General features: G+C 35.4%; 11 protein-coding genes across 12 annotated transcripts; 5 read left to right on the top strand and 6 right to left on the bottom strand.

Annotated features, from left to right (window-relative positions):
- The first annotated feature begins 12,850 nt into the window (after positions 1-12,850).
- Positions 12,851-14,905, top strand: LOC129940461 (homeobox protein MSX-1). The gene is made up of 3 exons (XM_056048810.1): positions 12,851-13,085; positions 13,156-13,386; positions 14,832-14,905. The coding sequence occupies exons 1-3, from the start codon at positions 12,851-12,853 to the stop codon at positions 14,903-14,905; spliced, it is 540 nt and encodes a 179-aa protein (XP_055904785.1).
- An 18,456-nt stretch (positions 14,906-33,361) lies between these two features.
- On the bottom strand, positions 33,362-61,477 carry LOC129938442 (adenylosuccinate synthetase). The gene is made up of 7 exons (XM_056046002.1): positions 61,131-61,477; positions 48,979-49,081; positions 35,092-35,371; positions 34,951-35,025; positions 34,599-34,884; positions 34,355-34,539; positions 33,362-34,275 (listed from the first exon to the last, which is right to left on the bottom strand). The coding sequence occupies exons 1-7, from the start codon at positions 61,308-61,310 to the stop codon at positions 34,035-34,037; spliced, it is 1,350 nt and encodes a 449-aa protein (XP_055901977.1). The 5' UTR covers positions 61,311-61,477; the 3' UTR covers positions 33,362-34,034.
- Positions 61,478-66,345: 4,868 nt separating this feature from the next.
- Positions 66,346-67,629, bottom strand: LOC129939408 (zinc finger HIT domain-containing protein 2). Its single transcript, XM_056047406.1, has 3 exons — positions 67,512-67,629; positions 67,169-67,449; positions 66,346-67,112 (listed from the first exon to the last, which is right to left on the bottom strand). Exons 1-3 carry the CDS (start codon positions 67,535-67,537, stop codon positions 66,361-66,363), a joined length of 1,059 nt encoding a protein of 352 aa, XP_055903381.1. The 5' UTR covers positions 67,538-67,629; the 3' UTR covers positions 66,346-66,360.
- Positions 67,630-69,066: 1,437 nt separating this feature from the next.
- On the top strand, positions 69,067-70,245 carry LOC129939553 (40S ribosomal protein S20). Its single transcript, XM_056047595.1, has 4 exons — positions 69,067-69,224; positions 69,349-69,504; positions 69,762-69,851; positions 70,079-70,245. The coding sequence occupies exons 1-4, from the start codon at positions 69,222-69,224 to the stop codon at positions 70,190-70,192; spliced, it is 363 nt and encodes a 120-aa protein (XP_055903570.1). The 5' UTR covers positions 69,067-69,221; the 3' UTR covers positions 70,193-70,245.
- Positions 70,246-76,990: 6,745 nt separating this feature from the next.
- On the bottom strand, positions 76,991-78,466 carry LOC129940644 (26S proteasome regulatory subunit 7). The gene has a single exon (XM_056049035.1). The coding sequence runs from the start codon at positions 78,350-78,352 to the stop codon at positions 77,051-77,053; it is 1,302 nt and encodes a 433-aa protein (XP_055905010.1). The 5' UTR covers positions 78,353-78,466; the 3' UTR covers positions 76,991-77,050.
- Positions 78,467-79,407: 941 nt separating this feature from the next.
- Positions 79,408-94,016, top strand: LOC129953931 (eukaryotic translation initiation factor 4B). The gene is made up of 5 exons (XM_056067474.1): positions 79,408-79,488; positions 79,818-81,131; positions 81,190-81,256; positions 92,418-92,544; positions 92,619-94,016. Exons 1-5 carry the CDS (start codon positions 79,476-79,478, stop codon positions 92,673-92,675), a joined length of 1,578 nt encoding a protein of 525 aa, XP_055923449.1. The 5' UTR covers positions 79,408-79,475; the 3' UTR covers positions 92,676-94,016.
- A 4,928-nt stretch (positions 94,017-98,944) lies between these two features.
- LOC129941953 (uncharacterized) lies at positions 98,945-100,127 on the top strand. The gene is made up of 4 exons (XM_056050734.1): positions 98,945-99,058; positions 99,124-99,310; positions 99,373-99,565; positions 99,626-100,127. Coding segments are annotated over exons 1-4 (762 nt in total). The 5' UTR covers positions 98,945-99,056; the 3' UTR covers positions 100,006-100,127.
- An 87-nt stretch (positions 100,128-100,214) lies between these two features.
- On the bottom strand, positions 100,215-102,114 carry LOC129941302 (putative nuclease HARBI1). Of its 2 annotated transcripts, XM_056049901.1 has the most exons (6): positions 101,741-102,114; positions 101,361-101,677; positions 100,942-101,045; positions 100,741-100,885; positions 100,548-100,685; positions 100,215-100,490 (listed from the first exon to the last, which is right to left on the bottom strand). In XM_056049901.1, the coding sequence occupies exons 2-6, from the start codon at positions 101,638-101,640 to the stop codon at positions 100,246-100,248; spliced, it is 912 nt and encodes a 303-aa protein (XP_055905876.1). In that variant the 5' UTR covers positions 101,641-101,677; positions 101,741-102,114; the 3' UTR covers positions 100,215-100,245. The 2 variants fall into 2 exon arrangements, with proteins under 2 accessions (XP_055905876.1, XP_055905877.1); XM_056049902.1 differs by lacking the exon at positions 101,741-102,114 and having other exon boundaries at positions 101,361-101,718.
- Positions 102,115-107,005: 4,891 nt separating this feature from the next.
- Positions 107,006-109,201, bottom strand: LOC129941530 (testis-expressed protein 10). Its single transcript, XM_056050200.1, has 4 exons — positions 107,839-109,201; positions 107,536-107,779; positions 107,321-107,478; positions 107,006-107,255 (listed from the first exon to the last, which is right to left on the bottom strand). The coding sequence occupies exons 1-4, from the start codon at positions 109,184-109,186 to the stop codon at positions 107,068-107,070; spliced, it is 1,938 nt and encodes a 645-aa protein (XP_055906175.1). The 5' UTR covers positions 109,187-109,201; the 3' UTR covers positions 107,006-107,067.
- Positions 109,202-109,246: 45 nt separating this feature from the next.
- On the bottom strand, positions 109,247-109,885 carry LOC129941531 (protein PET100 homolog, mitochondrial). The gene is made up of 2 exons (XM_056050202.1): positions 109,803-109,885; positions 109,247-109,743 (listed from the first exon to the last, which is right to left on the bottom strand). Exon 2 carries the CDS (start codon positions 109,725-109,727, stop codon positions 109,479-109,481), a length of 249 nt encoding a protein of 82 aa, XP_055906177.1. The 5' UTR covers positions 109,728-109,743; positions 109,803-109,885; the 3' UTR covers positions 109,247-109,478.
- A 3,726-nt stretch (positions 109,886-113,611) lies between these two features.
- On the top strand, positions 113,612-115,017 carry LOC129938488 (spermidine synthase). The gene is made up of 2 exons (XM_056046094.1): positions 113,612-114,087; positions 114,147-115,017. The coding sequence occupies exons 1-2, from the start codon at positions 113,954-113,956 to the stop codon at positions 114,886-114,888; spliced, it is 876 nt and encodes a 291-aa protein (XP_055902069.1). The 5' UTR covers positions 113,612-113,953; the 3' UTR covers positions 114,889-115,017.
- Positions 115,018-131,663: the final 16,646 nt, after the last annotated feature.

The following is a 131,663-nucleotide window of genomic DNA, read 5'->3' as shown; positions in this document are numbered from 1 at the left end:
TCCTCTCTCGAGCATGTAAAATCACCATCTATAAGACACTCATCATCCCGGTTCTCATTTATGGCGCTGAGGCCTGGACGAGGTCAAAGAAAGATTAGAGCGTCTTAGGATGCTTCGAGAGAAAAATGTTTGGGGTGATTTTTGGTCACGTACGCATAGATGGAGAATGGAGGAGAAGATATAACGACGAACTGTACTGGCTTTACAGCGACACTGACCTAGTTAGCAGAATTAAGGTCCAACGGCTTAGATGGCTAGGTCTTGTAGGGCGGATGGACATCAACGCTCCAGCCCGGAAGGTCTTCGAATCCAATCCCGAGGGACGGCGCAGTAGAGGAAGACCGCGACTCAGGTGGCGCACGCAGGTGGGAGAGGACCTCAACCAACTTGGCGTGCGAAACTGGAGACAGCTAGCTAGGGACCGAGCTGGCTGGAGACGCTTGTTGGTTGAGGCCCAGGTCAGCCCCGGACTGTAGCGCCACCTTAAGTAAGTAAGTAAGGTATTATTTTCCAAAATTCCAAATAAAGGAAAAGATTAAATTTACGTTGTAAGTATTTATTGTTAACTCTTAATTATCTTGAATATTCTCGAACGAACAAAATGAATATGAGAAAGCAAAAAATGATCTTTTTTAATCAATCAAGGTTAATAATGAAGAATTTGACTTTTCTGTACTAAATTTATACTTGACATTAATGTCATATTGGGCTACAAATTACGTTAATTCACAATAGCAATTTATAATAGTATGTTTAGTATTTAATTTAAAAATAAAATATATACATTTATTTATAAATAAATGCTGTCATAAACAAAAGTAATAGTCAATAACGAAAGTTCTAACTTCAGCTATCATTTCGAAAAGCCGCGTCAGTGTTTTTCCGCGAAAAAGCTACCTTACTTATGCGTGAAAAAGTAAAGGCGTATGTATACTACCCATGTCATCACACAGTACTTTAAAAAGTCTTGTATTATTTTGCCGTGGTTTAATAAAGTTAATTATTTTCACGCTTTCGTTCAACACCTCTTTAAAGGAAACCAACATTTTTTTCATTGCAAGGGCATGTGGTGTAGAACGCAATGGCTATTAGTGCATCCTTTAACTATTTGCTTTATTCTTGCGTCGCGACGGCACCGGACGTTTTTTCATAAATCCACGCAGTTAACCCATGGTATGTCATTTACAATAAAAAATGTCAATCAAATTAAAAATTGGCAACGGCTTCCAGGAGAGCAGATCTTCTCGAAAGGATTGTTGATACTATTAAAATAGCCAACCCTGCAAAATCCATTGATTCATCCATTTGCAGCACAAATTTTGTGAATTTTATTCGTAAAAAAAAGTAGCTTCCATATTGTCCGCTAAGTCTTCGATTCGTCTTGATATTGTGTTATTTCACAAAGGAACGGTGTCAACTAATTTTTTGCCCTCTTCACCCTAACACTCAACAATGTTTTTAACACATGGCTTTATTAAATTTTCAGCAATGGTATGGGCTTCACCAATTTGCTCGATTCGGAAACTTACCAAGTAGGACACCATCAACGCATTTTCTTTCACTGTCTTTGAGTGATAAGTAATAATCGTTTGAAGTTTAGTAAGTTCAGCATAGTTTCTTTTGACGAAATCAGTCAGTTTGCTTTTGCAATCTGGAGGAATCCCTGCAAAGTGACGTTTCATTTTTGCTGGAAGCATTACACTGTTTGGCTACACTTTTCTGGAAAACGGAACGTGGAACTAGTATACTAGGGAAACTATATAACTCAAAACCTTCAGGACTTTGACCCCGCTGTCTCTATTGCGTAATTTTCCTTCGCACTTAAATAAGTAAATAAATGGAAAACCGAAATTGAAATAAAAATCATTGAAATCATTTTGTGTGGTGAAATGCAAAGCTGAATTTATTATCCGGGGATTACTATTTTGCGTTAATTATGATTTTGTTTGGGCATACCCGACAGTTGGTGATTCTTCGGCAGCTTTAGGTGCTTTTGCGGAGCATTCGCTTGCTTTTTTCAAAGACCCGGACTTAAGCCAGCAATCAAAAATCAAAAATTGTATGTATAAAAACAAAATAAAGTAAGGCTCACGTACTAAAGGCCCAACTATAATAGGCATAAGCAAACATAAGCTTATGTAAAAACCCAACGGAAATTCACATAAGTTTGTGAAATTACTGCTGCGGTTAGCCATAGTGAAATTTTGCTCACGTACCTACATGTCAGATTTTACTTAAGGCCCAACTATAATAGGCATAAGCTAGCATATGCGCCCATAAGTAAACGTACAAGGAATCTCAATACGAGTGAACATAATGGAGTCTAGCTCCGTTTCGTTCAATTTTTTCAGTTTCGTTAACTTAATCAAACTAAAGGCCCAACTATAATAGACTTAACCGAAAGTAAGCTAATGTCAAAACTGAACGAAAAGTTATCAGAAGTTATCGTCAAAACAAAAAGTAACCATAATGGATTCAAGGAACTTAAGCAACTTTGACACTTGCAAATTTGCATTTGCTTAAGCTCAAGCCATTTAAATGGCTCTTTCGTAATTGCGCGAAAGTTAGCGAAATTTAACGAAACTGAGCAGAACGTCTATTATGTTTAGTGACATATAAGGCTGCGTATTGGATCGGTCCCTTAAGCTGGCTTAAGCTCGGTTAAGTCTATTATAGTTGGGCCTTAAAGCAAGAGCGATCCCAGTCGCTCGCAGAGCAAAATTGCATTATGGCTATCCGCAGTAATTTCACAAACTTAAGTGAATTTTCGTTGGGTTTTTGACATAAGCTTATGTTTGCTTATGCCTATTATAGTTGGGCCTTAAAAGCAACTGCAAATTAACTTCCCCATACTACGTTTAAAAGTTTGCACGAATTTAACAAAAACTGTTTCTATTTCAGTCTTTACTCTCACTAGTCTTCGGGGTATTGTATGTAAATTTATAAAAGTAAGATGGAATAAAAAATAGAATTTGTATCCATGAATGGGTTTTTACCGTTTGAAGTGGATGCAAAAGTATTCCTTACAACTACAAAATTATTTGAAACTTGTTTGTAGTTACTTCGCTGATTTTTTTTAAATATAAATTTCAAATTCGACTGCTGTGATCAAAATTACAAGATCTGAAGCCCAAAATTAACTAGTAACTAGACCGTCTTGGAATTTTTATAGTTTTTTCAAATATTTCCACGGAGCTCCGCGCAACACACTTTGGGAAATCCGGGTCTAACGGTGTCAAATCTCACGACCGAGGCTGCCAAGTGACTGGACCAAACTTGGTTTAAAATAAATTGATTATGACATTCGCTGTGTGGCTTGTGACGTCGTCCTGTTGGAACCACATGTCGCCCAAGTCCATATCATCCAATTGAGGCCAAAAATATTCGGTTATCATTCAACGGGTGCGATCCCCATTGGCTACTACCAATGCTGGTTTTGCTTGACCTTACTGAAGAAACGTCAGATATTCCCTTGAATTCAAAACAAATTGTATTTCGTTAATTGATATGACTCCCTTATATTTTATACTAGCGGCCCTTCCCGGCTTCGCACGGGTAGACATAAATAGGTACAGATATTTAAGTATAAGCATGCTAATTAAAACGCCCACGAATCACTAAATTAGAAAAAAATTGCATGCTTATCTTAAAGCCTCCCTGTACACTACGTTGGCTGTGGTATTTGTAGGTGGCAACAAAACGTATTTATTTTCAGGACATCCTAAGGTGGGAAAAGCACTCTTTCCTTAAGTCGATACCAACTATGGAAAAAGTTTGTCCCTGGGATTTATTTATTGTTAGGGCAAAGGATATTTTTAAAGGGAACTGTAAGCTTTTAAAAGATATGGGCAAATCAGTTGGTATCATCGGGATCCGCGAAACGTGTGCGAGCTGACCTACCACGGGACCCGTAATTATAGTTGCTCGGTCCCTAGCTAGATGTCGCCAGTTTCGCGCTCCAAGTTGGGTGAGGCACCTTTCACTTGTGCGCGCCACCTGATCCGCGGTCTGCCTCTACTGAGCTGTCCTGTGGATTCGAAAACTTTCCAGGCTGGAGCATTGGTTTCCATGCGCTCTACGTGATCCAGCCATCTTAGTCGTTGGACTTTTACCCTTCTGGCTAAGTCTACATCGCTGTACAGCCCGCACAGCCCGTCGTTCCATCTTCTGCTCCACTCCCCTTCGATGCATACGGGACCGTAGATCACACGAAGAATTTTTCTCTCTAAGCGACCCAAGGTGCTTTCATCCGCTTTCGTCCATGCTTCTGCACCGTATAGCAGGACGGGGATATAGCAACACTTTGGTCCCTCCAGAGAGGACTTTACCACTCAATTGATTTCTTAGTCCAAAGAAACAGCGGTTATCAAAAATTTTTCTGCGTTTGATCTCAGCGCTGGTGTTGTTTTCTGCGTTTACAGCGGAGCCTAGGTAGACGAAGTCCTTGACTACCTCAAAGTTACGTCTGTCGATGGTGACGTTTTGACCAAGACGTCGATGTTGTATGTCCTTTCTTGACGACAGCATGTACTTTGTTTTGCCCTCATTAACCGTTAAACCCATTTTTGCCGCCTCTGCCTTAATACTCACAAAAGTCCCATTGACATCAAGCTGAGTTCTTCCGATTATGTCAATGTCATCAGCATATGCCAGTAATTGGACAGACGTTTGAAAGATAGTGCCTCTAGTGTTGACGTGTGAGCTCTGCACTATTCTTTCAAGCACGATGTTAAAAAAATCGCATGACAGAGCATCACCTTGTCTAAAACCTTTTTTTGATACGAAAGGTTCTGTTAAGTTATTTCCAAACTTTCTGGAGGAGCAGCGTGAATTCTCCATGGTCATCCTGCACAAACGGACGAGTTTGGCAGGGATGCCAAAACTAGACATGGCTATATACAGTTCCTCCCTGTAGATGCTGTCATTTGCGGCCTTTAAATCGATGAAAAGATGGTGGGTGTCGATTTGGTGTTCTTGGGTTTTTTCCAGGATCTGTAGTAATGTGAATATTTGATCGACTGTGGACTTTCCTGGTAAAAAAACCACACTGATAAGGACCTATCAAGTTGTTGACGATGGGCTTTAGACGTTCACATATTACGGCAGAGAAGATTTTATAGGCGATGTTAAGTAGACTGATTCCTCTATAGTTGGTGCAGTTTAGAGGTCTCCTTTCTTCAGGATCGGGCAAACAATACTGAGGTTCCATTCATCGGACATGCTTTCTTCCGACCATATCTTACAGATAAGTTGGTTCATGCTCCTAACCAACTTATCTCCAGCTACTTTAAAGAGCTCGGCATTCAAGCCATCCGCTCCAGCGGCTTTATTAGACTTCAGCTAAGATATGGCAATCTTTACTTCGTCTAAGTCGGGGCGACGGGATTGTTGGCTTTCGTCGTGTATGTTAAATGGATCACCCTGCCTGACAGCGGAATTCAGTTCGTCGTCGCAGTTATACGGTCTGCAGAAGTGGTCTTTTCATATCTTCAGCATTGACTGCGGTTCCACTATGATGATTCCACTTTCGTCTTGGCAGCCTTCAGTTCTAGGTTTTTGTACCTGTTAATTTCGTTTCACCTGTACATAAAACTTTCGAACTTCATTCCTGATTTTAAACCTCTCAACATCTTCGACTTCTTTTTCCTTCTGCGAAGTCGGCGTTCCTCTCTCCTCTTCTGCTCATAGAGCTCACGAGCAGCTCTCGTCCTTTTATGCAGCGCCGCTTTGCGTGCCTGTTGTTTGGCTGCATTTGCCTGCCGACATTCCTCATCAAACCAGGGGTTCCTTGTTGGTGGCTGTTTGAAACCCAGCACATCAGAGGCGGCTTCTCTGATTGCATCTTGGCAATGTTGCCACTGGTTTTCGATACATTGTGTTGGCGGCAGAGAACTTCGAGAGAGGTTACTTGTCACTCGGTCGGAGAAGGATTTGGCGATCTCTGGCGATTGTAGCCGTTCGACGTTGTATCTTCTCCCAGCACCTCCCTGTTTTGCCTTGGGTCTGGAAATCCTAAGTGCTACCCTGGCTACAACGAGGTAGTGGTCCGAGTCGATGTTAGCTCCTCGGAAAGTTCGTACATCCATAATGCTGGAAGCGTGTCTGGTGTCGATCGCAATATGGTCAATCTGGTTGACGGTAGATTGATCTGGAGAAGTCCAAGTTCCTTTGTGGATGTTGAGGTGTGGAAAACGCGTACTGGCTACCATGACGTTTCGCCCCGCAGCAAAATCTATGAGCCTGAATCCATTGTCGGAAGTGTTGTCGTGCAGGCTGTTTTTCCCGATTATTCCACCAAAGATGTCTTCCCTTCCTAGCTTGGCATTAAAATCGCCCAGGACTATTTTAATATCGTAGCTAGGGCACTGCTCATATGTTTTGTCTAAGAGCTCGAGAACATATCTTTGGTGTTGTCGTCTTTCTCTTCTGTGGGGGCGTGCGCGCATATCAGGCTAATGTTGCCGAATATAGTCTTGATGCGTATGGTCATGAGGCGCTCATTGATGCACCTATAGCTCAAGACTTCTTGCCTAAGTCTGGCTCCAATGACGAATCCGCATCCAAATAAGCGCTGTTGGTTTTCGTGGTAGCAGTCACCATAGTAGATATCGCAGTTTTTCATCCTCTTTTTGCCGGCCCATCCCATCGTATTTCCTGGATGGTGGTGATATCTGCTTATAGTGGTCTTCGGCCGCACGTGGTCTGTTAAGGGACCTAACATTCCACGTGCATATCCCAAATTTTTTGTCCTTTATTCGTTTGCGTTGGTTGTCAACAGTAAATCCGTCCGTATCCGAGGCTTGTTGGAGCTTCGCAACTATGAAAGCTTTTATGTGGCCATTAAGTCACCCCGACGGCGCAACCCCCAACCTGGAGGGCCAGATCCTAAGTATAACTCCAAGAATGGGGAGCCGGATAAAACCGCTCCTTACAGGCCTGGGCTCCGATAAGTCGAAGAATCCCTATAAGGTGTTCACTAAGTAGTTCAACCTTACTGGAACTGTAGACGCCACCGTTGATTCCATCTCGGGAATTCCTCCGCTGCCGTCTGGATAAGGAGAGACGTTAGTGGAAACACCTCTCCCCACCTCTCTCGTAGAGTAGGAGTTGATAGACAGAGGTTAGTTTTGAGAAAAACCTGTGGACGCTTGTGTCCTCTTAAATGCACATGTCTGCCATTTGAACACCAGAACTGTCAAATGCTTTTTATTATTAAAACAATTTTAAGTCTCTGACTTGTATTAAAAACAGTAGTGAACTTTTTTTAGCACTTTGCAATCGACTCTTCCGTTTTTTTTTTTGTTGTAAACTTTTATTGTTTAATATGTGTAGGTAACACCTGTACAATTAAATATGTAGTTTTTTTATTTAATAAATATTATGTAACTTTCATTAAAAAAAATTAAAAGTCTAAATCAGCACTAACGAATTAAAAAGGGGGAGAACTTGAATCACAAGCTAATACTAGCAACTTTTCTAAGAGATTTGATCGACCTGAACGATTTTAATATAACGGGTTAGCCATGTATAGGACTGGAATTCGGCATCTGTCAAACTAAGTTTGTTAAACCAATTTGTTTTTTCGGTTGAAAGTCTGACATTTACGAAAATGTATCCCTTAAATATCGCACAACTCATAAGTTAAAACTTACCACAAAAATGGTTATTCTGCCACAGCCACATACGAGTATCTACATAGCTTCAAGAGGAGATTATAGTTTACATAATCGTCCAACTACGCAAGCAATTGGTAAAATTGTGAAGAAATTTGAAGAGTTTAACTCATACCTCTTAGAATATTGCTGCTTTAAGTAAAAGTGTTGGCGAAGACCCGAATGTGTCGATTCCCCGTCTTGGTGTGATTTGCATTTGGATCTGAAGCCAGCTTACCATTCACAACGTCGTAGATACGTAAGATGGGTGCTTTAACTAGAGTCGGTGGACAAAATTTTATTCAGCGACGAAGCACATTTCTCTCTCTCTGGGTATGTTAATATACAAAATGTTCTTATTTGGGATTCTGAGAATCCTCAAATAATTGAAGAGAGGCCATTACATCCACAAAAGGTCACTGTTTGGTGCGGTCTTTGGTTCGGAGGTGTGATCGGACCTTACTTCTTCGAAAACGACTGTCACTGTCAATGCGAAGCGTTATGGGATATGATAACCGATTTTTTTGCCTGCTATTGAAGAATATGACTTAAAGAATATGTGGTTTCAACAAGATGGTTCCACATGCCACACAACTGGAGCGAATGTGGCTTTATTGCAAGAGACATTTACTGACCGCGTTATTTCTCGTCGTGGCGAAATCAACTGGCCACCAAGATCAAACGATTAGACAGCGCTGGGTTTTTTTTGTGAAGCTACGCAAAAGACCGTGTTTATGCAAATTGTATTTATTAACGTTTAATTTTAAAACCACAAAAAGAATAACCCCTTATGTTATAAATATTCATTATTAAATAATACTTTTTAATAAAATTGTATTTTTTGAACCATTGTATTGTAACTTTTGTATCTTTTGAACTATTACAATAAGTGAACAGAATTATTTAAGAAGTTGTTTGTGGAGAATTAATTTTGTTGCAATTTTAGGCACCTATAACCTATAGTAGTTTCTAGAAATTGTCATTAGTTATGAATCTGTTTTGGGCTCTATATAAGGTATTGACACGTCTTGAATTTAACTCTGGTTTTGAGAAAAAACGTTTTGGAGTAAGTAAATTTAACATTATTTTTATATTTTTGAAATATATTTAAAAAACGTGGTGTTTTAGCCTTGTTTAGAAGACAGTTTTGTTACAAAAACAAAAATTAAAATTATTTTATACAACTTTCATATTTATATATACACTGTACACATTACAAACAATGATGCAAATTGGGCAATAAGGTGTCCAGTCACCAACGGCGTCGATAATTGCCTGGCATCTCCGAGGCACACTTTGTACTAACTTGACGGCATATTCTAGTGGCAAGGATCTCCAGATCCGACGAATTTCGTAAGACAACTGCTTCAAAGTGTATGTGCGTATTCCACAAAGCTTCTGTTTTTATGCCCACATATTTTCGATAAGGTTTGCATCGGGCGACTGCGACGGCCAATCCAATGTAACGATGCCAGATTGAGTCTTCCACTGAGTACAGAGCTTGCTGCGGTGTTTAGGATCGTTGTGCTCCAGCAGAATCCAATCTTCATTTTTTGTGATGAACCATCGTTTGGTAGATGACAGTAAAGCCTTTTTGTAGATTTGTATCATTTTCTAGGCATTTAGGTTGTCAGTTAAGAGGAACAAAGTGCCGAATCCCTGCTATGAGAAGCAGCCTCAAAGATGCACCTTTTATTCCATGTTTTACGGTCCGCTGAACAATCCTACTTGCGGAAGTTGACCAGGTATGGGTGAGGACAGATCGCGCCCATATAGAACATTCATCAGTAAAAATGACATTTTCAAAATCTCTATCAATATTCTCATGCGCCCAAGCGAGTTGCTTTGTCATGTATTTTTCAGCCAACAGAGGCTTCCCCATTGTGTTGCGCCATTTCAGATCATGAGTATGAAGAAGGATTCTGATAGTTTCATAAACCTAAACCTTTTACCATTTATTTTGCTTATCCTTGCCGCAGTGTTAAAGCAGGATTCCTCTAAAACAGATTCACTAATCTGTTTTCATCTTTTTTGTTCACTCTTCCTAACGAACCACGTTCTGATAAATTATCGAATTAGCCACTTCTGTACAAATGCCTTCGACTTTCTCATATATGTATTTAGCAGCCGCTGATTGCGACATTTTAGGACCTTTCGAGTGGATGCAAAGGAACACAGCTTCGTAATGCGACTCGTGATTCTTATTCAAAAGCTTCCCTCTATCGGCTCGCGAACGAATTAGAACGCCATTTTTCATTAACTTTCGGTAAAGTCGATCACGCTCTTACTAGACAGATTGTTAACCATAAATAACATTTATAAGCTTGCCACATTGAATTTTTAGATAAAATTGTACTACATATTTGTTTAATAACTTCAAACTTACAAATTAAACTACAAATGATATTTTCATCATTCATTAATCACATTCAAGTTAAAAACAACCGACTTCCTCTTTTAAAAGTGGATTTGACCAAAATAAAATAAAAAGAAAGGAAATAATTACCTTCATTGAAAGTATTTTAACGCTAATTAATATTCTTCCGTTGGACTGATTCGCAATCAAAACATTATATATGTAGTTTTCTTTGAAAGTACATTAAATGTAGGATCGGCCGGCGATCTAGTAAGTGTCATTAATATTCTTAAACATACTTTTGGTGTTTTTCTCGTAGTAGAAGTTGAATTTAGGTTTTTTATTTGGTTATTTTATAAATTAGTATATTATTCCCTAAATATTTCATTAAAAAAAATGATGCAATCACTTAACTGCATTAAGATATACGATAAACAACCCAAAAGGGATACGTGTAAGCACTCCATTAATATTCGGTTTTCCCCGATTAACAGTTTGTCTTTTCAAGAGTACCGTGTGTTCACTTGACGTTTGCATACATTTTTAAAACAATTAAATGTAAGATCATTTGGTTTTATTTAAAAAGTTAATAATGAGACGCAAATGAAAAAATGCAAGCCTTGACAAAAGAAACCTTGTTATTTTGTCACCATAATAAAGGTGAAACATACAATAAAAATTGCTGATATTTTAGACATGTGGCCAAACAACACTGTCGATGATATTATTCGGAGGTATAAAAGAGAAGGAAGGATCGAACCAAAGAAGCAGATGAGTCAAACAACAAAGTTAACAACGAAAGGAGAACGGCTTATAGTAAGAAAAATTAAAGCAAATCCTCGTTTAAGTGCAAAAAAAATGCAAAAACAAAAAAAAATCAACATTAATGGTACGCCGAACCATAAAGACAAATGGCTTAAATGGTCGTCGTGTTGCCCGAAAAAAGCCATTTATAAGTATGCGCAACAGGCAAGTTCGGATCAAATTTGCGAGGAAACAGAAAAATTAGGATGCAACTTGGTGAAATGATGTAATGTTTGCTGTCGAGAGTAAGTACAACCTCTAAATCGGATGGAAGAGTTATGGTGTGGCTCAAACCAAATGAAGAGCTTAAAAGCAGGAACACAAAGCCAACAATGAAGCATGGAGGTGAGCACATCATGGTTTGGGCGTGTGAAATTTAGTATTCATCGACGGTATATTCTAAGGAAAATTTAAGGCAAAGCGCTGAGAAAATGGGCATTTTTATGGATTACACATTTTACCATGACAATGACCCAAAGCACAAGGCACATGTTATAAAAGAATGGCTTCTGTATAACTGTCCAAAAGTTATCCAAACACCTCCACAATCTTGGACCGTCGAGTTTTTGAAAACCCTGTCTTGTCATTAAGTGCACTCAAGCGAGTGCTTCAAGAAGAATGGAGTAAAATAGGCATTGAATACTGTTAGAGTCTGGTTGTTTTACAAAACATGCCCAAGCGAAGTAACGGAGTTTTAACCAATCAAGGGTATTCAACAAAATATTAAAATCAATGGTAGGAAATATCAATTAAGAAATTAACATAAGTATGTAAGCACTTTTTCTCCCATTCCTGACAACAAAACTGTAATTTCTTCAGATACTGTTCTTTCATAGTACTATTTTCAAAAGCAGATGTGGTTTTATATGGACAGTCATTCCCTTTAATTGACCATTAACTGATTGAGTTGTAATTCTATTAAAACGAGACAATTATTTGATTACATTTTTCAACATCAAGTATTCCTCTAATTGGGGCAACAAACCCTGCTGCAGAGTTATAAATCTAATTGTTATCCAAAAATTACACAATATCGGTTGACGGTCGCTCATATCTAAGACTGTAATCTGTTTTTTTAAAAAATTATCTATTTTGTCACTAAAACTTCCGACAGTAATCAAGTAATTTGTCGTGTTGAGCACACAGAAGCTATTGAAAAATCACAGTCACCAGGTACTTGAGGCTAACCAAAATAAAAATATCTAATGCACAAAACCAAAAAGATTGAATCCCAAAGGGATAAGCCTGATAATTATCATCATCCATATACTCGTAGGTAAAGAAAATACATTGTTTCTCAAGGATGTTGGCCTGAAAAGGATCCGGATTTCAGTTTGCCCGTCTTCATAACATTTTCAATTATTTCAGGAATTCATCAGGAAAAAACTAAATCAAATTGTAACAACAAATAAATTGCAACCATTTAACAATGAGATGATATGATATGTTAATAGCTGCGGTCTGCTTCAATCATTTTGAGATTCACAGATCGCCACTTTTGATAAGAAATTTGATACTTGAGATGTTTACGATTTAGGGGATGAGGGTTCTTCTTCTTTGAAAGTGATTCCCTGGCAAAAGGGGGTTGCTGTTCAATGTTTATAGTCAACAAATTATTTTCCAATTGAAATGGCGGAAGGCCAAGGACTAGGTTTTGTTTAAGTATAAACATTGTTGGAAAACAGGAGCAAGCAAAGCAATATAGGAGGATCAGAACAATGAGTGTTGCTTGTACAAGACCAGCCTACCTGTATCAACTTTTTCCATTCAACAAACATATGCGGTTTGCTCGAAACGCCCTAAAGTGCGCTTCAGTGAATTCGATTAGTTTGCGGCTTTAGATTTGCATTATCCCTGCCAAAAAGGACGAATGAGATTTCGTTTCTGGTTGGCTGTGGTAAAAATTCAAAGGGAGGACAATTTAGGAAACCATAGAGATCCTATAAATAGTGAGAGAATTTTAAGAATTAGGTCAGTTCTTAAGAGAACGTAAATGGATCAACATCATTCGCAAAAATAACTTCGTTTCGGAACAACCATGACGGATTTTACCATTGACTATATTTTAAATCGGGCCGGAGCAAAATACGTGGGAACCAATTTCTGCATGGGGCTTTCGGATAGGATTAAACTCAAAACTGAATCTCCAGAAAAATGCGATCATTTTCCAGCGGAAATGTTACAAAATCACCTTCACCAAGAGAGCCAACAGCAGCAACACCTGATGTTCGATTGGTTACAGTACACAAGATATCATCCTCCAAAGCTTCCAAGTAAGTCTGAAAAAAACCTCTCGAGAAAAGACTCTCTAACAAAAACTAACATTGTCTTTTCTTCTTTAAGGATCTTTTCGAAGTGGACCAGTGAAAAGAACTCCCGGAAGATTACCAAGGGTACCATTTACACCTGCTCAACTTCAAGCCTTAGAAAATGCATATAGCATTTCGACATATCTTAGTTCCGAGGATGCCAACACCTTGGCCGCGAAGCTGGATCTTACCAATACGAGAGTTAAGATTTGGTTTCAAAACCGTCGAGCTCGAGAGCGTCGAGAAAAACGAGAAAGGGATTTAAGTAGTGGAACAGAAGCAGGTTGTGATTCTACGATGTCGTCGACATCGTCAAGTCCTGAACCAGAAGTTAGTACTTACAATTTCGAAAGATAACTTTTGTTAAAATGTTATCACTAAAAAGTTTTATGGAATTCTTAAGTGTGTGTGTACAAAATAGTCATGTGAATAATTTGTTTAGTTTTAAATTAATATTAAGTCATATTTAAAATAAACAACTTACAAATTATTTAATATGTATCTTCTTATGAAAAAGTGATTCCCGAAGAAGCTTGGAGGTTTGTAAAGTTTAAAAATGAAATTAAAATTTGTTCGAGTATTTTTATGAGTTACTAGCTGGTTTACCCGACTTCACCCGGGAGGTATTCAACTATTTTTTATAAAAAAATTAGGATGAAAAACTACTATTTTCTTATATTGTACCTTTTTTATTGTTTTCCCTTGCAATTTTTGTGAAGGCTCCTTGTCCAACATGACCAAAACGCCTATGCCACAACTTGATTTCTTCTGTTTTGCATAGATTAGCTTAATGTCTGTTTTTCGAATTCGACTTCGTATGAATTTCCTTGCAAGTAAGCTTCTGCAATCACTAGTCCATTTTTAACCATTATAGCTTGTTTTTTGAATAATTGGACATCAACTCCAACACTAGTTAGTTTTCTTACAGAAAGTAAGTTGTCCCTCAGTTCTGGCAAGTATAACACGTCTGAAAATTTAACAAGCTTTTTTGTAAATTAGCTCTTACTTGAGCTGTTAAATAACTTTGCAAATTAAAAAGAATTTAAATCAAGCGAAAAAATGCGGATTAAAGAAAACGCGTGTTGAATGTGCGGAACTATCGTGTGGAATGGTTTTATTTCATTTTCTTTTCCTTTTTCTTCTTAATTTTAAATTTTAAATAAAATATGGCCGGATGGCGGGAAGTTTGAAATTTATACCAATAAAGTTTACAATTCATACAATTCAGTTCACAATAGTGCAATTTTTTTTAACTGGTATAAATGTATTTTAATTTTAAGTTAAATTCAATATTTAAGATTTAAAATTCATTTTATAAAGTTTCGTACTAACGAAACAACGTCTTTTATAATGGCATCTACATGCTTGTTTGTTTTTCCGTTTAAAGATCCTGATCTTTTTGCAACTAAAAATTGATCATTCTTGGCAACATTAATTTGTACAGCCTCGCTTGAATCGTTCTCTTCAGAAAAACACCAGTTTTCCTTTGACAGATGATCACTACCTCCAGAGTCTAATTTAAATTTGATTTTTGTACCAAGATCTTTCATTCCTCTTGATTGGTTACGATCTGACATCAAACAGATGCCAACACCTTGGCCGCGAAGCTGGATCTTACCAACACGAGAGTTAAGATTTGGTTTCAAAATCGTCGAGCTCGGGAGCGTCGAGAAAAACGCGAAAGAGATTTAAGTAGTGGAACAGAAGCAGGTTGTGATTCCACGATGTCGTCGACATCGTCAAGTCCTGAACCAGAAGTAAGTACTTACAATTTCGAAAGATAATTTTTTTTTAAATGTTATCACTAAAATGTTTTATGAAATTCTTGGGTGTGTGTGTACAAAATAGTCATGTAAATAATTTGTTTAGTTTTAAAATTATAATAAGTCATATTCAAAATAAAATAACTTACAATTTATTTAATATGTATCTTCGTATGAAAAAGTGATTCCCGAAGAAGCTTGGAGGTTTGTAAAGTTTAAAAATGAAATTAAAATTTGTTCGAGTATTTTTATAAGTTATTGAAAATAGTTTGAGTCTTTTACGAAAATTTCTTTTCGAAGTTGAAATCACTGTATATCTAAAATTCTTTACAGATGAGCTTAAACAAAATTCTAAAATAAATAAAAAGCAGTCCCAGGTTAAACTTTAGCGCAAAAATATTATACAAATTACGAATCAATGTTTTTATTTCAGTCTTGAATCAAACAAAAACAAATTAATTTCGTTAAAATAACAAATGAATACTTTTAAAATAAAACTTATTGGAAGTCCAGAAAAATAAGCTTCGCAAAATTCATACAAAGCTGAGTTTTAGTGAGAAACATCACTTAAAAGTTAACACTTTCTAAAAAGTTCTCTTTTATTGAAGAGAGTCAAGTAGGTTTTTTTTTGGAAATTATTTCAAGAAGTTTTCCCAGTTAAGGTGTGCCCTGCAGTCCTTTCTGAACAAGGGCCTCGACTAACAAACTTCTACATGTAGCTCGATTCATAGGTAGATGGATCCAGTTGCCCACTTCAAGTTGGGTGAGGTCTCTTTACACATGTGTGAACTACCTGATCCGCGGCTTTCCTCTAATACAATGTTCTGTGCGCGTGTGATCCAAGACTTTTCCAGACGGCGTTGGTTTTTACGCGCTCTACATGACCCGGCCATCTCAGCCGTTTTAATTTTGTCTAAGTCTACGTCACTGTACACCATAAATAGGGTTGCCAACTAACTTCTTTTTTTGTTGAAAATGCTACAAAAACATCGAGTGTAGCTTCGACTGGGTGACACGTAGCGCCGTCCTGTTGAAACCAATGTTGCCAATATCTTCCTCTTCAGTTTTTGTGCTTAAAAATTCGTTCAACATGTCCCGATAACGATCGCCGTTGACTGTAACGGCCACTCCTTGCTCGTCTTAGAAAAATGGCCCAATTATGCCTGTGGACAAAATCCGCACGAAACAATGACTCGTTTTAGGTGTATCGGCTTTTCAATGATGATTTTTCAAAAGATAATTTTTTTTTTAAACCGGCATCTTCTCTAAGCGTTGTTCCCAGTATTTGTCAAGTGCATACATAACCATATTCGTTCAGCGGTAGGCTAAAACTAATTATCTGTCAAACCAGACATGAGCTAAGTTTTACCAATCACTAAATAAGCACGAATAAGCAAGTTGAAAAAAAAAGTTAGGTGGCTTACCTTCCAAGCAAACGGGACCGTAGAAGTTTTCTTTCGAACGATCCAAGGTGCTTTCATCCATTTTTGTCATGACGGGGATGATAGGGGTATTATACTACACACTCAATTGCTTTTTTAGCTCAAAGAACCATCTGTTAGCAATAGTAATTCCCCGTTTGATATCAGTGAAAAAGTTCTTAAAAACCACAAAGTTTGAAAGGAGATGTGGGTGCACATTGCTTTTGAATTCCTCAACATTGCAATGACAAGGAAAAATAAAGTGTGGTGAGGCATTCCACATTCGCGTAGTACGGCTAAAGAACGAATCTCTTTTTATTTTTCTTGCATCTCCTAAGATTGTGATCGTTCCACAAGAGGTGGTTGGTGACACACATACCGAAAATATCGAGATGGTCAGTTTTCTCGATGCAAGTGCCATCCTTGAATAATGGCAAGGGGGGTATATTTCGCTTTAACGATACAAGACAGCATTGGGTTTTCGAAGCATTAAATTCCACGCGGTTTCTTAATCCCCATTGTACAATACTGTTTAAGTCGGAATTTAATGAGCTTATCATATTTTGTCGTTGCAGTTCTAAATCCGAAGAAGAGGGATTTGATTCTGAAAACGAATATGAAAAGCTAAGAGTACTATCGTCAGCGAAGCTATGTATTTGATTAGAAGTTGAAGACAGGAGATCATTAATAAAAATGAGAAAAAGTGTCCGAGACAAGACAGAGCCCTGGGCACACCAGAATTTATTTTGTGGTTTTCAGACTTGAACCCATCCAATACAACTTGTATTGAACGATTCGAAAGGTAATTACTAATCCAATGAAGCAGGGATTCATGAAAACCGAAAGCACGAATTTTCGATAAGAGAGCCTGATGCCAAACCCTATCAAATGCTTTTGAAATATCAAGTGCAATAATCTTACTTTCTCCAAAACTATATAAAGATTTGCTCCACTGTTCGGTGAGATGAACCATGAGATCACCAGTGGACCTATTGCTACAAAAGTCTTCGAGATATTTCTTGAGTTGATAATTAATCAGCGTTTCCATGACCTTGAAAAGAAGATCCGTATGATTCACCTTCTTTGAAAATGGTCTGGACATATGCAGTTTTCCATCCAATCCGAACGAGACCTGAGGAGTAGGACAGATGAAAAAGCTTACACAGTAGTTTTTGCCAGTGTTGAAGAACACCTCTTCGGAACAATAGCGAGGATAGAATCCAGACCAGTTAATTTATGAATTTTGAGACCTTTAAGAACTCTTGCCACAATACGAGTACGAGTGATTCTATGGGACCAAAGATTGGTCCCAGTATTTTTTTACAGCTCGCATCAAACCATGCGTTTTCCTTAGGTCTGATGCTTTTAACCCTGTTCGGAATAAAAGTTCTAATTTCCAGGAGACTTAAAATTGTGATCATATCAGTGCTGGCGTCAACGTCACTATTGAGGAAGCGTAGTGATCAGTTAAAGATCCTAAAATAATTATTGAGATCGTCCCAGTTGGCATTCTCGTACTTCTAAACAGCTTTCCTTTCTTTAACTTTACAGTTTTGACACGAGAAATTTGCTGTACTTATCAGGGTCAGAGGTAAGAAACATATTATGGTATTGTGCTGATAAGCAATATCATTCCTAATATATAAGGCGAGGTCATGGTGGGAAAAGAATAAATAGAATGGATCATATTGCTTGACAACGGTTCGTCGTCGCCGTTTTACGTCTGCAGAAAGTGTTCTTTCCATATCCTTAGCATTGACTGCTGTCCTAATATGATGTTTCCATTTTCTTCTTTGTGAGTATCGTTTTACTTGTACATCACAGACTTTTGAACTTCAGTTCTTTTCCAATACATTTCAACATCTTCGACCATAGGCTTTTCATACTCTTTATTTTTGCTTCTGAGAAGTGGGTGTTCCTCCCTTTTCTTCTGGTTATAGAGCTTCATTTGGCCGCCGACATTCCTCATCAAACCTGGGGTTTCTTGGTGGTAGCTGTTTGAAATCTAGCATGTCAGAGGCAGATTCTCTGATTGCATCTTGGCAATTTTGCCATTGGTTCTCTATACATAGTGTTGGTGGCAGATAACTTCGCGAGAGGTTAGTTGTAACTTGGTTAGAGAAGAATTTGACCTTCTTTCTCACAAGAGGCAGTACCCGTGAAAAAACTTTAGATGCAATAGGCAGAGATCGAAGCCAAGACCTTGTTGTGACTAGGTTAGTCATCATTTCCGCAAGGAAAATTCAAAAATATTAGGAAAAATTATAGAGAATACCTACAATGCTGACCAGGGACATAGACTGGGTAAGACCCATGTCGGTAGTTCTGGTCAGAATAGGCAGGAGGAATTACATACCTAGGGACTCTGGTTTGCATCCAGTCCAATTAATTATTTTATATTTAGTTTTGCGTTTTTGCTAGGACTTGTTTTTTATGTTTATTTTTTTCCGGCGCACTCAACTTCTATTTCCTAATTCTAATCACTAACAATCTGACATGACAATTAGGGACGAAATAGACATATGTCATGAAAAAGAGACAAAAGTAAAGAATAGGGATAAAGAAGATGGTATAAATGGAGGACGAAGAAATTGCAGAAGCGACGGATATATGTTTATAGGTATGAAAGGAACAACAATAACCACAATATTAAATATTTAATGAAAAGTTTATTCGAATTGGGAAAGGTGGGGAAAATAAGAAAGGATTAGATAGGAGTGAAATTGAGCTTTAAAGTAAGGGTCCAGACGATGCAGAAAGAGTAGTTTTGTGAACATTGCAAGAAATAATAAACTATGCGGTAATTGAAGATCGTAACCGCTAAAGGAACTTGACTAGAAGTCATTTGTAGTTCAGAGTGGGTAACGAAAGCATCTATTTAAATTTAAAAGTGGCACAAAACAAAAGAAGTGAAATTAAAAAAAAAACGTAAGAAAAAAAAAGGAAATAGGTTCGTTGTCCGTCTAACGCGTTAAGAATTTAAATTAAATTTTTCTTTCTTAAAGGTTTTTTTGTATAAGTTTTTTTAACGACTAATATATATTAAGTGAAGAAAGAAAGCAGATAAATCCATAAAGAGGAAAAGAGTTTAAAATAATAGCTGAGGGTGAGTTATACTTTTAGTTATAGTGTAATAGAAACAAATAAAAAAATCATAAATACGTATTATAGTGAGATTGAGTTTTGGCGGCCGGCGCGGTGGTTGGCGTAGGAGTGAGCGACAGTCCTAGAGAAAGAAAATTTCATTCCCAAGGTGATGTGGAGGTTGTGCTTAACATAGGATTGATCCGTCGATAGGCCCGGATCCCCAAGTAACTTTACTATCCAAAACCAATCTCACCCCTATATTTATATAAGTGTTATCTACATATACATATATATTATATATCTCTTTGTGCGTTCTCGTTAACATTTACGCCAATCCGGCGGGATAGGAGAAAAGGATTCGTTTCCTGGCGAATCGATTCTAGGATTCGCTTATATAAATATAGATATATACATATACATAGCTGTTCAACAAATAACAAAGAAAAATTTAGTAACGTGACATTGAAAAAACAAATATTAAAATTTATAACGACTTTATTTTGTAACTCCTTGTATCGGTATATGTGTCTAGAGTGCTTCGTTATTTTTGTTGGTGTCGAGTAAGCATTAACGGTAGAGTTCGTCGGGGCGGTGTAGGTTCCCCATACCCCTCCCTGTCAAAGTAGAGGCAACATTTTGCATCCTCTTAGCTACCTATAGAGAGCTCTTGGTAGGTAGGATAAAAGAGGAATTTATACAGCCGCTTCATAAAAGGAAGACGGCGTAGATTTTCGGGAGAACAAGGGAACTTAAGTCTCCTCCATACTGAGAGAGTCCCTGTTTTTTTTTGTTTTTGGATTAGGTGCACTAGGTACATATATACTTCTGAGGAGAAATTTTGTATTTTCATTTGATTTTTTTTATATTTAAGCTATTTCAAATTTTCAATTTTTTTTATTTACAATTTTTCAAATTTCGATACTATTCTCTATATTTTTTATTTTATATATTCAATTTTTTGTTTGTTATAAGTCTATTTAAATAAAATGTAAGTCACGTTACAGTGTTGTCAATTTGTTGCGTTTTTTTTTTCTTCTGATTTTATCAACTTTTGGTGTTCAGTACTTAAATATTATGGAGTGCTGATTACAATTTTCAGAGGAGGTGTGGTAGGGCTGGATAATGCTCTTCAGTGAACCGGGTTCTACAATGTAAACTTCAGCTTCAAAGACTAGTAAGGGGAGTTCGAAAGGAAAGGCAAGTCGAACTCCACTACTCCAGATTGGGTGGGTACGGGCATGCTGCAAGAACAGCCGCAGCGTTCCCGAGGTGTGTCAGGTCCGGCGTAAATGTCGTGTTATCCGGTGATGGTGTGTCAGGTCGAGCATGAATGTAGTGTTGTTTGGTGATGGTGTGTCTGGTGATGGTGTGTCTGGTGATGGTGTGTCGATAGTTCTGTGTCTGGTGGCGGTGGGTAGGTTGTCCTGTGTTTGGTGTTCTTTACGTGTAGTGCTAGTTTGAAGGCTGGTTTTGGTTGTAGTGTGCAAGTCTGTACAAATTTGTTTGTTCTTTTAGAGCTATGTGTTAATGTAATGTTTTTGGGATCGTTTAAGCTCTTTGTAATGGCATGAAATTTTAGTTTTTCCTTATTAATCTACCTATTGCCTCTCATTTCAAACTCTGGCATGACAGTCCATCGCATTAACCATCATGCCACTAGTACTATATCTTCTTTTATTAAAATCTCAAAATCCCGACCTGTTATGATCCTGCTGTGTAATATGAATATCCCATTAATTTTTTTATGAATATAATACTCATCTGAAAAGGATAGTTTTTTTTTAGCCATGTATCATCATAATAAACTATAAAAGATCAATTTAAAATATGAAACAATATTTAAGTTTTATTCTGATTTAAACTTGAACAGTAAAATTGTTTTTCCTTATTAAAATTAAAATATTTTATCTAACTAGAATAAAATAGTTTTCAAATGCAGCTAATGTTCTCGAAATGAAAAAAAGCAACTTACTCTGCATTACATGTCGCCTTTTTCAAATCCACTACTGTGTATTTTTACCTGTTTGAAAGTTTAGACGAAAGAATTGAAAACAATCTTGATTGATGATTATAAAGTAGTTGTAGTTTGAATAAGTTGCTGTAAACTGTATAATTCGCAAGCCTATTATTAACTGCAGAAGGTTATTTCTTACTTAAGTTTTCAAGGAACTTCTATAATAACCAATATTATTTAATTTTTTAACTTACTTATTGAATAAGGTAGTAACTCTATTGTAACAAGAAATTTGTAACCCTTGTTATATGTAATAATTGGGGTTATTAGAAATAATGCGTATGCTACTTTCTTTTGAAAATTAAATGCTTGCCTTAAATCTTTAATGCTTTCCCCGATATCAGGCATTAAACTTACAGATGAACTCAACTTAACTTCAACTAAACTTAAACATCTAGTGCACGTCCGATGCAATACGCCAAACCACTTATTTTGAACGAGTTTTTAGATGCACCTTTTTCAATTTCAGAAGTGAAACAAATAATAATGAACACAAAAGACAACAAGGCCCCTGGAGATGATCGTATGCCATCTGAGTTCTACAAGTATGCCACAAAAACGAGTTCATAATCTTACTTACAAATGATTTCAATCAAATCTTCGAAAGTTGTTTAGTTCCTAAAGCTTTTAAGAAATCAATTATTTTTCCAATACATAAAAAGGCACTTTTGAAGATTCGTCAAACTATAGAGCATTCTCATTTCTTAATACCTTCGCTAAATTCTCTGCAGGACTTATACACTCCAGGCTTTCTCAATGGGTAGCAATATTCTATCAGAATTTAGGCCGGCTTCAGGAAAAAATACTCAACCATCGACCAAATATTTGCCGATTATTTTAAAAAAAAGGGAAGAAATTATAGACTTCTTATCTGATACAGTTGATAAAATGCAGATTATGGTTAATAGACTTGAGCAATATTGCAAACGATCTAACCTGGTAATGAGTCTCGAAAAATATAAAATGATCGTGTTTAGAGGTGGGCGTGGCAGACATGCGCAGAACGAAAAGTGGGCACACAAATGTGAGGTTATTAAAATAGCACGGAAGTACAAATACCTAGGAGTTTTAATAACATCAAATCTAAGATGAACAAGCATCTAGAGAGTAAATTAAAACAGGCAAAAACAGCAATCCAGCACAGTGCAAAACAAAAGATATTCCGCTCTACAGCAATGTCAACTTTACTGTATGGATCTCAAGTCTGAGGATACTCCTCCTTCGAAGAAGTAGAAAAATTTCTTCGCTTTTTCATTAAAAGAATTTTCAGATTGCCACGAAAAATATCGAACTATATGCTGCATCTAGAAACAGAAACTCCTCCTCTGATAATGGATAGACTACGAATGCATTTTAACAACGTAGTCAAAGTAATGAATATGGCAGACAGCAGAATTCCAAAAATCATTCTTAAAACAGTTATCCAAGCAAAAGGATCTATGGTAGAAGAGTGGTAGAGACTTGCTTTAATATGCGGTATGGATCTTGAAATAGCAATGAATGTACAACCCGCCCTATTAGAGTCAAAATTTAACATGATTTTGGAAATATTTGATGTTCAAATGGTAGACATGTGTATTCAAGAGGACACAAGCGTCCACAGGTTTTTTCTCAAAATCCACCTTTGTCTATCAACTTCTACTCTCACCTACCCGCGGTGAACATCGGGTGCCTAGTACCTCAACTGGAGAATGGATTCCAACCCCAGTGGAAAGTTGTTGGGGGCAGCAAACGAGAGAGGTGGGGAGAGGTGTTTCCACTAAGGCACCTCTCCTTATCCAGACGGCAGCGGAGGAATTCCCGAGATGGAATCAACGGTGGCGTCTATAGTTCCAGTAAGGTCGAACTACTTAGTGAACACCTTATAGAGCTTTTTCGGCTTATTCGGAACCCAGACCTATAGGGTGCGGTTTTATCTGGCTCCCCATTCTTGGAGTTATACTTAGGTTTTGCCCTTCAAGGTTGGGGATTGTGCCGTCGGAATGACATCCTGGCCACGTGAAAGCCTCCTAGTTGCGAAGCACTAACAAGCCTCGGATACGGACGGATCTACTGTTGACAACCAACGCAAACGAATTAAGGACAACGAACTTCAGATATGCACGTGGAATGTTAGGTCCCTTAACAGACCACGTGCGGCCGAAGAATTAGCGGAGGCCCTAGACCGCTATAAAGCAGACATCACCGCCATCCGAAAAATACGATGGGATGGGCCGGGCAAAAAGAGGATGAAAAACTGCGATATCTACTATGGTGACTGCTACCACGAAAACCAACAGCGCTTATTTGGATGCGGATTTGTCATTGGAGCCAGACTTAGGGTTAAGTCTTGAGCTATAGGTGCATCAATGAGCGCCTCATGACCATACGCTTCAAGGCTAAATTCGGCAACATTAGCCTGATATGCGCGCACGCCCCCACAGAAGAGAAAGACGACAACACCAAAGATATGTTATTCGAGCTCTTAGACAAAACATATGAGCAGTGTCCCAGCTACGATATTAAAATAGTACTGGGCGATTTTAATGCTAAGCTAGGAAGGGAAGACATCTTTGGTGGAATAATCGGGAAGAACAGCCTGCACGACAACACTTCCGACAATGGATTCAGGCTCATAGATTTTGCTGCGGGGCAAAACGTCATGGTAGCCAGTACGCGTTTTCCACACCTCAACATCCACAAAGGAACTTGGACTTCTATAGATCAATCTACCGTCAACCAGATTGACCATATTGCGATCGACGCCAGACACGCTTCCAGCATTATGGATGTAGGAACTTTCCGAGGAGCTTACATCGACTCGGACCACTACCTCGTTGTAGCCAAGGTAGCACTTCGGATTTCCAGACCCAAGGCAAAACAGGGAGGTGCTGGGAGAAGATACAACGTCGAACGGCTACAATTGCCAGAGATCGCCAAATCCTTTTCGGACCGAGTTACAAGTAACCTCTCTCGAAGTTCTCTGCTGCCAACACAATGTATCGAAAACCAGTGGCAACATTGCCAAGATGCAATCAGAGAAGCCGCCTCTGATGTGCTGGGTTTCAAAAAGCCACCAACAAGGGAACCCCTGGTTTGATGAGGAATGTCGGCAGGCAAATACAGCCAAACAACAGGCTAACAAAGCGCCGCAGCATAAAAGGACGAGAGCTGCTCGTGAGCTCTATGAGCAGAAGAGGCGAGATGAACGCCGACTTCTCAGAAGGAAAGAAGGTCGAAGATGTTGAGAGGTATAAAAGCAGGAATGAGGTTCGAAAGTTTTATGAACAGGTGAAACGAAATTCACAGGTACATAAACCTAGAACCGAAGGCTGCAAAGACGAAAGTGGAAACATCATAGTGGAACCGCAGTCAATGCTGAGGATATGGAAGGACCAGTTCTGCAGACTGTATAAAGGCGACGACGAACCGAATTCCGCTGTCAGGCAGGATGAATCATTCAATATAGACGACGAAAGCCAACAATCCCGTCCCCCCGACTTAGACGAAGTAAAGATTGCCATATCTTAGCTGAAGTCTAATAAAGCCGCTGGAGCGGATGGATTGAATGCCGAGCTCTTTAAAGCAGCTGGAGATAAGTTGGTTAGGAGCATGCACCAACTTATCTGTAAGATATGGTCGGAAGAAAACATGCCCGATGAATGGAACCTCAGTATTGTTTGCCCGATCCTGAAAAAAGGAGACCCTCTAAACTGCACCAACTATAGAGGAATAAGTCTACTTAACATCGCCTATAAAATCTTCTCTGCCGTAATATGTGAACTTCTAAAGCCCATCGTCAACAACCTGATAGGTCCCTATCAGTGTGGTTTTAGACCAGGAAAGTCCACAGTTGACAAATATTCAGATTACGGCAGATCCTGGAAAAAACTCAAGAGCACCAAATCGACACCCACCATCTTGTCATCGATTTCAAGGCCGCATATGACAGCATCTACAGGGACGAGCTGTATAGAGCCATGTCTAGTTTTGGCATCCCTGCCAAACTCGTCCGTTTGTGCAGGATGACCATGGAGAATTCACGCTGCTCCATAAAGGTTGGAAACAACTTAACAGAACCTTTTGATGTCAAAAAAGGTTTTAGACAAGGTGATGCGCTGTCATGCGATTTTTTTAACATCGTGCTTGAAAGAATAGTGCAGAGCTCACACGTCAACACTAGAGGCACTATCTTTCAAAAGTCTGTCCAATTACTGGCATATGCTGATGACATTGACATAATCGGAAGAACTCAGCGTGATGTCAATGGGGCTTTTGTGAGTATTGAGGCAGAGGCGGCAAAAATGGGTTTAACGGTTAATGAGGGCAAAACAAAGTACATGCTGTCGTCTAGAAAGGACATACAACACCGATGTTTGGTCAAAACGTCACAATCGACAGACGTACCCTTGAGGTAGTCAAGGACTTCGTCTACCTAGGCTCCGCTATAAACGCAGAAATCAACACCAGCGCTGAGATCAAACGCAGAATAACTCTTGCTAACCGCTGTTTCTTTGGACTAAGAAAGCAATTGTAAAGTCCTCTCTCGAGGGACCAAAGTGTTGCTATATAAGACCCTTATAATCCCCGTCCTGCTATACGGTGCAGAAGCATGGACCATGACAAAAGCGGATGAAAGCACCTTGGGTCGCTTCGAGAGAAAAGTTCTTCGTGTGATCAACGGTCCCGTATGCATCGAAGGGGAGTGGAGGAGAAGATGGAACGACGAGCTGTACGGGCTGTACAGCGACGTAGACTTAGCAAGAAGAGTAAAAGTCCAACGACTAAGATGGCTGGGTCACGTAGAGCGCATGGAAACCAATGCTCCGGCCCGGAAAGTCTTCGAATCCGCACCCACAGGACAGAGCAGTAGAGGAAGACCGCGGATCAGGTGGTGCGCACAAGTGGAAGGTGACCTCACCCAACTTGGAGCGCGAAACTGGCGACAGCTAGCTAGGGACCGAGCTAGATGGAGAAGTTTGTTAGGTGAAGCCCTAGTTCACACAGGACTGTAGCGCCACCTTAAGTAAGTAAGTAAGTTTGGAAAAATTTGGAAGAGTACTGTATGAGTATAAAGATATGAGTCTGAACCTAGATCATCGATATTCAGGAACAACTAAAGTCGTTTAAATTTTAATTTGCAGAATAGATCGTATCGCATAAATAACAACACAATCGATAAAATTAGCATTATTCTTAAAGCAAGGGGTGAATAACTTAACCTTAATTATATGCCACATCGATCCGATCTGCCTATATTATGTAGCCTTTGTAATATGAAAGCACGGGAAGATACCTTTCACTTTAGCCTTGTTTAGATGACAGATTAGTTATAAAAAAAAACTGCTTTAAAACCGTTTAGTCATTTTCTTTAAAAACGCATTTTACCATTAATGGTTCATTATTTCTTTAAGATTTATATAAGTCAGGTTAAATCTAACAACTTATGAACTTTTTTTCACAAATGATAACGCCTAGTTTTCCTGCAAAACTAGGTTTAAAGTGATTTCGAGAGTTTTTAACAGCCACTACCTTAACCAAGCTCTAAGATCAATTTAAAGCTCGATCTAATAACGTTTGATTTGTCATTAAATCAGAACTCGAGATCCTTTTTAGGGAACTTAAACTGGGTTTGGAAAAAAACTATTTCTTGGCCGGTGATTTGAACGCAAAACATGATGATTGGGGAAATATCAATAGTAATCCCAGAGGTAATTTTAATTTGATGAATCTTTACAGCGTTGAATATGGCGTCGACCTGCTGGCTACCGAAAAGCCATCGTATCCAAGAAGCGGCTCCTTTCTGGATCTTTTGCTGTACGACACTAGACTGACAGTAACAGACAAAGTGGGTAATCATTATCGAAACTGCTTACAGACAGTCGAGTACGACAGTGATCACTGCGGACTGGCTGCTGTAATGCAGATTCCGAACGAACAAGTGGAGTTGGAGGAATACGTTGCAACGTATTCTTATAAAAACAGTAAGATGCGTTGGCCTCGTTTCACCAACGCCCTAGCGAGAGAACTTTGTTCTAGTGACATAGCCCCACCAAACAACAGAAACCTGACAAACTCCATTTCGTCAAATCTTCGGTCGATAAGTCTTCTTCTGAGCATCAGCAAAGTTCTCTTAAAGATCAATAATAGGGCTCTGGCTAATTGCGCTGCGGACAACAAAATAATTCTGGACAAACAGTTCGGGTTGAAGGCGGGTCATGACACAATTCATGTTGCGTCTAAACTCGTTTCTGATATCCAATGGAATAAATCAAAACAACAATGCCCAGAAGGTGCTGTTCCGGTTGATTTGGAAAATGTATTTGACACGGTATGGTTGCGGGGTCTTTACCTAAAACTGAGCAGGCTTGGTATAAGCAAGCCATTGCTGTATATACTTTATGATATGCTTAACGGTAGAAAGTTTGTTGTCAAAAGTGGCAATGTAACTTCTACCACTACATTCTTAATTAAAAATGGTCTTCAACTAGGAGCTGTGAATTCGCCGATTCTCATCAGCATTTACACCAGCGATGTGATAGGTAGTCTTACAAAGGCATGTGCGAAGCCGACAACCTAATTGCGTACAGAACCGCCTGAAAGGTTGAGGTTATTAGATTTTTCTTGAAGCGTGATTTCGACAAGATTCAGCGATATTGCCACGACTGGAAACTGAAAATAAATGTCCAAAAGTCGGAGACAATTCTGTACCGGACACAAGAATTGGCAAAAGTGGTCATCGGTGATCTTCACGGGCAACGATTAACGAGCAAAAGTGTAGTGAAGTACCTCGGTATCTGGCTAGATCACTATTTATATTTCGACAGCCAGAGGAGCCTTCTCTCTGACAAAACCGCTGTTTTACAGCAGTCGGCTTGACCCCAGAGTGAAGGTAAATGGCACTCATACGGCCAAGGATCGTTTATGGTTGTCCTGTGTGGTTCAACGTTGCCCCTTCCCAGATGGAGAAGTTTCGGTTGTTCGAGTGACAGTGTCTTCGACGCTGTACCGGCTTATATCGAAAAGCCGATTCTTCTTACGTGCATTACTATTCCAAGGAGGTCCCATACAACAGAGCTCAAATCAACAGAATTGACAATTACGTGATAAAACTCTTTCGAGGTCAAATTGCAAGAGCTATATGTCATCGGCCAACAATTTAATTGTCGGTGCGTTCTATCCGAACGTCGAGTTCTTTGAGAGTGCACGAAGCCAGAAGCATTCCCCTTCTTAGATAGATGAGGTCTGATACAGGATAGATTGGCAGTTCAGCTAATCTACCACGTCAGACGACGAACCGTGGATAGGCGACTCCTATACAATCGGAACGTCATCGTCATGGCAAAAGGCAGAGCTCCTTCGGTTCAGTAGGGCTGTGTCCGAACGGGACCGAACTGATGGGTGAGGCACGAGAACCAGTTTTGGTGGCCTCAATCGGCACTTGATAGTCGGGAGCCTTGGCCGGCTTACATACTATGGTTATAGTTTTAGGGAATAAGGAAAAAAAATTAGATAGTTAAATTTGTTGCTGTGGTTTTTCTAGTTTTAAGTAGTTTATAGGTAGAATAGGAAGTTTTAGTTAGCTTTAAGTTTTATATTAAGGAACTTATTTGAAATAGTTTTAAGTAAAAATAAAAAAGAATCTTGATATAAATTTTTTTTCAAATTTTCTAATAAATATAAAAATCAATAAAACGAATTACAGTAAAATAGATCTTAGGATCGAAAGGCATTAGTATTAAGTGTTATATTTTAAATTAGAGTATACGTATGGGAACAGTAAGTTAGTTGTAAGTTATGGTTAAGTAGGCTAGTTTTATGAATTTTTGTCTAGCTTTAAGATAGGTTCAAGATTGAATTAAAAACAAATTTTGTAATCCTTCTGACGGGCTTCTAAGATATGTTTTGAAAGCTGTTTGATAGCCATTTGCAAATAGTTTATTATGTCAGCACCGTGCAAGTCACCCTTAAAAGACCGGATTGGTATCTATAAATTAGAAAAAAAGATGGTCAGTGCATTGGACTGTCGTGCGAGAGGTCTTGGGTTCGATCCCTGCCTGTGCCACCTAAAGTTTTTTCACGGGTACCGCCTCTTGCGATTAATTGACAAATTCTCCAACAGCAATTCTTGTCATGAAAAGAGCTTTCTTAAATTTGCTGTTCGGATACGGCTTAAAACTGTAGGTCCCTTCCATCACTGACAAAAGTTCTCGCCCACTGGAATGGTTGAGAGTTGTCAGTCACTTAGCCCTAGTTCTCAAACGGACTTTTGCACCACCCAATTTTATTTATTTCTAGATTTGGAAATAATATTTGGAGACAGATTTAAATTAAGAGCATCAAAACCTATCAGAAACGTGCAATTTGATTGCCAGAAACAAAACCAATCGATATTTTCTATGAGGCTTACTTTCTAGTCTTATTCTCAAAATAGTTTTACCGTGAGGTTATTTTTGAAGTTAGTTATTTAGGAATTATTCGATTAATATCCCTACATATTATAACTGCACTAATAAAATATTGATTTTATCAAAATCCTCGCTTTCTATATAAATAACAGTATGACAAGAACAGTTAATATTAGCCCATTCCATGGAATTTCTTCATCTTCATTTGATTGCAATAACCGGAGTCATGATTCGAAACTCAAATATTTTAAGTAAATAGTACGAGTATTTGGGGCCGAGTACAGATCCCTATGGTACTCCGTTTTTTAAAAAACGAGCTTCACTTTGTGTACCGTTGATAATAACTTTTTGAGCTCTTCCCTTTAAATATGATTTTAACCACTGAAAAATTACTCCTCTAAATCCTGCATTATACAACTTACCTAAAAGTAAATCGTGGTCAACCATATCAAATGCTTTTGTCATATCAATGAAGAAAGCCATTGTTGATTTATTATTATTCAAACTGCCATAAAGCTGACTGCATAGCCTAAGAATTGCATCTTCGGTTGATTTTCCTAAACGAAAACCAAATTGAAATTTTTGAAAAAGTAGGAAGAATAGAAATAGGTCGGTAGTTAACCATATTTTTCTTATCTCGCTTTTCAAAGAAGGGAATAACCTCAGCGCATACATAAGTTAAATATGTAACTCAAAACATCTGAAACATAGAATGCAATTTTTTTAAGTACGTTACTAGATATTCCATTTGAAGTGCAAGAATTTTTATTTTTTAAAGTTAGAATTATTTTGTAGGTTTCAAAAGAGGTTATAGAATTAAACGCAAAGCTATTCGATTGTATGAATTCAGCATCTGGAAAATGTTGATTATAACAATCACAATCATGACCGGTATTACTAGACCGCTTCAATATTTCAGATATTTCAGTAAAATATTCATTAAATTTATTTGATATACAGTTAACATCAGTTAGAGGAACGTTATTAACTACAATAGTTTCTATTACGTTTGGCTTTTTTGTTTTACCTAAAATGCTGTCAACAGCCTTCCATTCATCTTTTACATTGCCTTTTGATTTTTCAAATAAGTTACAATAATACTTTTCGCGAGCCAATTCAACATTTGTACTAACAGCTTTACAAAGTGTGAGGTAATACTTTTTTAGCTTTACATTATTTGGATGTTTTTGTAGCTTAATACTAATTGTGGTCTTTTTTTTAATCTGCTTAAGAAGACTCTTATTCATCCAAGGCTTTAGAAATTTTTTGAATTAGAATTTTGTATCGACACAGAAGTAAAAAACTCTATATGTTTTTGCAAGATTGTGATAAAAATATCAAACGAAGTTGATTGGTCCGTTTCCAAATAAACCTGATCCCAAAATTCATGCTTCAAAATATTCTGCAATAATATGTAATCGGTGGTATAATGCTCTTTTCTTTGTGTTACTAAAATTGAATTCAGATTATTTAGTAACTCATTAAATAAAATGATCGACTTATGATCAGTAATATTTAGGTCAAGAACATTTCCAAAAAATTCCCTTTAAACCATTAGAAGCCATAAGAAGCAAATAATTATCACTGTCTTTGTCGGATACGTTTAAGATATCAATGTTAATATCCCCAATCAATATTAAATTACAAGTCCTATTTATACAAAGAATTTGACTGAGTTCCTCTATAAACAAACTTTTACTAAACGCGTGCAATCTGTAGAAACATAACATTGTATAGATTTCGTTTTGATAACGCGCTGCAAATGTCGATTTTTGAGAATTGGTGAACGAAATTTTCATCAATGTAAACTGCAACACCACCTGACGAATAAGATTCATTGCAACAACTAAAAATCGCATAACCCGATATATTATAAAGGCTCATTTCACTCTCATAAACCCAAATCTCTGTAAGAACTATTATAGCTGGCAAATATAGCTAGGAAATTAGAAATTTTTTTTCTCAGACTACGGATATTTTGTTGTATACAAAAGCAATCATCTATAAAACTACTAAAAACTGGCACTTCACAAATACTTTGAACTGAATAAGGAATAGGATTAACAATACTCATATTTTATCAAAATCAGAAATATAATTAATTCTTACAGAATTGTCACCCTCACTCCTCCTCATAAAAATATTTCCATTCCTAGTCCAAACGTATTTGACTCCTTTCGTCGTTTTTAGGGCTAGCGCAGTATTTAGAAGTTGACGCCTCTGATGAGTTAAGCAATCGTTTTTGTATACTTTCTCCGGTTTACCTTGTGCTCCAAATATTTTTGTTGTTAGTTGTTCTCTTTTCTCTCTTTTGGTTTTCATAATTTTCTCTTTCAAGTGATGAGAAACTAATTTGACATGCAGAACATTGATGCTCTTCATGTCGCCATTCGCATGAGAATTGCCTTTTTTAATTTTTTTGACAAAACATTGATCGATGTCAGTCTCATTTACGTTAATATTTAAAGCATAATGGTCATAAAAGAAAGCGGTTTTGGTTTTTTAGTATCTTAACAAAATTATTTCAAAATGTCCAATACAAATGTTTTATAGGACTTAGTTTAAATGTTGTGAATGGAACAAATTCATTCATTCATTCATTCCAATGAAGTATAAATGTTATATTTGAACTTATTAACCTTCCGACCACATCAGGGGTGCTTTAACACCCCAGGCATTTTTTTTAAATTGTAATTTTGATTTTGCTTCATTTTTTTTTCTACCGTTTTTCGTAAAAATATTTGTTTTTTTATGAATTAAGTTTTTATATGTTTTCAACAAAGTATATTAATTATATTGTTTGAATAAAAAATGTATGTTTTACTTTAAAGTATTTTGTTATATATATTTTCTTGGCTGGGGTGTTATGTCACCCCTGTTGTGGTGTATGTATATTTTAAAAGTGTTGTGGTCGGAAGGTTAATAACAAATCATTTTATTTTTTTTTTTTAATTTAATAATATTCAATTATTTTACCTTCAAATCTTGTTCTTACATTTTCCTGCAGAGCGGCAACAGAAATAAAATAACTGCAGGTTTGATCGCATTTCAGCTGTCAGACTTTTTTTTGAACAGAGTTACTGACTGCAGTAATGCATTGTATTTGCATTTATAAACGCAAACTTACCCAAAACCACTTTGGTACACTCGGGCGTATGTGCAAATTTGTTTTGAATTTTATTCCAAGCAATGCAGAGATTTGTCTTTTTGACCTATGGTTTTTTTTGTATGTTAAATATTCTTTTAATACACATTTTTCATTGCAAATTCTCAGTATGCAAATAATGAATAAAAACAAATTTTTCAATTTAACTGGCTTTGATTTTCGTTTTATTAGAAAATAAAAATACATTACACTTTTTAATGTTAACTAATGGTTGAATTCATTTTCTTGCAATAGAGTTCTTAAATATTGCTATCATAATTGATATTTTGAAATTTAAAAATAGAAATAAAAAAATATATTTGCATTTAAGTTCTTTTTGGTAAAAATAAAATCACAAAGAACAAGACTTGGACAAGAATTGAAAATTAATGCAACATAAACAATTAAATGAGTTTAGGAAAAAAAAACAATCTTTTTTCAACTGTAACTTTATTTAGAATGAATGCAAGCACAATGCAAGCTTATCTAGCTTTCAATTACCAATTAATTATTTAAGCGTTTTACAAATTAACGGGTGATTTTTGATTTAATTTTTCTTTGTGCGAACAAGCGAACCGCTACAATTGGAACAAAACGCAACTTTTTTCCTTGCTAACTTGTTTTTATTTTTATTTATGTTTTTTTTTTTATAATTAAGTACAATTTTGTTAAAATTTTAATTGTTAACATTTTTCAAACAGTTTTTAAAAATTATGTTTTCTGTGTATCGTCAGACAATAAGGCATCAAAAATTATATCATGTTTCTTTGAAATATTAAAAAAAAGCTTTTTCTTTGTATATTTGTCTATGTATACTGATAAATATATATTGTATGTTTTTTTTTGTGAAAAATAAAATAAACTGAAAAAGAAAATATTTTCTAAAATATGTGTACATTTATGTATGTGGGCTTCACTTCTCAATTTAATTTAATATTATGCATTGAGAATGAGAGGCTTAGAAAAAAATGTGTATCTTCCCCCAATTTTGCGAAGGGGTTTACCTGAAATTTACTTACATTACTATGGTTTAAGTTTGTTGATTAAAGGGACAAGGAAGTGGTAATATTAAGTAAAATACAATATTAATAAACTACTAATCAACATTGATAATCGATTCACGTCCTTTTCCAACACCAACCCATCGGACTGGAACATCCAGTTGGGCTTCAATGAATCGTACGTAATCTTGTGCATTCTTTGGTAGTTCTTTGAATTCGCGAATGTTCTCAGTGCAGGAATTCCAACCCGGAAGAGTTGTGTAAATTACTTCAGCTTTTTCTAGTTCAGAAATTGTACCCGGGAAATGATCAAGATCTTTTCCATCGATTTTGTAACTTTAAATATATAAAAATAAGTGTTTATTTTTAGGGGACTGCGATTGGTTAAAATGTTCGAATCGAAGAGATAACTTACCCAATGCCAACTTGAATGTCCTTAAATGTATCAAGAATATCCAATTTTGTTAAGCAAATGCATGTGTAGCCATTCACCAACGAGGTGTATTTTAACAAGCCAATATCCAACCAACCACAACGACGTTTCCTCTTTGTGGTTACACCAACTTCAAAGCCTCTAGTCTGGAGGAGGTCACCATACTCCTGTAAAGTTTTCAATTCCAGTTATTTAAATTTGTATTATAGCTTAACTCAAAACTTACATTCAATTGCTCTGTTGGGAATGGTCCATCCCCTACACGAGTTGTATAGGCCTTAACAACTCCAATAACATCTCCAATCGCTTGTGGTGGCAATCCCAAACCAGTTAGCACACCACCAATACTGCAATTACTGCTAGTTACATAGGGATATGTACCAAAATCAATGTCCAACATAGCTGCATTGGCGCCCTCAACCAAGATGGTCTTACCCTGGCGCAGGGCTGTGTGTAGGAAGCATACTGTGTCTTTAACATATGGCCGCACCATATCAGCGTATTCTCTATACCTAGAACACAAAACTCCTCTCTCAGGACCAACATCCTCTCGATGACTCAACCAAATTTCTATTTACCTTTTCAATTCGGCCTCGACATCAACGCATATTGTGGGGAACAGACGCACGTGTGTCGCCACAATTGAATTAAATCTATTGAATGGTAATTTGAATAAAAAGTTGTTAAAAATATAATATAATATATAATATAAAGCTTACTTCTCAGCGAATAAGTTAAAGTCACTTAACAAATCACCTACTCGGATGCCATTGCGTGTGGCTTTGCTAGAGTAGGCTGGACCAATACCCTTCTTGGTTGTTCCAAGGGATTTTCCGCCCTTTTCGGCTTCCTGCATACCATCGACATGTTGATGGAAGTCAAATACCAAATGTGCACGATCGGAAATGATCAAACGGTGTTGCAACTTATGCAAACCCTTTTCCTCGTTCTTACGAAGCTCCTCGAACAAGCTTGGCAAATGAATAACAACCCCATTACCTATAATAATAAAAAAAAGACAAAAAAAAACAAATTTAAATTCAAATTCATGTATTTACTAATTATGAGATGGTACAATGGGACACGAAACCTATTTAAAAAAAAAATATAGAAGTATTTTGTTCCTAAACACGAAGTAATAAGTCTAATTATAGTTTTTGCTTGTTGAGTGTAGCCTGCATGTCTCTTTTCACTTAACGACGGAACAAGTCACTGAGTAGAACCAATTTTATAGTTTTATAGTGGCACATGACAAGTGGGTACAGGGTAATGTAATCAAACTTATTTTGTTGATGTGTTCCGCTAATTAGCAAGTATAAACAGACAACAAACAAAATAAATCATTACGGCATAACGTAACCAACGAAATTAAATTAAATTTTCTCATCTATTATCGATTTAGACTTGAGACTTGAAGCACATTGGGGTGTGCTAGAGAATTACTTTTGTAGGTCAAAGTCAATGGATTTTCTGGCGCGCTTTCAATTTTTTAGAACAGATAAATGAAAGGACTTGCCTTTTAGCTTAACCTATTTTACTTTGAAATCGCAATTAGGTTTGCGGAATTGATACAAAGTATCACCTCGAAATTCTTGAAATCTTATGCCGGTCAAGGTCTTATTGTAGACATTTATTTGTGATTAGTATGTGTTAAATTGAAAATAGTGCTAATTATACTATGTAGTTATGTTTATATAGCTAAAATGTGTTATGAATCTTCCTCTTATATTCGCTTGCGTGGAATATTTTAAGTTACATGTTTGTATTTAACTTGTATTCGTCTATTTTAAGAAAACTTTGATTGATTCAAAAATCTATGCAAAAATGGAAAAAAGTTTCGATAATGAAACAAACAAAAATATGTGGTTGGTCCTATTTTTTACATTTTAGCTTTATAATATTTTTTAATATCTTACTAAATATTGTTCGAATAACCACGGTTATCAATTACACACTGCAATCTTCTGGGCATAGAGCTAACCAAATCTTCACCAACTTTTTTTGCAATCGATTTCTACACATCCTGAATTTCTTGGAATAAATTAGATGTTATATTTATAATTTATTATTGTTATACATAAATATTATATTGCCCTTCTGGCAACTCCTAAAATACTTAAGTATATAATATGTAATAATATAAATATGTACATATGTATGGTATATCATATTAAAAATGAATAAAAGAGAACATAACGAAATCTAACCTCGTCTTTGATCGACGTATAGAACATGGCGCAGTCGAAAGCAATTTAAAAGCGAAAAAAAAATAAAAATAAATTGTGATTTCGTTTAATTAATAAAAATTCTATAATTGTAAAAGAACTGGTACTGTATACTTAAAGCGTGGCACTGTGATAAACCGAAAAAAAAATGGATTTTAAAAAACCTAATCCATTAGTGTTAAGCGGCAATTTAAAAGAAAATTGGGCAAAGTTTAAACAGTTATATAAAATTTATACAGTGGCCAGCAAAACAGACAAAGAAATTGAGGAAGTCCAGGTGGCTAGATTCTTAAGCTGTGCGGGTGAGGAAGCGATCCAACTGTACACCACTTTTGCTTTATCAGAAAGTGACTCCAAGCTTATTAAAAATGTGATGGATGCTTTTGAAAGTTATTGCAATCCTCGTAGCAACGTGGTATATGAAAGATACGTTTTTTATACAAGGGGCCAACGAGAAGGTGAACCGTTTGACCATTTTATGGCTGACATATCTAAATTGGTGGAAAGTTGTGAGTTTGGTACACAAAAAGAGTCCATGCTTAGAGATCGAGTTGTTATTGGTATAGCTGATCAAAACGTACAGGCTCAGCTTCTAAAAATCGACAATTTAGATTTGGCAAAAGCAATAGAGTTTTGCCGGGTGGCTGAATTGACAGCACGTCAAGTGAAGACAATGCAGAGTCATAGTAGTATCGATGACATACGTAGAAGAAAATTTACCGGTGGTCGCAATGAACAGTTTTCGGGGTCCAGAGATGAGGGTGCAGGTCGGAGAAAAGAACAGTTTTCGAAATTCGGAGAAGAGGGTACTGGTGGTGCAAGAGGTGTAGATAGCAGTGTAAAGAAGAACAGTAATTTAAGTAAGAAATATAATGAAAATATGAAATGTAAAAAATGTAACAAAAAACATAGATATGGTTACTGTCCAGCGTACAACAAAAAATGTTTGGCTTGTAATAAACGCGGTCATTTTCATTCCGCTTGCAATAAAAATGCTTATGTGCGCGAAATAATTGAGCAAGACGAAAGTGATTACTCAGATTATTATACTGAACATATTGATACAGTTAGAGAGATCAATAGCACGGAATCGATTTGGGTGGAGACGTTGAAGGTTGGTAACAATTTCTTTAATTTTAAATTAGATAGCGGAGCAGATGTTAATGTGCTGCCATTGAGTTTATTTAAAAAATTAAATATTAAATTGAAGTCGTCTAAGATCAATCTGGAAGCATATGGTGGGTTCGCGCTCGAGACGGTAGGTGAAATTGTCATACCTACCACTTATAAGGAGAAATGTTTGAATACTAGATTTGTGGTTGCCAATGTAAATTCGAAACCCATTCTCGGTCTTAGGTCTTGTATTGAATTTAATTTGATAAATAGAGTAAATGCACTTGCAATGTCAGATAGTCAAAAAGATAATTTAATAAAGCGAAACGTAGATGTCTTCAGCGGGATAGGTCGGTTTCCTGATAAGTGTTCAATTGAGGTTAAGTCGGGTACCATTCCTTGCCATCGTCCTCCTAGACGTATTCCGATCAGCCTTAGAGATAGATTAAAAGAAACTTTAAAAGGTATGGAAAGAAAGAAAATTATCACGAAGATAGACTCTCCTACGGAATGGTGTCATAACCTGGTCGTTGTGGAGAAGCCTAATGGTACTCTACGAATATGCTTAGATCCTAAAGAATTGAATATAAATATAAAACATGAACATTTTCTCATTCCCAAAATTGAAGATTTTTGTTTTGTTATGAGAGACATGAAGCATTTTTCAGTCCTGGATTTAAAAGAAGGATTTTGGCAGCTAGAATTAGATGCAAAATCCAAAAATCTTACTGTTTTTAGCACTCCATTTGGTTGCTATCATTTTAATGTGTTGCCTTTCGGTGTAAATATAGCACCTGAAAAATTTCAAAAAATTAATGAAAAATATTTTGGATGTCTGCCAGGATGTTTTGTATATATCGACGATATTTTAGTAGGCGGTCGAACAGAAAAGGAACACGATGAAAATTTAGAAAGAGTTTTGCAGCGAGCTAGAGAAATAAATGTAAAATTTAACCCTCATAAGCTGCAGTATAAAGTAGAGCAGGTAAAGTATTTGGGACACGTTTACTCTAAGGATGGGTTATCACCTGACCCAGAAAGAATAAAAGCTATTCAAGGAATTAAAAATCCTGAGAATAAAAAGGATTTACAAAAAATTTTCGGAACTTTGAATTTTTTAAGATCCTTTGTGCCTAATTTTGCGGAAATAAATGCACCTTTAAGAGAATTGCTTCGCAAGAATGTAGAATTTGTTTGGACGGAAAAGAATTCTCAGATTCTTAATGAAATTAAAGATAAGCTAGCAAGGGCTACCTCCTTGCATAGTTTTTCTCCTAATGAACCTATAGTTCTTCAAACTGATGCATCTAAAAATGGTCTAGGGTGTTGCTTATTTCAAAATAGAAAGCCAATATGTTTTGCATCAAAGAGTTTAACAGCTACAGAAGTAAACTACGCACAGATAGAGAAAGAGTTTTTAGGCATAGTTTATGCGTGTGAAAAGTTTCACGCGTATATCTACGGAAGAAAAGTGACTGTACATACTGATCACAAGCCATTAGTGTCTATTATGACAAAAGAGCTGAGTCAAATTCATTCCACAAGGCTCCAGAAAATGAAAATTAAGCTCCTCAAATATGATTTAGATGTACAGTATGTACCGGGCAAGTTGCTTCACGTAGCAGACCTACTGTCGCGAAACTTTTTAGACGATAATTCTATAAATATGGATAGTTCATTTAGAGATTGTGTACACTCTGTTAACTTGAGCGAGTCTAGAAAAGAACAATTTAAAATAGCTATTCAAAATGACAACATTTCACAGTCTATTATACAACACTTTAAACATGGTTGGCCAAAATCAAAACATGCCTTATCACACGAATTACAATTTTATTGGAATATTAAAGACCACTTATATTTTGAAGATGGATTACTTTTCTATGATGATCGCATCTTTGTCCCACAAAGCTTAGTGCAAGAAATGCTTAGTATTTTGCATGAGTCACACATAGGTGTTAGCAAAACTAAAGCAAGGGCTAAACGAATTTTATATTGGCCTATGATGAATCGAGACATCGAAAATGTAGTTTTTAAATGTCGCACTTGTGAAAAGTTCAGAGCTAGCAATAGCCACCATAATTTAATTCCACATCCCATTCCCACTCATCCTTTTCAAAAAATTGGTTGTGATTTACTTGACTTTGGAGGTAGATCTTATTTGATATTAGTAGATTATTTGTCTAAATGGTTGGAAATTAAATCTATTCCAAACAAAACTGGAAGCAGTGTTATAATCGCACTTAAAAAGATTTTTAGTACCCATGGAATTCCGGAAGTGGTGGTTTCGGATAACCAACCGTTCAGTTCCTATGAATTAAAAAGTTTTGCTAAAAGTTGGAATTTTAATTTTAGTTTCTCAAGCCCTCGTTATCCACGATCAAATGGTTTAGCCGAAAAAGGAGTTCATATTGCAAAGCAGATACTTCGAAAAGCATGTGAACAGGGTACTGATATTCACACTGCTCTGTTAGAATATAGGGCAACTCCTCTTTCAACTTTAGGTTATTCACCCTCGGAAATTTTAATGAGCAGAAATTTAAGGACCAAACTTCCCATAAGTATTGAAGCGTTACAGCCTAAGATAATTTCAAATATCTACCAAAAATCTTATGAGCATCAAATGAAATACACTCAAGCTCATAATTTGGGAAGGAAAAGAAGTGAGGTAAACTTTAGTAAGGACGAAAATGTAGTCTTCAAAAATGGGAATTCTTGGGAACCAGCAAAAATAGTAGGCAAACATTTCTCACCGCGATCGTACATAATACAAAATGAAAACGGAAGGAAAATCCGGAGAAACACTGAACATATAAGAAGGTCCTTCCATCCTCCTTTAATTTATGATCGAACCTCTACTCCCATTGCTGCAGATCGATCAGATACGGTTTCAAATAAAAACATGAGAACTTTACAACAATCAACTAAACCACTTGAAGTTAAGAAAATCGAGAAACCAAACAATGCAACTTCAACAAATCGATCGGGTTATGTAACGCGCTACGGTAGAGAAATAAGAAAGCCAAATATTTTCGGTTCAAGCTTATAAATTTTTAAGCCCTTTTCAAAAGGGGAGATGTTATATTTATAATTTATTATTGTTATACATAAATATTATATTGCCCTTCTGGCAACTCCTAAAATACTTAAGTATATAATATGTAATAATATAAATATGTACATATGTATGGTATATCATATTAAAAATGAATAAAAGAGAACATAACGAAATCTAACCTCGTCTTTGATCGACGTATAGAACATTTCCAATTTTTTTTTAGCTCATTTTTATTTTTAGGTGCTGCCATATGTTTTACTGGCTGCACGACAGCCAGTCCAAAAGAGTGATGGATTTGTCTTCGAAGCATTTTTAAGTGTAACTGGCCGTGTCTTGTTGAAGTTTCCATACTATGGGAAGATTTTCTTCCGCGTACGGCAGCATAACATTCTCAAGGATTCGGCAATATTGAATCCTGTCCATATGACCTCCAATTCTTTTTGATCGTACCAACGCCACAAAATGTTAGAAATCTTCTTTATGATGCCTCAAAATTTGACGTCGAGTCTTTACGTCACATGATTTGTTTTTTTTTTTCCATTTTGATGACTTTACTAAACAATTAAAATTCAATTGTCGAAAAAGCTAGATACAAAAGTGTAACTTACAATGCCAAAAAATAACTTTTTAATCTTGAAAGTCTCAAAACAAGGTTCGTTTCTAATTATGTGCACGATCGATTTTGTGGTTTTGTGCTTTTTGCTTTCTTTAATGAAAAAATGACGGTGCCCTATGTTACTATTATGATTTTAAAGTGAAGTTGGCTAGATTTCAATGTAAAAGAAAAAAAAAAGAAGGCCGCATTTATTTAAAGAACACATAATAATCGAAAATTGAAATTTGAAATTGGGTGCACGGCACTGTAAACATTTTGTTTTGTTAGTTAGGATCCGCCCAATAACTTTTTTTTTAAACAGGGCGCAAAACATCGAGTATAGCTTAGGCTGTGTGGCACGTAGCGCCCCGTCCTGTTGTAACCTAATGTTGCCAAAATCCTCCTTTTCAATTTTTGTGAACAAAAATGTGTACAAAATGGCCCGATAACGATCGTCATTGACTGTAACGGCCACTCCTTGCTCATGTTCGAAAAATGGCCTAATTATGGCTTTGGGCCAAAATCCGTACCAAACAGTGACTCGTTTTTGGTGTATCGGCTTTTCAATGTAAGCGTACGGGTTTTCTGTATCCCAAATGCGACAATTTTGCTTGTTTACATGTGTCTAGACCAATATGAGCTTTATCTGAAAAGATGAGTTTTTTTTGGCAAAATTGGCATCGGGTGTATTAAACTTCAGCCTAACTAAGAACTTCGTTAGGTGCATAAGTCAGATTTTCGATCGAACTAACCTATTCGAACTGCAGTACCTACCGTTGATTGTGCAGCTGATTTTGTTTGGCTGCAGAAAGAGCGGGAATTATTAAAAACATTTTTACAACAACAAGAAGGACGAAGTGGCACTGACTCGTAAAGAATGGCAAATATTTTGTTAATTTTTTGATTAAAATAATTTAAATTATTGTTTTTAAAGGGATGATGAAAGTACTGTAAAACTAACCAAATTAAACTTTTAATTACAAAGCGAATAAGCATGAAAATGGAATTCAATTCTGGAAATTATATTGTGGAGGATGCATCTATTCGGGATAAAGGAAATCGATCTATTTTTAGACATTGAAGTCGATGATGCAAAACAAAATTTGAGAACATGATGACTACCTATAAACGAATCAAGAAGAAAAACAACAAACGGTCGACCAGTTTGTTTTGTTTTCCACAATATTTTCAACTCGTCTTCAACAAACTATGGAAATTAACATTTAAATTATTTATAATGTATAATAATCACAAAGAAGCTTACATTGAATGTGGACCTCGACATCCTAAAATGACTACGGAATATATAGCCAGGATACTCTGAAATCACCATCATGAAGAATGCATTTTTTGGCAATATGCGATAATTTTTTGAGCTTAAAAATGGTTTTCTTTCTGTTTTTTCTTTGCAAGATATTAATGCCAATTATAATTTTCTTTTCTTTTTCGGTAAGCAAGTCAAAAATGAAGTTCAACAAAATTTGTTTGGCAGCCATTTTTCTCAGACGTTTATGAACTCTTTACATACAAATCGCACTAAGTCTGACCTTTTTGTTTACTGCAGACATTCGGCATTGGGAGTGCGTTCACAAATGCATCAGAAAAGAAATGCGATTGTACTATCGCCGATTTTCTGCGTTGATTAATACACCCATCTTGTCTATTAAGTCAATCGCAGGCAATATTTCCCATCGTTGTTCAAGCGTATACACAACCATATTTGTTCAGCGGAAGGATAAAACTAATTATCTGTCAAATCAGACATAAGGCTAAGTGTTACCATTCGCAAAATAAGCACTGGTTGGAAAAAAAAACAAACCTACCTAGTGGTGCCATAAGTTCTTTTATAAGCATAAAACACCATAAGACAAAAACTATATAATATTTTGTATTCATTGTTGTTTCATTCATTTCACCGTAATATATGTAAGTTTAAAAAAAAGTAGTTTCCCTCAAAATAATCGACCTCAGCTTTAAAGCCTGCCAATTACCGTTTTGGTTATCGACCTATAATGGCAAGCACTGCTTCTACTGATATTTTTTACACTGCTTCCGTTAATTATATCTTAAGAAATTAAAAATTCCTGAGAAGTCTTTCAGGCACTCTCTCCAATTCCGACCACAAAAAACAATCTTAAGGATTAAAATATAGACTTCCCGTAAGCTTTTATAAAACCTACGATGTTGACATGCCAATTGGAAAGTTGAATACATTGCTCTTGAAAAGAGCTTCAACTTGTTAAATAAATGTCTGTATAAAAACTATATTTTTTCAATGGAATCTAAATTAGAAAAGAATGGCAAGTATTTTTGGACTTTTATTAAAAATAAAAAAAATAATAATGGAATTCCAAAGTGTATGGAGTACAATAATTTTGCCAAATTTTTCAAATCTAATTATTTAGTTTCAAATATCAATAATGCTTTCTCTTTGGCGCCATATAATAATACGGTTAACATTGGTCACTTAAGTTTTAACATAACTGAGGTTGAGAAAGTTTTATTGGGCATGAATGACGATAAGAATGCCGGTCCAGACGAAATTCCTCCCATTATTTTATAGAATTGTACGCCTTCCCTGTCTCGAATACTATGTTTTATTTTTAACAGATCACTTCGGAAAGGTATATTTCTTTCCGAATGGAAAACGTTTTTATAACTCCTTTTCATAAAAGTGGTCCAAAACAGGACATATCCAACTATCGCCCGATTTGCTAGTTATCCGTAACACCAAAACGTTTTGAAAAAATTGTTTGCAATAAGCTTTCGTTTTTATTAAAAGAGATTATATCCCTATTTCAAGAAGGATTTGTATCCGGGAGATCAACTTCTACAAATCTTACAATTTTCTCTAACTTTGTTTTAAATAATCTAAAAAAAAGATATCAAGTCGATGTCATACATAACGTTTTTGTAAAAGAATTTGACAGAGTCCACCATCAAATTTTAATTCATAAACTGGAAAAACTAGGTATACATTCTAACTTGCTAAATTGGTTCATATCTCGTAGGACGCATTCAATACGTCCGTATTGATTCGATCGTCTCAAGTTCAATAGATGTTTCCTCGGGTGTTCCTCAAGGTAGCAATCTTGGACCACTTTTCTTTCTTATATTCATAAATGATCTACCTGATTTTCTCTTAAATTCTTTTTTATTGATATTTGCCGATGATCTCAAATTTCTGAGATGCATTAAGGATCCGGTTGACCGTGTGCTTATTCAAAAAGATCTTCAAAGCTTATCAACATGGTGTAAAATCAAAAAAGACCTGGGAGTCATTTTTGACTCTAAATTCAACTTCGCTAATCATTTAGAATTCATAGTTAGTAAGGCCAAATCTATTAAATTAAATTGGGTGGCGCAACAGTCCGTTGTGAACCAGGGCCTAGTGACTTACAACTCTCAACCATTCCTGTGTGCGAGTACTGTTGTCAGAAATCGAAGGGACCTACAATTTTAGGCCGAATCCGAACGACTAATTTGAGAAAGCATTTTTTTATGACAAGAATTACTCTTGGAGAATTTGTCAATTCCTCGCAAGAGGCAGTACCCGCGAAAATTAGTTTTTTTTTTTAAATTAAGATGGCACAGGCAGGGATTGAACCCAAGACCCCTTGCATGACAGTCCAACGCACTAACCATCGTGCAACGGGTACTACTGAAGCCAAATCTATGCTTGGATTTATTTTCCACAACTCTAAAAGTCTAAGTGATCCCCATACCTTAAAAACATTGCTTATGTTAGATCAGTTCAGGAGTACTGCTGTGTGGTATGGAATCCGTTTTACAAAACTCATTCTGTTAGAATTGATAAAATTCAAAGAAAATTTACAATAATAGTTATTTATAAACTTAGATGGAACGTTGATGATATGCCACCTTATAATACTCAACGTCAACTTCTTGGCATTCAGACCTTAGAAAACCATAATGTTTATTAAAGATATTTTATCCTATCATATTGACTGTCCGTTTTTATTGTCTGTTACAAATTTGCATGTTCCAACTCGAGTGAGTAATTTTGTATTTCGCTAGTCTGTAAGATTAACTATAATCTCTAATTGATGATGAAAATAAATAAATTAATTAATTACAACATTCTAATTACAAGACGAAAGCCTACAATTTCAAAAGAGAAGTTGGTGGCACAGGAATTATTATCTTGGGCTCCATTACTGTTGTAGGTGTTAGCGAATGACAAAATATTGGAGGTGAAATCACCAATGAGTACATTCTTCTTTAAATAGATAAGCAACCGATATTAAAAAGAAGGGCTTGTCAATTTATTACTAAGTTAATAATATTACTATCCTCTTGTACTTTTACAAACCGCCAAAAATTCAAAATTTGCTAAAAAAAATTAGTACTTTTTCTATGTTTATTTTTTAAATTTAAATCCATTTCAACTTTTGTACATATACAGTTTTTATATTTAAAAGTTAATACAATTGAATATTGGCCGTAATAACACTGGTCAACAAAATTTTAACTTTTTTTTGTCACACGGACTTTTTTGATATTTTTTGCTTTAGTTGGCCAAAGATTTTATTTTATTGAGAAATTTAAAATATTGCGAAATAACACAGATCTTGTTAATTAAAGCTGTATTTTTTTTATAAATGACTTAATAAATCTTACATTTTCTTCCATGTTTCGTTTCTGGTTGTTCCTTTTTAATTGCCCAGCATAAATCCGCTAACATATTTGGAACCTCTCACAGTGCTCGTTGCTGACAGGCTCTAAATTGTTAGGAAAAAAATTCAGGTGGGAGTCTAAAAAGTGGATCTTAAGTGACATGTTGCAAGCTTCATATGTCATTAACAGCTCGCTAACCAACTCCCTGTAGCTGTCACTCTTGTGGTTACCCAACAAATTTGCAACAACATTTTCTGATTGTTTTTTGGATTAATTTACATTCCGAACTAAATCATTTTAGTCTCCTTGAGTTATAAAATGTGGCACGTTTGCGATTCCTTTAAATTGAAAGTCATCGTCCTCGTTAACACATTTACCTGAAGTGGTGTGAATGGTCATTCTCAACAGACGTAGTTGCAACTAGTAATAGTTCTGGCAATTTTTTACAACTAGAGACTGGTCTTATAGCCGAAGATAACTTAGGGTAAATAACAGTTTTTTGTTCTTGTATTTTATACCGTTTATGTCAGTGAGACAAAAATAGCAATCCGAAACGTGATCTCGCTGTTCAGTCCAAATCATGGGTACTGCAAACGGCATAGGACGTGCGCCTTTCTTCCAGTCGGTTGAATTCGTAATTCGTATTGTTTGTAACACAAAGTTTTAATAAATTGTTAATTTTTAAGAAAACTATAATCGTTTTTATTTTTAAAAATAAACATAAAAATACATAATATTGCAAACATGGAGACAAGCAACACATCATCTCTTATTATGTTCGTTGTGTCCATACGATGAAGAGAAAATCAATCTGCACATCCCTATCTCACACCCTTGAAATCTATCTATCTTTCACTCATACAATACAAAATCTTTCAAGTTGAATCCAAGAATATTGTTTGCATTTGGGTTGTAATCTACCCTTCTCTTTTTCAATCACATATAATCTACCTGTCTCACTGCTTGCACCTAACATTAAAAATTTAATTTGGACAGGCACTCTTATGTCATTCATTCTCAACTCTATTCTGACTGGACCTGTATGTACACATTAACTTGAACTCTTATTCAACTTTACATAAAAACAACACAGATACCAACTTAGAGATTTAAAATAAGAGTGCATATAATAGTGAACATATTATGTTTTATTCACACTTTCCATTACTGCACTAGCTATAATTTAACAATAAAATACGCCTTATAATAAATAATAAAAAATATAAAAATAATAATTTTTGTATAAACCATCTTAATGCAAATGCTTATTTTTTGGACAAGTTCCAATAAAACTTTTAATTTACTAAAATATTATATATTTTTCATATGTTTTCGAAAATAATATAATAATAAGATATTACACTTAAAAAAAAATGGGTAAAAAAATTGCCATTCGACCTTTGATCACCAAAGCACATATTTTATAGTGTCTTAGACTCAGTTTTAGCTATATCCCCATTTCCGTTTTGCAAAAAAAAAATCAATAGTGATTTTCTACTTTAAAATAGGTGTTGTATAATTTGGCGAATCAATTCTTTTTCTTAATTTTGTTATTATTTAAACAAAGCAAGAAAAAAAAATTATTTTCGTCTGTGTCTCAAGAGAAAGATCATCGAATCGAAATTCCTATCAAATTGAACTTTGGTCAAGTACAAAAGAAAAACAATAAATTTTGAAAGAAAAAATAAAACAACACACATTTTATATAATAAGCATTTTATATCATTATATTGGAACCAACAGGTTAATCTGGTTTTAACTGCCTCATTTTTGAAAATGTAAGAAATAAACATTATCTTTGCCTACAACTATTAACTTATTGACTTTTTTCTAGTTCTTTTGGGATTAGTTTTACTGGAATGAGTAATTTTATTTCCTCTAAGAGTATTCAGAATTTAGTGGTATATACAGCATTAAACTAGCTATTCATAAACTTATACAACATTGTAATTACGCTTTAAATGATCGTAGTTGATTCAATATCTAAACAATTGTTTTTACCCTGAATTCACATGCAACTGACTAAATCTAGAATATTCAAATTGCCCCTAAAATGCACATTAAGACATTGATTTAAGAAAGTGGATGTGTTAACCCTTCTAACTTGTAAAAAAAAGAAACATTTCTAACTTAACAAATAGCTTTTCACACATTTGTCAAGTAAAATTTATTATATGAAAATATCCAAGCTATACCACGAGGTCGGGGTGCTTGTCACGCGCCACAATTCGTCATCATCATTGCCCCGTTTGTCACCCAATTATGGACACTGTTTACGTTGTTAGAAAAATTGCACACGAGACTATAGTCGATGCCAGTGTTGGGGGCAGTGTATAATTAAATTTATTTAGTGACGTTTTGGAATAAAATAATATTTTTATATCTCTTTATCACATGAGTAACAATGCAGTATTTGTCTCAGAATGTCAAGGTTTCAAATGCCTTGGCTAAACATTTTATTGCCGCCAGAAAGTTTTCTGGCAATTGCAAATGAAAACAAAAACGAAAAACGAAGAAGAAATAAAAATGAAAACGAAAATGTGCTTACGAACGCCCACTTTAGCTGCTGCATCGGAACCATATGAGCGAGCGTCCTTCTTTCTTGCTTTCATTAGAAGGTCAAAAACTTCATGCACCGATGCCCGCCTTGCATTTCAATCACACTGACGACATTCTTCTGATAGTTATGTTTTTTTTTCTTTTTCAACAATGACACTCACGTAAAAGCTCTATTGAACTCTTTCTTATTGACTTTTTATTGTATGCCTCATCTTTATATAAAGTGTATCTAATCTTTTTATGAATCGATTTCAATATATTGTACAAAAAAGTGTATACCTACGTAGATATATTTAATTTTTGTATGGGCACAAGACAAATGCGCCAAATGTGACAACATACATAAATGCTCTCAGAACAGTTTTAATTAATTTTATTGGTGTACGATGTGTATACATTATAATGATGTTTAACTTACCGATGACGGAAATACATTTTTCATTTACAACGCCACTTGGTAATAGATGAAAATCGAATTCTGTCCCATTAGCGACGACAGTGTGTCCAGCGTTGTTTCCACCCTAAAATGATAAACAATAAAATATTGATTGTATATTAATTGATTCTGTTAATGGCTTTTGATTTGTTGTATGTATTCAAATAAAAATAATAAAAACTATCCTAATTTAACATGTCATGGGCGAAAAATTCTAAATGAATGTAGTTAAAGGTAAACTACTTTTAATATAGACTTCCATATGACTATGAAATTGAAAAACATAACTATAATCGCAGTGAGAAATTAATTTACTTATTTATTGTATCCAACTCTCTGCTATTCACCTCAAAGCTTCGTCGCAGTGGACTAACAACAACATTGGCCACTCCGTAATTCTTAGGTATTTCGAATCAATTCCAAAGCACACAGACTAAACCATCCCTCAACTGCAATTCGACAGAAACTTCCAGAGATAGGGCATTCTTGGAAGATGGGTCGATCCATTTTTATACAGATGGTTCAAAAACAAAAGAAGGGGTTGGTGGAGGTATGTACTCTGAACGATTGAAATTAAGTCCCTCATTTCGCCTTCCCAATCATTGTAGCGTGTTCCAGGCGGAACTTTTGGCGATAAAAGAAGTCTTGTCCTGGCTAAAAGAAAACCATATATCCGTATTTTCTCAGATAGTCAGGTATCAAATCTCTGGACTCTGTCTCTACAAACTCTATAACAGTCCATAACTGTCGATCGTCTCTAATGGAGATTGCACAAGAGTTTGATATTCATATGGGTACCGCCCATCCTACAACCTTTGGCACATACTGGCATACCAATCGCTACTTGTAAACTGTTGCTAATGAAAGACGCTATGAAGAAGGCAAACACCAGGTGGAACAACAAAACCATGTATCTGGTCACAAAAAACATCTGACCAACACTAGAATTAAAAAGTTCAAGGTACTGGCTGTCTCTAAGCAGATCGTATATAAGCTCGATAATAGGTGTCATAACCGGACACTGTCTAATAGGACTAGGCATACTCTAAAATGACTTGCAGAAGCTGTAGGGACGAGGAAGAGGATAAAACTGTTCTTCACCTTCTCTGTACATACCCTGTTCTAGCTCTAGCTCAAATCTGCAAGAATTACCTAGGAGAATTCTCCTTGAACAGTCTAAACGATCTAAATCATATCAGCATAATCAGCCTCTCACGCTTCGTAAAGGACTCAAACTGGTTTCATTGAGCTTAGGAGGAAGCCTCAAATTTTATGTGGTATCGCAATGGGCCATTAAACTGGACTAAGTGTGTCCGTTTCCATCATGGACAGCCACTTTAACCTAACCGAACCTTGTCTCCAACTTCACTTAAGGTTGGATTTTTGAAACCAATAATTTTAATATTTGAAAATCTTCATTATGAAATCAGTTATTAATATTCAATATGTTGGCTGTAATTCTTATAGGTGAGTTTTCTATTTATTAATCAATTATGAAGCACTCAAAACACGAACTTAATAGTTTAAAGTATAAGACTTTTCTTAGATTTAATGTCTGTTAGCAGCTCTCAAGATAGGAAGTTATCATAAACGTCTGCCTAACTTAGACCAGCGTTAGACATGTTCATAAAGTCAGAATTCAGATTTGGGATCGAACAAACAGAGATGAATTGCACAAGATATGTTAAAAAACATTATAAATGACATCAGCAGCTTGGACCAGATTGTGCATCCATATTTTTTTTGACTGCAGAAGCAGTGGAGGTAAGAGTAAAAGTAAAGTGGGAAAAAATTAAGTAATACTTGAAAAAAGAATCTGCTGCTTTTAATTGAGCTTGTAATCGATAGACGAATTATCATAGAAAAAGAATTCAGGTTTGGAAAAGGTGAAACATTGTTTTTCTTTGACATCTTCGCTATCAAAAAAAAATCTGTCGCTGGAAATTTATGATTATTGTGTGACCTTCGTGAACATTCCGTGACTATTTAAAATCGTACTCAAGCTTGCACACGTTCTGCAGAATAAGTGAAGTCATTAATGCAACAAAGCAGAAAAAGGATTGTACTCTAGCATCTTTTTGACCTTTATGAAAACACCCATTTATAAAAATGAAGGTAAAACATGGCAAAACAAGAAATTATCGTTTAAAACTTTATACAAACATTCAGTATTATTTAATAGAATTCGCTAAATGAATAGTTATGCAGCGCATAAGGATTTATGTAGGCTCTATGTAACGTTGCGAAAATGCCCATTTATAAAAAATTCTGCTATAAATTTTAGTTATACAACGCTTATGTAAAAAAAGTACCAAAATGGAGCAATCTATTTCATTTTTGAACTTATTGTGATTTTAAACAATATGGGATCAATCGTTTTGTGGTTTTAAATTAGTAGCGCTGGTATTCGACACCAGCTGTCAAACGAAGGTGTCATTTGAAGTGTCATAATTATTAGTTGAACGATTTTCGTTGATCTGGTTAAGACAACATCATGGTTGCGTTCAATCTTGGACAGATTGGGTATCTGGATACCTTTTTGTTAGTGTTTTATAAGTAAAATAACAGCTGATCAAAAACAGCTGAGATGTCAAAAAAGGAATCCAAAGGTATCCAAGAATTTCTGGGGTATGTAGGTATCTGACAGAACAGCTGATTCAACACATGGTTGAATTTCAAGAAACTTGAAGATTGATTTCAGCTTTTTGTAATTGTTGGTAAACAAAAAGATACAAAATGTTAATTGAAGTTGTATTTGAGGATGTTTTTTTTAATTCGGAGTAGTTGTCTAGGTTTTTTGTTGCGACATAAAAAAATTTGTGAAAATCGACAAAGGTAAGAACAAATTAAATAATAATTTAATAAATTATAATTACAACTTTTATTGGTATAGTATTAAAAGAACCAAGAACACCCAGTTCTCAAAGTTGGTGCAGCTAATGGAGGCATTGCCAAATGTGTTTGGATCATCCAAAAAAACCAAGCCCAATATTGAGATTCCTTTGCCCCTAAAATTGTATAGGTTTGGCTGGACTATAAATTAAAACTGAAGAAAATCGCGACAAATAAAAAGGATGTAGTCTCAATAGGTGGAGGACCTTTTGGGCAGCTGTCTTTGTCGCCTTTGGAACAGGCAGTTGACAATTTGCTAAGTTGGGAAATATATTTGGAACAAATTCAACTGCAACTGTGGAACAGCCCTACTCAAATGATGCAGACATTCAAGTTGAAGATGTTCCCATGGCAATGACATCAGCTTAGTCAACAAGAATCAACGAATGTCGTAAAGGCAGGGGAAAGTTTGTGGATAAACGAGTCAAACTCCTCCAAAAATAAACGGATACTCAAGAAATCTTTTTCCGAAATTGCAAGATATTCAAGAAAGAATTATAAACTTAACAATGAACATGTTGAGTTACTCAAATCAAAGGAAAAACGGAAGGGAAAATGTGCAGAAGGCGCAACAACATAAAGATCTTCTCGATTTAAAAATAAAAAAACTCGAGTGCAAATTACAATACCCCCCAAAATCATGATTTGTTCTTCTTTATTTGTTACTTCTTCATTTTCATCCTCGAAAAACAATTCAACGCTGCTAATAATCTTTATTTTTATTTACTTTTTTTCACAAAAAACAATATTCTCCAATCTGACTTTATAAATAATTATGACAATGAATGACATTTCACTTTCAATCTTTAATGTTGGCAGTTTTGTTTTCAAAGACGAACTACGGAGTTCGCCATTGCTAATACCACCAAACTGTTAATTCGACAAAACATTTGACTTTAGGTGAATTTTCGACTCGCGAGTGATAATACGCCCCTTATTTTAACATGAAAAGACTTGGCTTGATAGTAAGGGAGATTTTTCTTGACTAACTTCTTAAGTGTAAAAGAACAGCTGATTCAAAACAGCTGGGATGTCAAAGAGCAAACCCAAACGTATTCATAAATTTCTGGTATATGTGGGAATCTAACAGAACAGCTGATTTAACATGCTATGGTTCAATTTAAAGAAACTCGAAAATGAATTTCAAATATGTATGCTTTTGGTGAAAATGGGTAAATGGGAACAGCTGATTCAACACATGGTTGAATTTCAAGAAACTTGAAAATTGATTTCAGCTTTTTGTATTTGTTGGTAAACAAAAAGATACAAAATGTTAGTTGGAGTTGTATTTGAGGATGTTCTGTACATAATGGACAGAATAGATTCTGTACAAAATAGATTAAATGTTCTATTTAACAACAACTTTTACTTCGAAGCTGAAATGTTTCTCTGCTTTTTATGAACAGCTGAAAGTTGGTTTTATTTTTTGACCAAGTTTCGTAGTCATGTGAATTCACGTTTTGGCGCTGTCAATTCGGCACCAAATACACCGTTAAATTAGGTGTTTTTACGTGAATCATTCCCGAACTCTTTAAGGCATCAAAAACAACATTACTCAATTATTGGCAAAGAGACAACACAAAATTATTTCACAAGAAACTTTATAATGTAATTCATTTTGTATCCAAAATCACCTTTACTTTGGAAAACCAACAAATTTGTTACCCTGTTTTATAGTGATTCTGAGACTTCAGCTATCTATTTAAATGAATATTTAATATGCAATTCAGTAGAAAAGTATAGAGCCTCGGCTGTGGAGTCAACATCAAAACTCTGGGAAGAGTTCATTGATCTAACTGACCATAAACTTTATTATTCAAAATAAAAATATATTCTTGAAAATATGAACAAAGAAACGAGGATACATACGAGTATATACAAATAAAATCTATTTTAAAGACTCACACAGAAAACTACTATTGTACTTCTAATCAAATCATTTTTCTCTTTGTTAGAACTTTCATAACAAATTGAAAAAAAAAAAAACATATGAAAAAAATTGAAAGTATGCCAAAAAACATTTTAAATTCTTACGCAATTTTTATATTTTTTTCATATGCTAAATATTTTGTGAATAAGAAACAGTTTTCAAGTTTATTGTTAATTCTTATATGAAAATTTATATTTATATTTTCAATAATATGTGAACATTCATTTTTGTTGATATTTAAATTAACACATTGTTATTGTTATGAAATTCAATACCCAAAAGAAAACTACTATAGCATTTTCTTTTAATACTTGTAGAATGATTTTTCAAGGCATATTTTGTAGTGTGATGAACTTCTAGTGACCTTGAACAAAGAGCTAAAATACAGTCGAAATCCGCTATAATGATTTCATTACGTCTAGTTATAGTTTGTGTTCTTTACAAACTATGTAATAACAATTAAATATTTATAGTTCGTTTTTGAGATTGTGAAACACGCCCAACCAACTATTGTAACCAGTTCTAACGTAATTTGAACTTTGAACTTTACTTTCAAAGCAAACAAACAATCAAGACTGCTGCTGAACGAACTTTCAGATTTTAAAGTAGTCAAATTTATAATTCATAACAAACTTTTTATCAAATTGTATAAAAAGATTCCAAATATAAGGTTTCGCTGATAATGGGAACTTGATCATATGTTTAATTTGTGAGAAATTTGTTTGTTTCTTGCGCTTTGATGATCAATCAGTTGAATAATAAAACAAAACTAATCCATTTTGTTCTGTTTTCCAGGTTCTTCAGGGGATTTTTTTAGTTACATAAATATATTTAAATACATCGTTAGTACAAAACATTTCTTATAACAAAATTTTACAATTTAAAACTTACTATTTTATATTTAAAAAAAAAAACATGATTAAAAGTTGCAAAAAGTGCGAAAAGCTTAACTATGGACAAAACTAGTATCACCGTATTTAACAACTAATGTATGGCCACACTATACAAAGCACTAATGTTGTCGACGTCTTCCTGATGGTTCATCGTTTCGAAATTAATTTGTTAATTTTTCTGCTAAGTCAATAAAAAATATGAAAACAATTTTGGCTGTTGTAAAATTATTTTTCTGAACACTCACTCACTGTATTATTTGAAAGACCTTTACTTATAAAAATTCTTTTTGATAAATTTGTTTATTATTTTAAACAATTTTTCATAAAATTTTCGCATTATTTAAAACAATATTTTCTACATCAAGATTTATCAAGTGGCTTCCACGATTAATCGGACACATACAATTTAATGCAAGTCTCTAGCGTTATTGGTTTATGAGATTTATAGGTACAGTGACCACCCGTTCATTATTATAATGAACAGTTCATTATTTGAATAAAATGTTCATTATGAATGATTGTGTATTGGAATACCTACAAATGTTCATTATTTTACAAATTGTTAATTATTTGTTCATTATTTTATATTTTTTTACTTTATGGAAAGCCTAAGCATGAAAACTATTAAATGATTAATGAAAACGTACCCTTACATCAGGTAGGTAGGTAGAAATGGCGATTTCAAGGCAACCTAGCCTGAGATCCGATTAGCGCTGTAGTGCGCCGCGACGTTTTGATACCAAAAATCGTTTGACCTGTGCTAGAAAGGGAAAGATTTATAGAGAAGCTTTATAGCGATTATGTTAGAGCCATTTTTTCGCATTGAGAAACAAGAGTACGTCTCTAATCTTTTCTATGGAAAAGCGGTACTAGGGCAATAGAACCCAAATATGTTAGCGGATTATTGCAGGGCAATAAAAAGGGACCCACCAGAAGCGAAACATGGAGGAAAATCTAAGATTTATTAGGTCATTTATAAAAAAATACAGTTTTGATTAAAAGGATCTGTGTTATTTCGCAATATTTAAAATTACTCAATAAAATAAAATCTTTGGCCAACAAATTTTTTTAACTACTTATTTTTTCTTATAATCACCAACTAAAGCAAAAAATATCAAAAAAGTCGGCAAAAAAAAGTTAAAATTTTGTTGACCAGTGTTATTGGAAATGGAAAGCCTGCAGGGTAATCTTCCGATATACTGACAACATAATATGTATCACGTCTCTTGAGCAACTTCAAAATAGAGACTAAACTCAATGGCATCAACACCAATTGGAACGTTGGTGAGGCGGCAGCGAATATTTTCAACAAACTGAAAATTTCAACTGGGTCGGAACTTCTCGGAGTCAATTGTGCGGCTCACGTTTAAAATAATTACTTTCAAACTGCTGTTGATTGTTTACCTTTAGACATAGAAGTAATTGTAGTACAAATATATTCCCATTTTTATATTTATATGGTTCGTGTTGAACACTTAAAAGAAATATGCGATGAATTTGACACAGAATATAAAAAATTCATGGGTTTTAGTAAGACTAGGTGGCTTACTCTTCAACCATCAATAGAAAAGATTTTACAATTGTTCAAGTCTTTAAAGGTGTATTTCTTTTCTCAACCAAAGTCCCCAACAATATTAAGGGAATTTTTTAATAATCCCTATTCGGAAATCTGTTTTTTTTTTTGTTCACTCTCAGGCTTTACTCTTTCATAATAGCATTCTACAAATAGAAACTCAGCAAATCTCCATGATAAAACTTTCTCTAGTAATTGAAAAGATTAAATCTAAAATTGAACAAAGAAAAATTGATGGTTTTTGCCAATTTTGTTCAGAATAATGACCAATGATTTAAGACGAGAAAATCCTGATGTACTTAATAAAATAAAATGTCATGAATTTGAATTCTACAGCAGTTGTTTTGATTATTTAAATCAGTGGGACAAAGCGTATGCAGATATTGAAGATTTAGAATGGGTACTTCTACAGACACCCCCTTCATGCGACAAAGTGGAGTTAAGTTTAATATTTATGTTTAAAGTTTAATATTATGAGAAAGAGAAGCAATATTTCAATTAATGACAATGATATTTTCGACGAGTTTTCATGTGTAAAAAATGAGTGCTGGAGATAGGTCGGTTGAAATTTTCAAGTTTTTCAATGAAAAAATGTAACAGTATGAAAACATTTCAAAAATCGTAGTTTTATTTATGCCTCTAGGTAGAAATGGCGGTCTCAAGGCCACCTAGCCTGAGATCCAATTAGCGCTGTAGTGCGCCATTTTGATACTTTATGCCCTTATAGAGAGAGTTTTCTCAATTTTAAACAAAGTATGTACAAAATAAAAAAAAACAACATGAAAATTGAAACAATCGAGTGAAATTTAATTTGCAAAGGCAATTATGAATTATATTGCATGGAATTTAAGAATTATTTAAAAGGAAAGCCAAAGTTGATTGAACAAATGTATTCTTCGGAAAAGTACTTATTTTAACATTATTATAATATATTGTTATTCGATGTCTATATTGTTTGACTTGCCAATATGATATACAAGAGTTTAAGGTTTTCTTTTTTGGAAATAAATTAGAGACTGAAAGAATCTGAGTTATTTGTATGTTTGTTTTGCTTATTAACAATGAAAATTCGTTATTGTTTATTTTATAAATATACCTAACTATACTATATTTATTAATTAATTTATATTATATTGTATTTATTTACTATTACTCAATGAAATAAAAAAAACGTCTTGAAAACTGGTCAACATTTTTTGTTGGTACTGTTTATTATTTTGTCTCAGAAAATATGGTCACCGTATACGAGGTGTGGCAATTAAGATCCGGGAATTTAGTTATAATTTAAAAAGTGGCAACACTTTTTCATTTGTTATCATCTGTCTGTCTGAAGGGGGATCTTCATTTTAGCTAGAGATTAAAATTGAAATATATAGCACGTTTGGTTTGCGTTTTATGCGTATTTTTTGCAAGTAACTTTTTTAGTGGCGTAGTGAAAATGTGTGACGTACATTACAAGCAACGTGTTGTGATTCAATTTTTAGTGAAATCTGGCGAAAACTCCTCGGAAATCCTCCGAAAATTGTAGGTTGTCTATGGATACGATAGCTTGTCAAAAACGCGTGTGTTTGAATGGGCGAAGCGGTTCAAGGAAGGGTGAGAATCTCGTACCCACGCCAATGTTGATCGTTTGCGCATGTTGATCACGTCTGACCGTCGCCTGAGCATTCCTGCATTGTCTTACGAGTTAAACTTCAACAAAGAAACGGTTCGCGAGATGTTACATTAACAAAAACAAATGCGGAAATCGATTTGCGAGGATCACCCTATAGCCCCGATATTGCTCCCTGCGACTTTTACCTATTCCCCAACATGAAGTCGCCCCTCAAGGGAACTCATCATAGCGGCGGCGTACAGAAGGCCAAGAAACTCTAACCGTGGTGCTAAACGGGCTTACTTCGGAGGACTACCAAGGGTGCTTCTAATCATGGGAGAAAAAAAGCAATGGAAAAGAGAATGAACAATGTGATCTAGTATACATAGGTCAAACAAAGAGAAATTTGGGTATTAGATTAACTGAACACGAAGCAGATATAAGGAAAAACAAAGAGACTACATGGCTTGCACAGCATATACCAGAAACTGGACACTCGGTGAATTTTGAGGGAGTAAAAATATTGGATAAAGAGAGAAAACTTAATACTAGACTAACACTAGAGAGTTTACGTATTCAACATCAAACAAAGCTATGCTGTAGCACTTTAACATCAAGTACCTTAAAATTAAGCTGTGATATAAATGTCTTTCTCGTCTAGTTTAATAATTTATTTTTTTTTGCTTGTTTTATTTTATATTGTATTTGTTATTTATTTTAAATTTGTGTCAGTGCTGTCGGGAGGATGCAATACGGAGTTTTTAACAATTATAATGTGATTTAATACAAGTGTAAGAAAGTAAAATTATTTATTTTTTTAACAAAATTATGTATTTAAAATATTTTAAAAAAAAATTTTAATATTTAATATTTTTAAATTTCAAATGTATTATATGTATTTATATATTTGTAACAGATTGAATAAAGAACAAAAAAATAAAAAAGTAAGGAATTCTTACGAAACGTTGGGTAAAAGAATGGAATAGTTTTTTATTTATTCGCATTCCAAAAAACAAAAAAGACCAAAAGAGCCTAATAAAACATAATAAAAAAGAAACCTTGGAATCGTTGTGTAGAGTTAAAGAGAGATTATTGTGAAGGTCGATAGCAAAATTTTTCCTAAAAATTAATTTTCTTGTTTTTTATTGACAAATTCTCGAAACTTAATTGCCACACCTGGCTAACCAAAATGTTCACCTTTTTTTAAACAGCAATTTTCTTAAAACTCCTTCCTGTACTTTTATCTGTATAACAAAATTTATTTGAAGTCGATATCTCTTCTGGTTCTTGAGCTATTGACGACGAAAAAACGCACGGACCTATAAAGGTACTGACGTACTGAGGTACATACATACGTACGTACACACGCACAGACATCTCCACCTTGAAACGTCGAGAAATGTCAAAATTTTGAATTCGACAAATCGGACACATTACAATAACTTCCTACCGGACGTTAAAACGTTTTTTTTTGAAAATTCTAGGGTGGTGATCATTGTTTCTTCAAAATAAATTTGTTTTACTAGAAAATTCTAATAACGTAACTGAAATAAACTCTTAAACTATATCATTAGTCCCTGTAATTGATTAGTAAAAATTAGCTTTTCAAAACGACTATAAGCTGTCGCAGCAGACATGTGCGCTATAAATCATATTTTTGACGACGCTTATCATTAAAAATAAAAACTTAAATGGTACGTTTAAGGTGAATTTATTTGATTGATTTTATAGGTATGTATTTAAAATAATTGTAGACCAGATAATGCCTCTGATAAAATTTTATTAAATTAGTTTCGATCAATAACTTGATAAAATAAAGAAACAAATACTTGCCCTTATCTTTATATTTAAGTGTTTTTTTCATTTGGAATACACTTTAAGACTATAAAATAAATAGAACTAATATGTAACTCCTATAACCCTCCATAAATTGCTCTTATATCAGATTTGTAAAATACATAAAAGTTCACAATATTAATTTACATTGGCATTTAATTTTCTGTCGTTACCATTTCCACTGCATATCGCTTAAGGTTAATCAAGACTTAAAAGCTTAAGATAACAATATTTATCAGAATATTGTAACTGCAACATTTACATAGGATCAATTCGAATGGCTGATATTAAGCCTTTGAAAATTAGGTTGAGTGGGTAGGTAGGTAGTTGTTTGTTTTGAAAACATTAATTACAAACGATTGACTGACGCATAACATTTATATCTGATATCAATAAAGTCTTCTTCTTGACTCTTTTAACTTATGTTGCCTGTTTCCGATTTTATAAATGAACTCCAATTTCTTTAAAAAAAAACCACGAAATGAAAACCTATCCAACTTAGAAACTAAATAATTGTATTTTAAAAAATTGAATATTTGTTATACCAACATTATTTTTTGATGACTGAACAAGAATCGGATTAATTCAAGAAAATAACATTTTATATCAACGACGCAAAATAAAACCATTCCAGGTTGTTGGCACATGACTAAATATTCTTAATGTTTTTTTCCATTATGTGTTACTTTATCGCAACTAAGTTTTTTTGATAGTTTTATTTCTTTTATTAAATAGGATGTATTTAAAAACATTCTTGTGTTTGTGATGAAGCCAAATTCAACTAAAAAAACAAAAATATATTTTTTCAATGAGAAAAACGTGTATGAAAGTGATATGACGCGCCATCGGCTTTGGCAATTTTATTTGCCATAAATGTAGACATTTTTGTTTCTGTCATACCAGACAAAAAGATCTCTATAATACTCGTCTGAGAAAATGAGTAGAGAAACATGGCATTCGGATTTGAGTCGAGAAAAAAAATATATGAGAGAACACAAGAATAAAATAAAAGCAAAAGTTAAGATTTTAAACAAAAACGCAATAAATTCACAAGCCCATTTAAACCATGTGACTAGACGTAGACAAGCGCGTAAGCAATCAAAGGCACACAATGACTCTTTGCATTTTATAAAAATGTAGAGTGTGGGTATTTAATTATGGCCATTTTTTAAGTGATAAGATTGCGCGAATGAGAAGATGTTATGTAAACAGTTTCGCTTAAAGGCGTTTCAGGCTTCAGGGTGACAGACATAATTCAGTAATGAATAAATCATTCAAACATTCTAAATAGAGGAAAATAAGATCACAAAATAATGTGGTCTAGTCTTTTGAAAGAATGATGAATTCTGTAGGAAACAATCTTGTGCAAAAAAATATACTTTTTAAAAATAATAAAAAAGGTTTATTTTAATTTACCTGACACCGACAAACAACATCAACTTCAGTGGCCAACATGTCGACAACTTTTCCTTTACCCTCATCGCCCCATTGTGCTCCCAAGACCACTGAAACCTTGGCCGGAGTCACGCTGGGTCTACTTTGTTGATTTTCCGCGGAAGGATTTCCGCTACCGTTGAGAACTTTTTCTGTAGACATCGTTTTTTTTTTATTATTGTCAACCTTGGTGCTTGGATTTCACTTAAAGTCAACAAAACAGGAACTTGAATAATTTTTTGCAAATTTCAATTGAATTTGAGACAAACTCGCGGCGATACGAACCGAACGCACGACAAGAAAAATTTGTAAAGAAATTCGTGAGCCTTATGTCAATTGAGGAAAGCACACTTGTCAAATCAATTGTCATCGAGGTTGATGAATGAAGGCACGGCATGCGCACTTCCTTCTCCGAATTTGTTATTTTTCACAAAAAGTGATACCAAGATATCGTTTTTTATTTGTTTAATGATCGAACACAATTGCTTTGTTGGGATAGGCGTCCACTGGCACTGTTAGTTTCGGTAACTTTAAGTTGCTTGGAGTTGTCGGCAATAGGGAGAAAGATTCCGGTATAATATCAATTTGATCTATACTTTTCATGGCTCTAAATTCAAAATTGTGTTGTTTTGGAAGAATATTATAACTAACTTATTTTGATTTTAATTGGAAACGAAAAGTAGTAGAAATTAACCTACTAGCTATGAAGAGGTAAACAGGGACTGCTAGTAGCCAATTTGAGCTGGGGTTATCTATTCCTTAACGCTACTAGCCCTTCTGTATATTCGGCGGATAAATGGAGAAACTTTTTGAACTTCATTTTTGTATTTTATTTATTTTATCAAACTTCATAATATTTTAGTTTATGTTCTGCCGAAGCAAGAACTATTAACTACGGTGGTCTATTTTCTCACACTTCAAATGGTTGGACCACATCCCGTAAATTGTGGCGGGTGAAGAGAGTTAAATAATGCCAAGCGATCATAATAATTTATAATTTCCGCCAAACCTAAAAGAGTACAAGAGTAGTTAAAGAGGTGGAATCATCAAAAGTGCAAGCGTACTTAAAGAGGTGGAATCACATCTTAGATGGGTCTTATATGGGAATAATTATTGAGTGGCAGTCCATAACTAATGTGTATTAACATGATCCAATGGTTGCTAAGGCAATAATATTGAGGTCAAATAATAATAAGTTCAAAAAGATACCAATAATTTAAAAAAAAATAATATTGAAGTGGTTTCGAGTTAGTCATACAAGATGGCAAATCAACCCTTGGAATCAATCTTTTCTTGGATAGTATGTAACATCATAGATAATTTTTAATTGATGATTAATAGCCAAGTTTGCCTTGGATCATTAAGAGGGCTTGTTATTTTTCAAATCCTTTCTTTTTTTGAAATTGTTATATTGATATTAAACAATGACATTTATGGCTACTTGCAGTTTTATTTTTTAACTATGTTAAAGTTGTAATGCAACATTTTCCTCCAATTCTGACTTAATCCATTCAAATGTCTTGTTACATTTGTTTTTTTTTTTTTGTATAATAACCGCACACTTAAGGGGATATTACTACCCTTTTTATTATAAAACACAGTGTGAGCACTAGGAAAAGGAGAAAGGGGTTGAAAGGAGGCGTCAGTGCACATTGGTTTTGAATTCCTAAATATTGCAATAGCTGGGAAAGGCATAATGTGGTAAGGAATTCCACATTCGCGTAATACGGCTAAAGAAAGAATCTCTGTACTTGACGGTACGACCGAAGTGAGGCTCGAGGGTATACTGATTAGCATTGCTAGAAGCGCGAGTATTAAGGTTAAACTGTTTAAGGGTAGGAATGCAGCTGGCTATTTCACTAAAGCGTAAACCGTCAAAATAACGGTAAAAGAGGGTGAGACAGGAAACTTTACGACGATGTTCGACCGACGTTAATGGTGGTATCATCACCAATCAATCTAAATGCTCTACGTTCAGTACTGTCCCAGTGGCTTAAGTAAGTTGCAGGAGCACCAGCCCAGATATGTCAGTTATACTCAAGCTTTGGACGTATATAAGTCTTGTAAATAACAGCCAGATCAGAGGGGGAGAAAAACTTCTTGCATCGCCTTAGAAAACCCAAACATCTTGCGGCATTTTTGGCGACATCGCGTATGTGATCGTTCCACAAAAGGTGGTTGGTGATACACATACCGAGAATATCGAGATGTTCAGTTTCCTCGATGCAAGTGCCATTTATGGATAATGGCAGGGGGGTATATTTCGCTTTAACGATACAAGACAGCATTGCGTTTTCGAGGGTTAAATTTTTCGAGGTTTTTTATTCCCCATTGTACAATGCTGTTTAGGTCAGAATTTAACGAGCTTATCATATTTTGCCGCTCTTTCAATTCCACATCCAAATTTAGGGATGCGATTATGAAAACGAATATGATAAGCTTAGAGCACTATCGTCAGCGAATATTGGATTAGAAGTTGCAGACAGGAGATCATTATTCAAAAGGAGAAAGAGTGTTGGAGATAAAACGGACCCCTGGGCACATCAGCATTTATTTTGTAGTTCAGACTTGAAAGCACGCATTTTCGACAAAAAAAAGCCTGATGCCAAACCCTATCAAATGCTTTTGAAATATCAAGTGCAATAATCTTACTTTCTCTCAAACGATGTAAATATTTGCTCCACTTTTCGGTGAGATGAACCATGAGATCACCAGTGGACCTATATTATAATTAACACCGTTTCGATGACTTTGGAAAAAGGGACGTATGTAAGTGCGATCGGTCGGTCATTTGAGGATGATTTGATTCTATACCAAAATTAACTATGGAAGTAAATTGTTTTTGAACGAATAGTTAATAAACAAAAAATCATGCGTAGTGCAGTAAACATTTAATTGAATAATAAATACAACATCCATAGTAGAATAACTTCCAATGAAGGGGTAAGTGAAATCCTGCTGGGGATTTTATCCGAGTAACTTCTTCAAATTCATCCATTTTATTGAAGTCAAACTAGTTTTTGTCTGAATTTCGATTTTTTTGTATTTTTTTTGTATTCTTAAATATGTTCAATTGTAGAAATCAATCATAGCATCTCTTAGATTTTTAGATAACTCTCTTGTAGTTGTTCAAGATGTAATGTTGAATAACGTTGGTTAAAATTTCAAGAATACGCATTTAAGCAACGTTGAATAGAGCTTTAAAAAACGCTTGTGCACTACTTTCTTTTAACAGAACACGAATTCTCAAACTCATTTTTTATTTGATATTTATGAACAATTAAATATACTATCGCATTTTAGGGCAATCTAACATTTATTGCTATTTTAGGGGCCAGTTATAGCTATCATTGAAATCGACTTGAAAAAATTTTTGAATCAATATTTTGTTTCGTTTCCCTTTGATTAGAAATAAAAATTACATACGGATCGATCGGAAATCACACAAAGAATTTTTTTTGAGGAAAAAATTGTAAAGAAAAAATTAGTTTTTCTGTACAGCTCATACTTTTATGTTCAAAAGTGAAACGAATCGTTCCACTTATTAGTGTTCTAATAAATTCAATGACAGAATTCTGTCAGTAAATTTTGTTCAATCACAGAAATTTTTAATGATAGCTATAAAAGACCTGTCAAAAAAGTTCCAATGTTCGTTTCCAAAGATGAAAACCAATGATAGCTATAACTGGTGCCTTAAGTTCATTTTTAAAGTTTCACTTTTCCATATGAAACACACTCAAAACGGTTTATTTGAACACTTCTTCTATTTTTTTTAGTTTCAGAGAACCCATACCCGATTTTTTTTTGGAACTTTATTGAACATTTTTATTTTTTTAAGAAATGTTTCCAGAAATTAATTCGTAAATTTAAGACAGGGGCTTTTTGAATGAAACAAATTGTGCACATTCATAAAGCTAGTGACTGCGTAGTCAAAATTCAACTATCTTTGTGCAAAACTACACTACAAAGCTAGTCAATCTGGAACTGTCATATTATTGAAAAATGCAAATATATTAAATGCAAATATATATAATGTAGTACCCGTGGCATGATGGTTAGTCCGTTGGACTGTCATGCGAGAGGGTTACCTATGCCACCTAAAGTTTTTTCACAGGTACTGCCTCTTGCGAGGAATTGACAAATTCTCCAAGAGTAATTCATTTATCATTAATTGTCATGAAAAGTGCTTTCTCAAATTTGCCGTTTGGATTCGGCTTAAAACCTGTAGGTTCCTTCAATCCCTGACAACAATACTCACACACAGGAATGGTTGAGAGTTGTCAGTCACTAGGCCCTAGTTCTCAAACGGACTGTTGCTCCACCCAATTTAATATTTAAATATATAAAATAAGAAACATTTTTTATTTGATAACTTTAACTTATCTTTAGTGTTTTTAAATTCAATAAAATCAAATGTAAGACACATTTTGAAATTAATTTTTTATTAAATTACTGAACGATTTATTTCATTTTGAATTCGTTTGAGTTTACCGAGCAGCTGATTGTGAAACGTCAAAATCATTCTCCACTAACTTTTAGCCGATTTTTTACATTACGTCGGAGGGGAATTTTAAACTACTTTTGTAGTTAGATTTAGCCAATCAGAATCCCTTGACTACCTAGCCACTAGCTTTGTGAATGCGACTATTATTTCATGTCCTCTAGTTTTCAAATTCAAAAGGACTTTGTACACACTCAACCTCGAACCTACCCCAATTCATATACTTTTCGGCGTTAAGAAGCATTGTAAAGGCCCAACTATAATAGGCATAAGCAAACATAAGCTTATGTCAAAAACACAACGAAAATTCACTTAAGTTTGCAAAATTACTGCATAGCCATAATGCAATTTTGCTCACATATCTACATGTCAGATTTTACTTATGCAGCGAGCGACTGGGATCGCTCTTGCTTAAGTTAACGAAACTGAGAAAAATTGAACGAAACAGAGCTAGACTTCATTATGTTCACTCGTATTAAGACTCTTTGTATCGCACGTTTACTTATGCGCGCATATGCTAGCTTATGCCTATTATACGAGTAGTTGGGCCTTTAACTTTGCGCAGCTTTTAATTATTACAGACGATCTAGAATTCTGCATTTCTCAAATTTCCTATAATACAAATTTATGTACATCAATTATAATGCATAACAATAATGTGTTTTTTTATCGAAAGAGTTAGTAAAAAATTAGTCAATGTTTAATATTCAATTAAACTTGGTCTTTGTGGGAATCTTTATTTACAAACGATAGATAAAACTCTAATTTCTTAATGATCAAATTCAAGCTACTCTTTGAAAGGTCACTAACCAGGTGACTTTCAAATCTCTGATTAAATTCAGAATCAGTTTGTTTTGAATTTTTTCCGAATTGTTGGTCTTTGGCTATCTTTAAAGTATTCAAGGTGTCGGATAGAGCAGCAAGTTTAAACTCGATGCCACCGGATACTATCTGCCTACAGTCCTTTTCAATTTCTACAAATTCATCGCAAGGTAATGGTATGCCTTCGGTTAAGGCCTCAATTTGTATGGAAACCACAGCCTGATCAGCGTCGGGAAAGTTGGCGTTTTTCCTAAGATTGGCCGAGAGTGCAACCAGGTATTTAGTTGCTTCCCAAGGGTTAGTTTTATGTTCTCCATTGAAATATTTTACTGTAGTTGCGTATGCCGCAATGACGTTCCACAGATTGTTGTGAATACACGAAGGTGGTTCTTTCTTGTATATTTTACTAAACACCGGTATGCTGTCACATATCTCAGGTATACTTATGTCTGAAATCGGAACAACTAACTTGTTGCTATGGGCCGACCACCAAGGTGAGTATTTGGGTACCAGTTTAACAATATCGCCGTTTTCAATTTGAAACTGGAAGTCTTTCTTTTCGACATCTGTGAGTCGTTTCCATATTTCTTCTGAATCGTTTATATCGATGCCTTCCAATCTACTGGCCATATCATCCTCCTCTGTAAGAATGTTCATCAGCGAGAGTTTAAAAATATAACTTTGTAAAAACGATTACCATCCTCGGCATCTACTGCTTCATCATCAGAGTCCAATTCGGTTGGTTGTGCATTTAGATCGAATTCATCCTCTTCGAATTGTTGATTCAATCGATTCAGGATATCGTACATTTTTTTCACATCTTCAGTTGGGTTGGAAGTTGCTGAAATCTCATCCTCAACGCATTTTCTGTAGAATTCTTCCGAGCATTTCTGATGTTGCGGGGATTTGTAGCAAGCGAGTGAACAATATAAAATGTTGCATTTCGGGCAGGAATACTTGAAATCATTATTTTTGCAGCTAGGAGCAGAGATTATGTTTATAACTAGGGAATTATTTAGTAATCTTGTAAATTCACTTACATGTTACATAGATTAGAAGAAGACATTGAATTTTTGATTGTTTATATCAGGCACATTCTTTTTAGCCAGATGCTGAAGCGATCAACTTTTGTTTAAAAATTCAAAAAACAGCTGTGTTTTGACATTCGGAGTCTTTCTGACTGTGTTCACAAAATGACAAAAATAATCACACTCTCATTCCGGAAACACAATGGACGCGGACAATGATTGTGGGTGATAAGGCATGGTGTACAATAGACAACTAAGTTGCCGACAATTTAAAGCTACTCTGAATATTCGCAACAAATAAAGGTTTAACTTCATTTTTGAATTTTTTATTTTTTGGTCAAAACTAAAATAACTGTGTATAATTTTGCCTATTTAATTCAAGGCACAAAACTTTTTAGTTTATAGTTCCGCCGAAGTTGGTTAAAAAGTAGACAGATTGTAATTCTCAGAAGCGTGAAAAGTAGTGAGAAACTTTTAGACGATGTTAGATTAACGAAAATTAGTTAGTAATGCTGGACTAGGCGCGCACATGCAACTTTTTTGAAACCAAATAGTTCTATCGTTAGTTGCCCAAACAACGCGCACATAAGCAACTCCGAAAGTAATCAACGATACAAACAAATGCACAATAAACATAAACTAAATTATTCTCTCTCTTGCACTTACAGGAAATTATTCAATATTTATTGAATGTCCGCTCAGTTGCCTTGTGACACGAACTAAGGAATTGATTTGAGGTGATCGTCTAGTTTGTGTCAAAACACAAAAAGTTGCTCGAAGGGGCTACTGAATGGTGCATTTTCGAAACTAAAAGTTGCATGTGTGCTCTTCAATATTTTCCAAGAGTGATCAAAAAGATATTGGAGAACTGGCCTACAATTGGCCATACATGACAGTCCATCTAACAACTATCTTACAAAAATTCAAGGAAGCAAATCCTCTATGTCTCTTTCCCCCTTTTAATTTTTCTAGATCAGTTGTTGACTATTTATTTTCTGGAATTGTTATTTTGACCATGTTTTTCTGCTTACAAGTTACGTAGTTTTAACACATTTTTGTTTAATGTTTAATAATATTCAGAAACCTCAAACATATTGCACCGTTTTTAGCGGTATTAACAAGAGATTGATGCAAGAGATTTACTGATGCAACTGTATAATTCTTTTAGGGTAAGCATTTAATCAGCTGATCTTTTTGATTATGCTTTTTAATTTTTGTTCAGTTCTGCGCATTTAAAAAAATCGCAAAACTGACATAACGCCCTTTTTTATTTTGTTTTTAATCTAAGGAATAAATAAGTTGAGGAGGGAGTCAAATGTCAATTTTGACAATTTCTACCATGTTGAAAAAAGAAAATTCACTCCCCATTGGCCCATTCAATAGCTGCTCATTATTGTGATGCTTTGTAATCGGCATTAATGTATTTTTGTTTGTTTCAGGTCTAATGTTGTCAAAAACCTCTGCCAAGATATACAAATGTAGTGCAGTTGCAACCCAATGTTTGATATACCTTGATTACCAAGCTGCCGAACACACCCAATGATAATTACCCAAAATGGCGACCTGCACAAAAAAATATCCCAACATGTCTACCTCACTTCCCGTCATCGCTGCCAACCCAAAACTCTTCCCATTTCAATTTTGTCACGCAAGAACACTGGTTCAGCGCTGCTCAATTTCGTCTTATTTAATTGAATAACTCGACCAGATTTCTTCTTAAATATGGTAAATATCTTCTTTAATGAAATCTGCTTAAGTTTGCACACCATTTTGTGTGAAAACTCGATAAATTATCAAAAATTATTCACGTGTAATCCAATCTAACCAAACTTTTTCTTATGCTACATAGGCTGCTGCTGTCAAAGATATCGAGAAGCCCCAAGGTGGAGATTCTGCATCTGTGCATCGTATTCGTATTACCTTGACCTCAAGGAATGTACGTTCGTTGGAAAATGTCTGCCGTGACTTGATCCAAGGTGCTAAGGCCCAGAAGCTCCGCGTTAAGGTAAGCAAAGCAATTTAAACCATTTTTGTATGAAATGCCACGCATTTACCTGGAGGTTTAGAGTCCTTTAAGACCCTCTGCCTAGTATCCTAAATGCGAAATCAAATTATTTGAAATGGTAAACATCTCAGCGCAAAACTATAGTGTTTGAGAAAATCATTTCTTATATACATTTAAATTACTTTCATAAAAGTTATGAGAGAAATGGAACAAAAAGAAAATAGTGTAGTATATTAATTAATAAATTTGTCTTACAGGGACCAGTACGCATGCCGACCAAGATCCTCCGCATCACCACCCGTAAAACACCTTGTGGTGAAGGTTCAAAGACTTGGGATCGTTTCCAGGTAAGTTCTTGACAAATCTTTTTCTCTAGCAAACCGATATAGAATTATGAATAGAGATAACCACTTCATGGACAGTATCAATGGTTTGCTTAGATCAAACGAACTCTCATAGTCCTTATTGAAGAATACCAACTTCATTCTGGCTCTCAGAGTTTTACAAAAACAAATATATTTCTATTGTTTTCAATTGTGTTAACACCTTGTTTCTATTTCGTTTGTTTTTATAGATGAGACTCCACAAGAGAATCATCGACTTGCACTCGCCATCTGAGATCGTCAAGAAGATCACATCCATCAACATTGAACCTGGTGTAGAGGTCGAAGTCACCATTGCTAACTAAATGCAATTCGACGCGTTTTGTACATGAAACAATAAAAGTAACAAAAAAACGGATATTTTATGGTTTTTTCTTTCTCTTACGTTAGGAATGCTTTTTAAAGAGGTTTTAAATTATAAGATTACACCATGAAGGTGTCCATTTTAGCCGTGTAGATATAAACGAAAACGAGGAAATAGAAGCTACCAGCTAGGTTTTGCTCACTCGAAATGGAATTCAAGATTTAAAATGATTGAAGTTCTGAAATTCAATTAACAATTTCATTTTTAGGAACTTTAAACGAAGTGAAAAATGTTCTTTTAAAAAATTTCAACATAATCACCCTTATTTTGAGATTCGTTTTCGATCGAAAGTTATTCGAATTCGAATTTTATTTTGAGATTCGATCGATTCGAAAGTTTGCTGATTCAATCGAAAGTTCATTTAAAAAAAAAAAAACTAAGTAAATTTTGACTTTCGAGTGATTCGAACCAAAAGTCATTTTTGTGTCGTTCAGATATTTTCTGGTGAATAGCTGAAGAAAGATGTAAGTTTTAACAATTTTTATAAATTAAATACGATAATTAAACGAAATTGTATATTGACGAGTTTTTTTTTGTTATTTCATAAAGGGCACAGTCACATTCAAATTGGACAAATAGGGAACAAAAAGAAATCCTGATAAGGTTGATGGAGGAGAATCCGGAGGTAGCGAAAGGTTTTTCTGTTGACCGGTTTTGGAGAGATGCTGCCGTGAAGCTCAATAGCCATGGGCCTCCATCTAAAGACAGTGCTACGGTATGGACAAAGAAGTTCCCCCCTGTATCTCGATGGAAAGCTCATCCAAGACATATTTAAATGCCCGTTTATTGAGGCGAAAGTTCCTTACAAATCTACAAAACAAAATCAATTTAGTCACCAGGATTTAATTTTGCAATAGAAAAATTTCACATCAATTTTATAGGTACTTACTTTAAATCGTCAAACTCAAACGGATTTGATGCGTCCATAATCCTTCTTCTAAGAACATGTTCTCGTTCTTCGGCATTAGAATTAAGAAACAAAACTATTGCCATTGTTTACTTTTTCCAAAATAAGAAAATCTACATCGATTTGAAGTTTATAAACTTTGATTGTTTAGTGTGACCATGTGTGACGAATATACATCATATTAATTGTTTAAAAAGACTTGCAAGAAATAGACGACGTAAAGAAAGTTCTATCCAAGGAATTTCAAATGAAAGGCCTGCTGAAAGAAGTCCAAATCCTTGGCATATACATCAAACGAAGTGTAAGCGGAGTATTTGAAGAACTTGTTGACAAGATTTGAGGTGCAAGATGTCAAGGAAATTTCTACTCCAATGGAATACAATTTCCAAACGCCCAAAGGTGACAAAATACACACTACATACCCTTACAGAGAACTCATTGGCTGCCTAATGTATGTGATGATGTCTTGTCGTCGACTTCAGTCGCTATCAAAGCTGTTTCACAGAAACTCACTGGAAACATTTGAAACGCGTTTTAAGGTATATCAAGAAAACCATAGATTTTGAGCTGGTGTATTCGAAGACAGATGACGGATTGCCCTTGCAAGGTTACGCAGATGCGGATTGGGGAAATGACTCAAATGACCGAAAATCTTGCTCAGGGTATGTATTCAAAGTTTTAATTGTATAGTTCCTTGGTGTTCCAGAAAACAACAGTCAGTAAGCTTGTCTTCAACGGAAGCTGAATAAGTAGCTTTATGTAATGCTGCAACCGTCTAAAAGAATTACTTTGTGATCTTGGTATAAAAGTAGACACCGTTTACATATTCGAAGATAATCAAACATGAATCAAAATAGCAGTAGAACTAAGAGTGCACAAACAAATGAAGCATATTGACATAAAATATAATTTTATAATAGATGCTGTTCAACTGGGGAAAATTAAAATATCATTCATACCTTCGAAGAATCAGATAAGAGATATAATGATAAAGGCTTTACCTAAAGCTCACTATATTACGAAAATAGTTAAAATTTATCAATCTAAGGAGGAAATGTTGAATTATTACACTTTCTATAAATTGACTTTTTTATATGCAATCAAAAATATCGAATATCTTAAATATTTGTTTGTCAATATTTTTATTATTTATGAATTACATACTTCTGAAATAATTCTACTGCCGTGCTGTTGTTTTTCATTGAACAATAAATTTTGTATACAATTCTTTATACATATATACATACATATGTGCGTACATATTCATATCTGAATTGATTCTCGGGTAGTTAACATGTATGTATGTCTTCTATAATCTATTCACACTAAAGAATAAAATTGAAAATAAATGAAAAGTGAAGCTTCTTCAGGTCCTTAGAAAGTGAGTCGAAACTATTTAACTCCGTTTTTATTTCTTCCGAAAAAGAGTTTTAGAAAAATCTTGAGCAATTTCAGGTTTTTGTTGAGGCTTTTCAAAAATTCTTACTGATTTTTCTTTTTGAAGTTAGCAATGGTCCAATGCCACAATTTTGGCTAAAAGTTGACTACGGAGTCCTATGAAAACACGTTAGAACTCTGTTCTATTCACCTAAATAAATCAAAAATGATTTCAAACCTACTTCTACAAATATGATTCGATGTAAAGAACTTGGATTCGAAATATGAACACCTTTTAAAAATGGAATTCCAAAGATAACTCGAATATTAATCGTTAGAGTTTTCAATTTATTCTACAAATTCGTCAAGAAAATATCCGTAAGTTTTACAATTCAAATATTAAATTTTTTTGCATTTCATCAGAAATTGAAAATGATAAAAGTAACGTTGCCTTGGTTAGTAAATTATTCTCCAAGTATTTTTATTTGAAATTCGAAATACAGAGGCTGGATTTTATATTTTTTAGCGTTGATAAAATCGAGTATTTTAGATGCATCTTAGATATAGTTCTTCTTAAGTGGAATATACGCCCTTTGTTCAGCGATAAGGTTCGTGAAGGTCCTCCAATTCCATATCATCATGGGACATGCCTGGAGATAATGGTTAACTTAAACCTTGGGAGGCACACTTGTTTTTGAGAAAGGTATCTTTACGTCCCTGTTTTTACATTCTCTACGGTCGGGTTTTAGGTGTTTAAGCATGCATCTATGACAATTAGTCTGAAACTAGAAACAGCGTTCAAATATATGGTTTTATTTATTTATTTATCTACAAGCTTAAAGCTAACAGATTTGATCTTAAAAATTAAAATATTACAAAATTATATTAAAAAGTAAACAATAAAAGTAAATTGGCCTTAAACAAATCCCTAGAATTACTTAATTCAATAAATTGACAAACTTCATTGAATTGCCTTATCGATCTACAAATCGGCTCATTGCGTAGCTTGTTCTGTGAAAAGATTCAAACAGAAATTTTCTACCACGCAAAGCTCTTGACGGAACATAAATTGGTACAATTTAAAGCAAAGATGGACAACGTACGTGGTAACATAAAATATCCCTCACAAGCATTATACCATGAATTTTTGTTCTTGATTCAAGAACTTGATACCTAGAAAAAGGCATCTGGGATAGAAGTCCACTTCATCTTATAAAATATGAATCTAGTAAACCGCCTCTGAACCTTTTCTAAACGATCAGAGCAGGTCTTAAGACCCGGATTCCAAATGACATCTGCATATTCCAATATAGATCTCACAAGAGATATATATAAGCATAGTAATGTGTAAGGATCACTGAAATCAACACAATTACGTTTTATAAATCCTACAGTTGAGTAAGCTCTTCCAATTACATAATCCATGTGACTTTTAAAGGAATAATTTTTGTCCAATATAACACCTAAATCTTTTATGTTTTCTACACAAGATAATACATTAGAATCGATCGTGTAGTCAAAGCTAATGTGGACATAGGACCTATAGAAAGAGATAGCATTGCATTTTTTTATATTTAATTTTAAACAATTTAATTTACACCATTCGGAGACATGGTTAAGGTCGTCCTGTAGCAGCTTGCAATCATGGAGCAATTGATTTTTAAGAAGAGTTTCAAATCATCAGCGTAAAGAAGGTATTGAGAATATTTTATCACTGTAGTTATATCATTTATAAAAATATTAAAGAGGAGCGGACCCAAATGACTTCCTTGAGGAACACCTGAGCTGCATTGAATAGATCTCGAAAAAGTGTTATTTATTATGACTTTTTGAGATCTTCCCATTAGATAAGACGACAGCCATTCGAGAAGGGTAGAATGTAAACCATAAAGTTTTAATTTGTGTATTAAAGTGGAATGATCCACCGAATCAAAAGCTTTACTGAAATCGGTATGTATCGCATCTACTTGATTCTTACTTTCAAACGAAAATAAATTAGTTATTTAGAACGACCGGAAACAAAGCCATGTTGTCGGTCAGAAATATGCTCTCGGGTTATGAATTCCAATTTATTTTTTACCAGGTTCTCAAACAATTTAGGGATGGTAGACAACTTGGAAATACCACGATAGTTCTCAATTTTATTTTTAGGTCCAGATTTATGAATTAGCACAAGATAAGATATTTACCATTCACTTAGAAATATACCCTGAGATAGAGATGGACTTAGCACAATTTTGTAAGAAAAAAGCGGGTATACCATCAGCTCCAGGTATAGTTTTGGGCTTTATAGACTGGAGTCCTGAATATATTCCTTCTAAACTGAGTTGTTATCCTCCGATATCAACGCTACAAGTTGAATTACCTAAGAGTGTACTATAACTGTAATTTCTAGCAGGTGAATAAACGGATTGAAAAAAGTAAGCAAATAGACAAAGTATTGATGATGTGTCTGATGCTTCAGTGTCCCCAAATGTCATTTGCTTTGGGTAGCCTGACGCATTTCTTTTCACATTTAGATATGTCCAAAACGAAGAAGTATTTGTCTTAATGTTAGTCTCAAAATTCATTATATAACACTTGTGAAGGAATTTATTAAGAACAAAAAAATCTTTGCGCAGTTTGCTAAAATTAGCGTAGTCTAAATTATCATTAGTTCGCATAAATTTGTTAAAAGCTTTACGTTTTAAATTTTTCAGATTAATTATTTGCTTGTTGTACCACGGGAGCTTTTGTTGAATATGTTTGGATCTTTTCGAAGACGGAACGAATCTACTAAAACTGTCGAAAATAATAGACACGAAACGCGAATACTTTTGTTCAAGATTCAGATTGACAAAATTAATTGACCAATCATAATTTTAATTAATTAATTGTTAAGTTCAATGAAGTTTGCCTTTTTAAAGTTAAAGAAGCTAGAACATTGCATTGATTCATTTGATAAATACGTGTACAGTTTAAATTCAATAAATAGTTCAATAAATCTTCCTAGATAAGTCAAAGCTAACAATAGTTGTTAGTCCTTTCAAAGAATAGTCGTCCATTTTTGTCTATATCCGGATATGTAGCCACCGTAGCACTTGAGGTATAGGAATCAAAAAAACGGTCTTTTTGAATGCTACACCGGAATTCTTTTTCCCAAAACTTTGATGAAATAAGAAAAACACAAAAAAGACGTTGAATCATTCATTCTCAATCAAACGTAAACCCTCAGAAAAAAAATGGGTGACTGAATAGTGCGTTGAGAACTAGGGCCTAGTGACTTACAACTCTCAACTTTTCCTGTGCGCGAGTAATGTTGACACAATCAATTGAAAAAACTGAATTTTTAAGAATCAAAACAGTGAATTGATGGGTCATATACTATAGACCACTGTTTTGGCACCGCATGACTTTATCTCATCGAGTATCAATAGTTATTTTAAAGTTTGATTACGCAAACAAAGTACCGACTTCATGAATTTTAAAAACCATGGTTTATAAGTCTCCCACGCGGAGTGGCAAAAATGTTCCCAAAATTTGTGAAAATTTTAAATGAACAGTGCAAGCTATCAATATCTCACTGAGAGTCTGTTATTTCCACACCTTCGACAAAAATGTTTACCATCTCATAATATTCAAACTAAACCAAATAGTGCTTATAAAATCAAGACTGAATTTACAAATTATTGACTCTAATAGGACTCTATGGACTCTATCCAAAATAGGTCCCTTCAATTCCTGACAATAGTACTCGCACACAGGAATGGTTGCGAGTTGTAAGTCACTTGGCCCTGGTTCACAACGGACTGTTGCGCCACCCAATTTATTTATTTATAACCTAAAAAATAAAATAAAATACAAGCCGTGAGCGGAATCTTTAACGAAATCGCATACAATGTGCGTTAAAAACGCATTCGGGAATTTTTGTTTATGGTTCGTAAGAGAATCCGATTACTTTAGAATCCGGAGTCGCTCTGTCCTTTAAAATGTATGTATGTACAGTCCCTGGCCATAATATTATCAGGTTTTCAATTATTGTAATTCCTTTTAAATTATTTTCTATGTAAAATATAAATTAATTTCTAGAAATTCACTTTTTTGTTGTTGTTATTTCTTTCAATATTTTGTTGAACCTTCGTTGGCTTTAATAAGAGCCACAATTTTTCGCGGCATACTGTCAATGCATGATTTGACTGTTTCCTGCATTTGTGCGTGGTGATTCCACAAGTGAATTATATATTAATATATATTATATAAAATAAGTGACAGCATCTTTAGATACTTCCCTCTTCATCAGCTCCCACACGTTTTCAATGGGTTCTTGCATAAAAATGTAATCATACATCCATTCTTGAACTTTAAAAATATTGCGTATAATCTAATAACTATAAAAATTCTGCAGTGCGTCTAATAATATGGCCAGGGACTGTATATAGACTGATAATTTATTTAAAAATAAAAGAAAAATTCTCAGACTCTTTAATTAAATTTTATTTTTCAATGAAATGCTATAAAAATTATATAATGTATGTTTTAATTGTAGGTCATGTATCGTGGAGTAGCACTGAACTTGGCGTAGCTCTTGATGACCTTGTTGACTGCTTCGAGGAAATCCTTCTCCGTTGCCACCTTGCGACGAGCTCGGATGGCAAACATGCCGGCTTCAGTGCAAACGGATCGAATTTCAGCTCCAGTTGAATTGGGACACAATCGAGCTAACAATTCGAAACGTATATCTCGCTCTACCGACATGGAGCGAGCGTGAATTCTGAAAATGTGAGTACGACCCTCCAAGTCGGGTAAGCCGAACTCGACTTTACGGTCCAAACGACCAGGACGCATGAGTGCCGGATCAAGAGTGTCTGGCCTGTTGGTTGCCATCAGAACCTTGATGTTACCCCTCGGATCGAAACCATCCAGCTGGTTGATCAACTCCAACATGGTTCTCTGGACTTCGTTATCCCCGCCAGCTCCATCATCGAAACGGGCTCCTCCGATGGCATCGATTTCATCGAAGAATATCAAACAGGCTTTCTTGGACCTGGCCATTTCGAAGAGCTCTCGGACCATCCGGGCTCCTTCACCTACGTATTTCTGCACAAGCTCGGAACCAATGACACGGATGAAGCACGCATCGGTACGATTCGCCACCGCACGGGCGCATAGGGTCTTTCCTGTGCCAGGAGGTCCGAAGAGTAGAACACCCTTTGGAGGTTCAATACCCAGATTGACGAACTTCTCGGGATGCAACAGTGGTGTCTCGACGACCTCTCTGAGCTTCTCTATTTGTTCCTTGCATCCACCGACATCGCTGTAGGTTACATCGGGTTTGTCCTCGACTTGCATCATAGTGACGGTGGGATCGATTTTGGGAGGAAGTGGAATGTGTATCTGGTACTTGTTGCGATCCACGCCAACACGCATTCCTTCCTCGATATCTGTAGGGGCGACAGAATCCGCCAGGTCAACGACAAACTTAGCGAACTGCTTGACATTGATAATGTACTTAGGGTCATCGGAATCGGCATTGATGATTTTGGTGCAGCGAGCCACCTGCAGGGGCTGCTCATTCTGTAAGGTTTGCTTATCAGCAGCCAAATCCCATAGAGCGGGAGGAGCAAGACCAGTGTCGCTTTCTTTTATTCCAGTCAACTCATTGACCTGTTTAATGGCTTTGTGAATGTCTTCCTCGATTGATTTGATTGCTTTGTGGTACTGGCTCTGACCGTAGGTTTTCAACAGAGCGATGTCACCTTCGTCGAGGGATTTAATTTCTTTCTCTTCTTTTTCTTCACCTTTGACTTTTCGTTGATCGCTTCCCAAGTAGTCCGGCATTTTTAGGAATTTATTTAACAAAGAATTAACAAGAAATAGATTTTTTTAATAGAAAATTATTTGTGATTTGTGAATTCTTGCTTTGTCACAGACCTGTCAAAATGCTTGAACCGAAGTTGGATGTTGTTTGGAGTTTGAAAGAAGGAAGCTACTACATGCGCGCAAATCAAATGCAAGTTTGATTTTACCTAAGCTTGGAACCAACTAGGCAATGATTTGTATGCTAATCATTCATGCAAGAGCAATTTTAAGCATTTTCATTAGGAGCTTCGGTAATAATAAAATTCCTTTCAAACTTTTCACTTTAACTAAATTTAAAGTATGATTAAAAGTGGATTTACATGATCTGCATCTGTCAAGATCTGAAAGTGGTAGAGAGTATAAAACTGGTAACTCTTTTTACTTCTTATATACTAGTTCTTTAACTTTTTGACAGTACAGTATTGTTGGAAGCTCTAAGGAAAGTCTAATAAATTAATAAAAAAAAAGAAGCGAAGGAAATATCAAAATGAAACATTTTTCGGACAACCAAAACACACTGCTTGGGACACTTTTACAATTATGTACAAAATGTTTTTTTCATTGTCTTAAAATGAGAGTTATAACATACCTTGCATAAAATTCACAATTAAAATAAAATTCTTGAAAAAAGTTGTAACAGAACGTAAACAAAATATGGAAAGAAAATAAAGAAGAAATATGAAGCTTTTGTTACACTTTCGTCATTGCAACACTAATGCAGTCGAAGATGGATGTTCATCTTCACTATAATCTTCATCCAATTTCCTATAATCTTCATTTTTCAACACGTTACCATATTTGATTTTCTCCCTCTATCCAACCAGTGGGATTTCATTATTTTATATCCTTTTTGTCTGCAGCCTGTGAAGTGCAAATACATGTAAGTCCACTGTAAGCCTTACCTCCTCTTCCAAACTTTTTTTTGTTTTTGTGTTCAAAGTGTACCCTTAGCACTCCATCATTTTGCATACCTCCCAACATAAGAAAACTATTTATCTTCTCCATGTTGGCAGTACTGTCTTGATTTCGTGGAAAAAAAAAATATTCAAGTTCTTCAACTGCTTGGTTGGCAGCAGTGTAAAATTTGATAGTTCTTTTCAACATGGCTTCTTCAGGTTGGTTTTTTCTTTCGAGAATTCTTTCACAAATTTAATTAAAATTACCCCAATTAAAGTGCTTTAAATACATTTCAATGAAATGAAAAATCTTCGCTATAAATAAGTTTATGTTTTCAAACAAAAATTACACCAACAAATAGTTTCAGTGTCAGAGTAAAAGCGAATGAAAAATTCTGACATCTTGCGATGAATCGTTTTTCGATTTTTTTTGTTCCGCGTGGCTTAAATAAAATTTGAATTAAAAAAAAATCGTCAAACAATGAATTTGGAATTTCACGAAGATATGTAATTTTTTTTTCTTTGTTTTCTTTTTTGTGTTTGTACAGGTAAAAAGGGTAAGAAAAATAAAGGGACAGTAATATCCCTGCAGTCGTTCCTCGCCAACGGGGAACTCCAGGCTGGCATTACCCAGGTGGCAAAGAAAGTTCGGAGCTACGGCAACGATAGTGATGACGATGACGGCTCCTTGCCCCAAGTGTACCAATTGCCGACGGCTCCCCGAGCAAGCCGTATTTTCGATGACGATTCCATACCACACAAACCCCCCTTCCTGGCCTACATTTCGAACTTGCCTTTCGACGCCAACGAGGATGACATCCATGACTTCTTCTACCCGATTGAATTGGTGTCGCTTCGCTTGCCACGGGAGGATGGTGAAACTGGACGCGTTCGTGGTTTCGGCTACGCCGAATTCGTGTCGCGGGATGATCTGATTCATGTAATCAGTTTGCCGGATCCGCAGGTGAAGAATCGCCGTGTGCGCATAGAAGTGTCTAACGAGAGCGAGCAGCAGAGCAACCAGAGACGCAACCGTGACGGTGGTGGCGGTGGCGATCGCAATAGTCGCAGAGGCTACGATGTCTTTGGATCTGGTGAGAATCGCGAATCAACGAATTGGCGTCGGGATAAAGAAGAAAGTGGCAGTGGTGGTGGTGGAGGCGGCGGCGGCGGTGGAGGTCGTCATTACGATCGCATGGGCTTAAATAGAGATCGCGGCAACCGTGATGGTTCTGGGGAAAGGGGTGGCGGAGGTTCGTGGCGCACTGGCGAGCGACCAGTGTACGATTCGTCACCCCGCAGAGGCGGTGATGGCTACCGCGATCGGTTTCGCGATCGTGGTGACCGTGATCGCTTCGACCGCGACCGCGGTGAGGGTGGGCGCAGCAGGCGTGATGAAGATCCAACTCAAGAAAGACCTAAGTTGAACTTGGCCCCAAGGACATTACCTCTTCCCGAAATCATCAGCAAACCAGAACCAGCTGAGGAATTGGATGCAGACCAAAAGCAAAACGAATCTGGATCTGATGCCGAGACCAAATCGAAGGCACCACCACGTCCAGCTGGCATTCCGGCAGAAAAGGTTTTCGGTTCGGCCAAACCAGTTGATACTGCTGCCCGCGAGAAACAGATCGAGGAGCGTTTGGAACGCGAGCGTCTAGAACGCGAACTCCGCGAAAAAGAGCAGAAAGAAAATGTGGATGAGATTAGCGAAAAGGTCGCCGATGTTGAGCTCAACAAAGACGACAAAGAAACTAGAAACACTGCCATAAGTAGCTGGCGTCGACGAGATGAAGACGACGAAGCAGGCAAAAAGAACAGTCTCGATCGTAGAACAACTCATGATCGCAGAACTGGTGGTGGTAAGTTTTTTATTTTTTAATAAAACTTAAAAGACTGGATTAATTGAATGCTCTGCAGATGATCGCCGTGGTCGTGACAATCGGGACTACAACCGTGATAATAGAAATCGCGATAGAAATGACAGGTAAGTTTAACTGTTTACCTGTTTTATTTGGGTCATTCATCAGATCCCCATCAAACCTCAATAGTTGTTCTTCATCTTAGTTCATAGAAGAACAATATTGCTTGTGAATTAAATCTCAACTACAAAAAATAATAACAAAAAAAAGAAAGTTAGGTCCTTTTAACAGTTAAGGAAATTTCAGCGAGCCAAAGGGGTGGGGCATTTTGTAAGTCGACATTAACGTTTGAACGATAGTATTTCGCTTCACGTAAGTAAATAGAAAATTAAGGAAAGTGTTAGAATAAAAATAGGTAAAAAGAAATTAAAAATAAAAATTATACTACATCCTTTCCTTTGCCAGCTAGAATGAATTTTATTCAGGGTTGATCTAAGCACTTTAAGGATTTAGAATTTATCTGAAATGTTTGTATTGTAATTTTAAGTATAAGGACTACTTTGTTCACAGTGGGTTGCATTCAATCAATAATTATTATCGCATGCGCTTTTTAACCAAAGCTAAAATAAAATGAATAAATGTAAGTTGAGTTGTTATGTGGTGGTTATAAAAAGTTAGCTTGTTTCAAATTATATTGTGAAAATTTTAATTATTGTAATACTTAATAAAAACCATTTGGTGTTGGAAATATTTCAACAATTAAGTATATAACCGTTGATGGATAGAAACGGAGGTTTTCATTGGTTTTAAAGTTGTTGGCAACTCTTAAGTTAGCCAACTTTAGAATTGTTGAGTGTTTTTTTCTAAAACAAGTTGAAATTTGTTGTTTTTTTTTATTATTTTAAAAGAGCTGATAGTTTAAAGTCAGCATAATTGCGTATCTTCTAACATAAGTTAATTAAAGGGTATATACATTAAAGAATATTCCAGATGCACATCTTGTTTCAATGCAAGGCGAAATACCCTTTATTTGTTCCAACAGAATCAACTTCTTTCGCTTTGAAATACGAAATCGTTAAATAAAATGTTGGTAATTCCATTTCTCGACCCCTATAATGAACAAATGTTATTTGGTCTTTTTCAATCGCCAGAAATTCTTCTTTTCTTTTTGGGTTTTGGATATTTCTGTCCGAACTCAGGTTAATTCAAATCAAATCAAATGGGGTGGCGCAACAGTCCGTTGTGAACCAGGGCCTAGTGACTTACAACTCTCAACCATTCCTGTGTGCGAGTAATGTTGTCAGGAATGGAGGGGACCTACAATTTTTATGCCGAATCCGAACGGCTAGTTTGAGAAAGCACTTTTTCATGACAAGAATTACTCTTGAAGGATTTGTCAATTCCTCGCAAGAGGCAGTACCCGCGAAAATTAATTTTTTTTTAAAATTAAGGTGGCACAGGCAGGGATTGAACCCAAGATCCCTTGCTGACAGTCCAACGCACTAACCATCATGCCACGGGTACTACACTCAGGTTAATTATGTTATTGAAAAACAACTAAATGTAATAGAACTTAAGAATAAGACCATTTTTACAGTTCTTAGTAACACACAAAAAACTTAAATGTTTTGTTTTTAGACAACAATTTTTTTTTTGCTGCAGGTACTTTGGGGTATTGCATACCAAGCTTTTTGAAAGTTATTCCACAAATCTTCCTTATTTCTTGATTTTAACAATGGCCCATAAGTATTCAAAAGGGTTCAAATCTGGAGATTGAGAAGGCCAGGCCACTACATCGATCATTTTCTCTTCTATCCAGCTTTTGGCTTTTCGAGATTAATGCTTCGGGTCGTTGTCTTGCATGAACTTTCACCGCAACTGCATTTCATATTCAGCATACGGAAGCATAACCTCCTCCAATATTTTTGTGTATAAATGCTGGTCTATTTTCTTTTCAACATAATAAACTTCCAACTAAATTAACTTTTGTTTTGCCGGACCATTGAATGTTTCGCCATTTTTGTCCAATATCTGGGCCTACCCAATTTAAATGGTCCTTGGCGAATTTTATTGTATTCTGTCGGTTTCTTCTGGTAAGAAGTGGTACTTCCCTAGGACTTCTTCTAAAGAGATGCTGCTCCTCAAGTCGTCTTCTAACTGTTCTTTCACAAATTGAACAGTCTAGCACCTTTTTAATTTCCCCAGAAGACTTAAACAGGTCCTTCCTAGATAAATGTTTAATTGGAGCATCAAGTTTTTGGGATGTTTTTCGTGGTCTGCTTATACGCGAATGTCTTGGATCTCTTAATTATTTTGGCCACTTCCCCCTGCGACTTTCCATCTTGCACCAGTTTGAGGATAATTTCCATCATGGTTTAAGTGCAGTGTACTCCGCGACCCATTTTTTCTTGTGGATTCTCTTTATAATTAAAATTATTTTATTCCAAGAAATATGTTCTGTAAAATATTTTATTAAAATCACAATAATTTCAACATACATTTAAACAGAAGTCACCTGGTCTTATTTTTTCGTCCACCTCTAATAAATGTTTTTTATGTTTGTTTAGTTTTTCACAATAATAAGCTGTTTATTTTTAAATATTTTTGCTTTAATTAAAAATGTACCGTTTATCAACGATGATTTACACAAAAAAGTATAACCGTCATCATCTTAAAGAGAGAGAGAGAGCTCATTGTTAAGGCATCATTACTAGTCTTATTGTTTAGTCCGTCACTGTAACTTTATTCTACAATTAAATTGCTGGAATTCGAAAAATTGGTACTATGTGTCTATTTGACTACTTTCAAACCAACGAGAATCAAATAGTTCCAACTATATTCTTATAAACTTTCGAATAAACGAGTAACAACGTAACTCGATAGTAGAATTCAAAACAAGGCAAAATCGAAAATAATCACTACATCAAATTTTTTTGCGAGGGTCCATAGGCAGACGAATCAGTTGAGTATGAGTTCTATCTACCACTCCAGTTACACCGGGAATTCGTGATTTTTGCAAAAATAGCGTCTGGACTTTCTTTTCTCTTCCTCATTCATTTCAAAATTCATTCATGACTCTTTCGATTGAAGTCAAAACTTCGGCAAGTATTTTTGACATGGTTCGCTGTGCAAGTCCAGCGTTCTTGACACCACTGATTTGGTTTCCTGTTGCCAAAAACTTAATGCTGCTGATAATTTAATGATAATCGGAACAGCCTTTTGTCTTCTGCGAGTAGTTATGTAAGATGATATGGTGTTAAATAAGAACATGAATGCGTCTTTAGAAAAACGACAGTTCTTAACAAAACTACAACATATTTACCGACTAAGACTCATAATTTTCTCAGTAAATTTTAAATTGCAATACAAAATAAGACATATTTTTATTTCATTCTTAACTGATAATTGTTCTAATTGAAAACGATGGTTACCATAAAGATTTTTGCGGTGTTTCCCAAGTACCAAACAAAACTATTGAGTATTTTATAAATTATATTGCATCATTCACTTTCAGTCGGAAAGTTTCAGAGGATTTAAAATAACTTTTTTTATAAACATAAAGGAAGGTTATTGGATTGTTGTAACAGTTGTTTACGTTGAACAAAAATTACGTTGAATAAATTGCTTGTTGATTTTCTTTATTTTCGAAACAACTTCAAACAAATAGTGAATGCTAAATGAATCATATTCTGATGCTGACTAACAACCACCATTTTCCACTTAAGAACAAAAAAAAATTAAATACAATTTGAAATTGCTGCACCAAGTAAATGATGTAATATTCTCAGAAGCATAAATAAGTTGTCTTAAATATGGCAATGAAACCTGTTTGTTGCCTTTTATTTGGAAATATGAAAAGTTTCTTTTCAAGGAAAACGGGTGGTTATGATGCAGTAGATGCATTTGCGCTCTGGACTGCATTAAGTAGAAATATCCCCAATTGTAATTCTTTAACGAAGAATGAGAACAAACATCCTTATTCTAAATAAGCTGTGCCAACAAAAAATTTTATTTTTTTTTCAAACAATAATTTAACATCTTAGTCAATTTAAGTAGAATATTTTTGAGATAGCATACAAAATCAATCAGAGAAAAAGCATATCACCATTTCAATATAAAATTCACTAATTTTTAAAACAATTTGAAGGGAATAAATAATATTGTTTATTTAAAAAAAAAAATGGAACAGAATTCGACTTTTAAATTTAAGTTAAATAAAATAAACCCAGTCATTTGTGTTTGAAGAACATTTTATTTTATTTTAAAGTTTGGACTTTGTCATTAAGTTTCATTCCAACGCAGTTTCATAAAGATTCACAGCATGTGATTATTGTCAGGTAATTTTTAACCACTTTTTTGCACATTTAGGCCGGTATCTTGTCCATACCTTAAATGATGTAGGGTTTAAAATGCATTCTGGGATTATTTTCGTAAACAAAAGCTTTTAAGTAATCACACAGTAAACATCTTACGGTTTCAATTTGTATGATCTTTGTTAACAATTGAATCGACAAAACCGTAAATTACGAGCCTAGGTAACTTCCCACTCATTAAATCCTTAATAGGTCAATTGAAATCACAAATGGTACAGGTCATCGTCTTTCGCCTCAATAAAATTATGCCAACTTCTTACAACTTCAACTCTCTTTAAATTTCCTTAAAATTCAACTTATTGCCTGCATACTCTGTCGATTATGTAGATTATAATTATCGCGTTATGCGGAGAAAGTAGCTACGTTTGAATCACTTTTCTCCTGCATAGTAAGTTCTTATAATTTTACCGCAAATAAAACTTTTTTACTTTAGTTGCGCTATAGCGCATTGTGCTCCTGGGCATAAAGTAATAACTTTCTCCAGCTTACTCGATTCTCTAGTTTGCTGCCTCCAGTTTCAAATACCAAGTTGACGTGCCGGAGATGAGGCCTACCTCTGCTTCTTGTTCCCTCAGGCTTGGCGTTGAATACCTTACGGGCTGGAGCTTCCATGTTCATTCGCTCGGCATGCCCTAGCCATCTTAAGCATTGAACCCGCAGTTTTTTGTACAACTCGTATAGCTCGTATCGTATAGTCACAAACCGGACCATAGGGTCCATTCTTCTGCACCATACAGCAAGACTGGGTGATTAAGGTTTTGTACAGGGTCTCTTTGGTATTTCGCGATAGGGCCTTATTCCTCAACATCTTGCTTAGGCCAAAGAAACAGCGATTGCCAAGGATAATTCTACGTTTGATCTGCGCTCTAATGTCATTTGGAGAATTAACAGCAGTGCCTAGATACCTAAACAAAATCGTTTACCACCTCGAAGTTATACCTGTCTATTATCACGTTTTGACAAAGTCTACGGTGTGAATCGCCTCTATTTGACCACAGTTAATACTTCGTTTTGTCCTAGTTAATGTCAACACCCATTTTCTTCGCCTCAGACTCGATATCAGAGAAGACAACCGTCACTACTCGTTTGGTTCTTTCCATAATGTCGATGTCATCTGCATACCAAGATATTCAGGGCTATTCTGTTTAAATGCTTGAAAGGCATTTGAAAACAAAAAAATTGGTATGCTCTTTAGAAGACATTTTTCTCATGAAACGACGGACAATATGAACATTTATTTTATAAGACGGACAAAAAGAAACATTTAACAAAATATAAAATATGAGAATAAGTGAAATAATACAATGGTTGAAAAAGTATTTTGACAAACAAAATATCGTAAAAAAATTAAGTAATAATTTAATAGAAAATGAAATTTATGTTTCTATTAATGACTTTCTTTAAAGGTTTTCGACCTCAGCGATTGTCTTCGCGCGTTCTTGTCAAGCATGGACTACTTTCTTGCTTAATATAGGCCCACACATTTTCTATTATGTTTAAGGAGAGGCTTTGAGATGGCCAATTTAGTGTATTAACAACCACTTCCTTTAAAAAATTAGTTATCTTTGTTGGCTTTGTGACAAGGTGCGTTGTCTTGATGCAAAATGAACGACTGTCCAATCAATTTATCTTACTTACTTAAGGTGGCGCTACAGTCCTGTGTGAACTAGGGCCTCACCCAACAAACTTCTCCATCTAGCTCGGTCCCTAGCTAGATGTCTCCAGTTTCGCGCTCCAAGTTGGGTGAGGTCACCTTCCACTTGTGCGCGCCACCTGATCCGCGGTCTTCCTCTACTGCGCTGTCCTGTGGGTGCGGATTCGAAGACTTTCCGGGCCGGAGCATTGGTTTCCATGCGCTCTACGTGACCCAGCCATCTTAGTCGTTGGACTTTTACTCTTTTGGCTAAGTCTACGTCGCTGTACAGCCCATACAGTTCGTCGTTCCATCTTCTCCTCCACTCCCCTTCGATGCATACGGGACCGTAGATCACACGAAGAACTTTTCTCTCGAAGCGACCCAAGGTGCTTTCATCCGCTTTTGTCATGGTCCATGCTTCTGCACCGTATAGCAAGACGGGGATGATAAGGGTCTTATATAGCAACACTTTGGTCCCTCGAGAGAGGACTTTGCCACTCAATGGCTTTCTTAGTCCAAAGAAACAGCGGTTAGCAAGAGTTATTCTGCGTTTGATCTCAGCGCTGGTGTTGTTTTCTGCGTTTACAGCGGAGCCTAGGTAGACGAAGTCCTTGACTACCTCAAAGTTACGTCTGTCGATTGTGACGTTTTGACCAAAACGTCGGTGTTGTATGTCCTTTCTAGACGGCAGTATGTACTTTGTTTTGCCCTCATTAACCGTTAAACCCATTTTTGCCGCTTCTGCCTCAATACTCACAAAATCCCCTTTGACATCACGCTGAGTTCTTCCGATTATGTCAATGTCATCACCATATGCCAGTAATTGGACAGACTTTTGAAAGATAGTGCCTCTAGTGTTGACGTGTGAGCTCTGCACTATTCTTTCAAGCACGATGTTAAAAAAATCGCATGACAGCGCATCACCTTGTCTTAAGCCTTTTTTGACATCAAAAGGTTCTGTTAAGTTGTTTCCAACCTTTATGGAGCAGCGTGAATTCTCCATGGTCATCCTGCACAAACGGATGAGTTTGGCAGGGATGCCAAAACTAGACATGGCTCTATACAGCTCGTCCCTGTAGATGCTGTCATATGCGGCCTTGAAATCGATGAAGAGATGGTGGGTGTCGATTTGGTATTCTTGAGTTTTTTCCAGGATCTGCCGTAATGTGAATATTTGATCAACTGTGGACTTTCCTGGTCTTAAACCACACTGATAAGGACCTATCAGGTTGTTGACGATGGGCTTTAGACGTTCACATATTACGGCAGAGAAGATTTTATAGGCGATGTTAAGTAGACTTATTCCTCTATAGTTGGTGCAGTTTAGAGGGTCTCCTTTTTCAGGTTCGGGCAAACAATACTGAGGTTCCATTCATCGGGCATGTTTTCTTCCGACCATATCTTACAGATAAGTTGGTGCATGCTCCTAACCAGCTTATCCCCAGCTGCTTTAAAGAGCTCGGCATTCAAGCCATCTGCTCCAGCGGCTTTATTAGACTTCAACAATCAATTTATCACCAGAACTAAAAGCGTGGGTATTTAAAATATCGAAATATTGTTGTTTGTTCATCATATCATCGCTTGCTACCAAGTCTCCGGTGCCATTAAAGTAAACACATCCCCATAACATGACGGTGCCACCACCATGAGGTACTCGTTTACACACAGGTGCTACTTGGCTTCGCATTTTCCTTTTTCTTTTTTGATCCGTGGCACTCAAAACGGCTTTCATCAGTCCACAATACTTTTCCCCAAAATAATTAAGGCCTGTGAAAAAATTCGTTGGCAAAATGCTGGAAGGCTTAATTTGTTTGGGATATTTGGGGTATTGTTCTGCCTATGTAAGTAGCAAAGTCAGCCTCCTGCACACTTTCTGACTATTAAACGGTCCTTTTTCTTGAAAGCCTTGCGTGGTCGCCCGGAACGTGGAACATTTAGCGTGTATTTGTTTTTTTCTGCTTCTTTATTTGATAATAGACATTTTGACGAGGAACTTTATATAGTTCGCCTAACTTTTCCACCAAAATACCCGCATATTGCTTGGTCACCATCTCAATTCTTAAATCTTGGCTAACTTCCGACGTATTACCTATTATTATAAACTAATTGTTTTTAAATGTCTCCAAAGTTAATAAAGTTTATTAAAAAGAGACAATATAAATGGGAAATCTCAACTCTGATAGCAAGCAAAACGAAAGAAACTGTAAAGATTACTATGTCAAAGTCAAAATACTTTAGTTATTTATGGATCAGTCTTTTCATTAAAAGGGTCCCAAAATGAATGCATGAGAAAAATAAATAATACGAATTGAAACAATTGCAAGAAGTCAGCCAATTGTTTGATAGAAAATTGGTCGATGATTAGCTGCCAATTTGTTTTCTGTCACTTTTGACAGATAAAACTTGGTGTTGATGCGTCCAACAGCATCTTTGAACAAATACGGTCCAATGATTCCACCAGCGTACAAACCACACCAAACAGTGCAGTGGGATGAATGGGCAGTTCTTGAACGGCTCCTGGTTGCTCTTCACTCCAAATGCGGCAATTTTGCTTATTTACGTAGCCATTCAACCAGAAATGAGCGTCATCGCTGAACAAAATTTGTCGATAAAAAAGCGGATTTTCTGCCAACTTTTCTAGGGCCCATTCACTGAAAATTCTACGTTGTGGCAGATCGTTCGGCTTCAGTTCTTGCACGAGCTGTGTTTTATACGGTTTTACACCAAGATCTTTGCGTAAAATCTTCCATGTGGTCGAATAACACAAACCCAATTGCTGCGAACGGCGACGAATCGACATTTCACGGTCTTCAGCAACACTCTCAGAAACAGAGCAATATTCTCTTCTGTACGCACTGTACGCATTCGTGTGGTTGGTTTAATGTCCAATAAAGTAAACTGAGTGCGAAACTTGGTCACAATGGCAATAATTGTTTGCTCACTTGGTCGATTATGTAGACCATAAATCAGACGTAAAGCGCGAAACACATTTCGAACCGAACACTGATTTTGGTAATAAAATTCAATGATTTGCAAGCGTTGCTCGTTAGTAAGTCTATTCATGATGAAATGTCGAAGCATACTGAGCATCTTTCTCTTTGACACCATGTCTGAAATCCCACGTGATCTGTCAAATACTAATGCATGAAAATCGTAACCTCAAAAAAATCACCCTTTACATTACATTATACAATATGGAAATAAAGGTTAGGTAGTTTCAATTTAATAATTCATTTTCAAATAACATTTTCTAAATTAAGTTTTGCATATTATCTTGGAAGTATGGTTGATGTTCTCTTCTGATGAGTTTTTAAATAGATTAGTAAAGAATGAGTCGGGAAGTACTCGTTTGGCTACTTCTTTAATCTTAGTAAAATCATAGACGAGGTATTTAATGGTAATTATGTCGTTTGTTCTAGCTACAGATATGACAGTTTGCAGGCTCGGTTCTTGTCATGAGATGACCGTGGGTAGTATAAGAGTGGCCCAATTGCAACCGAATATATATTTGTGTCTTTTTCCATGAGCATTGGGTAGGGAAAATGATCCGTTGGGCGTTTGAATTAATATGAGAATAATGGTGTACACATTGAATCCAATCGTCATGAAGTTTCTCGTTCCAATAGTAAAGTAAAACATATATAGTGGTTCACTTGTTGCAGATTTAGCAGCTTGGTCTGTTGTATCATTGCCTTTTATTCCAACGTGTCCTGAAATCCACATAAGCTTAATTTTATCCTTGTTGCTATTGTCAACATTATTGGGTTCTATTGTCAACATTACGCACTGCTTCTATTATAGGGAGACTGTCAGACCAGATACTTTTTTTTTCTATCCTGAAATTTCAACTGCTTTTACAACAGCCATAGCTTCGGCTGAAAAAACAGAAGTAGAATGTCAAAGGAGTCCTTTTGAGATTATAGTACCGTCCTGGGCGGAAACAGCAAATGCTGTGCGAAGATCATTTTTAGATCGATCAGTGAAGATGAAATTGAAATTGTGTAGTTTTTCTGTATCTATAATTTCAAAGAAGCTCTTTTTATACTGCTGGTTTGAGGTTGTCAATTTTGGTAAGCAGATGAGTTGTATATCTAGACAGTCTTTTAGTAGGGTGGTTTGGCGGTCGAATGACATTTTTCAAAACTGGGATATTCATTTGTTTTGAAAACTGTATGATATTCTAAAGTGTTGACGGAGTCTTAGGGATTCTTTTACGGCTTAAGTATTGCTCGATACAAGACAAATATCTGATGTACTTTATCTTTGAACGAGAAGAGATGTGTAAGGTATTGAACCTCTGCTCTATGGAAGGAAGACCAGCTTCAGTTAACATGTTTTTAATGGGCGTGGTTCTAAATGCTTTAAGGCTCAGCCGAATAGCATTATAGTACCGCGGTTCTATTATATTTAATGAAGACATTTAACATTTTCGATAAATACTCATTCCATAATCGATTTTGGTGAGTATGGTTGATCTGATGATACTTTTTAGTGAGTTAATGTGAACTAAACTGTTTCTACATGATAAATACTTTATAATGTTAAGTACTCCTCAAAATTACATTTACAATCAAATGCTATACCAAACAGTTTATTTACATTCACTATAGAATTGCAATTTGAACATAAAACGATATTTTTTGAACAACTAGTTTTTCTACAGATGTGTAATATTTTTCTTTTTTCGAATGAAATTTTTGAACCGTTATAAGAACATCAAGTTGAGATATCTGCAAGAATATTTGAACAATCATAGTTGTGAGATCTTGGCATTAAGTAAACAGCGTTAGATCATCTGCATATAAATAGTGTTTCAAGTTTTTATATCTTCCTATAATTTCGCTCAGATCGTCAAAGGATAAGAACAACTAAGAGAGTAGATCCTTACGGAATTCCGTTCTCAAATGATGACTACATATGACCTAATTTGATTCGAAATTGTCGGTCACTTTATCAGATTATAAATGTTTGGCCTTATTTTCCATTAAGTTAGTTTTTTAAGAATAATATGTAATTTGTAATAAAAGCGTTTGTAGACGAATGATTCATATTGATAATGAAATTCTCAAATTTACGTTCGCGTATCATGTCAATTATAACAGGTGATTACGAAACGAATAAAAATAAGACAACATTTTAATAATTACTTTTATTCTGATGTTTGATTTCATAACTATCTCAAAGCCCTTCCTTTTTCAATTTTCTTTACCATCCCAAAACTAAATTGGATCCGCCATACAAAAAAATAAATCATAATCAAAACTAATCCATCAACAGAAATGACCGTTACAACAAAGATAGGCCAAATAACAGAGATGATAGGCCAAGGGATGACAGCAAACACAAGCGGGAACCAAGGCCCGAAAGGCCAATGCCAAAGTATCAGCCACCAACCGCAGGGCCGGTAAGAATAACAAAAACTTTTCTTATTAATTGATTTTTTTTTTTAAAAACACAATTTCTTTTTAACACACACAGATTCTACAAACAGCAAACAAATATTCCGGATTACTAGACGATGAAGGCTCCGATTAGAAATTGAATTGTTTAACTCAACAAACAACAAACAAAATTTAAATTTTTTTTAAAGCAAAACATAAATTACTCAGCGGGCTTGTGCGGGTGGAAATGTGCGAGATAAGTCCCCCACATGCCATTTTAAATTTTAAAAAACAAAATACAAAAAGAAACCTTTTATCGAAATCGTAAAAAAAAAACAAACAAACTAAAAACAGTTAAGTAAATAAAAACAAACTTATTTGGGACATTTTTTAATCAAAAAGTAAAATATCTGTATTCGTTTTAGAAAATTGTCCTTTTCCACCTTCTTACACATTTCATGCTTTTTTATTATTATTCTTTTTAGTTTTTGCCTCGTGTTGTTATTTGCAATTTATTATTTTTTTAAGCTTTCAACATATCTTATTTTTACTATTATTTTATATATTTCTATTTTGTTTTCCATAAATGATTTATAAGAGTCTCTTAAAGCAAACAAAAGCAAAAATACAAAAAAAAACATGAATTCTTTTATTTTAAAAACGATGACAAAAAGATGTGAAACAAAAATGCAAAGAATAAAAAACTATAAACAATAGATAAACAATTTTGTTTAAAACAAAGATGAAATAAGAAAAAAAAAAACAGAATACAACAAAGAAAAACATAAACAAACAATTTTTTTTAATAGTTAAGTCAAGTTGTGTGTGCTAATTTAGATTTACTAAACTTTAAAAAATGGGCCTTCCAATAGAACAAACGAAACTCTGACAAAATTGGAAGCCCATAAATTAAATATAAACAAAAGAAAAAGAAACAAAAATAGAAATTTAATAAAAAATAGGATATGAATATTTATAAATGCGGTTAACTAATAGGAGGGTAATAATATACGCTGTTTTTATCTCTTGGACTATAAGTTATTATTTTGTTTTTCGTTTTTAATAGTCAAATATCATAGTGTTCTAATTTTAGCCCATTCTTATTTAATTTTTATTTAAATAAGCAGAAATATATACAACATTATGTATGTATATTATGTACGTATAAATTTATATATATAATATACATATAACAAAAAAAACATACATATATATATTATACCCTACACACATTTAAAAACAAAAAAAAGAAGATATTGAAACAGAGTAAAACAGAACAAAACAAAAAGAAGTAATATCTCTAGTAGCATAACTGTTTATTTGGCATAATGGTTTAATTATTTAAATAATAATTTTAATATTGTATTTATATATGTTATTATATAAAAATGTATAAACAAATCAACCAACAAACCAACCAACGTCGTGCGTAAAATTAAATAAAAACAAACAAAATATTTTCCTTTAAAATATTTGATTCGACGAAGGAAAACAATTGTGTTTTTTATTTCTATTTAAATTTTGTTTATCTCCAAAGTCATGTAGTACGAAATGCATACCCCTATTATTGTTGGCGAATCGAACGTTCGAAGTGAGATATTTTCATTAGCCCACAAACACATTCGACATACCATGATTGACGAACCTTACAATTCAAGTTCGAAATTCAGTGCTACCATACACAAAAAAATAACAGGCATAAATAAACGTCAACTCATGTAATTTAAAAAAATCTGTTGTGTTCATTAATTGACAATTTTCATATTTAATAAAAATGCAAAATAAACCAAAATGATAAGCAACAAATATTTGTTTTTTGGAGAAAACGAAAATTACAGAAAAAAAGTAAGAATGCTTCGACTGCCCAAGAATATTCGAGAAAACTCTTAATTTCTTGGAACTCCCTGAAAAAATATTTTGTACCTACTGGAAGTTCCTTTAATTCTAATTATTTTCTTAAGTTTCAAATCATATTTTCGCCCCGGGTGGCAGACTAATAGGGGGTGCCATCAGTAACCGAAAAATAACTTTGCACACTACAAAAAAATAAAAACACAAATAAAACAATAAATTTGTTTCCCAAATACCTACTATAAGACTGCCAAAGAACTTACCGACGATATCTTAAAGCAACTCAATGAAGATTGTCTTAACATTAATCTTTGTCGGGCTCAGGGATATGACAATGCTGCGACTATAGCGGGTATTCATGGAGAAGTTCAAAAATTAATTCGGCAAATTAATCCAAAAGCTTTGTTTACGCCATGTGCAAACCATTTTTTAAACCTTTGTGAAGTTCACTCTTTGGGAAGCACTCCTTCAAGTACAATGTTTTTTGGAACAGTGGAAAGACTACACATTTTTCTCAGCATCTACGCATCGTTGGGATATTCTCATAAAAAATGTAGGTGTGTCAGTCAAGCGACTTGTAAACACTAGATGAAGCGCTCATCACGAGGCTGTTAAGCCATTGAAGGAAAATTTTGTGAAGGTAGTTTCAACTCTTGAACTCCTTTGTGATCCTGAAAAGGAAAATTTAGATACAAGAGGTGCTGCAACCATACTTTACGTTTTTATGTTATCTTTCATTTTGTTTCGATATTTTGGAAGAAGTTGATTCAGCACAGAAATACTTGCAAAAATCTGGGCTCACTCTAGAAAAAAGTGTAATAAAACTTAAGGCACTAGCGAGTTTTCTTCGTGAACACCGTGATGAATCCGTGAAAAAGGCCGTAATATACGCAAGAGAACAATGCACCGAGCTAGAAATTTCAATTGAAAGGCGGAGAAGAAGAAAATTGTGCCAGGCGAAAAGGCTCAAGATGCTGGTTTGACGTTGGAAGAGGAAACACGAAGAGCCATGTTAGAATGTGCATCGATCTAAGGCAGTGGAAGATATTGCGTCAGTTTTCTCAGCTCTTCAATCGAAAATATTGCTGTATGGAACGGAAGAAGAACTGCGGGCTGTGGTTCCCATGCTTACCTCGACATTTACAGAACTTACAGACAACAGTATCATATTGGAAATCCAGCGAATTCGGCGTCACATGGTAGCTTCAAAGATAAATTTAAAAGATGCAGAAATTTGGACATCCTTTGAATTTTTAAGCTTCATTGTTAAGTGGGATTTTTCAGACTCTTTACCGAGTCTGTCATTGGCGATGAGAATTTATTTAACAATTTGCGTCTCAGTGGCATCGTGTGAACGAAGCTTTTCCAAATTAAAATTAATAAAGACTTATCTAAGATCAACGATGAGCCAAAATAGGTTGACTAATTTGGCTATACTTTCAATCGAAACGGAGCACACAAAAAATGTAGATTTGAATGATATAATCGAACCATTCAGTACAATAAAAGCTCGTAAGAACCTTTAAATAAAATCTTTGTTCGTGTTTTTTTCTTAAATTTTTCAAGGGGTGTAAGCTTGCTTTACCGCCCCGGGTGTCACTGTCTCTTTAGTCCACCACTGCTCAACATGTCATCCGAAGAGAAACAAAACACACGGAACTACTTTTTTTTAACGGCCAGGTTACCAGGAGTAATAGGATGTATTGACGGAACACATATAGGAATCGTTGCCCCGATTGAGTTGCGCCATCAGTACCTTATCAGAAAAGTATATTACAGTTTAAACGCAATGATAGTAAGTTTTTTCCCCGAGAGTAGCTTTTGGTTTTTAGTGCAAGTTCTTGAGGCGTGTGACCATAAAATGTGTATTCGTTATGTTGACTCAAGATATCCTGGATCAACCCTCTCTTGCAGCTCAATAAACATGCATTGATTCATGTAATTTTATAAAAGAAATGAAATATACATATGAACATACATTATTTTATTTTCCGACGTATCTTTTACATAAGCTCAACGAACATCGAAAGTGACAATAGAGTGAGATCAATCTTCGAAAAATTTTAGACATTTAAGTCGAATCAACGGTTCTCAATTCGCCAACGGTAATACAAATTTCTCACACTCGCACGTTTATTCATTTGACTCGCCAATAGTAATAGATGCACATATTGTTCCGTTCCGGGTGTTTAAAAGACGGTAAAAATAATTTCATCGGCTTATACACTTAAAGTGTGATCTTTTCCTTAAGCTATAAGCAGGCGGCATAAAAACGCTGATTATGAGGTTCGCAGCGGATCGTCTTTAATTCGACCTTTCAAATTAGACTCGCGTCGTATTTCTTTATTTACGAATTCGCGGCGAAGCGAAAATAGTTCTTCATATATTCCAGTGATTTGTCACTTTTGGTTTGACTTTTTCGTCCTATATTCCAGTGATTTGACAGCTTTCCACAATTTTTTTTTGTTTCGATTGAATTCGTGAAATTTGCGGTGATTTGTTCAAAATTTTATATTTTATTGTGGATTGTGAATAAATTATAAGAAAATTAAAATAAATCTAACTCATATTTTTACATAATTACAATGAAGAAAGAATCTACGAAATCGAACAGTGAATAATGATAAACACTCTTTCACCTGGGAATCCGCAAAAAAACTATCGGATTTCAACTCGTCAACAAACATTATGACATTTCAAAATCGCTTTCGAATTCGTTAATTGGTCGAATTCAAAACGAATAAGGCGAAAGAGAAAACAATAATTGAAAAATGGCAAACTTGCTAGCAAAACGATTCGCCGCGAATCAGGCCCCTGGACTATTTACGCATATCATCTGAACACCCTTTTGGAACAGTCTACACACACACTGAAATGGTTTGCGGAATTTGTGCTACTGCGAGAAAGCAGAAAAAGTGGCCAAAAAATTAGCAACTAAAACTACAGATATGGACATTAAATTAGACACAGCTGCATTTTCTAAAAGTAAAGTTAAATAACAAGAACAACATGAGTGAGACAAATTTAACTGCTTTCAATAACACTGCTGGACTCTCTTATGAAAAATAACAAGTTACTCATTAGTGTTAAAACTGTTCAGTTAAGGAAAGAGCACCTAAGAGAACCGTTTGGAAATACGAGAAAGCCAACTGGGACGGTCTCAATAATTACTTCAGGATCTTAACTGGTCACTATACTTCCTCGATAGTGACGTTGATGCCAGCGCTCACAAGTTTGATTCTCCTGGGAATGAACACTTTAATCCCAAATAGAGGTAAAAGCATTAGACCTTAGGAAAACGCATGGTTCGATGCGAGCTGTAAAGACGTTATTAGGGTCAAGAAGGTAAGTTTCCGTTGTTTTAAATCCAATCCAACTGAGGAAAACCGGATTAAGTTCAAGAAAGCCATTAAGGCCTGCACTGCCCATAATCGACGGACCACATTTTTACATGATCAAAAATTACAGCAAAAAATACTGCAATGTCCCAAAGGCAGTACAATTTTTTTGTCATTTGTAAAAAACATGAGGAATTCTTCCTCGGTTTCGACACTCGTTGTCAATGACACATCTTTTGTTAGCTCTTCAATAATAAGCTTATCTCTTTTCTATGCAGTTTGACGCCAATTTAAAGCCTGTACTTGAGCTTAGTGATTCTATGGGACCGATCTTTTTTCGCACTCGTACTGTGGCAAGAATTCTTAAAGGTCTCAACATTCATAAATCTACTGGTCCGGATGGTATCCCCGCTATTGCTCTGAAGGGGTGTTCTTCAACGCTGGCAAAAGCACTGCGTAAGCAATTTCATCTGTCCTACTCCTCGGGTCTCGTTCCGAGTAGACGGAAAACCGCATTTGTCCAGCCTATTCCTCACCGTCTAATTACCAACCGGTTGCCCCCTTCTTTTCAAGTTCATGGAAACGCTGATAAATTATCACCTCAAGAAGATCGAAAGCTTCTTAATGACCGACAATACGGCTTTCGTAGCAATAGGTCCACTGGTGATCTCATGGTTCATCTCACCGAACAGTGGAACAAATCTTTACATCGTTTTGGAGAATGTAAGATTATTGCACTTCATATTTCAAAAGCATTTGATAGGGTTTGGCATCAGGCTCTCTTATCGAAAATGCGTGCTTTCGGTTTCTACGAATTCCTCCTTCATTTGATTAGTAATTACCTTTCAGATCGTGCAATTCAAGTAGTATTGGATGGGTTTAAGTCTTAAAACCACAAAATAAATGCTGTTCTGCCCCAGGGCTCCGTTCTATCCTCAACACTCTTTCTCATTTTTATTAATGACCTCCTGTCTGCAACTTCTAATCCAATACATTGTTTCGCTGACGATAGTACGACAAAATATGATAAGCTCATTAAATTCCGACCTAAACAGCATTGTGCAATGGGGAATAAGAAACCGCGTGGAATTTAATGCTTCGAAAACCATATGCTGTCTTATATCGTTAAAGCGAGACATACCCAGGGGTGGAATCGGCTAACGCGATTGTTGACTGTCGCGTTGTTGATAGTCGTTTTTGATTATCAACTCTGATTTGCTCTGTGTAAAGTGATCAATAAAACAGTTTAAGTTTTTGGCAGCACTTGCTGCGAGAAATGTCATTTTGCTCAGTTCATTTTTGTTGTTAAAATTGTTTTCGATTTTTAATTTTGTTTTCTATTAAAAATGTAAGTTAATCTTGAGAAATTTAATATTTGTATGCATAATAAAGAAATAATTGTTATTTTATAAGGTCGCATGCAACAAAAACACAAATTTCTATCCTCTCCACGCATATGGAAGCACATCCAGAGCTGGCGAGATCTTACAATGCCCTCTCAGCCACTGGGCGAACCTCCCAAAAGCAGCAATGGGAAAAATTGGCAAGATCCTTAAATTTGAATGGACCACCAACAAAATCCGTAGCGGAATGGAAAAGGGTAGATATTAAATAAATTAAGGAGAAACATCATTAGTTCTAAAATAATCATATCTTTATTAGATTTGGACGCTCCGTAAATATGCTACGAAAAAAAAATTGACGGAAAATAAAAATTCCATAAAGAAAACGGGTGGTGGTCCATTTGAATCCAAAGAAATAGACGCAACTGATGAAGCCATAATTGCTGCATGCGGGATGGAAGCATCAGTGAGCGGTGTTGCAGGTGGTCTATCTTTCGGCAGTGAGACAAAAGGTTTGTATTAAAATACTTTTTATTGCTTATAGTATTCTATATTCGTTTTTTTTTTATAAGAAAACAGCGAAGATATTCAAGAAGTTGAGCAGCTTCTCGAGGATCTTATAAACTCACCAAACCGGGAGAGTCCAAAAGAAAATGTTTTTAAAAAGTTAAAAGTCAAAAATCGAAAAAGCATTGAGGACGATGCTTTAAAAAAACAAATAGATCTTCAAGAAAAATATTTTAAAAATCAACTTGAAGGTCAAAATAAAACAAACGAAATTCTGGCGGAAATCCGAGATGCTATTCGGCTACTTGCCAACAATAAACGAGAGGAAAACGAAGCTTCAATCTCAATGAAAAGAGAAGAGCTACATATGAGAAAAATGGAGCTGGAGGTGGCTAAGTTAGCCAATGAACTTAAGTTGATGGAGATGAACTCCAAATCCCAATAATTTGACTGATTTGACTGCAAAAAATGAAGTACAAAGAAATTTTTATTTTAAACGTTTAAACTTTTAATTTCATTATTTTTAAGAAGCTTTAGAAAAGCATTTTATTTTCTTGTGATTTTTATGTTCCTACAAACATAAATACAAAATATGTATGTATGATATTTTATAGTTATTTTTAAATAAAAAGCTAGACAAACAATTTGCTTTTTTATATTTATTTTGAGAATGAAATAATATTACCTACATTACGTACAAATCGTCTCTTATAGCATCACGAATTCTTTTAGCCTCTCTGGAAAAACTTTCTCCTGTTGGTGGAATTTCAAATCCATGGTTTCGAGAAGTATTAGGTATATTAACTTCAGGATGGGGCACATTGTGGGTACAACATATATTGTGCAATGCAGCACATACGTTTGCTATTTCCACAACTCTTATAGGTTTGTATCTGCATTTTCTTTCTTCTAAGATGATGCGCCATCGACCTGCACGAAACAAAAATTAGTATTTTTAAAATGTTAACTGTAAATAGTTACACAAACTTTTTAAGCGACCAATACATCGTTCTACGATGCATCTGGCTTGAGAATGAACTGAGTTGAAATTCATTTCTGGAGAATTTTCACTAGCGTTTCTGTAGGGTGTCAAAAGGAAAGGTTCTAGGGGATAGCCACTGTCTCCTTGAAAAATAAGAAGGCGTAAATTACAAATTATGATATATTTGTTAAATCTTACCTAGCAGCCATGATGATGTGCTATTTGATAAGTGCTCTCTTTCCAATGCCACCCTTTCTTCACTTTGGCGCCACACAAAACTGTCATGTGCACTACCACCATATCTTGCATTAATAGCCATGATCTTTGTTTTTTCGTCGCAGATCTTAAAAAAGCTTTTTGAATTGTTGTAAAAAATATTTTTTTTTATAATAAACTCACAATCATGGCATTAAGGCTATGTCTTCCTTTACGGTTAAAAAACATATTTTCGTTTTCTGTTGGCCGGAGAATCATTATATGACTTCCATCAATGCAACCTATTACTACAAAATTGGAAAAAATATTGTTGGTAAATTAAGAATAAGTATTATTTACCTATGTATGTACATAGCCTCGTATTAATAAAGAAAACATAGTTAAAATTAATTATTTCAGATCCCGTGTTTAGGAAAACTACACAACGGAATACAAATATTCGGGACTCAAATGGAACAGTAGGCAACTGCCTTTAGTTTGAGTTCGAAAAATTCTTATTCCATGGTGTAGTTTTCCTAAAAACGGGAGCTGAATTAACTAATTCTAACTATGTATACTTTCTTTATAAATACGGGGGATAGTACATATATTTATTATTATACCTCCAGGGATTCTATATTTTTCAAAAAAAAATTCCTTTGTTGACTCCATGGGCACAAACTTTATCATGAGCGGGCAAAGCACTGACTGCATTCTTTTAATAACCTTAGAAGTAATTTCGGCAATTGTACTTTGTCCCATCGGAGCAGCCCAATCGGAACCAACTTGTCTCTGGTATGCACCACCACCAAGAATGTTCAAAGTTGCAGCTAGTTGAAGCATAGGTGGAATATATGTCGACCTTAATCCAGACGGCAAGTCGAGTAACCTCAAAACAATCATGAAGGCTTCTTTTGATAGACGAAAATTTTTTAAGAATCTAAACAATGTAATTTTTAATAATATTTAGATGAAAAATTATTGCTCATATGTATGTACATACATTGGGTCAGGAAGTTCCAGAATATTTGCTTTATTTCGTAAAGAAGTTCTGAGCTATCGAACAGGCTCATAATTGTGTCCTTCATTTCTCCTATTCGCGTTATTAAATATTCTAATTGAAGTAAACATTCCGGTTCTCTTATTTACATATGTACTTGCTTTTATTTAACAATATTTTACACACAATTTATTTACTTTAAAAATGGAATCGAAACCAACGATTTTACTCACAAAAAATTAATGAAAACGATACCTAAATAGCTGTCACTTGAAATACAAGGGAAAAAACGATTGTCGATTTGATAATCACCTTACATGGAGCAAAAGTATCGTTTTTGATTATCAACAATCAACTATCAAGTTAGCCGATTCCACCCCAGTTTGCCATTATTCATAGATGGCACTTACATCGAGGAGACTAAACATCTCGATATTCTCGTAATTTGTACCACCAATCACATTTAGTGGAACGATCACCTACGCGATGTCGCCAAAAATGCCGCAAGATGTTTGGGTTTTCTAAGGCGATGTAAGAAGTTTTTCTCCCCCTCTGATCTGGCTGTTATTTACAAGACTTATATACTTCCAAAGCTTGAGTATAACTGACATCTCTGGGCTGGTGCTCCTGCAACTTACTTAGGCCTTGGACAGCAATGAACGTAGAGCATTTAAATTAATTGGTGATAACAATATCATAGGATCATTTACGTCGCTCGAACATCGTCGTAAGGTTTCTTGTCTCACGTTTTTATTACCGTTATTTAAACAGGTTATACTCAAGAGAAATAGCCAGCTGCATTCCTCTCCTTAAACAGTTCAACCGTAATACTTGCGCTTTTAGCAATGCTCATCAGTATACCCTAGAGCCCAACTTTGGTCGTACTGTCAAGTACAGAGATTCGTTCTTTAGCCGTACTATGCGAATGTGGAGTTTCTTAGCACACTCTGTCTTTCCCAGCCATTGCAATGAATTCATGAATTCAAAATCAATGTGCACCGACACCTCCTTTCAACCTCTCTCTCATCTTCCTAGTGCTCACACCGTGTTTTTACATTATAAGGGTAGTAATATCCCCTTAAGTTTGTGCTTATTATAAAAAATGTTGTAAGTACAACCGTTTTAATAGGCTTAACAGGAAATAATAGTCCAAAACATCTTTAACAATTAAAACTTCAAAAGAAAAGTACACGTGTAGAATTTTCTATATGAACGGCGGCGGAGTTACGAGTTTTTTTTAAGAAGTTTAATTTTCAAGGTCATTCTGCTAAAAAATTGGTGTTCTAGCTATCTCCACTTCGTCTAGGTCGGGTAGGTGGAATTCTTGATCTGCGTCGCCAAGGTTCAGTGGTTCTATCTCCCTTACAGCGGAATTCGGTTAGTCATCGCCGTTGTATAATTTGGAGAAGTGGTCTTTCCATAATATCGACTGCGGTTCCACTACGATGTTCCCCTGATCGTCCTTACAGGCTTCGGATCGTGGCTGGTACCCTTGGGAGGTTTTCTTTATCTTTTGGTAAAATTTACGCACCTCATTCCTGTTGTGACATCCCCCTATCTCCTCGATCGCGCGCTTCTAATGTTTTCTTTTTTCCATCTAAGAAGCCGGTGTTCCTCTCTCTCCTTCTGCTGATAGAGCTCATGAGCACGGAAGATTGATCTGGAGAAGTCCATGTCCCCTTGTGGATATTGAGATGTGTGAACTGCGTACTAGCTAAAAGAACGTCTCGCCCGCAGAGACATCGATCAGCCTGAATCCGTTGCCGGAGGTGGTGTCGTGCAAGCTGTATCTCCCGATAGTGCCACCAAAGATATCTTCTCTTCCTAGCTTGGCGTTAAAATCTCTTAAGATAATTTTAATGTCATCGCCAGGGCACTGCTCATAAGTCTTGTGTAAGAGCTCGAAGAATATGTCTTTGTTGTCTTCATTTTTCTCCTCTGTTGGGACATGGGTGCATATTAGGCTTATGTTGGCGAATTTAGCCTTGATGCGGATTGTCGTGATGCGCTCGCTCACACTGTTGAAACTCAAGACTTTTTGCCTGATCCTAGTTCCAACAACAAATCCACACCCAAATAGACGCTGTCGTTGTTCTCGGTAGCAGCCGCCGTAGTATATATCACAGTCTTTTAGTTTGCGTTTGCCCGGTCCATCCCATCGCACTTCTTGGATGGCGGTAATATCTGCCTTGCAGCAGTTTAGGGCTTCCGCTAATTGTTCGGCTGCACGTGGTCTGTTAATTCCACGTACAGGTGCGAAGTTCGTTGTCCTTAGTTCGTTTGGGAGCTTGATAAAATCGTTCCTTATAGGCCTGGGCTCCGAATTAGTCGCAGAAACCCTATAAGGTGTTCACTAAGTAGTTCAACCTTACAGGAACTTTAGACGCCACCGTTGATTCCATCTCGGAAATTCCTCCGCTGCCGTCTGGATAAGGAGAGGTGCCTTAGTGGAAACACCTCTCCCCCCTCTCTCGTTTGCTGCCCCCAACAACTTTCCACTGGGGTTGGAACCCAATCTCAAGTTGAGGTACTAGGTTCCCGATGTTCACCACGCAATGCCATTGACCCAATTCGATTTCAGATACGTGTGGTCAATGGTCATACATGTTATATGGAACAGATTTTGGCAACCAATGTTGTTTATACTAATGTATACTAACACAATCCGTATCAATGCTAAATGTAAAACCATTACGTTCAGCTAAAGCCACACCCTTAAGCGGAAAACACAAAGCTATGCCGCGTTACGTGTATGTTACGTTCTCTTTACGATTGTCGAAATAAAGGATGAGCTTAAAAGCAACATTGTGATAGTGCCTGTCTATACGCGTTGTGCCCACAACGTTGTGTCTACATGTGTTGTGACCAAAAATACTCCATTACCAAGATCGGAATCTTTCGTACGTTTCACTCTCCCAAACCCGTTTGTTTACATTGTTGTATTTGTAATTTTGACAATTAGTCCATGAACAGATGTGAGAACAAACAAAAAAAAAACGATGCCGTGGGCTAGCGGCACTTTGCAAAGCAAAAACAAAGTTGGGAGGTTAATATGTTTTTTTCACTTTTTTCTTTTCACTTTTTTCGATGAAAAAGTCAGTTTTAAGTTTTAATTTTGCAGTCATTTTGTTGATAGCGAACCAATGTACATTTTTGTCTTGAAAAAAACATGTTCAACATCATTTTATTGTAATTAATTCACTAATTTAGAATAATCACTACGAAATTCTTCAAATTTCATAATTAACCTCGAATTATTGTATCAAAGATGCGTTCGAAGAACCATCAAATTAAGGGTGCGAGCGCAATTTATTGAATTCTACTAAATTTTCGTTAATGAACGGCCCAAATATTTATTTTGCAATTAAAATCTGTATTAAATTAATTAATCGAATTTTTTAATATTATAAAAAATCAAATATATATTAAAGCATACCTAATGTTTGACAATATGAAAAAAAAATATATATATATTCCATATTTTTATTTTATAAAATATAAAATAACATTGCAGTATAGAAATAGAGTTCCAAAAATTAAAGGAAATTCATAAAATACACAAAAATTGCAATGATTTTTCTTTAGCATTTTTGGTTATTATGCAGAATTATTCAACAGACTTGCTTATGTCTGTTTTGTTGTTCTACAAAGTATTGAGTTACACTTTTGTCCATTTCTAATTATGCTTAACCAGTTGCAGCTCATATTGCGTTCGAAAATAATTTAAGTAAACAAAATACAGTACTAATAAATCATTAAATATGTATTTGGGCAGTTTTATTTTAAATAATATACATTAACAACATTTATTTGGATTGAAATTAAAAAGCTATATAAATCTTCCAATTTAAGACCATGTCAGCACTTCAGATTCTGTTGGTTAGGATTGTTTAGTTTTTGATTGTTTAGTTTTTGTAGGCAAACCGAAATGTCAGTCTGAGATTCCGATCTTGGTAATGGAGTATTTTTGGTTGTGACTACTCATGGCCCGTTTTCCATTTTGTGTTGTGGAACAAAGAACTTGAAACATTTGTGTTCGAGATTTTGAGCGGGTGATATACTACCGACATACATAGGATTTTGTCTTGTTTTTACAAGATATAGAATTTTATAGATTGAAATGGATACAAATAATGAAATTATTTGTTTAACTGCAATATGCGCAGCGGCAAATGTTTTATTTCTGCTAAATGAAGAAGTGGAAAAAAAAACAAGGGAATGGTCAAAACCTTGGAGGCTCCGGAGGAATACACAAAGTTCTTTTAAATGACGAACTACGCTTAGAAAGAGAATCGTTATCTTCGTATGGACGAGGATTCTTCTGTCAAATTCTGTCATGAGCATCCCGTCCCTTTACTCAGCTCCTCTCTTGCCCACAAACTCTCGTCACAACGTTGTGGGCACAACGCGTATAGACAGGCACATAGGTTGTTAGCGATTTGTATGGTTCAACTTTAAACTTCACTCAACGCTAACACAAAAGTATCTTTGTGTTTTCCGCTTTATGGTTTTTAGGTATATTTTGATCGAGTGTTTGGTTTTGTTTTATAAATCAAATCATATCAAAACATTTAAATTGCATCTTACTACATTATAAGGGTTGCATTTAAAACCATCCAATACAAGAGTGTCCAGATCCATTATATATCCAATTCTGACATGCGCATTGGAATGGTAGCTAACCCTTCCCCTAAAAAAGCCGATAAGTATATTCCCAATCGGTGAACAAAAACGTTGACATTTCTATCGACAGTCATTCGTGAATCCCAGCCATCAACTCTATTAAGTCAAAAAACATTGCCCAAATTAACTACGAAATTCGCAAAGTTTTCTCGAAACTCCAAGCTGATGTTCAGATTTTGAAACTTTTTAGGTTTCGACAAATCTTTGGTTGAGTAGGTATTTACAGATAAAAAAAAAACAACATTTACTAATGAAGCCTAAACTGTTGGTATCCTAACAATGGACATCCATATGAACATAAAAGATATCAGCTCATTTGATTTATGTAGAAGGTATGTTTTGGGGTAGGGAGACAAAAAATTGCATTTCTTACATCTTTCGTGAATTCTCAAGAGCAGTAGGAATCAGAAACTTCTGCTTTTTCAACGACCTCTGCGTCGTCTCTTGTTTACCACTAAATAACAACCTGAAATTCTCCCAAAAATCGGGACGTTTTAAAGAGATAGATCTCCACTTATCTTCCACCTAATCAAATACTTAATGCTGAGGAACAGAATGTATCCAAAAAGATTTAATTCGATGATCTGCACTTGGATCCAATTGAATATCTATTGATCCAAGAAATAACCACATTTTTAATTGGTGTTTTATTTTGTCACAATAAACTTAAAGTAGCTTGCAATTCGTTTATCGGTTACATTTTTATCAATTTGATCTATCAGCTTCTTTTGAACTTCAGGACTATAACGATCCGTCCAGAAAAATAGATTCATTATCAATTTCTTTCCCTCAAATGCGTTTTCACTCCCAGTAACTTGGACTTTTTGAATATTTTCTACGAAGAAAACAAAATAACTTGATTAATCGATAAACCTATAAAACTGCAAAGCTTAAAATTACCAATAACTGTGTCGATGATAGAAGGTAGTGCTTTAAGAAACACAGCATTTTTCTGCTTTCCAAGATTGGATAGAGCTAAAAGAGCTTCCTGTGGCACCATCGGTCTCAGAAGAACCTGTTTGGGCAGGTCTGACAGCCAAGAATCGAATTCGGTTGGCCTACAAGTTAAAAAATGTGTAACCAAGACAATTATCAAAATTAAATGTGCAACTTACCCATATAAAGAGTACAACTTGGGCGAGGACACAATGTCGCATAACAAAATCAATACCTTTGTCGACCCTTCTTTGGTAAAGAGTCCTTTCTGGGCAGATTTTATTACCGTCCTCAACAAGGCTCTTGTGTTCTCCGCGTCATAGCGCAACAGTGTCAAACCACTTAGGTATAAATTTGCACGCAAGGCTTTCTCAAGGCACTGGAAGCTATCCAAATGGGTACTTTTTATCTCCGAAACGATTTCTAGTTGCGAAAAACAGTTTGTAAACATGGTTAAAAATGTTGGGTTATATTTTACTTACTCGTGAGAAACCGCAACATCTCACTCACTTTTTCCACATTCTTATCCAACTTATTCTCATAGAAGACACACATCAAATAAGCAAGAGTTGTATTCTGAAGCAAGCAATACTGACCCCCAGCTTCGAGAACTTCCTTCTCACTCGGAGCTCCTTTGGATTTGGACTTCGCTAGACGTGAGCCTTCAGCTTGCTTGTAGGGAAAGATACCCAGGAAATTTGCAACAAAACTATCAGCGTACATCTTACGAAACCATGTGCTTAGATCCGTGTTGTTGATCTCGGCTTCAACCATTTCTGTAAGTATCCAGAGATTTTGAAGAATTTCAAGGACAATCTTAAGTGTATTAGCTGCATCGTGAGATAGAATCACTTCCGAGGAAATTTCTTTTTCGGTTGTGCGCACTTCTAACCATGATTCAAAGAGCAGTGGCATCAGATGTTCTATGTATCCCTTCAGTATGGAGCTCTCGTCTGCCTTGGAGGCCGATTTCTCGCTGATAGACTTGTTGAAGATCTGCGACAGATCACAGTTCTCATTCAGTTGCCATTTCACAAGAGGAAAGTACTGAGGCTGATTCGGACTAAATGTGTTTGTGATTTTGTATTGGGAGCTGCGCTCATTGGACGAGATTGTCAAGCGATTGCGATGATTCTCAATTAGAGTCTTGAGCATTCCCTGTAGGCGCTCGAGGACCTTGCTTCGCCATTGGATTGTTGTTGTCTTGTTGCCCATATTTGTGGTGAGTGTACGTCCAGGTTTGGCATCAGTGCGGATCTTTGAAATCATATCAATGAAGTTCTGGAATATCTTTGTACTGTTGGCAGCAACCAACATTGGCACATGCAGCAAAAGTACGTCTAGGAATAGAAGGGAGTCTTCCTGAATGGAAGGTTGGATGTGGGTCATTGCACACCGAAGATACGAAGACAATGCTTGAAAGAATGGTTCCACCGCTTCGGTGGGAAGTGTGGCCAGTAAACTACTCATAGTTTTGAAACATTCCCGACGTGTGTCCTTGTCGACATCAAGACTGATGGCAGCAATCGATTGGATAAGGTCACCCAGATGCCGAAAGATGTCATCCGAAGTGAAACTAGACTCCCGAAGGTTTCTCAACGCTTCGGAGCGAAAAGAAGAACTACTGTGCTTCAGTCGGCTGAGAGTTTCTTTTATGTTAAGTTTTCTTTTCCCATCCTCAACTTGCGACTCTGCTAGTTGTTCTTTGATAACAATTTTCCTAACTTTGAAATCGGTTTTTGTGATATTAAGACCTTTTGGCAATTTAGCACCCTTTAGTTTAACTTTGGCCTTTTCGGCTCGAATGTTCTTCTTATGATGTCCTCCCATTTAAATATTAAAAATTAATTAAAAAACTAAATCTTGTCTATCAACTAGTAAAAATACAAATTAATAAAAACTTTAAACACACGTGCAGTTTATTTCAGATTTGACAGTTGTTTGTTTATGTTCCAAAATTCATTTCAATAATTATCCAGTCTCGATGAATGACGACTTCTGGTTCAATTACATAAATAAATTATTTCACAACAATATAATTTTAAATTATTTATTATTAAAAAAAAAAAACATTTCTCAATTCGTTTCGTATCAAACTATGTATGCACTTGCAAAATATCTTCTAAAGTTTTTGTTTATTTTCAATTTCTTCGAAAGCTTTCATCTGCTTGTCCTCTTGTTTAGCCCGGATCATTTTGATGGCATCCTGAAGTTCTTTACGGTGACTTTCATTCTCCGGAGGATAGAGTTCGCGTTTGGTTTTGGTCACCCATTCTTCGAAGTACGCGGGTTGATTGAAAATATGAAAAAGTGCGACGGGAAAAGTCATGTACAATGCCATTTTTCCAATTTCAAGTGCCCAGCCTCCCATTGTAGTTGGTGAGATTCTGTAAATACGCAAATTAATTATAAAATTATGAATTATTTCAAAATACGTTCTTTTTACAATTAATGGAAAGTTAAAAACAAAAATTATCAAATTCTTTTGTTGGGTCAGCTGTTAGAATGACAGAGACTGCGGTAGAAAAATTACATCCACATCAAGGTGGATACACATTTAAAAGAGTACCCTTAAGCACTATTCACATGAGCACGACCAACGAATGAAGGAATATTCGTCGATTTTGACATTTATTTCACATGAGCGTTTTTAATTCGTCGCGAATGAAGCCACAGCCGAAAATCATTCACCACCGAAACCAAAACATGAATGATTTCTTAGGTTAAATACGCGCGATTATTTTATTAGGTGCGAGTGTGGATAATATGGAACGCGAATAAAGTTTGACAGTTCGTATTTAAATTAAATTTATTAATATATGATATTGAAAAGTAAAAGTATGCATCATAAATTAAATAGAAACTATATTGCTACCGTTTTGTTAAGAATTTGTGTTGAAATATGTCTTCAAACGTATATAAACTTACATTTTGTAAATTATTCGTCGTTTGTTGGTCGCGCTCATGTGAATACTGCTTAAAATCTCACACAGAAAAACTTTAAGTTGCTTACAGTTGCCGGCAGCCATTGAGATACTATACATGGACTGCTAGTTGTGTGAATTTTCCATACAAAATTTGAATAAAAATGGTTCCACTTTAAATTAGCTAAACTAGCCCTTTCAGGCACAGTGGCAAAAAAAGTTATGAAATATTTAGCGACATCTGTTTGTATTTAGTTGAGATTAGCTTTTTCTGACATAGAAAGTATTGACATCTAGTATAAGAGACAAACGATGCCATGTTTTTTTTTGTATGTTAATGAAAAATTTTAAAAATTCGTGCAAAATGAAGCAGAAGCAGGCTGTGCGCTGTGAGTATTAAATGTAAATGTTACACAATTTTTCCGCATAGCCCTCTTTGCGCTAGAGTTTTGTCCGTTAAAAGTGAAACCATCGTGAAGTTGGCTACTAGCAGTTCATGCATAGTATGTCAATGGCTGGTCAAATTTGAGCCGGGTCCAAATGGCTCAGCTGTGTGTGTCCAGCGGTTTCCTAGAAGTTTTTTCTATTTTTGTTTGCCGGTTCATTACACTATTAGAAAACTATTTTAAAAACTTTATCTCAAAATGTAACCACTGTCGAAATTTAGAATGTTTCATTTATTTATTGAATTCGTTAAACAAACTAACGTTAGAACTTAAGACTAATACAACATTTATTCTTAGATTAATAGATTTACACTGCAAGCTATTTCCAAAAAAGCTTGTTGAAAAAATTGAATTTAAATGTTTTACTTTACTCTTTTTACCATAGTTCGAACTGCTTGATTTAGGACGTAAAGGAACTTGTCTTCTAATACTTGAGCGGCTATAAATAAAGTTTAATTGTTCCAAAACTGATGGTGACAGCAGGATACATTTTAATCCGTTTTATTCACTTCTCTAGCGTCAAAATCTGACCAAACAGAAAAATGAAGCCTACATTTAAGAAAGATTCGAATATGGTCTATTTTAATTTGTTACAGTGTGAACTTTTCTTCGAAAAATCAAACGGCAGTAAGCGTTGATTGGTGGGTAAAGATGCTTTCAGTTCTCAGCAACAGTTTTCCGAACTTCCACCAACTTCAAGTTGCAAACAACTTAGGGACCTAGTTGAATATTCTTCCGAAGGGTTCATAGGTACAAAATAAAATTGCAGAATAATGAGTTGGCAATGAAATTTGGATTTTAAATTTAAATTAGGTGGCGCAATAGTCCGTTGAGAACTATGGTCTAGTGACTGACGACTGTAAGCCATTCCTGCGTGCGAGTAATGTTGTCAGGACCTACAGTTTTAACCCGAATCCGAACGGCTAATTTGAGAAAGCACTTTTCATGACAAGAATTTGTCGATTCCTCGCAAGAGGCACTATCCGTGAAAAAAAACACCTTTAGATGGCATAGGCAGAGATCGGACCCAAGACCATGACAGTTCAACGAACTAACCATCATGCCACGGGTACTAATTTGGGGTTTTACTATACAAAATATGCCCTGAACAAACGTCAATTTTTATATTTCTACCACAGTAAGTGTGTCAAAAAATCGCATCGAATCCATCCACTATTTAGATGCTTATTAACTTCCCATAGGAAGTTATTGTAATGGGTCCGATTTGTCAAATTGAAAATTTTGACATTTCTTGACGTTTCAAGGTCCCTTGGCTCGAAATAAAAGATTTTTAGAAAGATGTCTGTGCGTGCGTGTGTACGTACACCGACATTTTTTCGTTGTGCGCAGCTCAAGAACCAGAAGAGATATCAACTTCAAATAAATTTTGTTAATCAGATAATAACGCAGGCGTTGGCATTTTTTTACCATAGCAGTTTAAAAACAGGTGACAATTTTGGTTAACCCTATATAACTTACGAACCAAAAACGCTAGAGACTTGAATTAAATTGTATTCAATATATTGTGACGTGATACCAAACAAATATATTTTTTGAAAAAAATCCAATTAACGTTTTTTTTATAAATAAAAAAAAACTAAAGAAAAAAATGGTCACCAAAAGAATTTTGTGCAACAAAAATAAAATATTTAACTTTTGTTAAAATTTTGAGAGAAATTGAATTGACAGTTTTTTTTTAGAAAAAATAAAACCCAAAAAAGACTTTACTCAAAGTTGGTAAAAATTGAATTTCGACTTAAATATCTTTTCAAAAATTTGAGATTATGGCTTTCCACTAATTTTAACTAATAGGAAATATTGTTTTCAACTTTTGGAAAAATTTTGAGAAAATCCGAATTGACAGTTTTTTTTTACAAAAAATAAAAACCTAAACAAAAAACTAAGTGAAAGTTGGTAAAAATTGATTTTCGACTCAAATATCTTTTAAAAACTTTAAGATATTGGATTTAAACTACTTTTATCTATTAAAAAAAATTGTTGCCAACATTCAGTAAAATTTTGAGGAAAATCTAATAAACAGTTTTTCTTACAAAAAATAAAAACCTAACAAAAAACAATACACTAAAACTTGGTAAAAATTTACTAACGTTTTAAAAAGCTTTTAAAAATTAAAAATATTGTCTTCAAACTCTTTTTATTTCACAGAAAATATTGTTTTCGATATTTAGTCCGTTTTTTCATAAAAATTAAATCTACAAAAAATAGTACACAAATTTGGTAAAAATTGATGTTCGGTTCTTGATATCCCTCAAATTAATTTCATTAATCCAATTTGTAAAAATTTAAGAAATGCTACTAAAATTAGTAACATTTTTTTCGACTAAAAATCTATTTAAAAAAACTAGATTTTCAAAATAAACTTGTTCTTTTTTTGAAAAATATTGTTGGTAATTTTAAATTTTTTAAGAATAATTCAATTGACAACTTTTTTAACCCAACACGAAAACATACAAACTTTTAAGCAAGACAAATAGACAGATGGGATGGGAAGTTATCAGTGTGGGTCGCATGCGCATCATAGCCTCTTTTTTATAAATTGAAGGAAACTGTTACACGCTTTGAACATGTTTTGAGATACCAAAAACCAAAACTCTTTTCTTTAAAATCATAAAAATCACGAACATATGCATACAAAAATCTCTAATAATATTATATTTTAAGAATAAAAATGAAGAGAATGAATTCACATTCTGTAAAATTTAAGGTTTTTGGTGTTCTATATGTGTTTTATATACAAAGTTGATTTGCAATTTCTTTTCAAAATCCCACGATTAAGTCTCACACGTGCCTTCATAGAATTCTATGCCTGGCAATTCTGTGCGAAAATGTTGCTAGCTTTAACTTGCAAGCTCGCTTGCTACATCAGCAAAAACAAAAAGGGCACGTAGCACCGTTCTATCACATTATTTGTTTACCCAGACATTAATTTACATATTTAAATAATTGCTATTGTACAGATTTGTTAGAAGCAACAAATTGAATTAAAATACATTCCACTTAATCAAAGTCATTCAAAGAAAAGCTTCTTCCCTCTCAGAATTGTTTGTTGCAAGCTAAAAGCAACAGGTTTTGTAAATTGCCGGTTACTGACGATAATCACGACGTGTTACATAGAAATATAAAAAAACCATTCCAACTAAAATCTATTTGAGTAAAAACTATTATTCAGTATCAGTTGTAAATTGTAAGCGAGAGCGACAATCAATATGAACGGCATTCATGAAGGTTGGTTTAGTGAAATCCAAGATGACCTGTGGCCTGGCCAATGCTTTTCTTTGAAAGTAAAAAAGATCCTTCACGAGGAGAAGTCCAAGTATCAAGACATCAAAATAGTTGAGACGTAAGTAGTGAAAGTACATACGTTTAATTTGCATCATATTCACAACATATTCTGTGCAGGGAGACGTTTGGAACATGCCTCATTCTCGATGGAATCATACAATGTACATCTCGTGACGAGATGTCATACCAGGAAATGATATCATTTTTACCCATGTGTTGCCATCCGGAACCTCGCAAGGTGTTAATTGTTGGAGGTGGTGACGGTGGTGTTGCACGTGAAGTTGTCAAGCATCCAGATGTGGAAGAAGTCCATCAGGTGGAGATCGATGACAGAGTAGTAGATTTATCCAAGCAGTACCTTCCTAATATGGCATGTGGATTCGAACATCCCAAACTTCGTTTGACCATTGGTGATGGCTTTGAGTACATGAAGCAGCATAAGAACGAATTCGATGTTATTATCACCGATAGCTCCGACCCAATCGGACCAGCTGTGAGTCTGTTCCAAGAGAGCTACTATGAACTCATGAAAAATGCTCTTCGTAAAGGAGGAATCGTTTCTTCGCAAGGAGGCAGTTATTGGCTGGATCAGGATTATATTAAGAAAACCATGAATGGTTGCAAACAGCATTTCGCCCAGGTGGCATACGCTGTTACCTCAGTGCCATCTTATCCATCTGGAAACATTGGATTTGTGATTGGCAGCTTAGATACGTCTAGATCGCTTCGTGATGAACCAGCAAGGAAATTCACTAACAAAGAAATCGACAAAATGGGATTGAAATACTATTCTACCGCCATGCACAAGGCCGCTTTTACATTGCCTCGGTATATTGAGAAGCATTTTTATGAATCTTAAACTCAAAGCAAATCTCAATCATATTGTAAATTGTACAGAATTAAATATATATTTTTTTACTTTTTTATACGATTATATTTTTCTCGAATACAAATTAAAAATAAAATGAATTAAATTTATTGAATCACAGATTTCTATGCTCTCAGGTCTTTATATTTTTATTATGAACGTTATTCTGGAATCCCTTGTTTTTTGTTTTAATATTTTTGCTTTTTTTAAATAGTTTTTAAAGTATATGCATCCATATACAGTGGCTCACAGCTTAAATGATACACTCAACTTAAACGGTGTAGAAAACGGTTGTATTTTGTTTTAAGTATGAAATCGAAATAATTATTATTTTGTATTTGTGTTAACTTTTTGACTTTTTTGGAACATAGATTCGCGTACGAACTTAGAAACTCGAAAGTTAGTAATTAAACGATACAAAGATGGGATTGGTGAGTGTAAAGTTGCTGAAATTGTTAAAGTTAAATCTTCAAACGTTCAGAACATTATTGAAGAATATGTACGCGAAAATCGAAACGTCAGCAAAGGAAGGGAAGCACAAAATAAAATATTTTCTGACAGCGTACGGAGATGGATTGTAAGAAAAGTAGAGGACAATGTGATCTTAAATGCTCCTGAAATAGCTTAAGAAGCAGAAAAATATTAAAATAAAAGACCAATGCAGAAACAATATTCGTAGACTATTAATAGATACCGATTTTCATGGAAGAAGTGCACGTAACAATTCGTGGCTCAGCCCAAAAAAAAAAAAAAATATCAAGGATTCAATTTGCTTGACAAAATGACAACGATCGATGGTCGCATTCACAAAGCTAGGGGCTACGTAGTCAAGGGATTCTGATTGGCCAAATCTAACTACAAAAGTAGTTTAAATTCCCCTCCGACGTAGTGCAAAAAATTCGGTTACAAAGTTAGTGGAGAATAATTTTGACGTTCACAATCAGTTGCTTGGTAAACCACACGAATTCAAAATGAAATAAATTATAAAAGAGGCTGGAATGCGACCCACACTGATAACTTCCCATCCCGTCTGTCGATTTGTCTTGCTTCAAAGTTTGTCTATATGTACTCGTACCAATTTTTACCAAATTTGCGTACTATTTTTTGTAGATTTTTTTTAATGAAAAAACGGAATGTTGGATTTTTATATACAAATTACTGAATATTGAAAACAATATTTTCCGTGAAATAAAATAAGTTTGAAGCCAATATTTTTAATTTTTGAAAAGCTATTTGAGCCGAAAGTAAATTTTTACCAAGTTTTATTAGGTATTGTTTTTTTTTTAGAGTTTTATTTTTTGTAAAAAAAAAATGTTAATTCGAATTTTTTAAAAATTTTACCAAATGTTGAAAACAATATTTCTTATAAGATGAAATTAGTTTGAAGCCAATATTTAAAATTTTTGAAGAGATATTTGAGTCGAAAATCAATTTTTACCAACTTTTATATATTTTTTTCAGGTTTTTATTTTTTGTAAAAAAAAACTGTCAATTCGGTTTTTCTCAAAATTTGTCCTAATGTTGAAAACAATATTTCTTATAAGAAAAAATTAGTAAGAACCTATTATCTCAAAGTTTTTAAAAGATATTTGAGTTGAAAATCATTTTTTACGAACTTTTGTTAATTTTTTTTTCGGTTTTTAATTTTTTGTACAAAAACTGTCAAATCGATTTTTTTCAAACTTTAACTGAATATTGACAACAAGATGTTTTGAAAGATAAAAGTAAATTAAAGCCAATATGTCAAACTTTTGACAAGATATTTGAGTCGAAAATCAATTTTTACCAACTTTTATACATTTTTTTTTAGGTTTTTATTTTTTGTAAAAAAAAAACTGTCAATTAGATGTTTCTCAAAATTCTATCAGATGTCAAAAACATTATTCTTGGTTGCACAAAATTGTTTTAGAGATAAAATCATATTTCAATCGTAAAATTTTGGAGGTGACAAATTTTTTTTTCAGTTTTATTAATTTATAAAAAAAAACGTTATATTGATTTTCTTTCAAAAAATATACCAGTTTGGTATCACGTTACAATATATTATATAAAATTTAACTCAAGTGTCTAGCGTTTTTGGTTCGTAAGATATTTAAGGTTAACCAAAATTTTCACCTTTTTTTCAAACTGCTATGGTAAAAAAACCATCCACGCAATTTTCTTGAGAGCCCTTTCTGCATCTTTCTGCCTTATTATCTGTATAACAAAATTTATTTGAAGTCGATATCTCTCTCCTGGTTCTTGAGCTATGGACGACGAAAAAAACGTCGCGGACGTACGGACGTACGGACGTACAAACGTACGTACACACGCACGCACAGACATCTTTCTAAAAATCTTTTATTTCGACTCTAGGGACCTTGAAACGTCGATAAATGTCAAAATTTTCAATTTGACAAATCGGACCCATTACAATTACTTCCTATGGGAAGTTAATAAATCGTTCAGTATTAAAATACTAATGTAAATCATTTAAATTGTGTCTTAAGTTTGATTTTATTGAATTTAAAAACACGAAAGATAAGTTAAAGTTATCAAACCAAAAATGTTTCTTATTTTATATATTTGAATTTGCAATAATATGATAGTTCCAGATTCACAAAGCTAGTTGAATTTTGACTACGTAGCCACTAGCTTTGTGAATGCGACCAATATTTACACAGGTGGGATACGGTAATTTTGTCAGACAAAAGTAAATTAAGAATTCATTGATCGGTTGGGAAAACATACAGTGGTGCTAGAAACATTCCGGATTTTTTTGGTCATGTTTATTAATCTTTGTTTTGCTAACCAAGAATGTACAATTTTTTTTATATTTTCTATCAGCCCTATTGTGAGTTCCATGGGAACAAGATTCCACATGGAAAAATTCCCATTTCCCTTTTCCCTAATTGTGAGTTTCGGACGAAAAAATTCCCCATGTTCGAAAAAATCCCAATATTGTAAGCATTTTTTCCGTGTGAAATGTTACGTTCTTAACTGCTGAAATGTTCACTTATTTTTTTGTGGCGAACGAGAGAAGAACAAAGCGGAAAATTTTCCAATATTTTAGGAGCAAAACTTTAAATAAAGCCCAAAGCGAAATGCTATTAAATAAAATGCAATAAAACCCTGAATTTGCCAAAGGCTTTGTAAAACAAAGTCGCGAAAAAGTTTTGGAGTTTTGGAAGCAGCTCACATTAGAGCTTAACAGCGCAGGCCCGACCGTTAGAAATGAATGCGTGAGGAAAAAAGTAAGTTTGTTTTGTAGTTCTAATTCATTTTTTGTTTAAAATTATGTTTTGTAAAAAGCAGCAACGAATAAAGTCCACCAAAGAGGAACAGGAGGTGGACCAAATAAGACCCAAACATTTTCACCCTCGGAAGAGACTATATTCCAACTGGTTGGAATGTATGAAGCAGTGGAGGGAGTCCCCAAATCATGCTGCTTTGGGTTGCCTGCATTTGAAGAAATGGTTTTGAATGAAGAATATTGTCCAACTGCGGCTGGTTCATCTTCAGATCCATTCAATTATGACCTTGAAGTCACTCCTCAAAACGAAAATGACCCACCAACTCCTCCGACTGCTCAAATCAATAAAAAAAGAAAGGCTGTCCAAATGAGCACGAGCAAAGACGTCGCAGAGGAGCTGGAAATTCTTAAAAAAATGTGTTCCGAGCTCAGTGCTAGGATTTCCGTAATGCGAGAGCATAACAAAGAAGTTCAAAGTAGCTTTAAAAAGTTATACTGCTCACTGGACCGCATTACTGAACTAAAAAAGAAAAGCTTTAAAGAACAAAAACGTCACAATTTAGAGTTTGAAAATTTTGCCAAGTCTGAGCTCGCATCTAAAATAGACACAAAATTCCAAAATGTTAGAGCTCGAAGAGTTATGGAAAGACAAAATTGAAGACTATTGTGTAGCTGATAAGAAAACCCATCTGTGATGTGAAGACCTCAGCTGTGAATATTCGTTTTGAAAACCTGTTCATGTTTATTTATTTTTATTTTCTTTTTCAACATGAAGTGTATTTTTAATTTTTTTTATTGACTTGAATGAAGTGAATTTTTGATTTCAATCTATTTTTAATAAAACAATTATTTAAGAAATTTAATTAGATCATACAAAAATTAAAACAAGTTAAAATAATACACACAATAAATGATGGTAACAAAAAATTAAATAAATTCAGAAATTCGTCTGCTAAAAACTAACCGGACTTTTGTCAATAAAATCTTAAAAATTAATATTTTGTCCAGTAACCTTTGTTTTTAATAACTTCTTGGCATCGACGAGGTATTGACATGATTAAATTGTCGATTATAGAGGCAGGAATATTATCCCACCCATTCTTCAAAGCTGCAAAAAGAGAGCTTGTTGGAGTGTGCGTTCTCTTTCCAAGCCTTCTTTTTAAAACTGCCCACAAGTTCGCGATGGGGTTTAAATCGGGAGATTGGGACGGCCACTCAAAGATACAAATATTTGTTGTTGCAAACCACTCTTTTAGCCGCTTTGATGAACGTTTGGGATCATTATCCTGATGACAAACCCAACGCACAGGCATTTCCTCTTCATCATATGGCAGCATTGTTAACTCCAAAATATCCCTATATTGAAAAGGGTCCATAATTCCTGAGATTTAATGTATCGGAACAACGCATGCACCGGAAAAGCTACCCCAGACCATCACCGAGGCCGTGCTTACCCGTAGGGAGTACATTTGTTGGCTTTAAGCGTGTTCCTTTCGAGCGCCTTAATGTCATTCTACCATCGGAGTAAAATAAGTTGAATTTGCTTTCATCACTGAAAAGCATACTTTTCCATTTGCTTATAGTTCAGATGATTTTTTGCAAATTCAACCCTGATTAAATATTTTAATTTAGAAATTGAAAGTCCGTCCGTTACACCTATCATTTTTTATAATAATTATTTGATAATATATTTCCTCTATGATTTAAATGTCGACTATAAAAAATGTCGACTGAAAAGTTGTCGATTAAAATGTCGACTGTTGTAAAGAAAAAAACAAGAAACTCTCTCTTTAATGTGGAAACTCAATTTTATTTTTAATTCAATGATATACTATACACATCGGTTCATAAAAAAATACAAATTAAAAATTTCTTTAAACAAAACTTTAAACTCATATAAAAACATGTTTACATTGCAACGTTAAATGAACTGCAATATTATTCAAGAAATCGATTTTATTACAATTATTTTGTGCATTTAATATGTTTAACAGTTGTTTCTCCTTTTTTAAAATCGATTTTTCTGGCTCTCTTCTCTCTCCTTTCTTAATTTTGAGAACAGTCTGTTTGACAACAAGGTGCTCTTTTGCTTATTTCGCAATTAATTTATATATACCAACGTGTGACGCTCCCACAAGAACCTTTAAGCACCTATGTCAAGCTTCTATTTTGTTCTGAGTTCTTGGCAATTTGAATCGCATTTGGCCGTGCACTGACCAAAATTCTGGCTTGTAAAAAGGAGAAGTAATTTTAATTTTATTTGAGGAGGACCGTTTTCTGCTTTTAGACCCTATATAATTCTTTTCAAACCAATTCGCTATTCGTTTGCCATCACTGTCAAAAACTGTTTTTAACTCCTGAAAATATCCCGGTATCACGTCTGGTGGAATAAATGCAAGTGCTTTAAGCATGCGCATTTGACGACTAAATTCTTCGTTATTTCCATATTTAGCTGGAAGTTTTTCGGTTTGAATCCTCCTCCAGATAATAGCACCAAAATGGAAAAAACATCCTTTCTTTCTGGATTCAGGGAAAACTTTTTTAGTTGCAGAAATGATAGCTTTTTCAAAATCACTCAAAATAAATTCGGGGGATAATGGAGTGTTATATTCAGATGCTAGATGACATAGCTCATAAAAAAACTCTTCATACAGTTTCTGACTTTTACTACTCATAATGCAAAATATGAGTGGCAAAGCTTCACCATTAACGATGCCTTGAATTGTGAATAACTGTCGGATTATGCATGGTACAACTTCGAATGTACCATCCAAAAGCCACACGTTACACTGTGATAGTAGCTCTAAATTTTGTCTACTCCCCAATATCAAAAATCGTTCGTTGTTGGATTCTTTATCAGCTATAACAAATAATTCGCCTTCAACTAGCTTTAAATAATCTGGCACACAAATTTCATTGATATTTTTTGGTTCTTTATGCTTAGAAGATCATACTCTTTTTATTTTTTGCTTTTCATTATTAGGTAGGTAAACACGACACTCATCTTCGCACTCGACAATACTTTCAGTTATTATGTTAACAGGAGCATTACCCGTATTGTTAGAAAGATTTTTTACCACTGCATTAGCTTTGTACACGTGTTCTTTAAAGTGTAAGGGGCCATGAGAATGTTGCGTGGAACTTCTACAAACGTTATGTTTTTCATTCTCGAAAGTTGTGCTTACGCGACCCTTACAACATAATTTATTTTTGTCTTCACATCGCCACCGATATATTTCTTTTTGTTTTTTTTTTTCGAAATGATAAATAAACCCGTCAACTATAATTTTGTTTTTATTTTTATTTGATTCAACTGCAGTTACACTGTACTTGTTGTGGTCCATATTGATTCGATGACTGAAATATACTGAAGATTAAAGCAGGTTGATAAAACGAATGATGAATGTAAGCTTTAACAGTTATCTGAGATTTCACATGCATGCGGCGAATGTAAACATTAACAGTTAACCGAGAGTGACTTGAACATCATTCACTTTGTCACTGTCGACCTTTTACTAGTCGATATTTTCAAAATCGACATTATAAGAGTCCGCATTTTGTTCGGTCGGTATTTTTATCAATCGACTTTTCGACAATCGACATTATAATGGTCGACTTTTTTAAATCGACATTTTAAAAATCGGCAAATCGTACCCAACCCCACTTTTTTTCCTAAAAAAATTCTTTGTGTGATGTCCAATCGATCGGTGTGTAATTTTCATTTCTAATCATAGGGAAACACCGTCAAATATCGATTCAAAATTTGTCCGGATCAATTTCGATGATAGCTATAACTGGCCTCTGACTGGCGCCTAAGTGGTTCGCGTTTGAATAGCTTTTTTGTCTTGTTTTGTTATACGGGTCTAAATATTTTTGAGTTGAATCAAAAGTTTGATTAGAGAAGAATTTCATATTTCCTTTGCTTCCAAACAATTGTACTGTTAAAAGTAAAAAAATAAATTTGACATTCGTCCGTCGGATGACAAGGGATGCATTTGAAATTAGCAAAATACTGAGCACATGATTGGCCAGATTTCTAAGTTCTCAGATATTTGCTTATTCTAAGAAATAGTTTAAAATACCGCAGCGCGAGTATCCTTCTGATTTTACAATTGATTTCTCAATAAAAGACACTCTAAGTCATACCAAATTCGTTTTTTATTTTTCGGATTTAAAACTACTTTTCTTGTATTTTGTTTTTGAGTCACTGTACACTCTTAAAACAATTTGTTTTTAATAAATAATACGTCGCACAGTAGTTCGGGTTGTATGGGAGAGCGGAAAAAAGTCTATTCAATCTGAACGGTTCAAAGGATTTAAATGAAATTTGGCAAACATGTTTAGGCTGAACATATTTGGTCAAAATTTGGTCACAAAAAAAAATAATTATAGACAAAGTTATTGAAGTTTTTCTAAAATTTGTGGGTTTTTGATGTTATATTTAAATAAGTTTTTTTTAGTAAAATCTTTTAGGGCATGTCTTAATTCTTCATATTGCCCTTTCGACCAGAGAGAAAAAAACTATTCGAGAGAGCCAAATTTCCTTGGTCCTAGCTTGGTCCCTAGCTAGCTGTCTCCAGTTTTGCACGCCAATTTGTTGGGGTCTTCACCCACCTGGGGGAGCCTACAAGCCCTTGTAGAAAGTCGGGTGAAGTCACTTCCGAAATACCGACCGTAACGTAGACTTTCTTTTCAGAAATAACGTTCATTGAGTCTTGGGAAGTGTGTCGGCGATATTTAATCGTAAAACTAAAATTAATTTTAAATGTTAAATTAAGGCACATTCACGTTACTTTTTCTAATCGTGTGATCTTTATGGCTGAATCACAAACGCGCTTCAGCTTCGGCTACGGCTGCGTTACGGTGGGCCTGTTTCGAGGTTGCTTTGAATGACATTTCTATTATTTCATCCATCCAAAGAGCAAACATTTTTTACAGCTGTTGAGCTGACAGACAAAGCAAATGTTCAGTTAATTGAACTAGAGCTTCCGTCTGGAGTCACATTACGTTCTTTCAATTACGATTGTTAAACGAAACGTGAGGTCGAAGCTCTATTGTGATAGCATGCATTGAATTCCTATGGTTCAACTCGTAAACGTCAGGTGAAGCCGATGCCGAAGCGTGTTTGTGATTCAGCCATTAATTTTTTTTGCGTCAATGAGAGAATTTTTTGGCGATCTCAGATTCAACGCATTGAGCTTTTACGTTGACCGTGCATGTACATAATGTAAAATTATGTAGTTCGGTATATTGAAGAGACGATACATTGAAATTGTCAAGAAACTTCTTCCATTTTACTACAAAAAATAACTATTTAGACTTTTTGAATTAGCTCAGGACCGGACACTGGTTGTTACAGCGATGATTTAAACCTTCAATTAATTTTTCTTTTAAATTAAAATAAAAAACACATATGCATCCTATATTACATTTTATGTACTGATGCACATATAGTGTACGGGTATACAGTTTATTGAGTCAATTAAAAATAATATAAGAGAATGTCAAGTATAATTTAATGGCAGTGTTCTTTGTTGCGAAAAATCCTTATTACAAATTTTCCTTAAAGCTCAAAACATGTCGAAAACAATTTAAATGTGTAAAGAATAATCAAATAAATATGTCAATGACTATTGACTACCTAGGTATTTACATACAATCGTTTTTTATATTATCTAAATGCACTTTATCAAAGTCAATTAAATTGTGCACTGTCCGGCGTTGAGACATTGACAAATTTACTTACCAATAAGGTGAAAAAAAAATATTCGCTGTACCAAACGATGATCTGTTCATGTGTGGCTATGGCTTTGGCGATATATGAACATACGTCTAAGTTCATAGTGTTTCTACATATATGTATAAACTTTATAGTAATTTTCAATAAAACTCCTTCTTTCAATTGACATGTCATACTTCATGTTATGATTGTTATAAGTTAATGTATGTAATTAGTGTTAGGCCCGTTTGCTGATATGTACCATTCATCTTGTTAATAGTTATGTCACAAATACATACGTTTTTTTATGTTGCAGATTTAAAAACATCTAAAGGTTTACTTCGAAGCATGCAATGTGTCAAAATTTAAAAAGCATTAATACAAATTTTAATTTTGAAATAAAAGTGAAATTTCAACATCCAATTCAGAAGTTTATTTTATTGAAATTGACAGAGCTTTAAGCTAGAATTAAACGGTCAACGTAAAGGGTCAAAGCGTTGACTCTCTGACGTAGCAAAAAAATCAAAATTTTCTGTGTCAACGCACCACCAACATTCACAACGCTAAAGCATAAAACATTAGACGCGGATGACTATACCTTCGGTCAATGCTGTCCCAAAATGCGTTGACACCTATGTACGATAATAAACGGTGATTTTTTAAGAGCTTGAGAACTTTTTTAAAAAAAAAAACGCATACAATTTTGAAAATCTCATCGATTCTTTATTTGAAACGTTAGATTGGTCCATGACATTTACTTTTTGAAGATAATTTCATTTAAATGTTGACCGCGGCTGCGTCTCAGGTGGTCCATTCGGAAAGTCCAATTTTGGGTAACTTTTTCGAGCATTTCGGCCGGAATAGCCCGAATTTCTTCGGAAATGTTGTCTTCCAAAGCTGGAATAGTTGCTGGCTTATTTGTGTAGACTTTAGACTTGACGTAGCCCCACAAAAAATAGTCTAAAGGCGTCAAATCGCATGATCTTGGTGGCCAACTTACCGGTCCATTCCTTGAGATGAATTGTTCTCCGAAGTTTTCCCTCAAAATGGCCATAGAATCGCGAGCTGTGTGGCATGTAGCGCCATCTTGTTGAAACCACATGTCAACCAAGTTCAGTTCTTCCATTTTTGGCAACAAAAAGTTTGTTAGCATTGAACGATAGCGATCGCCATTCACCGTAACGTTGCGTCCAACAGCATCTTTGAAAAAATACGGTCCAATGATTCCACCAGCGTACAAACCACACCAAACAGTGCATTTTTCGGGATGCATGGGCAGTTCTTGAACGGCTTCTGGTTGCTCTTCACTCCAAATGCGGCAATTTTGCTTATTTACGTATCCATTCAACCAGAAATGAGCCTCATCGCTGAACAAAATTTGTCGATAAAAAAGCGGAATTTCTGCCAACTTTTCTAGGGCCCATTCACTGAAAATTCGACGTTGTGGCAGATCGTTCGGCTTCAGTTCTTGCACGAGCTGTATTTTATACGGTTTTACACCAAGATCTTTGCGTAAAATCTTCCATGTGGTCGAATAACACAAACCCAATTGCTGCGAACGGTGACGAATCGACATTTCACGGTCTACAGCAACACTCTCAGAAACAGACGCAATATTCTCTTCTGTACGCACTGTACGCATTCGTGTGGTTGGTTTAATGTCCAATAAAGTAAACTGAGTGCGAAACTTGGTCACAATCGCATTAATTGTTTGCTCACTTGGTCGATTATGTAGACCATAAATCGGACGTAAAGCGCGAAACACATTTCGAACCGAACACTGATTTTGGTAATAAAATTCAATGATTTGCAAGCGTTGCTCGTTAGTAAGTCTATTCATGATGAAATGTCAAAGCATACTGAGCATCTTTCTTTTTGACACCATGTCTGAAATCCCGCGTGATCTGTCAAATACTAATGCATGAAAATCCTAACCTCAAAAAAATCACCCTTTATAATAAGGACTGTATTATCCAGTGCATTGGAAGACCGCTGTGGCTCATCCTCTCCCGAAAAAGGGAAAGAACAACTTCAACCCCTAGAATCTTCGGTCGATAAGTCATCTTCCGTTTCTGATATCCAATGGAAAAAATCAAAGCAACAATGCACAGGTGCTGTTCTGGTTGATTTGGAAAAGGCCTTTGACACCGTATGGTTTGAAGATCTTTACCTAAAACTGAGCAGGCTTGTCATAAGCAAGCCATTGTTGTATATACTTCAAGATATTCTTAACGGTAGAAAGTTTGTTGTCAAATGTGGCAATGTAACTTCTACCAAAAGATTCTCAATTAAAAATGGTCTTCAACAGGGAGCGGAGAATTCGGCGATTCTCTTCAGCATTTACACCAGCGATCTGATAGGTAGTCTTACAAAGGCAATTGCGTACGCCGACGATCTAATTGCGTACAGAACGGCCCGAAAGGTTGAGGTTATTAGAATTCTCTTGCAGCGTGATTTCGACGAGATTCAGCGATATTTCGACGACTGGAAACTGAAAATAAATGCCCCGAAGTCGGAGAAAATTCTGTTCCGGACTCCGTTGGCTAGGGCCACGAGGGATGCGTGTAAGAATTGGCGCAAGATGGTCATCGTTGATCTTCACGGGAAGCGATTAACGAGCAAAAGTGTAGTGAAGTTCCTCAGTATCTGGTTAGATCAGTATTTATATTTCGACAGACATATAAATGCTGCTCTAACCAGGGCCAGAAGAGGCTTCTCTCTGAGCAAACGGCTGTTTAACAGCAGTCGGCTTGACCCCAGAGTGAATGTAATTTGCTACATGGCCCTTATACGGCTTATGATCGCTTATGGTTGTCGTATGTGGTTCAACGTTGCCCCTTCCCAGATGGAGAAGTTTCGGGTATTCGAGCGACAGTGTTTACGACACTGTACCGGCTTATATCGAACAGACGAATTTTCTTACATGCATTACTATTCGAAGGAGGTCCTATACAACGGGGCTCGAATCAACAGAATTGACAATTTCGTGATAAAACTCATTCGGGTTCACATTACAAGAGCTATGTCTTAGACCAACAATTTAATTTTCGGTGCGTTCTATCCGAACGTCGAGTTTTTTGAGAGTGCACGAAGCCAGAAGCATTCCTCTTTTTAGATAGATGCGGTCTGATACAGGATAGATTGGCATTTCCGCTAATCTACTACGTCAGACGACGAACCGTGGATAGGGGACTCCTGTACAATCGGGACGTCATGGCACAAGGCGGAGCAGAGCTCCTTCGGTTCAGTAGGGCTGTGTCCGAACGGGACCGAACTGATGGTTGAAGCAGGAGAACCAGTTTTGGTGGCTTCAATCGGCACTTGATAGTGGGTAGTCGGAATGGGGTTTTAAGGCTTGGCCGGCTAACATCCTTGTTTTATAGTTTTAGGGTTTAGTTTAGAAAAAGAAACATGAAATAAAAAAAAAAGGAAAAACAAAAATGTGGTTGTTTAGTTTAAAGCAGTTTATAGATAAAAAAGGCAGTTTAAGTTAGCTTAAAGTTTTATGTTAAGGACCTTATTTTAAGTAGTTTTTAAGGAAAAAATAACAGGGAACATTGATGTTAGTTTTTTGTTTAATTTTCTAATAAATAAAATTAAATTAGGCTAATTTTATGAATTTTTGTCTAGCTTTAAAGCAGTATTCACATGAGCGCGACCAGGGAACGACGAATGAATTACAAAATCTGAGTTTATATACGTTTCAAGACATATTTCCACACAAATTCTTAACAAAACGGTAGCAATATAGTTTCTATTTGATTTATGATGCACACTTTTACTTTTCAATGTCATATATTAATAAATTCAAGAAAACAAATATATTCGTTGCGAAAAAAATTGAAGTTGATACGAACTGTCAAACTCTATTCGCGTTCCACTTTATCCACACTCGCAACGAATAAAATAATAGCGCGTACTTAACCAAAAATCATTCTTGTTTTGGTTTCAGTGGTCAAAGTTAAACTTCATTTGCGACTAATTAAAAACTGTCATGTAAAAGAAATGTCAAAATCGACGAATATTCGTTCATTCGTTGGTCGTGCTCATGTGAATAGTTCTTAAGAAAGTTTTAAGAATGAATTAATACAAATGAATTAAACAAAAAAAATGCTGTGGACTGTCATGTCAGTGGCTTGGGTTCAATCCAAGTTTTTTTAATGGGTACTGCCGCCTGCTAGTAATTGACAACTCCTCCAAGAGTAATTCTTGTCATGAAAAGTGTTTTCTCAAATAAGCCGTCCGGAATAAAATGTAGGATATAAACTGTAGGCCCCTCTATCCCGGACAACTTTACTCGCACACAGGAATCTTTGAGAATTGCAAGTCACTAAGGCCTAGTTCTCAACAGACTGTTGCGCCATCTTATTTACTTTATTTATAAGTGATGTTAAAGTCACTCAATCGATATGCATATAAAAATATAGAATGTCCGAAATTCACCACCGTATAAAAAGCTAATTTTAAGTCGAAAAACATATTATGATCTCATTTTCAGGCTTATTCTATGTGTTAGTTGTTTAATTAAACATTCGCCTTAATCGCAAGGATCCAGAAGAAATGCAATTGTTCTATAAACTATTACATTAAACAACCATTTTTAATAAAATGCACTCTAAAAACCCCGATTTCAAATGACCATATTGTTGTTTGCATTACTTAACGCATTTCCAATCGTAATAGCAATCTGAATTAAATGTCTTTAACGGTAAAACGTAAAGGCAAGCCCGCCCTCGCTGCTACACAAAACACGCAAATTCAATATAACCCACTTATCGAACGGTAAAAGAAATTTGCCGCAAGCCAAAATGATATCGGGATTTCCAGCCTTTGGTCAATCAAATATTTTACCCCCAAAGAGATTAAAGCGCGTGATTAAAAGAAGAACTCCCAACCCAAATAACCATCATCATACACGGATGACGGAACCGACCTACGGCTACAGAACGACCCTCAAAATTCACTCTCGTAAAAGTAAAGCACTAGGGTACTGGGCAATTGGGCAACCAGCAGTGCAATGCGATGCGATGATGGTATCGAAAAAGATTTTAGGTCTTGGTCCAATGACGCTAAGTTTACTTATATTGTTTGGCCCAAAAAGGAGGTATTAATATTTAATACCACGCGATATCACTGACACACGGCAGAGCGGTCAGCGCGGCAGCGCGGTGGCGCGGCGTGGTAAATACCGCGCTCAGTGTTAATTTATTACGCGGAAAGATGCGATGCGTGGCTGAGTTAATGCACTGACTGTTAATTGGTTGTTTCCTTTGGCGCATCTTTCGCTTGACTTTAAAAAGAACACGCTTCTTAGTAAGATGCGTGATTCACCTTTTGTGGTTGCTTAAGATTATGATAAAATTTCAGGAAAGAGGCAAAGCGATATTGATATAGTTGGGGTAAAATGAACGGGTGCGATTTTAGGTAATTTTCGAGTGTTTGGAATGTTTTAATCGATGCGAATCTTTAGTGTTATGAAATAATGTAGTATTAATTGCATGTCTTTTAAATAAGTTATCACATGGGTTCGAAGGAGAAACTTTATGCAATAATGAAAAACCACATACTAACTTCGCCTTATTGTTAAAAGCTAAACCAATGAGCTAGACTAGATTTTTTCAACTATCAGCTTGGTGTTGGCATTCGCTGTGATTAAGGAAAACATTTTCTCCAACAGCCGTAAACCTTTCGAAGGTTTGACACAAAGCGAAAGATATATTTTTTTAAACGTCGAATTTCAACTTTATAAATATTACGTCATCTTGGGTTTGGAATGTTAATTTTGACATTTCTGTCATATTATTTACTTACTTAAGGTGGCGCTGCAGTCCTGTGTGAACTAGGGCCTCACCCAACAAACTTCTCCATCTAGCTCGGTCCCTAGCTAGATGTCTCTAGTTTCGCGCTCCAAGTTGGGTGAGGTCACTTTGCACTTGTGCGTGCCACCTGATCCGCGGTCTTTCTCTACTGCGCTGTCCTGTGGGTGTGGATTTGAAGACCGTCCAGGCCGGAGCATTTCCATGCGCTCTACGTGACCCAGCCATCTTAGTCCTTGGACTTTAACCTTTCTGGCTAAGTGTACGTCGCTGTGCAGCCCGTACAATTCGTCGTTCCGTATTCTCCTTCACTCACCTTCGATGCATTACGGGACCGTTGATCACACGAAGAACTTTTCTCTCGAACCGACCCAAGGAGCTTTCATCCGCTTTTGTCATAGTCCATGCTTTTGCACCGTATAGCAGGACGATAAGGGTCTTATATAGCTACACGTTGGTCCCTCGAGAGAGGACTTTACCACTCAATTGCTTTCTTAGTCCAAAGAAACAGCGGTTAGCAAGAGTTATTCTGCGTTTGATCTCAGCGCTGGTGTTGTTTTCTGCGTTTACAGCGGAGCCTAGGTAGACGAAGTCCTCAAAGTTACGTCTGTCGATGGTGACGTTTTGACCAAGACGTCGGTGTTGTATTTCCTTTCTTGACGACAGCATGTACTTTGTTTTGCCCTTATTAACCGTTAAACCCATTTTTGCCACCTCTGCCTCAATACTCACAAAAGCCCCATTGACATCACCTTGAGTTCTTCCGATTATGTCAATGCTGATGACATGCCAGTAATTGGACAGACTTTTGAAAGATAGTGCCTCTGGTGTTGACGTGTGAGCTCTGCACTATTCTTTCAAGCACGATGTTAAAAAACCACATGACAGCACATCACCTTGTCTAAAACCTTTTCTGATATCGAAAGGTTCTGTTAAGTTGTTTCCAACCGCAGCGTGAATTCTCCATGGTCATCATGGTCTTTTTCTTTTGTGGGGCGTGCGCGCATATCAGGCTAATGTTGCCGAATTTAGCCTTGATGCGTATAGTCATTTGGCGCTCAACCTATAGCTCGAGACTTCTTGCCTAAGTCTGGCTCCAATGACGAAGCCGTATCCAAACAAGCGCTGTTGGTTTTCGTCGTAGCAGTCACCAAAGTAAATATCGCAGTTTTTCATCCTCTTTTTGCCCGGCCCATCCCATCGTATTTCCTGGATGGCGGTTATATCTGCTTTATAGCGGTCTAGGGCCACCGCTTATTCTTCGGTCGCACGTGGTCTGTTAAGGGACCTAACGTTCCACGTGCATATCCAACGTTCGTTGTCCTTAAATCTTTTGCGTTGGTTGCCAACAGTAAATCCATCCGTATCCGAGGCTTGTTGGTGCTTCGCAACTATGAAAGCTTTTACGTGGAAAGGAAGTCACCCCGACGGCACAACCCCCAACCTGGAGGGCCAGATCCTAAGTATAACTCGAAGGATGGGGAGCCGGATAAAACCACTCCTTAAAGGCCTGGGCTCCGAATAAGTCGAAGAAGCCTTATAAGGTGTTCAACCTTACTGGAACTGTAGACGCCACCGTTGATTCCATCTCGGAAATGCCTTCGCTCCCGTCTGGATAAGGAGAGGTGCCTTAGTGGAAACACCTCTCCCCACCTCTCTCGGTTGCTGCCCCCAACAACTTTCCACCGGGGTTGGAACCCAATCTCCAGTTGAGGTACTAGGCCCCCATGTTCATCACGGGGAGGTGAGAGTAGGAGTTGATAGACTAGACAGAGGTTGGTTTTGAGAAAACCCTTTGGACGCTTGTGTCCTCTTGAATGCACATGTCTACCATTTGAACATCTAACCTAAAGTAAGCTTATGTCAAAACCGAACGAAAAGTTATCAGAAGTTATCGTCAAAACAAAAAGTAACCATAATGGATTCAAGTAACTTAAGCAAATGTCAAACGAAATGCGCTTCAAATTTGACATTTGCTTAAGCTCGACCCATTTAAATG

This window comes from Eupeodes corollae, chromosome 1 (assembly GCF_945859685.1).
Source record: "Eupeodes corollae chromosome 1, idEupCoro1.1, whole genome shotgun sequence".
NCBI classification, from domain to species: domain Eukaryota; kingdom Metazoa; phylum Arthropoda; class Insecta; order Diptera; family Syrphidae; genus Eupeodes; species Eupeodes corollae.
The sequence above is the reverse complement of the archived record's forward strand: the minus strand, read 5'-3'. Positions and strand labels throughout refer to the sequence as shown.

What these genes read in the sequence shown, in the direction of transcription:
- LOC129940461 (XM_056048810.1), top strand. Translation starts at nt 12,851, where the DNA reads ATGACGGATTTTACCATTGACTATATTTTAAATCGGGCCGGAGCAAAA. An exon ending in TCATCCTCCAAAGCTTCCAA is followed by an intron (nt 13,086 to 13,155) that starts GTAAGTCTGAAA and finishes TTCTTCTTTAAG; the next exon opens with GATCTTTTCGAAGTGGACCA. An exon ending in AAAACGAGAAAGGGATTTAA is followed by an intron (nt 13,387 to 14,831) that starts GTAGTGGAACAG and finishes GAACAGAAGCAG; the next exon opens with GTTGTGATTCCACGATGTCG.
- LOC129938442 (XM_056046002.1), bottom strand. Translation starts at nt 61,310, where the DNA reads ATGTCTACAGAAAAAGTTCTCAACGGTAGCGGAAATCCTTCCGCGGAA. An exon ending in AAAATGTATTTCCGTCATCG is followed by an intron (nt 35,372 to 48,978) that starts GTAAGTTAAACA and finishes TTATTATTATAG; the next exon opens with GTAATGGGGTTGTTATTCAT. An exon ending in TTTAACTTATTCGCTGAGAA is followed by an intron (nt 35,026 to 35,091) that starts GTAAGCTTTATA and finishes ACCATTCAATAG; the next exon opens with ATTTAATTCAATTGTGGCGA.
- LOC129939408 (XM_056047406.1), bottom strand. Translation starts at nt 67,537, where the DNA reads ATGTCTTCTTCTAATCTATGTAACAT. An exon ending in TCTTCTAATCTATGTAACAT is followed by an intron (nt 67,450 to 67,511) that starts GTAAGTGAATTT and finishes CTCTGCTCCTAG; the next exon opens with CTGCAAAAATAATGATTTCA. An exon ending in AGCAGTAGATGCCGAGGATG is followed by an intron (nt 67,113 to 67,168) that starts GTAATCGTTTTT and finishes ACATTCTTACAG; the next exon opens with AGGAGGATGATATGGCCAGT.
- LOC129939553 (XM_056047595.1), top strand. An exon ending in CCCAGAAGCTCCGCGTTAAG is followed by an intron (nt 69,505 to 69,761) that starts GTAAGCAAAGCA and finishes TTTGTCTTACAG; the next exon opens with GGACCAGTACGCATGCCGAC. An exon ending in AGACTTGGGATCGTTTCCAG is followed by an intron (nt 69,852 to 70,078) that starts GTAAGTTCTTGA and finishes TTGTTTTTATAG; the next exon opens with ATGAGACTCCACAAGAGAAT.
- LOC129940644 (XM_056049035.1), bottom strand. Translation starts at nt 78,352, where the DNA reads ATGCCGGACTACTTGGGAAGCGATCAACGAAAAGTCAAAGGTGAAGAA.
- LOC129953931 (XM_056067474.1), top strand. An exon ending in AATCGCGATAGAAATGACAG is followed by an intron (nt 81,257 to 92,417) that starts GTAAGTTTAACT and finishes ATCCATCAACAG; the next exon opens with AAATGACCGTTACAACAAAG. An exon ending in AGCCACCAACCGCAGGGCCG is followed by an intron (nt 92,545 to 92,618) that starts GTAAGAATAACA and finishes TAACACACACAG; the next exon opens with ATTCTACAAACAGCAAACAA.
- LOC129941953 (XM_056050734.1), top strand. An exon ending in CCGTAGCGGAATGGAAAAGG is followed by an intron (nt 99,311 to 99,372) that starts GTAGATATTAAA and finishes TATCTTTATTAG; the next exon opens with ATTTGGACGCTCCGTAAATA. An exon ending in TTTCGGCAGTGAGACAAAAG is followed by an intron (nt 99,566 to 99,625) that starts GTTTGTATTAAA and finishes TTTTTTTATAAG; the next exon opens with AAAACAGCGAAGATATTCAA.
- LOC129941302 (XM_056049901.1), bottom strand. Translation starts at nt 101,640, where the DNA reads ATGATTGTTTTGAGGTTACTCGACTTGCCGTCTGGATTAAGGTCGACA. An exon ending in ATAGCCTTAATGCCATGATT is followed by an intron (nt 100,886 to 100,941) that starts GTGAGTTTATTA and finishes AGCTTTTTTAAG; the next exon opens with ATCTGCGACGAAAAAACAAA. An exon ending in ATGTATTGGTCGCTTAAAAA is followed by an intron (nt 100,491 to 100,547) that starts GTTTGTGTAACT and finishes TGTTTCGTGCAG; the next exon opens with GTCGATGGCGCATCATCTTA.
- LOC129941530 (XM_056050200.1), bottom strand. Translation starts at nt 109,186, where the DNA reads ATGGGAGGACATCATAAGAAGAACATTCGAGCCGAAAAGGCCAAAGTT. An exon ending in AAGTTGTACTCTTTATATGG is followed by an intron (nt 107,479 to 107,535) that starts GTAAGTTGCACA and finishes TTTAACTTGTAG; the next exon opens with GCCAACCGAATTCGATTCTT. An exon ending in TATCATCGACACAGTTATTG is followed by an intron (nt 107,256 to 107,320) that starts GTAATTTTAAGC and finishes TTTTCTTCGTAG; the next exon opens with AAAATATTCAAAAAGTCCAA.
- LOC129941531 (XM_056050202.1), bottom strand. Translation starts at nt 109,727, where the DNA reads ATGGGAGGCTGGGCACTTGAAATTGGAAAAATGGCATTGTACATGACT.
- LOC129938488 (XM_056046094.1), top strand. Translation starts at nt 113,954, where the DNA reads ATGAACGGCATTCATGAAGGTTGGTTTAGTGAAATCCAAGATGACCTG. An exon ending in GACATCAAAATAGTTGAGAC is followed by an intron (nt 114,088 to 114,146) that starts GTAAGTAGTGAA and finishes TATTCTGTGCAG; the next exon opens with GGAGACGTTTGGAACATGCC.